General features: G+C 48.6%; 3 protein-coding genes and 1 pseudogene across 11 annotated transcripts; 1 reads left to right on the top strand and 3 right to left on the bottom strand.

The window, feature by feature from the left end:
- Window positions 1–5279: 5279 nt before the first annotated feature.
- On the bottom strand, window positions 5280–37736 carry PRSS38 (serine protease 38). Its single transcript, XM_004028512.5, has 5 exons — window positions 37547–37736; window positions 37159–37321; window positions 35970–36241; window positions 6138–6280; window positions 5280–5796 (listed from the first exon to the last, which is right to left on the bottom strand). Exons 1-5 carry the CDS (start codon window positions 37692–37694, stop codon window positions 5542–5544), a joined length of 981 nt encoding a protein of 326 aa, XP_004028561.5. The 5' UTR covers window positions 37695–37736; the 3' UTR covers window positions 5280–5541.
- Window positions 37737–72733: 34997 nt separating this feature from the next.
- SNAP47 (synaptosome associated protein 47) lies at window positions 72734–120883 on the bottom strand. 7 transcript variants are annotated; one of them, XM_019031378.4, is made up of 5 exons: window positions 120794–120883; window positions 108067–108650; window positions 96811–97301; window positions 89220–89344; window positions 72734–73454 (listed from the first exon to the last, which is right to left on the bottom strand). In XM_019031378.4, exons 1-5 carry the CDS (start codon window positions 120881–120883, stop codon window positions 73308–73310), a joined length of 1437 nt encoding a protein of 478 aa, XP_018886923.4. In that variant the 3' UTR covers window positions 72734–73307. The 7 variants fall into 7 exon arrangements, with proteins under 7 accessions (XP_018886923.4, XP_004028558.4, XP_018886939.1 ...); XM_004028509.5 differs by having other exon boundaries at window positions 108067–108608; XM_019031394.4 differs by lacking the exon at window positions 120794–120883 and adding an exon at window positions 120563–120579 and having other exon boundaries at window positions 108067–108608.
- On the bottom strand, window positions 73466–83141 carry LOC109027797 (uncharacterized; annotated as a pseudogene).
- Window positions 120882–125052, top strand: JMJD4 (jumonji domain containing 4). 3 transcript variants are annotated; one of them, XM_063708597.1, is made up of 6 exons: window positions 120882–121281; window positions 121477–121642; window positions 122254–122379; window positions 122605–122872; window positions 123259–123357; window positions 123609–125052. In XM_063708597.1, the coding sequence occupies exons 1-6, from the start codon at window positions 120882–120884 to the stop codon at window positions 123891–123893; spliced, it is 1344 nt and encodes a 447-aa protein (XP_063564667.1). In that variant the 3' UTR covers window positions 123894–125052. The 3 variants fall into 3 exon arrangements, with proteins under 3 accessions (XP_063564667.1, XP_018886957.1, XP_055227472.1); XM_019031412.4 differs by having other exon boundaries at window positions 123259–123405; XM_055371497.2 differs by having other exon boundaries at window positions 122605–122982; window positions 123259–123405.
- Window positions 125053–143202: the final 18150 nt, after the last annotated feature.

The raw sequence follows: 143202 nt of genomic DNA, 5'->3' as shown, positions 1-143202 counted from the left end.
TGTCTCGAAAAAAAAAAAAAAGATACAAGACATGAAAAAACAGCATAAGTCAGAATTAGAAAAACATAGAAATGAGGCGATAGTACTTAGGAAAATATTAAAATTAAAAAAACATCTCATAAATGAAAATTAAGCTAGCAGACAGGAAGGCAATTTTAAAAACGAAAGATGAATTAAGAAAAGGGTAAGAAAGACCCAAGGAAATTGATAAGTAAAGTTTGATAAAATTGATTAAAAATAAAGTAGGCAGAAGAGTTTAAAATAAAAACTAATAGAATTCCTAAGAAGAAAGGAAGATTCAGATACTAGAACAAATAATAAAATATAATTAAAACTTTTCCTAAATTAAGAAAAGTTTTGAAGCCAGGTGTGATGATGACTCACACCTGTAATCCCAGCATTTGGGAAGGCTGAGGCAGGAGGATTGCTTGAGCTCAGGAGTTTGAGACCAGCCTCGGCAACATGGTGAGACCCTTCTCTACAAAAATAAATGAATAAATAAGCCACTAAAAACAAACAAACAAGAAACCCAAGTCTATATAACTTTAACAAGGGCTGGTAACCTGGAGTCAGTAAACTTTGGAGAAAAAAAGAAAAAGTTTTGAAATGTTATATTAGTATTAAAATAGCACATTATCTACTTGGGAATCAATTCAGAAAGATCAACACTAAGACCAATGACATAGCAGAAAGACAACGAATTTTTTTTTTTTTTTTTGAGATGCATTTTCGCTCTTGTTGTTCAGGCTGGAATGCAATGGCGTGATTTCAGCTCACTGCAACCTCCTCTCCTTAGTTCAAGCGATTCTCCTGCCTCAGCCTCCCGAGTAGCTGGGATTACAGGCATGCGCCACCACGCCCAGCTGATTTTGTATTTTTAGTAGAGACAGGGTTTCTCCATATTGGTCAGGCTGGTCTCGAACTCCCGACCTCAGGTGATCCGCCCACCTCGGCCTCCCAAAGTGCTGGGATGACAATGAATTATTAATATCAGATATTTTTAACAACAAGCCTCAATGTTATAATAAAATGGAGTTCCACATGTAAGATACTTATTCAAAGAAAAAGGGAGCCAAGTACTTATATCCAGGAAGACTGCCCTTTGAATAAAACGAACACAGATATACTTGTAGGAAATCAGGGAAGGTTGCTTCCATGAACCCTTCCTGAAACATCCATAAGAGACATTTATTCAAGGACCAGAATTAAATAGACAGTCACTTGTTGCACTAACACTAAATGAGAGTTAAAGGGAAGAGAACATAATTGGCGTGTGCTCCAGTGATGTAACTATAGTTACAAATATTAAAGACTGCGAGGAAACAAAGGCCATACCAAAACATTTGAGCTGTTTTCAGTCATCATATTGGTAGTGTTCACATTAATTATGTGATTATGAGATTGTTGTTTGTGAATGTGTGACAAAACAAATGAATAATTATGGGCTATCACCTCCTTAAGAAACACATTATGCTCAATGATGAAAATTGAGATTTCCCTCTAAGAACAAGAACATGGCAAGGATGCCCACTCTCACCACTTCCATTTAATATGGTACTGGAAGTCTTTGCCACAGAAACTAGGCAAGAAAAAGAAATAAAATACATCCAAATAGGAATGGAAGAAATGAAATGGTCTCTGTTTTCAGATGACATTTTATTTCTCATATATAGAAAACCCTAAAGGCTCCACCCAAAAAACCCCCACGAAACACTAAAACTGTTAGAACTGATGAAAGTATTTTCAATATGGAATACAAACTACAGATTGCTTTTTTTAAAAAAGAATATAAGTAAAAACTTTGTAGCTCTGGACTTAAATTGGAATTTACATCCCAACTTCAGTAGCAATGATCTCCCGAGCACTCAGATCGTGCTCTTGTAATACTATGTTTGACTACAAAAAAACAAGACTTCTTGGTCTGACTCTAGGTCTTAGGCAGGAAATAGACCAGATGAGCCTGAACATCTTGTCAAACCATATAAAAGAAAGCTAGCAGATACCATTAGTACTATTATGCCCAGCACTGTTAAAAGGACTCAGGAACCAAGCTGGCAAAGCTCATGTTGTACAAATATGGGGCAATTTGAGCTTTCATAGAAATAATAATTGCAATGAATTGAAACCCATCAAATACATTTAAATCCATGACCTAAAAAAAAATTTAAAAGCTAATTGGCCCGCTTTAGATGGTGAAAAAGAACAATCACATGATCTCAAGAGCTTCTAAAGAAAAGAATAAGACACTGTCTTTTCTATATAAATTTGTCACTAGGCAACCAAATAGTAGATGACGAGATGTCTCTTTACAGAAGTATCTGAGTGACATCTAGCTTCCGGTTTGGCATGTAAAGAGGTTGGAAGTTATCATTCCTATCCTTACCACAAGAAAAAAGGTGAACAAACTAAACATCAACAACTGTTCTTAAATTCATAAGAGAAGTGAGGTCACAGAACAAAGTACCTCCCTGAACACTGGAGAGACAGACAGGTGGACAGAGACAATCACAGCTTATGGGGAGGAGAAGCCCCAGCAGAGTCAGCACCAGTGGAAATACTTAAAGGGTAATTGATGAACTGCTGGAGACTAAGCGTGGGCTAACTTGAGAGCTTAAAACCCCTTAGGGCCCACTTTTAGGGGTCCTCACACTTTTATGAGTTTTAGTCCTGGAAGCTACACCAGGCTCTCAGGGTGAAGAGCAGAGAAGAATCCCCCAGCGTTTGTGGCAGAGCAAGGAGAAAAGTAGCCAATTTTAAATATGCCCAGCACTGTCTATTCTCATTGACCAAAGCCTTCCCTCAAGGGAAACTATTTAACCAGAGCCTAACTGACTTGGGTTCTATCAGTCTGACCTGTGGGAAGGGAAATACTGGAATCCAGCCTGCCCTAGCCTTGAATGCTGGGAAATACCCAATGCCAGCCCATTATTTTCCCATCACACTTAAGGGGGGAAAGTGAAGGCAAGAAAAACACTTGGGTGGTGACCTTCTCACTAACAGACTGAGACCTAACCACAGAACTAAAGAATGCTTCCTCATCCCCACACCTTATCACTACATCCGTGGCGTTCCTATGTAATATCAGAGGATTACAGAAAGAGCTACTTGTTTATTTAAGAAGGAGTCTCCAGGGAGACCCAAAGACAACAGAGGAGACAAAAACAACATCATTAGGGGAAAGTTCAGACTCAAACACCACAGCTTCAGGAGGCGGTAAACAGCCTAATTGCTAGTCAGACAAATCTCACACCAATGGCCAGTTTACCTCAGATCCTCTTACTTAATACATCATATCTAGCTTTCAACAAAAAGTTACAAGGCATGCTAAAAGGCAAAATAAGCAAAACAAAAACCCCACACAGCCTGAAGAGACCAAGCATCAGAACAAAACTCAGATATGGCAGACATTTTGGAATTATTGGACGGAATTTGAAGTATTAGGATTAATATACTAAGGGCTGAAATGGGAAAAGTGGGCCACATAGAAGAACAGAGGGGCACTGAAAGCAGAGCAATGAAACTCAGAGAATAAAAAGAAATGCTAAAGACAGGAAATCAACCTGAGTGTCCATCAACAGATGGTTGGATAGAGAAAATATACATATATATCATGGAATACTAGTCATAAAAAAGAATGAAATCATGTCTTTTGCAGCTACGTGGATGGAACTGGAGGCCATTATCCTACATGAAACAACTCAGAAACAGTCAATTAGCATGTGTTCTCGCTTATAAGTGGGAGCTAAATAATGTGTACACATGGATATAGACAGCAGATAATAGACATTGGAGACTCAGAGAGGTGGGAGGGTGGGACGGGGATGAGGAAGGAGAAATTACCTAATGGGCACAATGTTCACTATTTGGGTGATGGTTACACTAAAAGCCTAGACTTCAGCACTATGCAATATATCCATGTAACAAAACTGCACTTGCACCCCTAAATTTATGAAAATAAAAATAAAATGTGAAGACAAAAACCAACCAAACAAAAAAAAATGCTAGAAATCAAAACCACTGTAACAGAAATGAAGAATGCTATTGATGTCTCATCAGTAGATGAGATACTACCTGGGAAATGGTAGTGTTTTTTGGAAAGTGGACATAGATTAGTTGTAATTCTTTATTGTGAACTCTAGGGCAACTATTTAAAATTGTAAAAGAAAGTCCAGTTGACACTTGAACAATGTTGGGGTTACTGATACCCCCCCATGCAGTAAAAAATCCATATATAGCTTTTGACTCCCCAAAAACTTACCGGGGTGGGGGGGATATTCTTTCTTAAATGTCTCAATTTCTTCTATAAAAATTTGGTCTATTTAATAAAACTTCTCTGGCTCTCTCTCTGTTTTTTTTTGTTTTTTTTTTTGAGACAGGGTCTCACTGTGTGGTCCAGCCTGGAGTGAAGTGGCATGATCATATCTGCAGCCTCAACCTCAAGGGTTCAAGCGATCCTCCCACCTCAGCCTCCAGAGTAACTGGGATTACAAGTGTGCACCACCATGCCCGACTCATTTTTTTAGACAGAGGTCTTGCTACGTTGCCCAGGCTGGCCTTGAACTCCTGAGCTCAAGTGATCCTCCTGCCTTGACCTCCCAAAGTGCTGGGATTACAGGCATAAGCCACAGTGCCCAGCCTAAAATCTCTCTACTGGGGTTAGTTTTGGTAAACTTTTTTTCCTAAAAAGTGCTGCTTTTCATTTAAATTTATATAGAGTTGTACACTCTCTCGTGTGGTTTCTTACCTTGTCTCAGTTGATGGATCATTTTCACTTGTCATTTCTCATTTTGTGTATTTTTGTTCTCATCTCCTATGTTGGGTAGGTTAGTGATCTCTCCAACCCCTGTCCACTGTTTGATATTTTCCAAGGAGCAGACTTTTGAAATATGAGTTTTCGGTGCTTTTCTGACTTGGGGCTCCTTCATGCTTCTATCGTGTTTGTTCCTTCCTTGTGTCTACTTTCAGCTCCGGTTACCCCCACAACACACACTTTTTTTTTTTTTTGCAATTGGATGTTTAAATGTCTGCAGCTGTTTTATATGTACAGGCGTAGGCATGTAAGCAATGACCTTTCCTCGGGCCTGGGCTTTGACCACATCCCACAGATTCAGAGGAGTGTGTCTGTGTCATCGCCCCTCTGTTTCTGGAAAGAGCTGATTCGGCCTGTGCTTCTCCTTTTCTGAGAGCCTCAGGAGGGGTGATAGTCCCCCTTTCTGTGCATGGAAGAGGACAACGACTCCGGCAGGGGCGGAAGGAGCCACACAGGTGATCTCAGAGGCTTGCTTTGTAAATATTTAATGATCTTATCAAATCTCAGGTGCACTCTGCCCAAGCTGGGTTCTCTCTGACCAGCCCCTCTCCCCCTTCCCTTTTTTCTTTTGTACACTTGCTCATCACCTCCTGGACTCAGCATCCACCCCCGGGATAGGTGGCCTTTGCCTGCTTCAGAGAGACCAGGACAGGAGATGCTTAGGGGTCTGGAGGCAGCTGGGCTGGGGCAGGGTGTGCAGCCATGAGAATCCTAGAGTGGGTATCCTAACCTCACAGCACTGACCAGCCAGCCAGCATGGCCACAAGGACGCTGAGAGTGGCCCCCAGAGCTGGAGAGAAAGCAGGGGCTGGCTGAGCAGGAGTGGGCGTGATTTCTATGTTATCACATATCCATTTTGAGAAATAGGAAACACTGGCATACACTCCAGGGTACAGAGGGTTAGAGCAGCCTCGGCCCCAGCTCACAATTCCAATCTGCAACCAGCTGCGGTTGAATTCACAGACAAGTGGGCCCCCGGAGTCGCCCTAGAAAGGAAGAGGGAGTTTTTTGTGAACTGGGAGTCCCAGGCCTGCCGCCTCCTGCACCTGTCCCCCAGGGTGCAAGGGGGTGGCTGTGCAGACCCTGCTGGAAGGGGCCAGTGCCCCCCTCTCACCCAGCCTCCCTACTGGCTGCAACACAGCCCAGAGCTTCAGGGGAGGCCTGCTGCAGGCATGCGGCGTTCACACATTGTCATACATCGCCCTGCTCAGCTTGGGGCATGGCTGCAGGGCTCCTGCTAGTCAGTGGGAGGCCAGAGTGGGGTCCCCTGGGGTCCACAGGCACAGGGCACCCATGACCTCTGTCTCATGGACCAGGAGGGGCACACCTCACACACGGTCTTAGCATTCAGGATGTCCCCAGCACACAGCATGTCGGGCATGATGTAGGACATGTGTCCGTAGAGCAGGTGGCACCAGGGCTCCAGGATCAGCGGGAGCTGCACCTCCTGCAGCTCGTCTGAGGTCTCACCTGTGGGAGGAGGGCTCCCATGAGGGGGCAGCACCTGCTTCGGGTGGGGTGTCCCTGCCCCACAGTGGACACCAAGGGGATAGCCCATGGAGAGGAGCCCCACTACACATAGGAAGGAGCCCTGATGACACATAGGGATGAGTCCCACCACACATAGGGAGGAGTCCTGACCACACATAGGAGCTCCACTATACATAGGGAGGAGCTCCACCACACATAGGGAGGAGCCCCACCACACATAGGGAGGAGCCCCACCACACATTAGGGAGGAGCCTCACCACACACAGGGAGGAGCCCCACCACGCATAGGGAGGAGCCCCACCACACATAGGGAGGAGTCCTGACCACACATAGGGAGGCACCCAACTAAACATAGGGAGGAGCTCCACCACACATAGGGAAGAGCCCCACCACACATAGAGAGCAGCCCCACCACACATAGGGAGGAGCCCCACTACACAGGGAGGAGTCCTGACCACACATAGGGAGGAGTCCCACCACACATAGGGAGGAATCCCACCACACATAGGGAGGAGCCCTGACCGTACATAGGGAGGAGCCCCACCCCACATAGTGAGGAGTCCTGACCACACATAGGGAGGAGCCCCACTGCCCATGGTGAGGAGTCCCACCATACACAGGGAGGAACCCTGAACACTCAGAGGGAGGAGCCCCACAAAATGAGGAGGAGCCCTCACCACACATAGGGAGGAGCTCCATCACACAGTGAGGAGTCCTGACCACACATAGGGAAAAGCCCTGACCACACATAGGGAGGACCCCACCACACATAGGGAGGAGCCCCACCACACATAGGGAGGAGCCGCACCACACATAGGGAGGAGCCCCACCACACATAGGGAGGAGCTCCACCACACATAGGGAAGAGCCCCACTACACATAGGGAGGAGTTTTGACCACACATAGGGAGGAGCCCCACCACACGTAGGGAGGAGCTCCACCACACAGGTAGGAGTCCTGACCACACATAGGGAGGAGTCTCACGGCACATAGAGAGGAACCCTGACCACTCAGAGGAAGGAGCCCCACCACACGTAGGGAGAAGCTTTGCCCACTCACAGGGAGGAAACCTCACCACTCATGGGGGGTAGGGGAGGAAGCCTTGACCACAGACAGGGAGTAACCCCGATGACCCATGAATGAAGTCCCAACCACAGATGGGGAGAAGCCCAGGTCTCACTGGGGAGGATCCCCACCACATATTGAAGGAACACTAACCTTAAGCCTAACCTCTAGCCCTAACCCCAATCCTGTGTTTGGTTTCCTGAATATTTATATCAAAAAAGAAACGATTATAAAAAATTAAAACAAAAGATGTCAGACAGAGTAAAAGAGTGTTCCGTGAAGAGTCAAATCAGGACAGAAGAGTCTGGGGAGTTGAAAGTAACACAGAGGTTTGTTTGTTTTGTTGTTGTTGTTACTGTTGTTTTGAGACAGGGTCTCACTCTGTCGCCCAGGCTGGAGTGCATTGGTACAATCTTGGCTCACTGCAACCTCCACCTCCCGAGTAGCTGGGATTACAGGCGCGCACCACCACACCCGGCTAATTTTTATATTTTTAGTAGAGATAGGGTTTCACCTTGTTGGCCAGGCTGGTCTTGAACTCCTGACCTCAGGTGATCCACCTGCCTCGGCCTCCCAAAATGCTGGGATTACAGGCCTGAGCCACTGTGCTTGGTTGGTTTTTTGTTTGTTTGATTTTTTTTTTTTAGATGGCGTTTCACACTTATTGCCCAGGCTGGAGTGCAGTGCAATGGTGTGATCTTGGCTCACTGCAACCTCTGCCTCCCAGGTTCAAGCGATTCTCCTGCCTCAGACTCCCAAGTAGCTGAGATTACAGGCATGCGCCACCACACCTGGCTAATTTTGTATTTTTAGTAGAGATGGGGTTTCTCCATGTTGGTCAGGCTGGTCTCGAACTCCTGACCTCAGGTGATTCACCCATCTCAGCCTCCCAAAGTGCTGGGATTACAGGCGTGAGCCACCACGCCCAGCTGGTTTTTGTTTTTTGTTTTTGTGTGTTTATGTGTGATCAAAGATTTGTTGGGTGTGGGAGAATGGGAGAAGAGGGAAAATGAAAGAGGAAATATGTGTTGTTGTGGAACTGGATGTCATGTAATATAATCTAAGTGACCCAAATAAATATGAGGGCTACTTTTCAGTTACGTTTGGTTTTCTGGCCTTGACTGGAGCATCGTAAACCAAGTCTTACGGCCTGCAGCTCATTTATGCATCCTGGAGCCCTGTGCTACATTATGTATGGATGGCTTTTTTACTAATTCTGCCAAGAGAAGGCTACACATGTCTCATAGAAAGGGCAAGGCTATTCCTAGTGTCCGTCTCAGGGTGTTAGGAAAATATAAAGGCCGGTCTTCATTAGAGACGGTGAAGTCTACTGCTCCTTTGATCAAGGTTGGAGCTTTCCAATCTGTGGGCTGTTGTTCCTGAGGGCAACGGATTCTCTGTAAAGGCCTGGGAATCCATGGATATACTTACCATGACTTGTCTGTCAAAGATGCATGGTAAGAAGTTCCCTCAGAGGCCGGGCATGGTGGCTCACGCCTGTAGTCCCAGCACTTTGGGAGGCCGAGGCAGGTGGATCACCTGAGGCTGGGAGTTTGAGACCACCCTGACCAACATGGAGAAACCCTGTATTCTACTAAGAATACAAAATTAGGTGTGGTAGCACATGCCTGTAATCCCAGCTTCTCAGGAGGCTGAGGCAGGAGAATCGCTAGAACCCGGGAGGCAGAGGTTGCGGTGAGCCGGAGATCACGCCATTGCACTCCAGCCTGAGCAACAAGAGTGAAACTCCATCTCAAAAAAAAAAAGAAGTTCCCTCAGAGAAGGAGAGGTGGAAGGCCAGATGGGGCAGGGCCACAAAAGCAGATACGTTATTGTCAATGCTCTAGTTTCCCTGTTGGATTGGTGTCCATATTATTATAAGCAAGCAAACACTGAAAGAGCACCATGCAGGAACAAATGTAGAGTAAATTTTTTTTCTAATCTGAGAATTAGAATGAATCCAATTCTGTGCCCCAAACAAACAGACATGGACAGACACCAGACATATGAAATGGCATTCAGTATCTAAGAAGGGAGAGAGGGCAGAGCTGAATTTGGGAAAGCTTTCCTGGAATGAGAGTACCTTGAAGCATGGATATGACTTGGGCCTATAGATCACAGATGGACCTGCAGGCACTATTCGCCTGCCCTGCTGCTATAGTTGGGATGTTTGTCCCCTCCAAATCTCATGTTAAAATTCAACTCCAAATGTTCGAGGTGGGCCTAATGGGAGGCATTTGGGTCCTGGGGGGGCGAATCCCTCACGAATAGATCAGTGCTGTGGAGGTGGGGGGAGTGAGTTCTCATTCTATTGGCTTCCAACAGAGAGAGCTGGTTGTTAAAAGGAGCCTGGGAACTCCCCTCCCCTCTGGCCATGTAGTCCCTTCCCCTTCCCCATGAGTGGAAGCAGCCTGAGGCCCTGAAGCAGATGCCAGCACCATGCTTCCTACAGAACCCTGAGCCAAACAAACCTCTTTTCTAGAAACTACCCAGCCTCAGGTATTCCTTTACAGCAACACAAATGGACTAAGACAACTGCCTGCTCACATGCCCTGGCAGAGAGGAGGAGGATGCACACATTTGTGAGATGGAGCTGGAGATTGAGGGCTGTTACTGGGAGGTGGGTGGTCCTGGTTTTGGGTGAACTGAATTTGGGCATTGGGTCAACCCTTTCCTGGTTGTGGTTAAAAATGAAAGACTAGTGAAAAATGTGGTCAAGGATTACTGGATTTAAAGCAGCATTCATGCCAATATAATGTATAGAAGAAAAATGCAGAACAAAAGTATAAGGGGTTAAAGAAGAAAATGGAGTTACACTATTTAAAGTGTTTGTACTGCTGAGTAGTAAAATACAAGTTCAGGGGAAATGAACTGCACTAGTGGGTCCCCTTCCCCGCCTTTCCCACATGGGTGCCCTCTGGCATATGTCTTGCGGTTCCTCTCATCGAGGTGCGGTGTCACATTTCACCAGTCCTTGGATCTGAATTTTGCCACGGACGTGGTTTGGTCAACGGGATTTAAGCAGGGGCTTGGAAAAGTGCTTGTTTCTCATTGTCTTGAATCTTCACCACTGCTGAGGGGTGCAGCCAGGCCAGCCTGCTGGATGGAGACAGTTGCATGGGGCAGAGTCCAGCCCCCCAGCTCAGGCTTTCCCAGGCCAGCCAGCAGCCTGATGGGAGAAGCTCAGCCAAACCAGAAGAACCCACAGGTTACATCACCGACCCACAACTGCCTGAGCTCAGTAAAGGCCCGTTGCTGGGTGAACCAGGGCTGCTCACTCTTTATAATGCAGCATTCTTGTGGCAATAGATAAAATGATACAGAAATGGTATCTAGGAATTAGAGGCTTCTCTAAAATACCAAAAACGTCGTCTTGGTTTTGGAAGCTGGTGGCTAGCAGCACTCACAGTAGAATCTGGAAAAATGAAGGGAAAACTGATATAGGAGGTCAGGAAGATGGTGGCTTGAGGGATGAAGTGGCACAAACTGTTGCTGATGGAGACATCGAAGGTATAAAATATGTTTAATGAACTTGAGAGACTTTGCAAGGTGACTTCCAGGCTGAATGACGAAAGCCAAGTGGCTGGTTCTAGCTGAGGATAAGGCACTACAGAAAAGAGAGAAACTCGAAAGAGAAGATGCCAATTTTCAAACAACTGTAGAGGACACACAGTGAAGAAGGGGTGAGCAAACTCTGTAAGGGGCCAAAGAGTAGACACCGTAGGCTCTGCAGGCCATCTCAGCTCTGCAGCCACTGCTCCACTCTCCTGTTGTGGAATGGAAATAGCCAGAGACAATATGTAAATAAACGGGCATGTATATGCTTGAAGAAAAATGTAGGGACACTGAATTTTGAGTTTTAAATAATTTTCATGTTTTATGAAATATTCCTCTTTTGGGTTTTCCCCCCCCCAACCATTTAAAAGTGTAGGCTGGGTACACTGGCTCACCTGTAACCCCAGCATTTTGGGAGACTGAAGCAGGAGGATCGCTTGAGCCCAGGAGTTCGAGACCAGCCTGGGCAACATAGTGAGACCCCCCCCATCTCTACAAAAAATACAAAAATTAGCCGGGTGTAGTGGCACACACCTATAGTCCCAGCTACTCAGGAGGCTGAAGTGGGAGGACTGCTTGAGCCTGGGAGTTTGAGGCCTCAGTGAGCTATGATCACTGCACTGCACTCTAGCCTAAGACCGTGTCTCAAAATATAAAATAAGATTTTAAAAACAAAAGTGTAGAAACCATCCTAAGCTCACAGACAACACAGAACCAAGCAACGGAGTGGATCTGACTCCTCATCTGTAGTTTACTGACCCCTGTAAGACAGGGGCTGCGGTTTTCTGGGTTGGAAAATTAAACTGTTTCTGTTCTCAAGTCTTTCTAGCTAGCAAAATATTCTCAAGATAAAGCCGAGGGGCAAAGAGAAAATCAAGCAAGACATGGCTCAGAATAAAGATCCGCTGAGGGTGTGGCTGTTGGCACCTGTGCTAAGTCCTCGGAAGAATTAAGAAAGTGCCCGGTAGACGTCCTCTGCTGGATGACAGTGACTCTAAGTACCCTCGGGGTGCTGTCCCTCAACAGTCTAACACACCCAAAAAGGCGGCGATGACATTTAGGAAGTGTTACCTCAAAAAGAGTGGTGGCACATCGAGGATGTCAGGAGAAGACATAGGAATCTGAGGTCTGCACTTGTAAAACTGTCGCCAGTCTGAACTACAAGATGTTCGCAGTCTCAAAAGGCCACTAAGCCCTCAAGAAAGTCTGAGAAAGTTGCTCAAATGCAATACATATAAAAGACCTTTTAAAAATTTATTTTTCAGTTACACACCTTTTTTTTTTTTTTTTTCCTTGAGACAGGGTCCTGCTCTGGTTACATACCTTTTTTTTCTTTGAGACAGGGTCTTGCCCTGTTACAGGCTGGAGTGCAGTGGTGTGATTATGGCTCACTGCAGCCTGGACCTCCTGAGCTCAAACCATCCTCCTGCCTCAGCCTCCCAAGTAGCTGGGACTACAGGTATGCACCTCCATGCCTGGCTAATTATTTTATTTTATTTCCTTTTTTGTAGGGATGGGGTCTCACTATGTTGTCCAGACTGGTCTCAAACTCCTGGCTTCAAGCCATCCTCCTACCTCAGCCTCACAAAGTGCTGGGATTACAGGCTTGAACCACTGCACCTGGCTCAGTTGCATACATTTAAACAGGGATGTGTTTTATTAAAGCATTCAGGCAACACTGACTTCCTTAGGGCTGGCAGGAAAGAAGCATAAAAATGCAGAACATTTTTGGCTGAACCTGAATGTATCCACGTTACCTCGCAGGGACCAATTTGTGCTGCCAGAACACTTATTCCTTGGCATTAAAATGGAGCAGTAGAGCCGGGCGTGGTGGCTCATGCCTGTAATTCTAGCACTTTGGGAGGCCAAGGCAGGTGGATCACTTGAACCCAGGAGTTCGAGACCTGGGCCTGGGCAACATAGTAAGGCCCTAGCTGAATTTTTTAAAATAAAATAAAGAATTTTATTTGAAAAGAGAAATACAGATATTGCATGTATTTACAATTATCATAGACACACAAATTGGTGAAATACTACAAAGAAATAGGAGTTTTCACATTATAATGGCCAAAACATCCATCTAACTTGCTCAAAGCAAACAAAACTTAAAGCTGAGTATGTAAGTCCTGTAGCTTAAGACATCCTGACATCATGACAAATAGACAGAATGAACATTTTTCAAAGCCTGCTTAAGAAGTAGCCAAGGAGACGAATGCAGAAGAAAGGATGTCTCAGGGAACAGGACCAAGAGCCATGGAAAACAATGGATCATTCGAAACCTTAGCAGGCATTTTGTAGAAATGAGTGGGCTGACTCCAAACACAAGTGGAAATGCAAAGGCTCCAGAGCGCCCATGCTGGCTCTGACTACTAGACTACAACGCTCATCTGCAGGGCGGTGCTCGGGAGAGGGCCATGGACAGCACCACAAGCCCAGCAGGGGCCACGCATGGAATCACAGCAGGCATGACGCAACCACCAGCTGGCTCAAACTTGGCCTTTTCCTCACACCATATGCAAAAATTAATTTCAGATGGATCTTATGCCTAAATATAAAAATTAAATTCAAAACGCTTCTAGAATAGATGTTGAAAATTATCTTTGTAAACTTACAATAGGCAAATCTTTATAAACAGAATATAAAAGACCCTATGTGTGAAACCAAAATATTAATATAAAAATAAATCGGACTTCATCAAAATCCAAAACTTTTTCCCATCAAAAGACACTACTAAGAAAATTAAAAGCTGGCCAGGTGCAATGGCTCACGACTGTCATCCCAACACCTTGGGAGGCTGAGGTGGGAGGAACGCTTGAGGCCAGAAGTTTGAAACCAGCCTGGGAAATAGAGCAAGACCCCATCTCTAAAAAAGAAAAAGAAAACAAAAAAAGAAAATTACAAACCAAGCCAGTGCGGTAGAAAATATTTGCAATACACGTTGAAGTACATGTATCCAGAATATATAAAGAACTCCTACAAGTCAGCAAACCTCAAGAAGAGGCCATGACACGAGTAGCATAACTGAAATGAAAAAGATGGCACTACCAAGTATCGGCAAAGAGGTGCAGCAACTAGCACTCTCCTACATTGCTCACGGGATTGAAAAATGGCATGACCACTTTAGAAACATGTTTGGCAGTTTCCAATAAAGTTGAATTTATCCCTACACCACAGCCAACAGATTCTACCAAGCATAGACCCAAGATAAACAAGTACCTATATTCCCCAAAAGACTTGCACAGTAGTATCTGTTGCAGATTTGTTCACATGACCTAAACACTGATGGCAACCCAGACGTCTATTAGCAGGACTGTGAAGAGAAGACACATTGCTGCGTGCGAACACTGAAAGAACTCACAACAGGAAAAGAAGGATGAGTAGCTGATACGGAAACAACATGAATGAATCTCAAAAACAGTAATCAGCGAAAAAAGCTGGGCACAGAGGAATCCATGGTGTGTGATTTCATTAACGAAGTTTAAGAACAGGAAAAACTACTAAATGATGACAAAATTCAGAATAGTGGTTACCTTGGCAAGGCGGATTTGTCACCTGGGGAGACTGGAAGTTTTCTCTGGTGAGGAAATGTCCTTTATCTTGGAGGGTGGTGATGGTATTGCAACAGGACTATTCATGTGTAAAAACTATCCAGGCATGGTGGCGCACGCCTGTAGTCCCAGCTCCTCTGAAGGCTGAGGCAGGAGGATCATTTGAGCCCAGGAGTTAGAGGCAGCAGTGAACTATGACTGTGCCACTGCACTCCAGCCTGGGTGACAGAGCAAGACCCTGCCACTAAAAGAATAAAATAAGATTAAATAAATATATAAATAAAATGTTTGTCTACATTGAAATATTTATGGATGAAATACAGTGTCTGGAATTTGCTTTAAAAATTCACTGTAACTCCAATGTTACAAGAAATAACATTTTAAAAAATGAAAAAAGAATATGTTAACATAATTGAGCTGTACACAATATTTGTGGATTTTAGAGTTTGTAAACAATGTCTCAAATAAAAATGTAGAGTATAAAATAAAGGCATTCTCACATGAAAGATGAGAGTTTCCAATGAAAATTCTGTTATGGAAGATTTTATTAAAAACTTTTTTGGCTTGGTGTGGTGGCTCACACCTGTAATCCCAGCACTTTGAGAAGCAGGAGGATCCCTTGAGGCCAGCCTGGGCAGTAAAATGAGACCCCAATCTCTACAAAAAATAAAGAAAATTACCTGGATATGATGGTGCATGCCTGTGGTCCCAGCTACTCAGGAGGCTGAGGAAGAAGGATCGCTGGAGCCTAGGAGGTTGAAGCTGCAATAAGCTGTGTTCATATTACTGCACTCCAGTCTGGGCAACAGAGCAAGACCTTGTCTCGAAAAAAAAAAAGGTAAAAAACAAACAAACAAAAAAATCCCTCTTTTATAACCAAAGTCTTGCTATGTTCCCCAGGCTTGTCTCAAACTCCTGGCCTTAAGCTATCCTTCTGCCACGGACTCCCAAAGTGCTGGGATTGCAAGCATGAGCCACCACACCTGGACAGCACTTTTTTAAAAATCAAGGCAAAATTTACATTACATTAAATTAAGCATTTTAAAGCAGACAATTTAGTGGCATTTAGTACATTCACAATGCCATATAATCATTATCACCTTCTAATTCCAAAACATTTTCATCAAGCCAAAAGTCACCCCAGACCCTGTCCTTGGTAGCCACCAATCTGTATTCCATCTGTATGATTTGCCTGTTCCAGATATTTCTTATACATCGAATCACACAATATAGGACTTTTAGTGTCTGGCTTTTTCACTTAGCATTGTGTTTTTGAGGCTCGACAGTGTTGTAGCACGTATTCCATTTTATGGTTGAAATACTTTTCCATCCTATGTTTATGCCCCAGTTTGTTTCATTTTTCCACTGTGGGACATGTGGGCTGTTTCCACCTTTTGGCTACGTGAATAGTGCTGCTATGAACACACATGTACATGTACTTGTTTGAACACTAGCTTTCAATCCTTTGAGTACATACCTAGGAGTGGAGTTGTTATGCGTGGTAATTGGGCCATAGGGTAATTCTATGTTTAACATTTTTTTTTAGAGTTGGGGTCTTGCTATGTTGCCCAGGCTGATCTCAAACTCCTGGGCTCAAGCAATCCTCCTGCCTTGGCCTCCCAAAGTGCCGGGTTTAAAGATGAGCAGTGCACTTGGCCGGTTTAACTTTTTGAGGAACTTCTAAACTGTTTCTGCAGGGAGTATGTCATTTTAAATTCCCACCAGCAATGAACAAGGGCTCTGCTTTCTCCACGCCCTTGCCAGTACCTATTTTCCATTTGTTTGATTACAGCCATTTTAGCGAGGGATGAATGGATGCTGGGGTTCTGACTTGTGTTTCCTAATGACTGATGATGTGGAGCATCCTTGCATGTGCTTGTGGACCATTTACACGTTATCTTTGGAGAAATGTCAGTTCAAGTCTTCTGCCCATTTTTAAATTGGGTTGCTTGTCTTTTTGTTGAGTTGTAGGAGTTCTTTATATATTCTGGATACTAGGCTTTTATCAATTCATAATTTGAAAATATTTTCTTCCATTCTTATCACTTTCTTGGTATTGTCTTTAACATACAAAAGTTTTTAATTTCAATGAAGCCCAATTTATCAATTTTTTTGAGACAATTTAGGTCTGTTACCTACCTAGGCTGGAGTGCAGTGGTGCAATCTTGGCTCACTGCAGCCTCAACCCGCTGAGCTCAGGTAATCCTCCCACCACAGCCTCCCGAGTAGCTGGCACTACAGGCACTCGCCACCACGCCCAGCTAATTTTTTTTTTTTTTGAGACAGAGTCTTGCTCTGTTGCCCAGGCTGGAGTGCAGTGGTGCAATCTCGGCTCACTGCAACCTCTGCCTCCCGGGTTCAAACGATCCTCCTGCCTCAGCCACCTGAGTACCTGGGATTACGGGTGCACACCACCACACCCAGCTAATTTTTGTATTTTTTGTAGAGACTGAGTTTCACCATGTTGCCCTGGCTGGTCTCGAACTCCTAGCCCGCCTTGGCCTCCCAAACTGTTGGGATTATACACACAAGCCACTACACCTGGCCAATTTATTTTGATGCTCATGTTTTTGTTTTATCTAAGAACCCATTGCCAAGTCCAAGGTCGTGATTTCTTGACCTATGTTTCTGTATTTGTTTCCTAGGGCTGCTGTCACAAAGTACCCCAAACTGGGCAGTTTCAAACGACAAAAAGTTTTTCTCTCACAGCTCTGCACACCTGAAGTCTGACATTAAGGTGTCAGAAGGGCCAGGCTCCCTCTCAGGGGTCTCAGAGAGGATCCTTCTTTTCCTCTTCCTAGCTTCTTGTGGTTGCCAGAAATCCTTGGCATTCCGTGGCTGGCAGGTGCATGGCTCCAGTCTCTGCCTCTGTCATGACATGCGCGCTCCATGTCTGTGTCCCTTCTCCCCTTCCTATATGTCCATCAGTCATATTGGATAAGGCCCCACCCTAACATCCTCATCTTAACTTGATTACATCTGCAAATAGCCTATTTCTAAAATGTCCCATTTATGACTACTGGGGGTGTCAACTTCAACATATCTTTTGGGGGACATAATTCAACCAACAACAGTTTTATTCTAAAATTTTATACTTTGAGTTGATATACTTAGTCTTCAATAATTTCCATGGTAAATTTTGTATATGGTATGAAGTAAGGGTCCAACTTCATTCTTTTGTATGTGAATGTCTAGTACAATTTGTTGAACAGACTGTTCCTTCCCCATGGAATGGACTTGGCACCTTCATTGAAAATGAATGGGCCAGTGATTCTGAACTCTCAATTCTATTCCATTGGTCTATATATCTCTCCTTATGCCATAACCCACAATTTTGACTATTGCAGCTTCATGGTATATTTTGAAATCAGGAAGTATGAGTCCTTCAACGTTGCTTTTTTTTTTTGAGATGGAGTCTCGCTCTTGTTGCCCAGGCTAGAGTGCAGTGGCACGATCTCGGCTCACTGCAACCTCTGCCTCCTTGGTTCAAGTGATTCTCCTGCCTCAACCTCCCAAGTAGCTGGGATTACAGGCACCCATGACCACACCCGGCTAATTTTGTATTTTTAGTAGAGATGGGGTTTCACCATGTTGGCCAGGCTGGTTTCAAACTCCTGACCTCAGGTGATCTGCCCACCTCGGCCTCCCAAAGTGCTGGGATTACAGGCGTGAGCTACTGCACTTAGCCATGTTGTTCTTTTTAAGATTGTTTTAGCTATTTGTGGCCTCTTCTAATTACATATAAATTTGAAGATTGGCTTTCTTATTTCTGCAAAAAGCGGCATTGGTATCTTGATAAGGACTGTGTTTGTAGATCACTTTGGGTAATATTGTCATCGTAACAATATTAAGTCTCTCCCAATCCATGAACATCAGCTGTCTTTGCATTTATTTAGGTTTTCAAAAATTTCTTTCTGTAACATTCTATAGTTTTCAATGTAGTTTTGTAGTTTTCATCTCCTTGGATACATTTATTATAGGTATATTTTGGTTTGGGTGCTATTGCAGATGGGACAATTTTCTTCATTTCCTTTTTGAATTGTTCATTGAGGTTGTATAGAAGCACAACTTTTTTTGTGTGTGTTGATTTTGCACCCTGCCACTTGGCTGGATTTTAAAAATTATCCGTAGTTTGATTTTGTTGTTACTGTGTGTTTGTTTTTAGGATTCATTGGGATTTTCTATATATATAGGATCATGTCATCTGCAAGTAGAGATAGTTTTACTTCTGCATTTCCAATGTGAATTTCTTTTGTTTATTTTTCTCACCTAATTTGTCTGTCTAGAGCTTCTGGTATAATATGGAATATTATAAGATGATATATGCCTGGTGAAAGCAGGCATCTTAATTTTGTTCCTGATCTTGGAGGGAAGGCTTTTGGTATTTAACCACTGTTATATTTCACCAGAATTAAATCAGTATTAATCTGACTGGATTGTGATAAACAAAGCAAGCCCTAAAACCACTGTTTAGAAAACATCTTTTGAAATATAGTCTAAAAAATCAAGGGAAGAATGAAAATGGCATACCAAAAGGCACTTTGTTAACATAAAAGAAGGCATGGAAAAATGAATAGAGGAAAGAGAGTATATAGGTATATAGAAAACATTTAGCAAAATGGCAAATTTAAATTCACAAAATCAATAATTACATTAAACGTGAAGATGGACTAAATACTTCAGCCAAAAGGCAGAGATTTCCAGACTAGATAAAAAAGGAAGACCCAACTGTATGCTGTCTACCAAAAGATACACTTTGGATTCAGAGGCATATACAGATTGAAAGTGAAAAGATGAAAAAAGATATCCATGCAAACAGTAATTGTAAGACAGCCTAAATGGCTAGATCAATATCAGACAAAACAGACTTTAAAACAAATGTAACTAGGGACAAAGAAAGACAGTTGATTAAATGATAAGATAATCAACACACCAAGTAGACATGATTATAAATATATATGCACCCAATCAGAGCCTGAAAATACATGAAGCAAAACCTGGCATAATTGAAAGGAGAAATAAACAATTCAGCAGTCATAGAGATTTTAGTACTCTAAATAACTGCTTTTTTATTTTTCTTTCTTTCTTTCTTTTTTTTGAGATGGAGTCTCACTCTGTCACTCAGACTGGAGTGCAGTGGTGTAATCTTGGCTCACTGCAACCTCTGCCTCCCAGCTTCAAATGATTCTCCTGTGTCAGCCTCCCAAGTAGCTGGGACTACAGGTGCATGCCACCACACCCAGCTAATTTTTTATATTTTTAGTAGAGATGAGGTTTCCCCATGTTAGCCAGGATGGTCTCAATCTCCTGACCTGGTGGAGTGCTGGGATTACAGGTGTTAGCCACCGCGCCTGGCCCAATAACTGCTTTTAAAAGACAGAAAACCAATAAGGATATAGAAGACTTAAAAACATTATCAGCCAACTTGACCTGTGACTTATAAAAATTTCCACACCAATGACAGCAAGACACATATTCTTTCCAAACACACATGGATCATTTACCAGGACAGACCATAGGCTAGGCCATAGTACATGTCTCCATAAGTTCAAAAAGTGTAAAATTATAGCAAGTATTTTTTTCTAAGCACAAGGGCGTTAAAGTTAAAATTAACAATGGGAAGAAATTTTATTTGGAATTCACCAAATACTTAAAATTAAGAAACTTTGAAGAAAAAATTATGAGGGAAATTAGATAATATCCTCAACTAAATGAAAACAAAAACACAGTATACCAAAATTTGTGGGAAGCATTTAAAACAGTGCAAAGAGGGAAATTTATAGCTTTAAATGTTTATATTAGAAGAAGAAGAAAGATCACAAACCACTCTAAGCTTCTACCTTAGGAAACTAGAAAAAGAACAATTAAATTCAAAGCAATCAGAAGGAAGAAAATAAGAAAAATGAGAGTGGAAATCAATGAAATAGAAAACAGAAAAGTAATATGGAAAATCAGTGACCAAAAATCAGTTCTAGAAGACAACCAAAATTGATAAACCTTTAGTTATAATGACCAAGATAAAAATAGAGAAGATGCCAATTACCAAAATCAGAAAAGATGAAATATTACTACTATCCTTTTAGAAATTAAAATAAATGATGAGACTACTATGAACAACTGTGTGCTATCAAATTAGATACCTTAAGGCCGGGCATGGTGGCTCACGCCTGTAATCCCAGCACTTTGGGGGGCCGAGGTGGGCAGATCACCTGAGGCCACGAGTTCGAGACCAGCCTGGCCAACATGGTGAAACCCTGTCCCTACTAAAAATAATAATAATAATAATAATAATAATTAGCAGGGCTTGGTGGTGGGTGCCTGTAATCCCAGCTACTCAGGCAGGAGAATCGCTTGAACCCAGAGGCGGAGGTTGCAGTCAGCTGAGATCGCGCTATTGCACTTGCCTGGGTGACAAGAGCAAAACTCCATCTCAAAACACCTTAAACTAATTCAAGAAGAAATGGGAATCTGAATACACCTGTATAAGAAAAAGTAAAAGTAATAGGACAATAACAAATACATAAAGTAAATAACAAACTAATAATAAAAATATCTTTCCATAAAGAAAAGCCCAGGCCCAGATGGCTTTGCTCATGAACTCTATCAAATCTTTAAGAAGGAAACAATACCAATACTATAAACACGAATATTTTTCTTATACCAAAACCAGACAAAAACATCACAAGAAAAATTCAGCCAATATGTCTCATAAATATAGTTGCAAAAATCTTTAACAAAGTATTAACAAATTGATTCCAGCAACCTGCAAAGACTATTATACACAATGACCAAGAGGGATTAATCATAGGAATGCAAGGTGAGTTTAATATCCAAAATTGAATATAATATATCAATAACATAAAAATCAGGAGCCACAGGAACATATCGATAGATGTAGAAAAAGCATTTCTTACTCCTATTCATAACAAAGATACTTAACAAACTAGGAACAAAAGAAATCTTCCTCAATCTGTTAGAAGATATCTACAAAAAAACCCCACAGCTCACATCATTCTTGATGGTGAAAGATGAAACATTTCGCCCACTAAGATAAAGAACAAGGCAAGGATATCCACTATTCCCAGTTGTATTGAACATTATATTAGAGGTTGTAGCCAGTGTAATGAGGCAAGAGAGAGAAAGCCTACCCACACTGGAAAGTAAGAAGACTGTCTTTGCTCACAAACAACATAATATATGAAAAAACTCATAGTGAATTACAAAGAATTTAAACTACGTTTCTCAGAATGAAATGAATAAAAATCAAGTGTACTTCAATATGCTAACAATGAACAATTAAAATGAAATTGAGAAAACTGCATTCACAATAGATTCAAAAATCATAAACTATATACAATATACTGTATATAGTAAACGTACGTACAATAAAAGTATAAGTATATACAATACACTGCCTAAGGCCCATAAGCAAAAGCTAGTGAGAATTTCTTTGGGAGTGCTCAAAAGCACTTTTTGGACAAAGGAATAGACATTTTTCAAAAGAAGACATACAAATGGCCAATAAGCATATGAAAAAATGCTCAGTATCACTAATCGTCAGAGAAATTCAAAACCACAGTGAGATACCGTCTCACACTAGTCAGAATGGTTATTATTAAAAAGTCAAAAAACAACAGAAATTGGTGAGGATGAAGAGAAAAGGGAAGGCTTATACACTGCTGGTGGAAATGAAAATTAGTACAAGACTAAAATGGCCAATTGGAAGCAGCTGCGGTCTGTGGCACTCACAGAGAGGAATGAAAGTGGTGAGTGAATTCGGCATTTTCAACTGAAATATCCAGGTTCTCGCACTGGGACTGACTAGGCAAACAGGTCCACCCATAGAGAATGAAGAAAGGCAGGGTGGGGTGATGGCCCGCCCAGGAGCCACATGGACCCAAAGGAGTCCCCGCCCTCAAGCCAAGGGAAGTGGTGAAGTGATTGTGTGATTCCACCCTGGGAAACCACACTTCTCCCATGAATCACTGCAACCAGCAGATCAGGTGATCCTCTCATAAGCCAGTATCACCAGGTCCTTGGGTCTCTCTACACAGAACTGTGTGGAGTCCCGACAGAGTAGCCACTCAGGCACACACGGAGACCCAGGAGTTTTGTATACTCTGGCCCCAGGATTCCCAGCAAGGTGGGAAATCTGTCCCTACATAACCCTGGGGGGGTGGTCCCTTGTGAGAAGGAACAGAATCAGGGACCCACTCACAGAAGCAGCCTGGCTGCTTCTTGGTAGTGCAGCTGTGCTCCTTTGTCGAGGACCCTTATTCATCCAGATTGTCTGGACTCTCCAGAGCCGGCAGGCTGGAACAGCTGAGTTGACTCAACTGCAGAGATGGCACTGCTCCTCTCCCTGGGGAATTGGTCCTTCTTAAGCAGATTCCAGCCTATCGTGACTGGCAGGCTGGAATTCCAAGCCAGTGGTCTTAACTTGTGGGGTGCCATGGAGGTGAGGCTCACAGAATGATGCTGCTTGGCTCCCTGGACCCAAGTAATGGTAAAGGGTTCAACAAGAAAAGCTAACTATCCTAAATATATATGCACCCAATACAGGAGCACCTAGATTCATAACACAAGTTATTAGAGACCTACGAAGAGACTTAGACTCCCACACAGTAATAGTGGGATACTTTAACACTCCACTGACAATATTGTCAGTGATCATTGAGACAGAAAATTAACAAAGATATTCAGGATCTGAACTCAGATCTGGATCAAGTGGACCTAATAGATACTTACAGAACTCTCCACTCCAAAACAACAGAATGTACATTCTTCTCATCACCACATGGCACTTACTCTAGAATTAATCATATAGCAAAAGTAAAACACTCCTCAGCGAATGCAAAAGAACTGAAAACATAATAAACAGTCCCTTAGACCACAGTGGAATCAAATTAGATCTCAAGATTAAGAAACTCACTCAAAACCACACAACTACATGGAAATTGAACAACCTGCTCTTGAATGACTTTAGGTAAATAATGAAATTAAGGCAGAAATCAAGAAGTTCTTTCAAACTAATGAGAACAAAGAGACAACATATCAGAATCTCTGGGATACAGCTAAAGCAGTGGTAACAGAGAAATTTATAGCACTAAATGCCCACATCAAAAAGCTAGAAAGATCTGAAGTTAACAACCTAACACCTCAACTAAAAGAACTAGAGAACCAAGAGCAAAAAACCCCAAAGCTAGCAGAAGACAAGAAATAACCAAGATCAGAGCTGAACTGAATGAGAGAGAGACATGAAAAACCCTTCAAAAAATCAATGAATTCAGAAGCTGGTTTTCTAAAAAAAAAAAAAAAAAATTAATAAGATAGATCACTAGCTAGACTAATAAAGAAGAAAAGAAAGAAGAATCAAATAAACACAATCAGAAATGATAAGAGGGATATTGCCACCGACCCCACAGAAATACAAACAACCATCAGAGAACACTATAAACACTTCTATGCAGATAAACTAAAAAAATCCAGAAAAGAAACTAGAAAATAAATTCCTGAACACATACATCCTCCCAAGACTGAACCAAGAAGAAATTAAAACCCTGAACAGACCAATAACAAGTTCTGAAATTGAAGCAGTAATAAATAGCCTACCAACCAAAAAAAGCCCAGGACCTGATGGATTTGCAGTTGAATTCTACCAGAGGTACAAAGAAGAGCCAGTTCCATTTCTACTGAAACCATTACAAAAAATTGAAAGGAGGAACTTCTTCCTAATTTGTTCTATGAGGCCAGCATCATCCTGATACCAAAACCTGGCAGAGATACTACAATGACCACAACAAAACTTCAGGTCAATATACTTGATGAACATCAATGCAAAAATCCTCAACAATATACTGGCAAACCGAATCCAGTAGCACATCAAAAAGCTTATCCACTACAATCAAGTTGGCTTCATCCCTGGGATGCAAGGGTGATTCGACTTACGCAAGTCAATAAACGTAATCCATCACATAAGCAGAACCAATGACAAAAACCACATGATTATCTCAATAAATGCAGAAAAAGCCTTTGGTAAAATTAAACATCCTTTCATGTTAAAAACTCTAAACTAGGTGTTGAAGGAACAGACCTCAAAATAAGAGCCATATATGACAAACTCACAGCCAATATCATACTGAATGGGCAAAAGCTGGAGGCAGTCATTGCCCTTGAAAACCGGCACAAGAGAATGCCCTCTCTCACCACTTTTTTTTTTTTTTTTTTTCCTGAGACAGAGGTTCACTCTGTCACTCAGGCTAGAGTGCAGTGGCACTATCTCGGCTCACTGCAACCTCTGCCTCCCAGGTTCAAGTGATTCTCCTGCCTTAGCATCCCGGGTAGCTGGGACTACAGATGTATGCCACCATGCACAGCTACTTTTTTATATTTTCAGTAGAGATGGGGTTTCACCGTGTTGGGCCAGGCTGGTCTCGAACTCCTAACCTCAGGTGATCCACCCGCCTCAACCTCCCAAAGTGTTGGGATTACAGGCGTGAGCCACCACACCTGGCCTCACCACTTCTATTAAACATAATATTGGACGTTCTGTCCAGGGCAATTAGGCAAGAGAAAGAAATCAACGGTGTTCAAATAGGAAGAGAAAAAGTCAAATTATCTTTGCAGATGACACGATCCTGTGTCTAGAAAACCCCATTGTCTCAGCCCAAAAGCTTCTTAAGCTGGTAAGCAACTTCAGCAAAGTCTCAGGATATAAAATCAATATGCAAAACTTGCTACCATTCCTATACACTGACAACAGGCAAGCAGAGAGCCAAATCATGAATGAATTCCCATTCATAATTGCTACAGAAAGAATAAAATACCTAGGAATACAGCTAACAAGGGAAGTGAAGGACCTCTTCAAAAAGAACTACAAACCACTGCTCAAAGAAATCAGAGGGGACACAAACAAACAGAGAAACATTCCATGCTCACAGACAGGAAGAATCAATATTGTGAAAATGACCATATTGCCTAAAGTAATTTATAGATTCAATACTATTCCCATTAAACTACCATTGACATTCTCCACAGAATTAGAAGAAAACTATTTTAAAATTCATATGGCACAAAAAAAAAAACCTGAGTAGCCAAGACAATCCTAAGCAAAAGGAACGAAGTTGGAGGCACCATGCTACCCAATTTCAAATGATACTATAAGGCTACAGTAACCAAAACAGCATGGTACTGGTACAAGAACAGACACATAGACCAATAGAACAGGATAGAAAACTCAGAAATAAGACTGCACACCTACAATCATCTGATCTTCAACAAACCTGGCAAAAACAAGCAATGGGGAAAGGATTCTCTATTTAATAAATGGTGCTGGGAGAATTAGCTAGCCATATGCAGAAAGATGAAGTTAGACCCCTTCCTTACACCACATACAAAAATTAACTCAAGATGGATTAAAGGCTTAAATGTAAAACCCACAACTTTAAAAAACCTAGAGGCCAGACACGGTGGCTTACGCCTGTAATCGCAGCACTTTGGGAGGCTGAGGCGGGCGGATCACAAGATCAGGAGATCGAGACCATCCCAGCCAACATGGTGAAACCCTGCCTCTACTAAAAATACAAAAACTAGCTGGGCATGGTGGCATGTGCCTGTAATCCCAGCTACTCCAGAGGCTGAGGCAGGACAATTGCTTGAACCAGGGAGTTGGAGGTTGCAGTGAGCTGAGATCACGCTACTGCACTCCAGCCCAGCCTGGTGACAGACTGAGACTCTGTCTCAAAAAACAAAAAAATAAAAAACCTAGAAGAAAGTCTAGGCAATACCATTCAGGACATAGGCACAGGCAAAGATTTCATGACAAAAACGCCAAAAGCAATTGCAACAAAAGCAAAAATTGACAAACGGGATCTAATTAAACTAAAGAGCTTCTGCACAGCAAAATAAACTATCATCAGCGTGAACAGACAACCTACAGAATGGGAGAAAAATTTTGCAATCTATCCATCTGACAAAGGTCTAATATCCAGAGTCTACAAGGAACTTAAGCAAATTTACAAGAAAAAAAACAAACAGCCCCATTAAAAAGTAGCAAAGGTCATGAACAGACGCTTCTCAAAAGAAGACATACATACAGCCAACAAACATGAAAAAAAGTTCAACATCACTGATCATTAGAGAAATGCAAGTCAAAACCACAATGAGATACCATCTCATGTCAGTCAGAATGGCTATTACTAAAAAGTCAAGAAACAACAGATGCTGGTGAGGTTGTAAGAACAAAGGAACATTTTTTACATTGTTGGTGGGAGTGTAAAATTAGTTCAACCATTGCAGAAGACAGTGTGGCGAGTCCTCAAAAACCCAGAGGCAGAAATACCATCTGACCCAGCAATCTCATTACTGGGTATATTCCCAAAGTAATATAAATCATCCTATTATAAAGATATATGCACACAAACGTCCATTGCAGCACTATTCACAATAGCAAAGACATGGAATCAAGCTAGATACCCATCAATGATAGACTGGATTAAAAAAAAGTGGTACATGTATACCATGGAATACTATGCAGCCATGAAAAAATGAGATCATGTCCTTTTCAGGGTCATGGATGGAGTTGGAAGCCATTATCCTCAGCAAACTAACGCAGGAACAGAAAAGCAAACATCACATGTTCTCACTCATAAGTGGGAGCTGAATTATGAGAACACATGGACACAGGGAGTGGGGAAACAACACACACTGGGGCCTGTTTCGGGGGATAGAGGGAGGGAAAGCATTAGGAAGAATAGCTAATGGGTGCTGGGCTTAATACCTAGGTGATGGGATAATTTGTGCAGCAAACCACCATGGCACATGTTTACCTACATAACAAAACTGCACCTCTTGCATATGTACCCCTGAACTTAAAAGTTGAAGAAAAAAAAGAAAATTAGTACAACCTCTATTGAAAACTATATAGAGATCTCTCAAAGAACTAAAAATAGAGCTACCATTCAATCCAGCAGTCCCACCACTGGGTATTTATCCAAAGGAAAATAAGTCACTGTACAAAAAATACCTGCACTCACATGTTTATTGCAGCACTATTTGCAATAACAAAAATACGGCTATTAGTCTGTTTTGCATAGCTATAAAGGATACCTGAGGCTGGGGAAATTATAAGGAAAAGAGGTTTATTTTGGCTCACAGTTCTGCAGACTGTACAAGAAGTATAGTGCCAGCATCTGCCTCTGGTGAGGACCTCAGGAAGCTTACAATCAGGGCAGAAGGTGAAAGGGAAGCAGGCATGTCATATGATGCAAGAGGAAGCAAGAGAGATGTTGGGCTCTTAAACATTAGTCCAGCTTTTTTTTTTTCTTTTTTTTTTCTTTTTTTTGTTTTTTTATTTATTTTTTTTATTTTTTATTGATCATTCTTGGGTGTTTCTCCCAGAGGGGGATTTGGCAGGGTTACAGGACAATAGTGGAGGGAAGGTCAGCAGATAAACAAGTGAACAAAGTTCTCTGGTTTTCCTAGGCAGAGGACCCTGCAGCCTTCCGCAGTGTTTGTGTCCCTGGGTACTTGAGATTAGGGAGTGGTGATGGCTCTTAATGAGCATGCTGCCTTCAAGCACCTGTTTAACAAAGCACATCTTGCACCGCCCTTAATCCATTCAACCCTGAGTGGATACAGCACATGTTTCAGAGAGCACAGGGTTGGGGGTAAGGTCACAGATCAACAGGATCCCAAGGCAGAAGAATTTTTCTTAGTATAGAACAAAATGAAAAGTCTCCCATGTCTACCTCTTTCTACACAGACACGGCAACCATCCGATTTCTCAATCTTTTCCCCACCTTTCCCCCCTTTCCATTCCACAAAACCGCCATTGTCATCATGGCCCGTTCTCAATGAGCTGTTGGGTACACCTCCCAGACGGGGTGGTGGCTGGGCAGAGGGGCTCCTCACTTCCCAGTAGGGGCGGCCGGGCAGAGGCGCCCCTCACCTCCGGGATGGGGCGGCTGGCCAGGTGGGGGGCTGAACCCCCACCTCCCTCCCGGGCGGGGCGGCTGGCCGGCGGGGGGCTGACCCCCCCACCTCCCTCCCGGATGGGGCGGCTGGCCAGGCGGGGGGCTGACCCCCCACCTCCCTCCCGGACAGGGCAGCAGGCTGGGCGGTGGGCTGACCCCCCCACCTCCCTCCCAGACGGGGCGGCTGGCCGGGCTGAGGGGCTCCTCACTTCCCAGTAGGGGCGGCCGGGCAGAGGCGCCCCTCACCTCCCGGACGGGGCGGCTGGCCGGGCGGGGGGCTGACCCCCCCACCTCCCTCCCGGATGGAGCGGCTGGCCGGGCAGAGGGGCTCCTCACTTCCCAGTAGGGGCGGCCGGGCAGAGGCGCCCCTCACCTCCCGGATGGGGCGGCTGGCCAGGCGGGGGGCTAACCCCCCCACCTCCCTCCCGGATGGGGCGGCTGGCCGGGCAGGGGGCTGACCCCCCCACCTCCCTTCCAGACGGAGCGGCTGGCCGGGCAGAGGGGCTCCTCACTTCCCAGTAGGGGCGGCCGGGCAGAGGCGCCCCTCACCTCCCGGACGGGGCGGCTGGCCAGGCGGGGGGCTAACCCCCCACCTCCCTTCCGGACGGGGCGGCTGGCCAGGCGGGGGGCTGACCCCCCCACCTCCCTCCCGGACAGGTGGCTGCCAGGCGGAGACGCTCATCACTTCCCAGACGGGGTGGCTGCTGGGCGGAGGGGCTCCTCACTTCTCGGGCGGGGTGGCTGCCGGGCGGAGGGGCTCCTCACTTCTCAGATGGGGCGGTTGCCAGGCAGAGGGTCTCCTCACTTCTCAGAGGGGGCCGCCGGGCAGAGACGCTCCTCACATCCTGGACGGGGCGGCAGGGCAGAGGTGCTCCCCACATCTCAGACGATGGGCGGCCGGGCAGAGACGCTCCTCACTTCCCAGATGTGATGGCGGCCGGGAAGAGGCGCTCCTCGTTTCCTAAATGGGATGGCGGCCGGGCAGAGACGCTCCTCACTTTCCAGACTGGGCAGCCAGGCAGAGGGGCTCCTCACATCCCGGACGATGGGCGGCCAGGCGGAGACGCTCCTCACTTCCCAGACGGGGCGGCAGCCGGGCAGAGGCTGCAATCTCGGCACTTTGGGAGGCCAAGGCAGGCGGCTGGGAGGTGGTTGTAGCCGGCCGAGATCACGCCACTGCACTCCAGCCTGGGCACCATTGAGCACCGAGTGAACGAGACTCCGTCTGCAATCCCGGCACCTCGGGAGGCCGAGGCTGGCCGATCACTCGCGGTTGGGAGCTGGAGACCAGCCCGGCCAACACAGCGAAACTCCGTCTCCACCAAAAAAATACGAAAAGCAGTCAGGCGTGGCGGCGCGCACCACTCGGCAGGCTGAGGCCAGTCCAGCTTTTGCACAAACCAAATGGAGCAAGAATTCACTCATTACTGCAAAGATGGCACCAAGCCATTCATGAGGAAACCACCCCTATGATCCAAACACCTCCTACTGGCCCCACCTCAAACACTGGGGAGCACATTTTAACATGAGATTTGGAGGAAACAAACATCCAAACTATGTCAATATAGAACCAACCTTCGAGCCCACCCAGGGACAGCATGAACAAAAAAGAAAAAAGATAGAACCAAACTAAGTGCCCATCAACAAATGATTGGATAAAGAAAATGTGGTGTGTTTGTGTATATATATTATTTTATATTATATGTATAAATAAATAATATATATCATACACACCATGGAATACTACTCAGCCATAAAAAGGAATAAAATCATGTCTTTTTCAGCAACGTGGATGGAACTGGAGGCCATTATCTTAAGTGAAATAATTCAGAAAGTCAAATAATGCTTCTTCTCACTTATGAGTGGGAGCTAAATAAAGTTCACAATACAGAGAGTGGAATAATATGCATTGGAGACTCAGCAAGGTAGGAGGATGGGAAGGTGATGAGGGATGAGAAATTACCTATTGGGTAAAATGTTCACTATTTGGGTGACGGTTACTCTAAAATCCCAGACTTCACCCCTATGCAATATATCCATGTAACAAACCTGCACTTGTACCTCCTAAATCTATAAAAATAAAAAATACATAATTTAAAAAGTAAATAAATTGGAAAAGATTTTTAGAAAAAGCACCTCTGTACTTGAGGGAATTTAGAAGTCCATGAACATGCCCAGGGTAAGACACATGCTCATAAGTAAACCTGAGAAGACCAAAACTTTCACCTCAGGCTGATCCCTAGGTTTGGTGCAAGCATGGCTAAGTATTGAGAAAGTGCCTTGGCACAGACCAACCTGCAAAGATCATAAGAAGAGATTTTTGGTTTTGTTGGTTTTTAGCTCCTGGCATTCAAGAAAATACTGTCAAAACAGTAGCTAACAGAAGCTGAGGAATAGAGACTTCAGTGACCACACATGAGAAAGAATACAGTCTTTGCAAAATAGTTTGGGAAAATCATTAAACAGACTACTATAGCTTTCAACAATCAAAACACCACAGAAAACCCTGGGGTTGGAGAGAATCTTATTTCCAGAGTTAACACATTATTATAATCAATACTCAGCCACATATAACATTCATTATATATTCAAAAGTATAAAACTCAACACTCCTGTTTTCAATAATAGTAATAATAACAACAAAACTCAGAAAAAAACTATGGCCCACTTAAGAAAACAAAATAAATGGATAGAAACTGTCCCTAAAGAAGTCTAGACAAAGACTTTAAACAAGTGTATTAAATATGCTCAAAGAGCTAAGGGAAAACATAGACAAAGAATTAAAGAAAATCAGGAAAATAATATATGAACAAAATGATACTATTAGTAAACAGAAATTATCAAAGGAACCAAACAGAATATTTGGCATTAAAATGCCAAATAATTGAAATGAAAACTTCACTAGAGGGGCAAAGCAGACAATTTGAGCAAGCACAAGAGAGCATAGGTGAACTTGAAGATAGGACAATTCAGATTATAAAATCTAAGGATTAGAAAGGAAAAAAGAGGAAGGAAAGTAAAGAGAGCCTAAGAGACTCCTGGGACACCATCAAATGAACCACATATGTGCTATGGTATTTTCAGAAGGAGAAGAGAGACAGAATGAGGTAGAAAGAATATTTGAAGAAATAATGGTCCAAAATTTTGCAATCTGCTGAAATATTTAAATCTACAAATTCAGACTGAACAAACTTCAAGTATTATAAACTCAAATAACCCCCAACAAGACACATTATAATCAAACTGTCAAAAACTAAAGGCAATGAATCTTGAAATGAGCAAGAGAGAAGTGTCTAGTCATGTACAAGGATCCTCAATCAGATTAATAGCCAATTTCTCATAAAAAACTAAGGAGATCAGAAGACAGCGTTATGATGTACTTAAAGTGCTAAAAGAAAAAACCTTTCAGCCAAGAATCCTATATCTGACAACATCATCCTTCAGAAATGAGGGAGAAATTAAGTCGTTCACGGATAAACAAGAGCCATGGAAGTCTGCACCACTAGATCTTCCATAGAGGAAACGCTAACTGGAGTGCTTCACATTGAAAAGAAAGGACACAAAACAGTAAGTCAAAGCCATATGACAAATTAAAGGACTTTGGTAAAGGTAAATGCACGGGCAAATATAAAAACCATTAAACCATGATATAAATCATTCTGTTATAAAGATACATGCATGCATATATTTATTGCAGCACTATTCACAATGGCAAAGACATGGAATCAACCTAAATGCCCATCAATGACAGACTGGATTAAAAAAATGTGATACATGTATACCATGGAATATTGTGCAAAAAAAAAAAAATGAGATCATGTCCTTTGCAGGGACATGGATGGAGTTGGAAGCCATTATCCTCAGCAAACTAGCACAGGAACAGAAAACCAAAACACCACATGTTCTCACTCATAAGTGAGTTTGGTTTTTAATTCCACTTTTTATTTGTTTTTAATTCCACTTTTTATTTGCAACAGGATTCAAAAAACAAATGCACAAAAATGATTATAAATTTGTGAAATAACTTATCTTGCAAATGAGATAACTTGGATGAAATAGACAAATTTCTACAAACGTATGAATTATCTAAACTTACACAGAAGAAATAGGAAATCTGAAAAGATCTGTAACAAGTAAAGAGATTGATTCAACAATAAGAATCTCCCAACAAAGAAAAGTACAGGACCAGATGGCTTCACTGGTAAATTCTACCAAATATTTAAAGAAGAATTAATCAATCTTTATCACACTCCACCAAAAAATAGAAGAGGAAGCAACACTTCATAATTCATTCTATGAGACAAGAATTATCCTGATGCCAAAGCCAAAGACACCATAAGAAAATATAACTACAGATCATACCTTTAAGAATATAGATGTAAAAACCCTCAGTAAAATATTAGCAAACTATAACCAACAGCATATAAAACCATGACAAAGCGAGATTTATCCAAGGAATACAAGTGTAATTCAACATAAGAACATCAATCAATGTAATATACATTAATAGAATAAATAAAAAAGACAACATAGGATCATCTCAATTGATGTAGAAAAACTTCATCAACATTAAGGCATTTATTCAAAAACTGACAGCTAACATCATATTCAATGGTTAAAGACTGAAAGCATTTCCCATGAGATCAGAAACAAAACAAGGATTTCCACTTTGATCGCTGCTATTTAATTTGTACTAGAAATTCTAGACAGATAATTTAGACAAGAAAAAGAAATAACAGCCATTCAAATTGGAAACAAAGAAGTAAAACAATCTCTATTCATAGATGACATGATCCTATACATAGAAAATCCCAATTATCTTTAAAAAAAAAACAAAACTACTACATATAATAAACAAATTCAGTAAAGTTGCAGGGTATAAGGTCAACACATAAAAAATCAGTTGTGTTGCTTTTTTTTTTTTTTTGAGATGGAGTTTCACTCTTGTCACCCAGGCTGGAGTGCAATGGCGTGATCTCGGCTCACCACAACCTCCACCTCCTGGGTTCAAGTGATTCTCTTACCTCAGCCTCCCAAGTAGCTGGGATTACAGGCAAGTGCCACCACACCCAGCTAATTTTTATATTTTTAGTAGAGACGGGATTTCACCATGTTGGCCAGGATGGTCTCAATCTCTTGACCTTGTGAACCGCCCCCCTTGGCCCCCCAAAGTGCTGGGATTACAGGCGTGAGCCACTGCGCCCGGCCAAAAATCAGTTGTGTTTCTATACACCCCCAAAGAACAATTCAAAAAAGATAGTTATAAAAGCAATTTCATTTACAATAGCATCTAAAATAATAACATACCTTGGAAATAAATTTAATGAAGGAGGTGAAAAACTTGCATACTCGAATCTATAAATCATTGCTGAAAGAAATTAAAGACTCAAATAAATGGAAATACATTCCATGTTTATGGATAGGCAGGTTTAATATTGTTAAAATGTCAACATTACTCAACATGGTCTGAATATTCAATGCAATTCCTATAAAATTCCAATGGCCTTTTTTGTAGATATGAAAAATTTTGTCCTATACTTTTGGATATAGACAAAATCAAAATAGGGTGCACATACTTTTGAGAAATGAATAACAAATATGTAAGAATTCAAAGCCTGTAACATGACCAAAGGAGACTTTGAAAGCTATAATCTTCAATTTATTCATAGAAAAAGTATGAAATGTTGAATCTTTTGTATTTTCAGCTCAAAAAATTAGAAAAGTTTGGTTAAGCAAACTTAGAGTATAAAAAGTTTAACGAATGAATAGATGGCTATAAGGAGTGAATAGCAAAGCACCCAACACATAAAGTCCCATGCACCACCATCTCCCCACATACACCAATGCAAAATCTGTAGCAGGTAGTTTTATATAAAAAAGGCAATAGAATAGACAATTTTGGCAACTATGATAAGGAATGAAGAGAAGTCAGAAAAGTAATAATAAGAGCACATGAATTACAGTCTTACACAATATCATTATATTCAAAATCTGGAATAAAATGAACAACTTTCTAGAAAAATATAATCCATCAAAATTGGCCTAAGAATAAACTTTAAAATTGGAATGAACCAGTAGCCATAACAGAGAGTAAGATAGAGTAATCATTTATACCTGCAAAAGGTACTAGGATCAGAGTGTTTTATGGCCACATCAAACCTTCAAGAAATAGCTAATCTTTAATAGAAACTATTGCAGAGAATACAAATAGATGGGAAAGTTTTGATTCATTCTACAAAGTCAGCAGTACACTCATGCCGAAGATAAAATCAGCTAAGAAAAAAAATTCTAGACCCATCTCACATTAAATACTTTTTTTTTTTTTTTTTTTTGAGAGAAGGTCTCACTGTTGCCCAGGCTTTGGTGCAGATATGCAGTTTTGGCTCACTGCAGCCTTGACCTTCTGGGATCAAGAGATCTTTCCACGTTAGCCTCCTGAGTAGCTGGGACTACAGGCACATGCCGTCAAGCCCAGCTAAGTCAGCATTTTTTGTAGAGACAGGATCTCACTATGTTGCCCAGGTTGGTCTCAAACTCCTGGGCTCAAGTGATCCTCCCACCTCAGCCTCCCAAAGTGCTGGGATTTACAGGTGTGAGCCACTGCACCCAGCTTAAATGCCTATTCTTGGCATCAATAGATTAAAAGAGCAAAACTATATGATCCTCTCAAGAGTTGCCGCAAACATTTCAATAAAATCAATACTTTTCTATAATTTTTAAAAAATTAAGTAAATCAGCTATAAAAGGTAACTTTCTTAATCTGGTGTAATATATAAACCTGAAATCTCCAGGCCTGGCCACAAATGCTATAGTGAACCATTATAAGCATTTCCAATCAAACCAAAACCAAGACAAGATCTGGCATCATTTCTACTGGAGGTTCCAACCATTGTAAGAAGACAAGAAAAATAAATAAAAGATAGAATATGGGAAGAGAGTGATAAAATAGTCTTTACTAGAAGAAAATATTATCTTTTGTCTAGAACTGTCAAAATAATCAGTTGATAAACTACTAAAAATAAATTCTATAAGATGACTGGATATAAGATCAATGTGCAAAAATCACACATAGTCACAGCTAATTAGCTGTGACTAATTAGCAAATGCAATTTTAAAAATCTCTTTTGAATAGACCTAAATATTGTAAAGTGCCCAGGTATAAATCTAGAAAGAATGCACAGGCCTTTCTGGAGAAAAGTTTAATAACGAATGGTTTTTAGATAAGCTAAAAGAGATTTCTAAATTCCGTTTACAATCTTAAGGAAAACTGCTTTTAAATTTGTGTTCTTGATATACTGCATACCAACGTCACATCAAAGTAGCCACATTTTTCTGCATACAACAAAGCCAGTCAGAAATAAAACAAAACAACAAAATATCCACACTGACAAACAAATAAATGTTGATTGACAGGTGGGGATTCCAGTCCTCAAACACCTGGACCCCCTTAGCTGGCAGAGCATTTTCTTCCCTGTGGTGGAAGAGAAGCCTTCATCCTGCCCACAAAGCCCTGCACTGTATTCCTACCTTGTTTTGAGACTAGTCCCCATCCCGTAGCCCAGCAATTGGCACTGGTAAGGTTCACTTCTGGAGTTGCAAGGCAAACCGGGAGCATGGACTCAGAAAACACGATGCGGGTCTTCAGCTGCACCAGGGCCACGTCACCTCCGATGGGGTGGTACACCTCGTATGTGGGGTGCAGGATCACCCTGTTCACCTCATACCACTGGGTGTGGTTGCCGGCCACCCTGAGGTTTACGAGGCCTACGTACATGTCATAGATTTTGATATTCTTGTCCCTGTGGGGGTGAGAACAGAGGCACAATGCCCGCAGCTTCCTGTGTGGTCAGCCCACAGGCCTGGGGAGGCCAAGCGCAAGGGGCTGGCACTCACTCGGTGGGACTGAAAAGCCAGTTTCTTCCTGCAGCATAGTAGGGACCTATCTGGCTGTCTGGCAGAGTTGCCCCCTAAAGAGTCGACTTGGCCCATGGAGGCTCTGGGGACCCAAGTCTGTACACGACCACCAGCTGTACAGGCCAGCAGCCCATGCATGTGAGACCTGCTCTGACTCTTACCGACCACCTGGTTGCACACATCCCTCTGGAGGCCAGATGGCCACAGGAGAGGCGTGCCTGCTGTGCGGGGCAGCTGTGGTGAATGGGGCTGTTGGAGGAGCAATCAGGAAGGCCAGGTGCTTAGAGACCAGCCTTGCTTATGAGGACCTGGCTGTGCACTTGAGGAGCAGCCTCACTTTTGTGGGGCCTGGCTGTGCACTTGAGGACCAGCCTCACTTGTGGGAATCTGGCTGTGCCCTTGAGGACCAGCCTCACTCGTGGGGACCTGGTCGTGCACTTAGGGGACCAGCCTTGCACGTGGGGACCAGGCTGTGCATTTGAGGACCAACCTAGCTCATGGGAACCTAACTGTACACTTAGGGGATCAGCCCTGCATGTGAGGACCTGGCCGTGATCTTGGGGACCAGCGTCACTCTTGAGGACCTGGCTGTGCACTTGGGGGACCAGCCTCAAGGATGGGGACCCAGCTGTGTGTTTGGGGACCAGCCTCACTGGTGGGGACCTGGCCTTGCGCGGGTCGACAGTGGTGAAGGGAGTCGACAGTGGTGATGGGGGAGGCTTGCGTGGGGTCCATCCAAGCCGCTGTGGGCACTCCGTGCAGGCCCAGCTACCCACACCATCCCAGGCCGGCGCCCCCTTACCTGTGAAAGCAGTGCGCAGCCGACAGCACCCAGTACTCATTGAGGATGGAGCCGCCGCAGACGTGGAGGCCTGCGTAGTGCACGCTGACCTGCCACGGCCACTTCCTCTCGGGCGCAGGGACGCCGCCCAGGATTTTCCCCTCCATGCTGGGCCGACCACAGGCTGCCGGGAGAACGGAGCTGACGGTGAAGCCATGCTGGAGCCACGGGAGAGGTAGGGCAGGCAGGGGACATGGGGGAGGGGCAGGGGACACAGGAGGAAGGGAAGGCAGGGGACATGGGGGAGGGGAAGGGGCGGGCAAGCGACATGGGGGAGGAAGCCCAGCGCGGAGAGACGCCCCAAGGGCACTGTCTCCAGCCGCCCATCCCCCCCTGGGGCAGGGCCTACCCACGCTGCCAGTTAGGGAGATTCCCTGGTTCTCTGGCTGTCTGTGGACCAATGCTGCGACCCGGGGAGGGGCCACCACCAGGAGCAGCAGCAGAAGGCCCAGGGCAGAGGACCCGAGTGGGCCCATGCCGGAAGCAGGGGCAGCCATGAGGCTCGAGGCAGCGCCCCCAGCGGGTGACTAGCTCCCGACACGTGACTGTGTCTCCAGCACAGGATTGCGCCCCCAACAGGTGGTTGCACCCCAACATGTGACTGGCTCCCACTAGCAGATGGCACTCCCAGCAAGTGAGGGCACCTGACCTGGACATGCGACTGCACCCCCAGCACATGTCTGTGTCTCGTGGATTTACCTCTCCTGACCTGGGCACATGATGGCTCCCAAGCTGGACATGTGACAGTGCCCCAACCATACCTCATATGCCTAGGTGTGGCATTCCACAGTCAGGTCTAAACACACTGGTCCATTTGAGAATTCTGTGTTTTGAATCGTGATGTTCTCAGTTTTCTCCATGGCCCAACTTAATTCTGTTAGATCAATGACAATTTATACATCTGCCACCCAGCTATCAAAAAAAAAAAAAAAAAAGAAAGAAAAGAAAAAGAAATAGGCTGGGCACTGTGGCTCACACCATAATGCCAGCACTTTGGGAGGGTGAGGCAGATGGATCACTTGAGGTCAGGAGTTTGAGACTAGACTGGCCAACGTGGTGAAACCCTGTCTCTACTGAAAATACAAAAATTGGCTAGGTGTGGTGGCATGCAACTGAAATCCTGGTTCCTTGGGAGGCTGAGACAGGAGAATCGCTTGAACCTGAGAGGCAGAGGTTGCAGTGAGCCGAGATCACACCACTGCACTCCAGCCTGGGTGACAGAGCAAGTCTCTGTCTCAAAAAAAAAAAAAAAATCATTAAGCCTTCATTTATACCTGCTAAAATTCATCCCATTGATTCTACATTATGGTGAGTTGTATAATTATTTCATGATATATTACAATGTAATAATAATAGAAATAAAGTAGACAATAAATGTAATATGCTTGAATCATCCCAAAACAATTTCCCTGCCAGGAGGCAACTTTGGAACTGGGTAACAGGCAGAGGTTGCAGCAGTTTAGAGGGCTCAGAAGAAGATAGGAAAATGTGGGAAAGTTTGGAATTTCCTAGAGACTTGTTGAATGGCTTTGACCAAAATGCTGATAATGATATGGACAATGAAATCCAGGCTGAGGTGGTCTCAGATGGAGATAAGGACTGGAGTAAAGGTAATGCTTGCCATGTTTTATCAAAGAGACTGGCAGCATTTTGCCCCTGCTGTAGAGATTTGTGGAACTTTAAACTTGAGGGAGATGATTTAGCATATCTGGTGGAAAAAATATCTAAGCAGCAAAGCATTCAAGAGGTGATGTGGGTGCTGTTAAAAGCATTCAGTTTTAGAAGGGAAACAGAGCATAAAAGTTTGGAAAATTTGTAGCCTAATGATGTGATAGAAAAAGAAAAACCCATTTTCTGAGGAGAAATTCAAACTGGCTGCAGAAATTTGCATAAGTAATGAGGAAACAAATGTTAATGGCCAAGACAACAGGGAAAATGTCTCTCCAGGGCATGTCAAAGAGGTTTCTCACAGCCCCTCTCATCACAGGCCTGGAGGCCTAGGAGGAAAAAATGGTTTCTTGGGCCAGTCCCAGGGCCCCCATGCTGTGTGCAGCCTAGGGACTTGGTGCCCTGCATTCCAGCTGCTCTAGCCATGGCTAAAAGGGACAAAGGTACAGCTCAGGCCATGGCTGCAGAGCGTGCAAGCCCCAAGCCTTGGCAGCTTCTACATGGTGTTGAGCCTGTGGGTGCACACAAGTCAAGAACTGAGGTTTGGGGACTTCCGCCTAGATTTCGCAGTATGTATGGAAATGCCTGGATGTTCAGGCAGAAGTTTGCAGCAGGGGTGGGGCCCTCATTGACAGCCTCTGCTAGGGCAGTGCAGAAGGGAAATGTGGGGTTGAAGCCCCCACACAGAGTCCCCACTGGGGCACTGCCTAGTGGATCTGTGAGAAGACGGCCACTGTCCTCCAGACCCCAGAATGGTAGATCCACCGACACCTTGCACTGTTCACCTGGAAAAGCAGCAGTCACTCAAGGCCAGCCTGTGAAAGCAGCCAGGAGGGATGCTGTACCCTGCAAATCCACAGGGCAGAGCTGCCCAAGACCATGGGAACCCACCTCTTGCATCAGCATGACCTAAATATGAGGCATGGAGTCAAAGGAGATTATTTTGGAGCTTTAAGATTTGACTGCCCCGCTGGATTTCTGACTTGCATGGGGCCTTTAGCCCCTTTGTTTTGGCCCATTTCTCCCATTTGGAATGGGTGTATTTATTCAATGCCTGTACCCCCATGGTATCTAGGAAGTAACTAACTTGCTTCTGATTTTACAGGTTCATAGACAGAAGGGACTTACCTTGTCTTGCATGAGATTTTGGACTGTGGACTTTTTAGTTAATGCTGAAATGAGTTAAGACTTTAGGGGACTGTTAGGAAGGCATGATTGGCTTTGAAATGTGAGAACATGAGATTTGGGAGGGCCCAGGGGTGGAATGATATGGTTTGGCTGTGTCCCCACTCAAATCTCATCTTGAATTGTAGCTCCCATAATTCCCATGTGTTGTGGGAGGGACTCCAGTGGTAGATAATTGAGTCATGGGGGCAGTTTCCCCTGTACTATTCTCATGGTGGTGAATAAGTCTCATGAGATATGATGGCTTTATAAGAGGAAACCCCTTTCACTTGGTTCTCATTCTCTCTTGCTTGCCACCATGTAAGATATGACTTGCTCCCCCTTGCCTTCCTCCATGATTGTGAGGCCTCCCCAGCCACGTGAACTGTGAGTCCATTAAAACTCTTTTTCTCTATAAATTACCCAGTCTCAAGTATGTCTTTATCAGCAGCATAAAAACGGACTAATACAATGCAATTCCATTTGTCTATTTTTCTTTTGTTGCCTGAGCCTTTGGGGTCATATCGAAAGATTCCTTGCCTAAGCCAATATTGTGAAGTTTTTCCCTATGTTTTCTTCTGGTAGTTTTATAGTTTCAGGTCTAAGCCTTTAACCCATTTTGAGTTGAGTTTTGTGCAGGGTATAAGATGAGGGTCTAATTTTATTCTTCTGCATGAGGATAACCAGTTTTCCCAGCATCATTTATTGAATAGTCTGTCCTTTCTCCAGTGTATGTTCTAAACGTCTTTGTCAAAAATCAATTGACTATAAATGCACAGGCTTATTTCTTGGCTTTCTATCAGATTCTATTGGTCAGTGATTCTGTTGTTTTTTGTTTGTTTGGTTGGTTGGTTTTGTTTTGTTTTGGCCAGGATCATTCTGTTTTGATTGCTTCATAATATATTTTGAAGTCAGTAGTATGATGCCTCTAGCTTTGTTCTTTTTGCTCAAGATTGTTTTGACAATTTGAGGTCTTTTGTGGTTCCATATGAATTTAAGGATTATTTTTTCTATGACATTTTCTATGAAAAATGACATTGGAATGTTGATATGAATTGCATTGAATCTGTAGATTGCTTTGAGTAGTACAGACATTTTAATAATGTTAATTCTTTTACTCCATTAACGTGGGATATCTTTACATTTATTTGTATTTTCTTCAATTTCTTTCACAAGGGTTTTACAGTTTTTAGTATACAAGTCCTATAAAGAAGTATTTGATAATAAAATATGAATATAAACAGACAATAAAATAAGTATTTTGTTATTGTGGTTGCTATTGTAAATGGAATTGTTTTCTTAATTTCTTTTTCAGATCGCTTGTTATTAGTGTATAAAAATGCCACTAATTTTTAAATATTGATTTTGTTTCCTACAACTTTACTTAATTTATCAGTTCTAACAGCTTTTTGGTGGAGTCTTTAGGATTTTCTTTGTATAATATCATGTCATCAACAGAGACAATTTCACTTTTTCCTTTCCAGTTAGGATATCTTTTATTTTCTTGTCTTGCCTAATTGCTCTGGTTAGGATTTCCAGAACTATGTTGAAAAAAAGTAATGAAAGTAGGCATCCTTGTCTTGTCCCTGATTTTAGAGGAAAAGCTTTCAACTTTCACTATTGAATATAATGTTAGCTATACATTTGTCATAGATGGCTTTTATTGTGTTCAGGTATATTGCATATATACCTATTCTGTTAACAATGTTTATCATAAAAGGTATTGAATTTTAGGCTGGGCATGGTGGCTTACACCTGTAATCCCAGCACTTTGGGAGGCTGAGGTGAGTGGATCACCTGAGGTCAGGAGTTCAAGACCAGACTGGCAAACATGGTGAAACCCCATCTCTACTAAAAATACAAAAATTATCCAGGTGTGGTGGTGCATTCCTGTAATCCCAGCTACTTGGGAGGCTGAGGCAGGAGAATTTCTTGAGCCCAGGAGGCAGAGGATGCAGTGAGCTGAGATCGCACCACTGCACTCCAGCCTGGGAAACAGAGCGAGACTCCATCTCAAGAATAAAAAAGGTATTGAATTTTATGAAATGCTTTTTCTGCATCTATTGAGATAATCATATGGTTTCATCCTTCATTTTGTTGCTGTGATGAATCACATTTATTGATTTGCATATATTGAACCATGCTTGCATTTCAGAGATAAATCCTACTTGATCATAGTGAATGATCTTTTTAATGTGCTGTTGAATTTGGTTTGCTAGAATTTTGTTAAGGACTTTTGTATCCATATTCATCAGGGATATTTGTATTTGTAACTGTTCATCTGTAATTTCCTTTTCTTGTAATACCTTTGTCTGGCTTTAGTATTACAGTAATACTGGCCTCATAAAATGAGTTTGGAAGTGTTGCCTCTTCTTTAATTTTTTGGAAGAGTTTCAGAGTGATTGATGTTGGTTTTTCTTTAAATTTTTGATAAAACTTAGCCATGAAGCCATTAAATCCTGGGCTTTTCTTTGATGGAAGAACTTTATTATTGATCCAATCACTTTAGTTGTTATTGGTTTGTTCAGGTTTTCTATTTCTTCATGATTCAGTCTTGGAAGGTTTTATGTGTCTAAGAATGTATTCATTTCTTCTAGATATCCAATTTTTGGTGTACAATTGTTTATAGTAGTTTCTTGTGATCCTTTTTACTTCTGTGATATCAGTTGTTATGCCACCACTTTCCTTTCTGATATATGAGTCTTTTCTTTCTTTTTCTAGTCTAGTAAGCGTTTGTCAGTTTTGTTCATCTTTTCAAAAAACTAGCTGTTAGTTTTATTTATTTTTTTCTATTGTTTTTCTAGTCACAATTTTATTTATTCTGCTCTAATATTTATTATGACCTTCCTTCTGCTAGCTTTGGGCTTAGTTTTTTCTTTTTCTAGTTCCTCAATGTGTAGCATTAGTGTGTTAGGCCATTTCTTCATCACTATAAAGAAATACTGGAGACTGGGTAATTTATAAGGAAAAGAGGTTTTTGAATTGGCTTACTATTATTCAGGCTGTATAGGAAGCATAGCACCAGCATCTGCTTTTAGTGAGGGCCTCAGGAAGCTTCCAGTCATGGTAGGAGGTGAAGGGGAGCAAGCGTGTCACATGGTGAGAGCAGGGGAGAGAGGAGGGAGTCCCAGGCTTTTGAAAAACCAGATCTCATGTGAACTGAGCATGAACTCACTTATTACCAAGGGAATGCTGCTAAACCATTCATGAGGGATCTGCCCACGTGATCCAATCACCTCCCACCAATCCCCACCTCCAACACGGAGGATCACATTTCAACATGAGATTTGGAAGGGACAGATATCCAAACCATTTCAATTAGAATGTTTATTTAAAATCTTTTCTCTTTTTTGCCGTAAGCATTTCTTGCTATAAATTTCCCTTTTAGGACTGCTTTTGGTGCATCCCATAAGTTTTGGTATGCTGTGTTTTCATTTTTTGTCTCAAGGGCTTTTTAAATTCCCTTTGTAATTTCTTCTGTGATTTGTTGGTTGTTTAGGAACATGTTGTTTAATTTCCACATATTTGTGAATTTTCCAAGATTTCTCATTATGATTTCTAGTTTCATGCCTTTGTGACCCAAAAAGATACTTGATATAATTTCAGTTCTTAAGTTTGTTAAGACTTGTTGTGTGGCCTAGACCTAACATAGGATCTATCCAGAAGAATGTTCTGTGTGCACTTGAGAAGAAAGTGTATTATGTTACTGTTGAGTGAAATGTTCTGCATAAGTCTGCTAGGTCCAAGTGGTCTAAAGTGTAATTCAATCCAGTGTTTCCTTATTAATGTTCCATCTATATGATCTGTTCATTGTTGAAAGTGGGGTAGTGTATTATTGTAAAATACTATTATTGTATCAAGTCTATCTTTCCCTTCAGGTAACTTAATAATCACGTTGTGTATTTAGATGCCCCAATGTTGGGTGTGTGTATATTTACAATTATTATTTCCTCTTAATGAATTGAGTCCTTTACCATTATATGATGACCTTCTTTTTCTCTTTTTATCGTTTTTGACTTAAAGTTGATTTTATGTTATATTAGTATAACTACTCCTGCTCTCTTTTGGTTTCCATCTGTGTTGAATATTTTTTTCCATCCCTTCACTTTCACTCTGTGTATCCTTACTAGTAAAGTGAGTCTCTTGTAGGCAGTGTATAGTTGTTTCCTGTTTTTTAAAAAAATCCATTCACCCACCCAGTGTCTTTTGATTGAATAATTTGATTCATATACATTCCAGTCAAATATTGATAGGTAAGGACTTACTGCTGCAATTTTGTAATTTGTTTTCTGGTTGTTTCATAGATTATTTGTTTCTTCCTCCCTTGGTGTCTTCCTTTGTGATTTGGTGGTTTCCTGTGTTGGTCTGCTTTGAATCCCTTCTTTTTATATTTTTTACATCTACTATAGGTTCACGCTTTGTGGTTACCATAAGACCTATTGGCTTAGTCCCTTTTCTGTTTTTATACCAGAATACCACAAACTGGGTAATTTATAAACAATAGAAGTTTATTTATCTCACAGTTCTGGAGGCTAAGAAGTCCAAGAGCATGGTGTTGGCATCTAATGAGAGCCTTCTTGCTGAGTCATGACATAATGGAAGGCATCACATGGCAAGAGACCAAAATCAAGAAAGCCAGAGAGAGCTGCTTTTGTAATAAAGCCAGTCTCATGATAGTGACATTAATCCATTCATGAGGGCAGAGGGATTACATTTCCAACACATGAACTTTTGGGTGGCACATTCAAATCCTAGCATTTATATAAAAATCTTATAATTAAAACAGGCTATTTTAAGCTGATAACAACTTTGATTGCAAACAAAAATTCTACACTTTCACTCCCCCCAACATCTTTTATGATTTTTTGTGTTAAAATTTACCCTTTTTTCTAATTTGTGTCCCTTAATAATTTATTATAGCTACAGTTGTTTTCAATAGTTTTGTCTTTTAACCTTCATAATAGAGATACAATTGCTTTTCACACCACACTTACAGTATTTTGAATATGACTATGTATTACTTATGCCATTGAGTTTTTACTTTCATATGTTTTATGTTATTAGGTAGTAGCCTTTCATTTCAGCTTAAATAACTTCCTTTAGCAATTCCAAGCCTAGTGCAAGCCTAGTGGTGATCAAATCCCTCAGCTTTGTTTGTCTGGGAAAGTTACTTCTGTCTTACTTCTGAAGGAAAATATTCTTGGATAGCAGGGTCTTTTTCCCTTCAGCACTTTGAATATATCATTCTACCCTCTCCTGGCCTGCAGGGTTTCTGCCAAGAAATCCACTGACAGCTGTATTGGAACTCTCTTGACTGTGATGTTTTTTCACTCTTACTGTTTTCAGTATTCTTTCTTTGTTTTTGATTTTTGATAATTTGATTATGATGTATTTTGGTGAACTGTTGGATTGGATTTCATTGACAGCCTCTTAGCTTTCAGTACCTGGACGTTGTCATCTTTCCCCAGATTTGAAAACTTTTCAGCCATTAGTTCATTAAATATACTTTCTGGGCCTTTTTGTCTCTCCTTCAAGGACTCCTATTTTGCATAGGTTAGTCTCTTGATGTTGTCCCATAATTCCCATAGACCTTTATTTTTCTTTTCCTTTTGCTTGTCTGACTGGATAATTTCAAAATTCCTATTTTTGAGTTCACTGATTCTTTCTTCTGCTTGATCAAGTCTACTATTGTAGCTTTCTGTCAAACACTTTAGTTCAGTTATTGTATTCTTTATCTCTAGGGTTTCTATTTGATTTTTATTGTTACTATTTTGCCCAACATAGCTTTTAAATGCACACTAAAAAATTATTTTAAAAGTTATAATTCATGTGGAAGAGTAATGGTTCAAGAAGAAGAAGGCAGACAAAATTTCCCTATAAGATACCAAATCTTATTATGATGCTACAGTAATTAAAACCTCAGTGGTGCATATGCAGAGACAAAAAAATATTGATTGAGAATGCAATTGTCTTAGTCAATCAGGCTGCTGTAACCAAATACCATAAACTGGGTGGTTTATAGATAACAGACATTTATTTCTTACAGTTCTGGAGGCTGGAAGCCTGGGATCAGGGTGCCAGTATGGTTAGGTTCTGTTGAGAGCTCTCTTCTGGGTTGAAGACTGCCATTTTTTCACTGTGACTTCACATAGTAGAAGGAGGATAAAAGAGTACTCAGGGGCCAGGTGCGATGGCTCACACCTGTAATCCCAGCACTTTGGGAGGCCAAGGCAGGCGGATCACCTGAGGTCGGGAGTTCAAGACCAGCCTGACCAATATGGAGAAACCCTGTACTAAAGATACAAAAAATTAGCTAGGCATGGTGGCTCATGCCTGTAATCTCAGCTACTCAGGAGGCTGAGGCAGGAGAATCTCTTGAACCTGGGAGGCGGAGGTTGCGGTGAGCCGAGATCGCACCATTGCACTCCAGTCCGGGCAACAAGAGCAAAACTCTAAAAAAATAAAATAAATAAATAAAATTGTACTCAGGGGCCCCTTTTATAAGGGAACCAATGCCATTAACGAAGATGCCACTCTCAACCTAACCATCTCCCAAAGGCCCCACCTCCTAATACCATTACACTGGGGGTTAGGATTTCAACATCTGAATTTGGGGGGAACACAAACATTCAGTCCATTACAGGAGCGGAGCTCAGAATTAAATCCTTATAGGTATGGAATTTCAATACATGACTGAGGTGGCATGGGAGATCAGTGGGGAAAAGAAGAACTATTCAATGAATGGTTCTTGGAAAAGTGGTTATCCACATGGGGAAAAATGAAATAAGAACCCTACCTCATGCTTTATTTTTTAAAAAAGCAAACCCTTAAATGACAAAGAGAACACTTTATGACTTTAGACTGAAATATAGACATGTTTCCAATAATGGTGAACAATGTAATAAGGGCCAGCCTTCCCAATCAACACAACTTTTTTTTTTTTTTTTTTTTTTTTTTTTGAGACAGAGTCTCGCTCTGTCACTGAGGCTGGAGTGCAGTGGCACAATCCTGTCTCAATGCAACCTCTACCTCCGGGTTCAAGCGATTCTTGTGCCTCTGCCTCCCAAGTAGCTGAGATTATATGCATGTGCCACCATGCTGGTCTAGTTTTTTTGTGTTTTAGTAGAGATAGGGTTTCACCATGTTGGCCAGGCTGGGTCTTGAATTTCTGGCCTCAAGCAATCCACCCGCCTCAGCCTCCCAAAGTGCTAGGATTATAGGAATGAGCCACCGTGCCCGGCCACAATTAACAATTTATGACAAAACATAAAAGCCATCTCCATAGAAGCAGGAAATATCAAAAACATGGCAATGAATCACCAGAATAATATCTAGAGGAGTGAGGAGATCTAAGCATTCAAGCTTGTTTCTGCCCTTTAAGAAAGGGCAGCCAAGTGACTTTGTGTCATTTTTTTGGCAGTCTTTTTAGTCTAAGGAAACACATGTGGGAGTCTAGGATTCACCAAGGGTGTGGACCATGCTAAACCACACCTGCTTTGGGCTGAAAACAAGAATGGATGCACCCTAGGAGTAAGGGTGAATCAGAAGTAAACCAACCCTTTGATGGACTGAAGCCCAGTTTTGAGTCATCTTGGTGGCTCGGAAAATCTCAAACCCTGAACTTGGTGTAAGGTAAATCCAGATTGCTAGTGCCCCCATGTGCTTAGCAGAAGCAGATAATAATCCTCTTAAGGTGATGATAATATCACCCCTAGCTTTAAATTATTTCTAAAAATAAAATTTAAATACCTTTCAGCACATAAACAAAGATGACCAGAAATGTGAGATATTATACCATGACCGAGAAACAATAGAAAATCAGACCTGAAGAAATGCAAATACTTGAATTATCAGCCAAAACTGTAAAATGAATGTGTTTATTATGCTCTAGGGGATAAAACTAGGCTTGTGATTTTTTTGCAACAACTGGAAACTATAAATTTGATGGAGATTATTTTTAAGAACCAAAAAGAAACTTCAAGAAATGAAAGGCACAGACTCTAAATTCAGAACTCCCTGAATGGCTTTAACAACAGTTCAGACCCAGATAAAGAGAGAATTCATGATTTAGAAGATAAGTCAGAAGAAACTACCCAGAATGGGAAGGAAAAAAAGGATGCTCTAAAAGAAAAAGTATGAATGTACTTCAATGCTGTATACATGTACTGTTTTTAAAGCACTATTTTTGTTTTAATTTTGTTTGAATCAAACAATAAAAATAATTTATACTTCTGGCTGCCAAGAGGTAGTAACAAGAGCCAAATTTACCTTTCATCTGAAACAACAACAACAAAGAATAAATATAGAAAAATGAGTTTTCAGGACCTGAACATCAAGCAATGAATGACTGCCATCCCTGAGAGACAGGAAAGAAAAGGAGTTAGCCCTGTGATTGTCTCAGCTTCCAGGCCATAGCACAAGAAGAAGAAACCCATATTGAGCCTAGCAGAGTACCTGAATTGATGAGACAGGTGAGAGTCCAGGAGACCAAGATGACTAGAGTTCTCAGGACAGAGTACCAGAGATGTAAGATATGCAGACAGAGAGAACCTTAGAGAACTGAAGAAAGTTTACTTTACATACTTAGCTGAGTGCTGATCAGCACGAGCATATGAGAAACATACCCCAGGCTGGATAAAGAATTTCCCAAAAGAAAGAAAATACTACTCAGTGCTTATATCCAGGGCTGGGAATAGTGCCTGTTTCTACTAGCCAGATATGAAAAGTTCATAATTCCTGTTCGTATGATGTTCCTGCCTGAGCAATAAGGAATAATTCACACTAGACTGAGCAGTACTCAAAGAATACCAGGCATACAAAGAATCAAGAAAACACAACCCATAATGAGTAGAATAATTGGTCAACTGAAACTGACCAGTGGCTGACTCAAATGTCAGAATGAGTAGACAAGGACATTAAAACGGATATTATAACTGCATTCCATGAGATCAAAAATTTACATGGAAACCTGAAAGATGTAAAAAAGACAAACAATTTATAGAAATGAAAGAATAATGTCTGAAATTAAAAGTATACTGGATAACATTAATGGTAGATTAGATGTTATAGATAGAAAGATTAGTAAACTTAAAGCCAGCAATAGAAACTATATAAAAAGAAACACAAAGAAAAAAAGTGACAAAACAGGCATGAGACATATAGAACACAGAAAGCAAAATGGCAGACATATATCCAACAATATCAATAATAACATTAAATATAAATGAATTAAAATATCCAATCAAAATGCTGAGATTGTCAGACTGACAAAAACAAAGCAAAACAAAACAAGATCCTACTACATGTCCACAGGTGACACATTGTAGATTCAAAGATACATAGATTGAAAATAAAAGGATGGAAAAACATGTATTATGAAAACAGAAAGCATAAAAGGACTAGGATAGCTGTAATACTACCAGACAAAATTATCTTTAAAACAAAAATTATTGCTAGAAAATAAAAATAGACACTTAAAAATTATACAAAGGGTTGATTCATTATAAAGATATAATAACTCTAAACATATATGCATCTAGCAACAGAACCCCAAAATCCAGGCAGCAAAAAATTGACAATTGAAGAGAGAATAGACAGTTAAACAATAACAAGCTAGATATTCTAATAGCCCACTTTTAAGAATGAATAAGACAACTAGAATAAAGATCAAATAGGATGTGTAAGAATGGAACAACACCACTAACCAGCTAGCACTAACAGAGATCTATAGAATACTTCATGCAACAACAGCAGAATACATATTTTTCTCCAGACACATGAAATGTTCCTCAGAATAGACCATATGCTAGACCAAAAAAAAAAAACCCAATGAATTTAAAGGATTGAAATCATACAAATAAAATCCTCTAGCCAAAATGGAAATAAATCTGAAATAACAAAAAAAACTGGGAAATTCACAAATACATAGATATTAACACGCTCAAATAACCAGTGAGTAAAATATATCACAAGATAAGTTAGAAAATATTTTGAGATAAATGAAAAGGAAAGCACAACATAAGAGATGTAGCTAAAGCAAGTCGTGGAGGCTTGCATTTAAACTCATAGCTTTAAATGCCTACATGAAAAAAAAGAGAAAGTTTTAAAATCAATAACCTAATCTTCCACTTTATGCAACAGAGAGAAGAGCAAACCAAACCCAAAGCAAACAGCAGAAAGGCATAATAAAGATCAGAGTAGAAATCAATGAAATAGAAAACAGAAAAAATATAGAAAAATCAAGAAAACCAAAAGTTTGTTATTTGAAAAGATCAATTAATAAACTCTTAGCTAGAGTGACAATAAAAACAGAAAGACTCAACTTACTAAAATCAAGGATGATTTACAGAAAAAAAGGCTTATAGGGGAATAATATGAAGCACTTTATGCCAACAAATGAGATAACTTAGATGAAATGAACGCCTTCCTAAAAAGACAAAAACTACCCAAACTTACTCAAGTAGAAGTAAAGCAGCTGAATAGGCTATTACAAGAATAATTTTAAGACTTCCCACAAAGAAAAGCCCAGGTCTAGATGGCTCCAATGATTAATTCTACCACATAGTTAAAGAATTATTAATATAATTCTTTCATATACTCTTCCAAAAATAGAAGAAGAAAGAACATTTTATTTATTTATTTTAGAAATAGGGTATCACTATGTTGCCCATGCTGGTCTCAAAGTCCTGGGCTCAAGCGATCTTCCTGCCTCAGCCTCCTCAGCAGCTGGGACTACAGGTGCATGCCACTGAGTCAGGCTTTCAACTCTTTCTTTGAGGCATCTCCCTGATGCCAGAACCAGATGCAGTCATCACAAGAAAATAAAACTACAGACCAATATCTCTTATGATAGGTACACAAATTTCTCAACAGAATACTAAGGAACTGAATCCAACAATATATTGAAAGTATTATACACCATAGCCAAGTGAGATTTATCCCAGGAATGCAAGGTTGGACTAACATTCAAAAATCAATTAAGTTCATCTGTCATGGCTGCAGTGCAAAAAAATAAAAATAAAACAAACAAGCAAAAAGCCACAAAAGTCAATTAAGAACAAAATCCACATGATCATCTCAATAGGTGCAGAAAAAGCATTTGAAAGAAGTCAGGCCGAGTGCAGTGGCTCACGCCTGTAATCCCAGCACTTTGGGAGGCCGAGGTGGGTGGATAGCCTGAAGTCAGGAGTTTGAGACCAGCCTGGCCAACATGGTGAAACCCCATCTCTACTAAAAGTACCCAAAAAAGTTAGCTGGGCGTGGCAGTAGGTGCCTGTAATCCCAGCTACTTAGGTGGCTGAGGCAGGAGAATTGCTTGAACCTGAGAGGCGGAGGTTGCAGTGAGCTGAGATCGCGACACTGCACTGCAGCCTGGGTGACAGAGCGAGACCCCATCTGAAAAAAGAAAAGGAAAGAAAGAAGTCAACACCCTTTCATGATAAAGTACCCAACAAACTAGATACAGAAGAGAACTTCCTCAACCTAATAAGAGACAGCTACAAAAACCCCACAGCTAATATCATGCTTAATGGTAAAAGATTAAATGCTTTCTCCATAAGATGTGGAACAAGACAAAGGTATCTCCTCTCACCATCTGTATTCAACATTGTACTGAAGACTCCAGTCAGGAAAATTTGGCAGGAAAAGAAATAAAAGATATCCAGATTGGAAAGGAAGAATTAAAATGATCTCTATTTGCAAACATAATCCTGAATATAGAAAACTCTCAGGAATCCACTTAAAAAACTGTTAGAACTAAAAATAGTTGCTGGATACAGGATCAATATATGGGGATTGATTTATTAATTTATTAATTGATGGCGAAACCTTGTCTCTGCTAAATATACACTAGAAATGAACAATTCAAACATGAAATAGAACAATTCAAACATGAAATAAAACAATTCCATGTACAATATCATCAAAAGGAATAAAATACTTAAAAATAAACAAAAGAAGTGTGAGATTTGCATGTTACAAAATGTTGAATGAAATTAAAAGATATCTAAATAAATTCAAGGACATTTAATGTTCATAGATCAGAAGATTTAATATTAAGATGGCAATACTCCCCCAAATTATCTACAGTTAATGAAATTCCTATCAAAATCCTAATTGCCTTTTAATTTCTTTCAGAAACCAATAAACTGATCCTAAAATTCATATGAAAATTCAAGAGATCCAGAATTGCCATAACAGTCTTTATAAAGAACAAAGTTGGAGGACTCACACTTCCTGATTTCAAGGTTACAAAGTTACACAAAGACAGCATTGGCTGTCTGTTGGTATTGGCATAAGGATACATGTAGAGGTCAATGGAATACAATTAAGGATCCAGAAATAAACCTTCACATTTACAGTCAAGACAATTCAATGAGGAAAGAATAGCCATTTCAATAAATGTTGCTGGGGATGACCGGATGCTTAGCTGCAAACTAATGAAGTTGAACACCACCTCACACCACACAGAAAACTTAACTCAAAAGGGATCATAGGCCGGTCACGGTGGCTCACACCTGCAATCCCAGCACTTTGGGAGGCTGAGGTGGGAGGATTATTTGATCCCAGGAGTTTGAGATCAATCTGGGCAACACAGCAAGACCCTATCTAAAAAAAAATATATATATATACACATATATACACATATATGTGTGGGTGTGTATATATATATATATATACACACACACTATATTTTATATATATACTATATTTTATATATATACACTGTATTTTTATATATATACTATATATTTTATATATATACACTATATTTTTTATATATATACTATATATTTAATATATATATATATATCCAGGTGTGGTGGCACGTGCCTGTGGTCCCAGTTACTCAGGAAGCTGAGGTGGGAGCATTGTGTAAGCCTGGGAGTTCAAGGCTGTAGTGAGCCATGATCATACCACTGCACTCCAGCCTGGGTGACAGAGGAAGAAGAAGAAAGAAGAAAGAAGAAGAAGCAGGAGAAGGAGAAGGAGGGAGGCTGGGGGAGGGCAGAGGCAAATGAAAGATAGAAAGAGCCAGGCATGGTGGCTCATGCCTGTAATCCCAGCACTTTAGGAGGCCAAGGTGAGCAGATAGCCTCAGGTCAGGAGTTCGAAACCAGCCTGGCCAACATGGTGAAACTCTGTCCCTACTAAATATACAAAAATTAGCTGGGCGTGGTGGCACACACCTGTAATGCCAGCTACTCAGGAGGCTGAGGCATGAGAATTGCTTGAACCCGGGAGATAGAGGCTGCAGTGAGATGAGACTGTGCCACTTCACTCCAGCCTGGGTGACAGAGTGAGACTCCATCTCAAAAACAAACAAAAAGAAAGAAAGAAGGAAGGAAAGAGGGAAGGAAGGAAAGAAGGAAGGAAGGAAGGAAGGAGGGAGAAAAAAATCATAAATCTAAATGTAAGAGCTAAAACTGTAGAACTCTTAGAAGAAAACATGAATAAATCTTCATGATTTTGGATTAGGCAATATTTTCTGATATGCTGTAAATTCCACTTCGTTATGGTATATAATCCTTTTTATATGTTTTTCTTTACTAAATACTCCTTGGGTTTTGGCAAACTTTTGATTAACTTCCAGAGTTCTGAAAAAGTTGGTTTTGACAATATTTGTCATTGCTTTATGGAGAAGTGGATTTTTGGGGCAGCATGACTCTACACAGTGGTGTAAGAGCTCCTTGGAGGTGACAGAGCTGTTCTGTATCCTGGTGGCAGTGGTGGTTCCAAGAATCTCCACACAGGATCCAGTGGCATAGAACTAGATGTGTTCACACACACACGCAAGGACGAAGGTTTTAAAAAAGGCCGAAAACTGAATAAGGTCTGCAGTAAAGTTGTCTGCATTGTACTCTACAGTTAGATAAGATGTCATGATTGGGGAGGTTGAAGGGCAACGGGGATTCTGAGTACTACAGCTGCAGCTCCCTGCAGGTACCTAGTCATTTCAAAACAAAGACACTGAATGGTTGGACAAGCATACATACTGGACAGGTTATAGGAGGAACTATGAAGATTCACAAATTCTTGCGGTGGGGGGGGACACACACATGCATACTGAACAAACATGCATGTAACATACAGTGCATGTTCACTTTGGGGTCGAGACTTAACATTTAAATGTGCTACAGTTAGGCTCTAGATATCAAAAGGTGAAGCACGGACATGATGGTGTGGAAATGCACAGCCTCTGTAAACTGGCCAGAACCAGTTCGTAGTCATGGTCTCTCATCAGGAGAAAGCTCCTGAAGTCAGTGTCCCATCCATTGAACGCTGCAGTCATGGCTGGTGGAGCAGGAGGTCGGAGAGTCAGCCTCTGTGAGCTGGATGAACTGCAATTGTCTTAATGTTTCTTAGCTCGAGGCCAGTGCTTGTTTGGCTGCTGGAAAAAAAGAAAACCCTTGTAGCACAGCCAGAACACAGTTTATTCTTTAAGTGTAGGGTTGTGTGACTTAACTCCTTGCCTGGCATGGTCTTAGGTTTTGCTTACAATTTGGCACCTTCTGCCACAAAAAGTTTGTTCTGTCAGTCTATGGTCTCTGTTTTAACAGACCACAGGGACAAATCCGTCTTCAAGGTCCTCATCTTGACAATGGCCACGTCATCTCCAGAGTCTTCCAGAGAGTTTGGTGCAAGCCACCTGCTTGTGTCTGTAATCTTTGAAGACCTGGTGCAATCTCCCATGGTGTGGTGTCTACCTGGATTCAGCAAAATTCGCCCAGCTGGACCTGCAGCAGATGCCACGTGTTGGGCATCTTCCACATGATCGGCAGGCACACGGCAAGAGAGCTGCCTACACGGACCCTACACGGTGTTAGGACACATGCCTTGTGATCTCTATGTCTCGTGTGACCCTCTATCACACAAACTGGCTTGAATCTCAGAATCTGGGGTCAGGGAGAGTCACACAGCCTTCACGTTAGAAGTGAATGGGATCCACAGAGCCTACTGCCAGAAATGGAAGACACCCTGCTGTCCAGGTGCACAGCTGCCCAGCAAGGCCCCACTCAGAGGCACGAAGATCCTGTGGCATCTTAGATGCCTCCCAAGCTTCAAAGCCGGACAGGCCTAGAGCATCACGCATGGCTCCACTGAAGCCAGAGCTCCCAGGACCCAGGTCCCTCTGAGGGATGGCCCAGAGAGAAAGCAACGCAGCCACATGGCCCTGGTCCCACCACAGTGATCACAGAGGTCCAAAAGGGGCATTTCTCTTCTCTTTGTGTCTTCATGTTCCATCTAGTGAATATGTCATCCTCATTCCTTTGGATTTTGTTAGCGATTACAAGAATCCAGTTGTGTTGGGTCACAGAAGTCGCTAAGGAATCTGGATCACGGTCACCTTCTGGATCTGTTGGGTGCTGTAGTCTGGCTCTTCCCCTTATGCCACTGGCCAGGTAATTAGACTCAAATATGTGGGTGAATTTACTGCCTCCCTTCTGCCTCCTGCTTTTTTTTTTTTTTTTGAGACAGGGTCTTGTTCTGTCACCCAGGCTGGAGTGCAGTGGTGTGATCACATCTCACTGCATCCTCCCACTCCCAGGTTCAAGCCATCCTCCCACCTCACCTCCCAAAGCAATGTGACTACAGGAATGTGCCACTATACCCGGCCCACATTTACCCTTTTAATTGATTTGTTTTCTACTGCCTTTTTGAATCACATACTTTGAAATGCATACATTCTTTGGGTACAGTTTAATGATATTCTACAAATTTACTCACACCTGTGTTTATCTCCCCAGCAAAGACACAGAATGTTTTCATCTCCTTGGAAATTTCCTACAGTCATCTGTGATTTTGTACCCACCCCTACCCTCACAGGGACATCTGCTTCTTTCTTGTGGGTGGGTGAGGAGGCTTCTGTGTAAACTTACCTGGGCAGGTGAGCATTCAGGAGCGAAGCGGCCCCAGTCCTGTAGCAGGGCCATTGCCCCACAGACCCTGCCGTTATCCAGGCCAGCTGGAGCTGCAGGTGGTCCCTGAGCCATCACCGCACCCACCTTCCTCTTGTGTCCTCTTTCTCTCGAGGCTCTCACAGCCCCCACCTGTGTGGAAGAGTGGAGTGGGGTCAGTGGTCCTGGGGCCCCCAGGCCACAGCAGCTACTTGGGTTGCCCAGGGCTTCCTGTCTGTGGACGGAGGATGCTGGAGAAGTGAGGCTGTGGTCCTGGCACCACCCCTACTGTGTCTGGAGCCACCTGACCCATCCTGGGTGTCTGCTGGCCACTCACCATATGCCACCCCATTTTCAGCTGGGCAGAAAGAAGCTTGTAAGGCCATCACAGACAAAGAAACTGAGGCAGAGGAGAGGCTGGTCTGAGCTGGGACAGCCTGAAGCCCGGATGCTCGACAGAGCCAAGGGGGAATGGGGGCTGCAGCAGGCCAGGCCTCGAGGTGGGGTGAGAAGGTACATTCCCAACCCCAGGAGGGTGAGGTGGGAGCAGCTGCATGCTGGAGGGTTTCATGGTCCCTTTGGAGGAAGGATTATGGGAGGTGCTCCTGGATCTCTCTTGGGATGATGGGGTTTGCTACAGAGACATCCTGGGCTAGGCCCCCTGGTCACTGAGCACAATTCCAGACTTTTTGAGTTAGGTGCACTTGACACCTCCACCCAGCCCCTTACATAGAACATGCTTCGTCAGGTCTACCACCAGCCCATACCACCAGCCACCCCTGGGGTCGTCCAAGCACTCCTCAGGGACCCACCTCCTCCTGCTCTGCAGCCCATCAGGGCTCCCTGTTGACAGATGAGGCTGGAGAGGGCTGTGTCCAGGAGGCGATGGGACTGTGGGTGGGGCCGGCAGTAGGCCCAAGGGGAGTTTGGGCAGCTGCTGTGAGTAACCAGCCCACCATGCACCATGCAGGGCACATTGCAGGTACATGGCAGGGGGTTCCAGAGAGGGCCTGGGGGTGCAGGGAGTTCTAGAGCGGGCCTGGGGGTTAGCAGGGAGTTCTAGATCAGGCCCTGTGGGTGACAGTGGCTTCTGTTTGGAAGGACTTTGAGAGAGGAATGGGAATGTTGAGGGGTTTGTCCACCCAACTCTGCAGCCCTGTGGCAACTGTGCCCTGTATGTGAGACCACTGATAAACCCCTGCATTGGATGGGTGGATGGTGTATGGATAAGTTGTGAGGGGCTTTGGTATTTGACCTCTAGGCCAGAATACCTGTCCCTGAGCCGTGCAGGCTCTGAGAGCCCAGAATGTCTTACCAGTCACTGGCCTCCCTCAGGATGGGCTAGAAGCTCTAAAGGCCACACAGTGCCCACAGTCCAAATCCCAGCAGAGCTGAGTCCCCGTGTCCAGCTGAGATACAACCCCTGGGAAGCAGCTCTGCTCCTACACCAGGGGCCCTGCTGAGGCGCTAAAGCTCATGTTCCTGTGTGCAAGGAGCTCCCAGAGTGTCCCCAGGTCCCAGGCCACCAAGGCCCCCCCTCAGACCAGAGCCCCAGGTCTGCTCTGCACCAGAGGCCAGGAAGGGGTAGGGGAGCTCCTGAGGAAGGAGGGGGTTGGGGGAGCTCCCGTGGGAAGGAGGAGGTTGGGGGAGCTCCCGTGGGAAGGAGGGGGTTGGGGGAGCTCCCGTGGGAAGGAGGAGGTGGGGGGAGCTCCCGTGGGAAGGAGGGGGTGTGGGGAGCTCCCGTGGGAAGGAGGGGGTGGGGGGAGCTCCCGTGGGAAGGAGGGGGTGGTGGAGGGAGCTCCCGAGGGAAGGAGGAGGTTGGGGGAGCTCCCGTGGGAAGGAGGTGGTTGGGGGAGCTCCCATGGGAAGGAGGGGGTTGGGGGAGCTCCCGTGGGAAGGAGGGGGTTGGGGGAGCTCCCCTGGAAGGAGGGTGTTGGGGGGAGCTCCCCTGGAAGGAGGGTGTTGGGGGGAGCTCCCGTGGGAAGGAGGGGGTTGGGGGAGCTCCCGTGGGAAGGAGGGGGTTGGGGGAGCTCCCCTGGAAGGAGGGGGTGGTGGAGGGAGCTCCCGTGGGAAGGAGGGGGTTGGGGGAGCTCCCGTGGGAAGGAGGCGGTTGGGGGAGCTCCCCTGGAAGGAGGCGGTTGGGGGAGCTCCCGTGGGAAGGAGGCGGTTGGGGGAGCTCCCGTGGGAAGGAGGGGGTTGGGGGAGCTCCCCTGGAAGGAGGGTGTTGGGGGGAGCTCCCGTGGGAAGGAGGAGGTGGGGGGAGCTCCCGTGGGAAGGAGGGGGTTGGGGGAGCTCCCCTGGAAGGAGGGTGTTGGGGGGAGCTCCCGTGGGAAGGAGGAGGTGGGGGGAGCTCCCGTGGGAAGGAGGGGGTGGGGGGAGCTCCCGTGGGAAGGAGGGGGTGGGGGCAGCTCCCCTGGAAGGAGGGTGTTGGGGGGAGCTCCCGTGGGAAGGAGGAGGTGGGGGGAGCTCCCGTGGGAAGGAGGGGGTGGGGGGAGCTCCCGTGGGAAGGAGGGGGTGGGGGGAGCTCCCGTGGGAAGGAGGGGGTGGGGGGAGCTCCCGTGGGAAGGAGGGGGTGGGGGGAGCTCCCGTGGGAAGGAGGGGGTGGGGGGAGCTCCCGTGGGAAGGAGGCGGTGGGGGGAGCTCCCGTGGGAAGGAGGGGGTGGTGGAGGGAGCTCCTGAGGGAAGGAGGAACTAGTGTGGGGAGCCCCTGAGGGAAGGAGGGGGTGGGGGGCACCTCCTGAGGGAAGCCGGGGGTGGTGGGGGGAGCTCCTGAGGGAAGGCGGGGCTGGGGAGGGTGGCTCCTGTGGGAAGGAGGGGTTGGGGGCACCTCCTGAGGGAAGGAGGAGTTCAGGAGGTCGTGGGAGGACACCTGCCGGGGCCCTGGCGAGGCTGCGGTGCCTGTGCTGCCCGCTGGCTTGGAAGGCAGCCTGGTCTATCGAGAAGGGACCTGCCCTGGGGCCCAGCCCCGCCTGTGTGTTGCTGCCCCTCCCCACAGCTGGGCCTGTCCCAAGGTGTCTTCCTCCAACCCTCTTTGCCCCTCATAGGAGAATAGCAGTGTGAGGCCCGGTGTGAGGCTGCTGGGTGGCCTGGAGGATCCCTGCCTAGAGAAGCCCCTGGGGTCTGCAGCGCAGGTGTCTGAGCACACTGCTTCCTTTGGAGCTGGGCCCTGCAGCCCCTGCCCCAATGCCTGACCTTCCCAGCTACCCTCTGTGTCCTGCCAGGGACCCTCCTGCCAGGGCCACACCACCCCTCAGCCCTAAGCCAGCCACAGTGCCCCTCTCACCCTCTGTGATCCCCCAGTCCAGGGCCCAGCCTCTCTGTAAGTCTCAGCCAAAGTGGAACTGATCTCTGTCTCCTCCCCAGCACCCAGTGGGCCCACCCACCTCGGCTCCCTGACTGGAGGCCAGCCTGACTTCCAGCTCCTGCAGAACCGTGGCCGCCCACGGCATTGGTCCTGTGCCCAAGCTGGTGTGGTGGAATTTGGCCCAGCAGCCCAGACATGGCTAGATCCTCCCTCTGCAATGGCTGGGGTGCCGGGGGACTCCCAGTATGAAATTCCCTTCGCCACAGCTGTGGTGTTCCTGGGACGGCCCTCTGCAGCTGGCCTGAGGAGCATCCCAGTGGGCGATGCCCCTGCCCCCTGCTGCCAAGAGGCACAGAACCAGCTCTGATGGCACTGGGTGCTGGGGAAGCTGGGGCAGCCAGCTTCTCTCAGGGCAGGGCCCTGTGTGGCTGGACAGGGGTGTGCTGCAGCTCCGCACCCCAGGCCTCAGTTTCTCCCACCGTAAGAGCTTCCTGGGGATTTCCTGGGAGCCAGGAGGGAGTGCAGGGCCCTGCTCTCCCCGCAGGCACATCCCCCACTGCCCCAGCCAGCACAGCTGGTCCTGATTAGAGTAGGGCCCAGCTCCCCTCCTGAAATGAGCAAGTCAGGCAGGGGAGGAAACCTGATCCCAGTCCCTCATCCCACATTCCAGCCCAGCAGCCGCAGGCAGCATGGCTCCTGACTCCTCTTGGCCCCAGAGGGTTGGGGGTGCTCCTGGGAAGTGCGGCTGGGATGTGGCTTCCAGCAGGAGACCTGTTTGGAGAGAGGTCTCCTCCCATGGCCTGGCTTCCCAGGGATGCTGGCTTTTGGCTCAGGCCTCCTCGGAAGGCATGAGGGCTGCCTGTCTTCCTCCCAGGGCCAAGTACTGGCTGATCCTAGTACAGTAGGCTCCGAGCTCTGGGGCATTCGAGAAGATAGCCCCTCAGGCCACCTCCCATCCCCTAGCACCACAGGGCCTGCCAAGCAAAATGGAAGGGCAGAAGTCCCCAGGACCCTGGGGCAGCCCAGCCCTGACTTGAGTGGCCCCAGCTTTGCTCTCCCAACCCCTCTTCCGTGCAGCTGGCTGGACGCTGGGCTGCCCTGGCCCAGCATCGGGAGAGCAGTGGGTGGCACACTCGGTCACTTGTGCAGGAGGTCATGCTGGAGTGACCAGGACTTCCCAGGACCCTTGAGGGGCCCAGGCCCTGATTCCCAGCCTCCTTGGAAGAGGCTCCTGCTGGTGTGGGATCTACCCTGGGAAGTTTATGGGACCCTGCACCCCCGTGAGCACAGGCCCCTGGGGCAGGGAGACAGCCCCATGCAGGGGGATCACCCACATCAGGCTGTGCCTCTGTCTCCAGCAGAGCGTTTGCCATGGGTTGGGGTGAGCTGTGCCTGCCAGAGATGCCACAGAGGCCCTTGACCCCTGCGAGGCCTGGCACAGCCCTGAGGTGGAGGGCTTCGGCCCCCAGACCCATGCTCTGGAGCAGAGGCCCCTGGAGCACCTATGATCGGCTAAGGCCCTGGCTTAGGAGCCTGTGGTCAACCCCTGGGGCCTGTGTGTCCCTGAGTTGCCTCCAGCTGGGGCAGCAACCCAGGATCCCCTCCCCAGGCTAGGTTTCTGTGGCCTGAGGTTGGCTGGGCAGTTTGCAGGCTCTGGGCTTCCCCAAACACAGCCAGCAGACACCCAGCCTCAGCTGCGGGGTCCGTGTGGCTCTCAGCATTCACAGTGGGAGAGGTCGAGGACACAGCCCTGGGAGTCTCCGGAGCCCCGCTCAGACCCTCGGCCCTGCCCCTCCACCGGATGCTGGACACTCACACACAAGGGCCTGAGCAGCAGCAGCTCCCTCTGCTGGGCCACTGACATCCCCACTGCACAGATGGGGAAATGGAGGCCTGTGGAGGGAGAGACATGCCAAAGACCACGTGGTGCCCCAGCCTGGACAGGCCTCTGGGCCACGAAGCCTTCCTCTGTCCTGACACAGGGAGGAGATTGGACACGGTGTGTGCTGGGGGGTTTCCAAATGCGAACCCTGCCCCTCCTCAAAGTACCCGCTGTGATCCCCACATCACATTTGGCCCCAAGAGGACAGCCTCTGACGGCCCAGACACTGAAGATTACAAAGCATGGAGATCTGGGGCACTGGAGCCTGGCTGCAGGGTAAGCACCACAGGACCTCTGAGGCCTCTGGAGGGAGCCTGCTTGGGCCAGGGCCTCTCTCCTGGACTGCTCACAAATGAGATCCCAGGGCCCCTGCAGGGGGGTTCTGTGCTTCACCTGAGGAAGCAGCCTGACCTTCTGGTAACTCCATATTTACTTTCTGAGATGTTCTGTGCATCACGGTGCTCCGTGCACATGCTGTGTGTGTGTGTTTCCCCGTGTGTCTATGTGTGCATCCCATGTGCCTGAGACGGTCTCTCAGCATCTGCCTGCTGCTGTGCGTCTGTGTCTATGTGTTTTGTGGATTTCAAACTTACTTTTGGCAATGAATCAAATGAAATCAGTATTTTGAATTATGCATTTTTATGTACGTCAAGCAGAATACTTCTAAAGGCAGTAAGGATAACAAGACTGTTTTGATACACACAAAAATGCAAAATCTGGGACTCTGAATGGCCGTGTGGTCTCAGCTACAACATATTGTGTTTTGTCCAATAAATTCAATGGTTTTTTAAAAAGCTTGACTTCTACAGCAAAGCACATTTTAATTAAACTGACCCAGAAGTCAAGAGAAGGAAAACATTTGCTGCAAAGCTCAATCATAGCTGCTTGTGTTTGTAATTATAAATAATGCCAGTCAGCAAGATGCATCCAAAACTTACAAGAACCTTAAAACATCCCTAATACGTGAAGACATTTAGTTCAAACATAGGGTTAGGGTCCTGGTCAGGGTGTGAGTTGGGGGGTCAGGGTCAAGGTTAGGGTTAGCAGTAGGATCAGAATTATGGTCAGGACTAGAGTCAGTGTCATAGTTAGGTTCAGAGTTAGGGTTAGGATCAAGGTCATAAGGTCAGGGTTAGGGTTGGGGCCGTGGTTAGGGTTATGGTCAGCGTCAGCATCAGGGTATCAGTATCATAAGGTCAGGTTCTGGGTTAGGGTTAGAGCCTGGGTTAGAGTTAGGGTCAAGTTCATGGTCAGTGTTAGTGTTAGGATCAGGTTTAGGGCTAGACTTAGGGTCAGGGTCAGGGTCTTGGTCACAGTGTCACAGTGAGAGTCAGCGATACAGTGAGGGTTAGGGTCAGGGTTCATGTCAGGATCACTGGTAGGGTCAGTGTTAGGTAGAGGATCAGGGTTAGTGTTAGGGTCACAGGATGAATGTTATGGAGCTCCTAGACACTGGGACAGGTTATGAAGAGCACTGGGCTGAGGTGATCTGCATCTCCTGCAAATCTCATTGCAGCCGTGGGTGTCTGGGACCCCACCCAGCCAGCATGCCTTGGCAGAAGACCCTGCCTTGACCTCAGAGAAGCCCTCTGAGAACAGCTCTTTGTAGAAAGCAGTGCCTGGATTAAACCTGCTTCTCCCAGGAAGCATCACCTATCTAGGCTCATGCTGTGAGGCACAGAAACACAGATCTATCCACCCTTGGCTTTGGCCCCAGGCATCTCAGAGGCCAGAGCCGTGCTCCACAGCCGCCTGTCTACCCAGTTTCATTGTCTGCCTTCTCTTCCAAACAGTGAGCACTCCCTGATTTCTATTCAATGCTGGTAGACCTGTTCTATCTCAAGCGTAAGAATACATGTCTTGGCTGGGCACGGTGGCTCACACCTGTAATCCCCACACTCTGGGAGGCCGAGGTGGGTGGATCACCTGAGGTCAGGAGTTCAAGACCAGCCTAGCCAACATGGTGAAACCCAGTCTCTACTAAAAATACAAAAATTAGCCATGTGTGGTGGCGGGTGTCTGTAATCCCAGCTATTTGGGAGGCTGAGGCAGGAGAATCACTTGAACCTGGGAGGTGGAGGTTGCAGTGAGCCGAGATCATGTCATTGCACTCCAGCCTGGGCGACAGAGTGAGATTCCATCTCAAAACAAACAAACAAACAAACAACACATGCCTTGGATAAAGGGATTGGCCCGTCAATTATGGTGGGCCATTATTACGGAATCATTATTCCATGATTCCGTATTTGTGGCTTTATTTTTCTCCTCCTCTGTTCGATTTTCTTAAACTTTTAAAAACTTGTTTGGCCTCTTTCAGAGAAGACCTGGAAAGGCAAAAATTGAGTTAAGGATGCCTTCCTTGGGCAGAGATGGTTTTGCCCAGTGGGGCTACTCAGGGGTTGACCACTCCAGATCCTGAGTGGGGTCAAGCCATCTGTTTTGGTTTCTAAGAGGGCACCTTGCTGCAGTGCTCCTAGAGTGGAAGAACTTTGTGGGGCCTGCTGGGCAGGTGGCCTTGGGCAGCCTGAGCTCCCTTAGAGGGTCTCTGCTTCCTGTCTGTCACAAGATCAGGCTTAAACCAAGGGCCTCTGCTTCTCATCAACTGGGTTCCTAATCCACCTGGCTCTGTGCTCTGTGCAGGCATTGGCTGCTCAGGAAGGAGGTGAGCTGGGCTTTGAAAAAAATGAGAGCCACAGTGGGGGGCAACCCTGGCCAGAGCCTCCTGTGGCAGCCACAGAAAACACCATGCACTTCACAGGGATGTTCTGACCCACGAGGCATGGCGGACCCGGATGGTGCCTCCACACAGGGCCTGTCCAGCAGTCCGCAGTGAGGCCACTGAGGGTCTCCTGCCCCTAAGAGGGGAGCCAGGAGAAGCAGGGGCCCAGCCTGTGAGAGCTATGGCCACCAGGTGGCCAGCCTGGGCCTAAAGCCAGATAGCCGCTCACATCGTCATCCCTCCCAGCCCTCAGCTGCTCAAGGAGGCACCCAGGCCTGGCCAGTGCCATGCTCAGAGCCCAACCCAAAGTCCTGGCATGGGGTCTGAAGGGCAGTGGCCAGGAACTGACCAGCTCATGCCCACCTGGACAAGCAGGAGACAGCCTGGAAGGGCCGGGGCTCAGGGCTGTGACTGCAGGAGCCAGCACCTGAGGTCAGGCAGGTGTGGGTGTGAAGCCCACTTCTCTGCATCTGCCGGGGCCTGAAGACCGGCATTGGGTGTCAGAGTCTTCGCGATGAATTAGGGAGAGTGCCCAGACCCCCCATCAGGAGGAGCAGGACAGAAGACTGGACCTCAGACATGTAGCACCCCCAGAAGGCTGCAGGAGGGCAAAGGGCAACTGGGGCGGGTAGGCCTGCAGGGTCCGGGAGGCAGGAGGGGAGTCTGAGCAGGGGCCACTCCCTGGCTCGTTTGAGGAGCGCCAGGGGAAGGTGGGCTGCCCTGAAGTCACTGGGGTGGTGAGCTGCCAGCTGATTCTCTGTCGACCACGTGGATCCCAGATGCAACCAGGGCTCCTTCCCGGTCAGGTTTGGGAAGCTCTGTCCTGGTCTGCTCAGGGCTGCCTGGTTCAGCACTGAAGCCCCACAAGCAGCGAAATCCCTCCTGCCATGGGAAGACGCCGGTGTTTGGGGAGGAATGTGCCAGACTGGAAGAAATGTGAAAAATCCAGAATGGTCCCCAAATGAGGGCTTGAAAGCAACAGAGTTCTTAGTGTCCAGTGGATACGGCCCAGACAAGCAAACCCGAGCGCACACACAGCACGCAGTGCACACGCTTACACTCACACACCTGAGTGTACACACACCACGCAGTGCACACACACCCGAGCACACACGACTCACCTTCCCTAGGCAGGGTCCCTCCATTCCCTCCGGGACGCCCCACCTGCCCCAAGCCACCTTTGGAGCGGCGGGGAGGGCGCCCGCTCTGATAGAGCTCCCGGGCGGACTCCTGCAAAGCCCTAGGTCCCCGGCGCTGGGCAGGCTGCGGAAGTCTCGCCGGCCCGGGATTCCGCGGCGGGGGCGAAGGACGTGGGTCCCTTGGTCTTTCCTCCCCCACCCTGACACTCCAAGGCAACGCAGCATCCCTTCCGCTCCTCCGCCGCCCGGGCTCCTGCCCTCCACTTGCGCCCTCGCGGGGCTCCGGCAGCAGGAGGGGCTCCTGCGCTACCTGGAGGATCCCGCATCTCCCCTCCTCTGCCTTCTCCGCTGGACGCCCTGCTCCCGCCCCCGGGCCCGACACTCCTTCCGCGCCGATCGCCCCGCCCAGATCCCAACGCGGGTGTCTACAGACCCCAGTCTCAGGCCGACCACTTCGCCCGGACACGCCCTCTGTCCCCACCCCACGCCTTCTGCGCCCACCCACGGCCCGCCCACTTCGTCCCAGCCCCACTATCACGCCCGCACCTAGGACCCAACCATCGCTTCCCACGCCCTCCGCCCTCCCCTACCCACCCAGGACCCCGCCCACCCTGCCACCCATACCATGGCCCCGCCCTTCTCCCCACCCGCTCCCTCCCCTCCCATCCCACGCCTTCTACGTCCACCCAAGGCCCGCCCCTGTGTCGTGCTCACCCCTAGGCCGTGCCCTACGCATACCCCAGCTCACGCTCACCGTCACGGCCCACCCAGGCCGCGCCCTAACCCCGCCCCCGCCCGGCCACACCCACAGCCCCTCCCTCGCCCGCGGCGAACTGCTATCTCTGCCCTGGCTGATCCCGGCGCCTGCACCTGCGGCGCACGCTCCTCTCTAGCGCGCTCAGGAACTAGCCGGGAGGCGCCTCCTCAGAGAGCGTCTGGAACCTAGTCCACGCAGCGTAGCCCTCGGGGCTGTTGTCCCAACAGGCCGGTCTCTACCGGTCTCCAAATGTAAGCTCTGGAGGGATCGCTTCCAAATCTAGGTCAAGACCTTGGTTTTGGAAGCGTCTCCTTTGAAATCACGGAAAGCCTATGCCGACAGGCTTTCTTCTGAAAATGCTGAGCCATAGGTTCACCGGGGCTGCGCGCTCGCCGGGAAGGCCGCTGAGCGTGTGCTTTCGGTGAAGCCCGGCTCTGTCGCGGACACTCTGGGCCTTGGATCGGAATCCGGCGGCCTCAGGACGGCGCTTCTGCTGGGCTCGCCCTGCCTGTCCCGGCCCGGCTCTGCGGGGCCTCCCTCCTCCCTCCTGCGCTCGGATTCCTTCCCACTCATGCTGCAAAATGGAAAGAAAGCAAAGGAGACCGGTATCGTGGGTGCCAGACAGTGAATCGCTCCGGCCACACCGAGACCCCTACCTTCTCCGGCTCCCAGAGACTCTGTGGAGGTCGGGCACCCTGGCTTTTCTGGGGACACGCCAGTATCAGCGTCTCTCTGTGCCTATTAACAGCGCCCACCTCTCCGCAGCTGCAAAGCTGCAGTGTCTTGCTCTGTCTACAGCATTTCAGTCAGAGGCACCGCGGCCTGCCAGGCTGGCCCTGCCCCACACCCTGGTTCCCTCAGACTAGCTGTGCCCTGCGCCCTCCTGAGACACCACACACACCCACCTCCGGCCCTGGTCCCCTGCTCAGAGTCACAGTGGAGGCTCCTGGTTTTCCCCACCAGTGGCCTTGCCTCTTCCTGATACCACCGGGGACCACGTTTTCCCTCCTCCGCAGGGAGGCCGGTGTGTCCGTTCCTTCCTCCCGGGACTCCGAGTCGCCTCCGTCCAGGGCGGCCTTGCCTCCTTTCCAAGGGGTGAGTGTGGCACGATCTCAGGGCCGCGCTCTGGAGCCTCCCAGAGTGGTGGGTGCGGAAGGGTGGCCTTGGCCCCGAGCCTCCGGCCATGCAGCATGCACAACCCACCCAACTTCTCCAGCGCCAGAGGGCCGGGGAACCCTGAGTGTGCGGAGCAAGCTGCTGAAGGCCGGGCCCCTGGTCCCGCTGCCTCTCCCGCGGTCTCCTCCCTGGGACTGAGGTGCCCATCAAGCGTTCCGTATTCGTGACCAGTGGGCAAACTATGACGTCCCCTCTCGGGCTGGCCGGCAGCAGTGCCCCGTGTACTGGACAGGACTCCTGACCTCACTGCTGTAAATACTCCACCGATAGAAACCACTGAATTAAAACATGTGGAGCAATTCTAACATCTCCATGTCGGAGGCTTGTATCCAGCTGGCCTTTTTCACAGCAAGTCAACAGAGCAGAAGAAGCCCTCCTTTTCCTGGGGTTTGCAGTTGCTGTGGGCCGCCACACCTCCCTGGCCCATCCTGGCTTTCTGGGCTGGCTGCCACCCTGCAGCCGCCATGCCCGGGAACTTGTAGCAGCCAGAGGTGCCTATGACAGGTGCCACGTGCTTCTCAGCAGCAAGGTCTCTCCACAGTGCGCTGCGTGCCTTCCACCTCCCTCAAAGACATCAAGGGAGGGGAAAGGAGGGGATGTCTCCCAGGCTCACCACCTCTGTGGGACGTCTGAACACGAGTGACCATCAGGAGGGGCATCAGTACATCTCCATCAGCCCCTGAGCTGAGGGAGGAGGGCAGCAGTGGCGGGTGGTGACATGTGCTGTGAGTGGGACAAGAAATTGCAGAGAGGTGGCAATGCCTACTCACTGGGACCTGCGTGCAGGGTTGGGGTGAGGTTCCCAGTGGGTGGGACACTGTGTCTTCAGAACTGTGCGTGGGATGTGTGGACATCCCCATGTTATTGATTCAGAGACAGACATTCAGAGACGGGAAGTACTTTCCTGAGGCCTGGCACACAGTACATGGAGGGATGAAGCATCCACCCTGACCAGGTAAGCGAGAAGGGAGGGCTGGCCCATGCCCTTCTGGATGGAGGAAACGCTGGGCGGTGGATCCCAAGATGCCTGAGACTCCTGGCCCTGGTGCACTGCAGCTTCTCTCAACCCCTCAGTCAAACATTAAGGGCTGGAAAGGATTCTGCAGGTGTCATTAAGGCCCAATGATATGGGTTGGCTGTGTCCCCACCCAAATCTCATTTTGAATTGTAATCTCCGTAATCCCAGGTCGCTGGGAGGGACCTGGTGGCAAGTGACTGGATCATGGGGACAGTTTCTCCTATGCTGTTCTTGTGATAGTGAGTTCTTATGAGATCTGATGGTTTTATAAGCATCTGGAAATTCCCCTGCTTGCACTCACTCACTTCTTCCTGCCGCCCTGTGAAGGTGCCTACTTCTGCTTTGCCTTCCGCTATGATTGTAAGTTTCTTGAGGCCTCCCCGGCCATGCAGAACAGAGTCAATTAAACCTTTTTTTTTTTAAATAAATTACCTAGTCTCAGGTATTTCTTAGACCAGGTGCAGTGGCTCATGCCTGTAATCCTAGCACTTTGGGAGGCCGAGGCGAGCAGATCACGAGGTCAGGAGTTTGAGACCAGCCTGATCAACATGGTGAAACCCTGTCTTCCAAAGTGGCTGCACCATTTTGCATTTCCACCAGCAATGGATGCGAGTTCCTGTTGCTTCATGTCCTCCCCAGCAACTGGTGGTGTTAGTGTTTTGGATTCTGGCCATTCTAGCAGGTGTGTAGTTGCACCTCCTTGTTTTAATTTGCAGTTCCCTAATGGCATGCGATGTGAACCATCTCTTCAGATGCTTATTTGCCATCTGTATATCTTTTGGTGAGGTGTTTATTATGGTCTTTGGGTACCACTTTTACTTGGGTTTTAATTTTTGCTGAGTGTTAAGAGTTCAGAAAAGTTTTTTTTTTAGATTTTAGCGTTGTTATTAGAGATGGGGGTCTGGCTTGGTTGCCCAGGCTGGTCTCAAACTTACGGCCTCAAAGGATCCTCCCCCATCTCAGCCCCCTGAGTTGTTGGGAGCCATGCCTGGCTTCAAGAGTTCTTTTTCTATTTTGGATGAAGTCCTGTGTCAGACGTCTTTTGCAAATATTTTCTCCCAGTCTGTGGCTTGTCATTTCATTCTCTTGACAGTGTCATTTGCAGAGCATTAAGTTTTAAATTTTAATAAAGTCCAGCTTGTCAATTTATTGTTTCATGGATCATGGCTTTGTTATTATGCTATATCTAAAAAGCCATTACCAAGGGAATGTAAATTAGCCACCAATTAACCACTAGGGAAAACAGTTTGGAGGTTCCTCAAAAAACTAAAAAGAGAGCTACCATATTATCCAACAGTCCCACTGCTGGGTATATACCCAAAAGAAAGGAAGTCAGTATATCAAAGAGGTATCTGCACTCCCATGTTTGTTGCAGCAGTGTTCACAATAGCCAAGATCTGGAAGCAACCCAAGGGTCCATCAACAGACCAGTGGATAAAGAAAGTATATACACATCCACACAATGGAGCACTATTTGGCCATAAAAAGAATGAGATCCTCTCATTTGCAACAATATAGATGGAACTGGAGATCATTATGTTAAGTGAAATAAACCAAATACAGAAAGAGAAACTTCACATATTCTCACTTCTTTGTGGAAAATTAAAACAATCAAATTCATGGAGATAGAGAGTAGAAGGATCGTTACCAGAAGCTGGGAAGGGTAAGTGGAGGTTTGGGGAGGAGGCAAGGATGGTTAATGGGTACAAAAATACAGTTAGAAAGACGAAATATGCCCTTTGATTTGACAACAGGGTGACTATAGTCAATAAATTGTACATTAAAAATAACTAAGAGTATAATTGGTTTGTAAAAAAGCATAGAAACCCTGTCTCTACTAAATATACAGACATTGCATGTCTGTATCAAAACATCTCATGTGCCCCATAAATACCTATTATGTGCCCACAGATATTAACAATTAAATGAGTGAAAAAAATTTATAAGCTATCGTCGTACCTAAGGTAACCTACATTTTCTCCTATGATATATTCCAGGACATTTCTAGTTTGCCTTTTACTTTTAGGTCTATGATCCCTTTGAATAATTTTTTTTTTTTTTTGAGACAGAATCTCACCCTGTCACCCAGGCTGGAGTGCAGTGGCGTGATCTTGTCTCACCTCCGCCTTCCAGGTTCAAGCAATTCTCCTGCCTCAGCCTCCTGAGTAGCTGGGATCACAGGTGCTCGCCATCATGCCCAGCTAATTTTGTATTTTTAGTAGAGACAGGGTTTCACCATGTTGGCCAGGCTGGTCTCGAACTCCTGACCTCAAGTGATCCACCTGCCTTGGCTTCCCAAAGTGCTGGGATTACAGGCATAAGCCACCGCGCCCAGCTCCTTTTCATTAATTTCTGTTTAGGGTGAAGGGTCTGTTTGATTTCTTTTGCACATGCGGACGTCTAGTTGTCCCAGCACCATTGTTGAAAAGACGGTCTTTTCTGCATTGTGGTGCCTTTGAATCTTCTTAGAAGATGAATTGACTATATTTATATGGGTCTATTTCTGGGTCCTCTAATCTGTTCTATTATTTGTCTCTCCTTTTACCAATAACACACCGGTTTAGTAACTGCAGCTTTGTAGTAAGTCTTCTAGTCAGGTAGTGTCAGTCCTCCAACTCTGCTCCTCTCCTTCAGTATTGAATTGATTATTCTGGGTCTTTTGCCTCTCCATATAAACTTTAGGATCATTTGTTAATATCCACAAAATAACTTGCAGGGATTTTGATTGAAATTGCATTGGATCTATAGATCAAGCTGGAAGGAACAAACATGTTGAAAAAACTGAGTCTTCTTATCCATAAACATGGAATTTTTCTCCATTTATTTGGTTCTTCTTTTGTTCATCAGGGTTTTGTAGTTTTTCTCATATATATAGAAAGAGTACACTTTTTTTAGACTTGTACCTAAGTATTTTATTGTTTGGGGGTGCTAAAGTAGAAGTACTTTGTTTTTAACTTCAAATCCACTCATCCATTGTTGGTATATAGGAAAGTGATTAACTTTTGTATATTTTGAAATCTTGAATAGTTGTTCATTATTCTAGGGGGTTTTCTTGATCCCTTTTTACACTTTCTACCTGGAAAATGTCATTTGTGAACAAAGAGAGTTTGTTTCTTCTTTCAGTATCATTAAACTTTAACTTCCTTTTCTTGCCTTGTTCCATCTGTTAGAGCTTAAAGTGCTGAAAGGAGGTGGTGAGAGCGGATGTATGGGCCTTGGTCGTGATTTTAGTGGGAAAGTTTCTACATTCTTACTACTGTATATCATGTTAGTTTTGAGGTCCAGTGGACAAGGAATGGTCAAGTGACACAAAAGGCCTCACCTGATATTGCAAGGACTTGCTGACAGTGAGAGGTCCGGGACAGGGGAGACCCCACCCACATGTGAAGTCCTGAGAACAGTGAGGGGTCAGGGACAGAGGAGACCCCACTCACACTGTGAGGTCCTGAGGACAGGGTGCAGCCTCCTCCAGGCTTGATGGGGGTCTGCACGGTGGCTGCAGGTACGGTGAGCCCTTGCTGCCGGCTCCCAGCACTGACAGGAGGGAGGGGCCATGGCGTCCGCATGCCTTGGGCTGGGCTTGAAGGCCAACACTGGCCTCCTTGGGGTGTCCAGACAGGCTGGGAGCACTCACTCACCTGTGGCCTTAGTGGAAGGACCCCAGAGGGGACAGGGCAAGGTCTCCTTCTGCAGGCTGCTAAGTATAAACCAAATAAGAAAAAGAGAGCAGAAAGCAATTTCCCAAATCAAACAAAAAATAACATCAGAGTGCTGGGCGCAGTGGCCCACGCCTGTAATCCCAGCACTGTGGGAGGCTGAGGCAGGTGGATCACTTGAGGTCGAGAGGTTGAGACCAGGCTGACCAACATGGATAAACCCCATCTCTACTAAAAATACAAAGTTAGCCGGGTGTGGTGGCGCATGCCTGTAATTCCAGCTACTCGGGAGGCTGAGGCAGAAGAATCGCTTGAACCTGGGAGGCGGACGTTGCGGTGAGCTGAGATCATGCCATTGTACTCCAGCCTGGGTAACAAAAGTGAAACTCCCTCTCAAAAAAAAAAAAAAAAAAAAAAAAAAATCAGAGCTCCCTGGGCTGTGGCTTTCTAGAGAGGCTGCTTCCCAGTTTTCCTGCCAGGCACCTGCACTGGCTCTGGCGACTGGCATTGCAGCCCCTAGTCCAGCTGGAGCCTCAGAGCAGGACCTCCTGTGGAACTGGGGTCTTAGCAGACATTCTCAGTGAGTGACATCAAGACCCAGCCATCCTGGATTAGGCTGGGCCCTGGACCTGTGGCAAGTGACCCTCTAAGAGAAAGGGGAGGGGAACTTGAGATGCACAGATGGGGAGCTGGCCATAAGAGGACGGGCGGAGACTGGAGTGTGCAGCCATGTGCCTGAGCCACAGGGAGCTGAAAGAGGCCATGCAGGGTCCTCCCCAGAACCTTTGGAGGGAGCACGCCCAGGATATCTCAATGTGGGGCTTCTGGCTGCAAAGCTGTGAGGGCCCCTGTGTGTGAGGCTCACTGAGCAGCCCTGGGAAGGCAGCACCACTGCGCATTGGGTGCACCAGCGTGGAGGCCCCACAGGCCGGGCCGTGGCACCATCCTGGGACTCGCCTCCCATGTGCCCGCACCCTTCCTTGCAGCCCTGCACGGGGCATCTGGAAGCAGCATGGCAAAGGGGCACCACCCGCAATGTGACGCGCAGTCCCGCCAGAGGCCATGCTCACCCACCCCAGGGCCTCTGAGGAAGTGGCCACTGACCCAGACACAAGGCACCAGGTGGAAACACTGGCACCCATCTTCAAAAACCACTCTGAAGCCAGCATTTCCCTTTATTTCTGGATGGAAACGGGGCCATAAAAGCAGAAATCAATATTTTTGTTTGAAAGATGCAGTCATGCTAATTTCACTTTTGCCTAAAACCGAGACGATAAAAGAACAGTTGGGTGTTTATAGGATGCCCTCAAAGTGAGCTGGCTAAGTGAGCTGGGCTCTAACTTCACTCACAAATTTATAGTACAGCTAAGAACGCCAGTCTGTCCATGAAAGGGAGCCGAGACAAGACGAGGGCGGCCTCTTCCAGGCCTGTGCCAAGTGTCCTTGGGGTCGTGCCAAGTGTCCTTGGGGTCCCGCCATGGTCCACACTTCTGCAGCATCTGCAGAACATGTGGCCGGGTCCTGCCCAGCAGCAGGGACAGCCAAGTGGGGGGCAGGCATGGTGCACACCTGGGGAGGCCCCTGGTGCAGAAGCAGCCCCACAGTAGCAGCCCTATCCAGAGGAAGACCACTCCGGAGGGCCACAGGCCTCTGCAGCCCTGGCACTGCCGCCCAGCCCTCCATCTCAGTGGGATGTGCAGGGCGAGACAGGAATGCAGGGACGCTCTGCCCCTAGGTCAGCCTCTTCATCCGCCTGTTGTGCTTGTCGATGGTCAAGGTTGCCCTGTCCACAGCTGCTGCGACACCATCCAGGGCTTCATCTTGTCTCTCCAGCTCACTCTCGGCCTCCAGGGCCAGCCCCTTCATCCTCCTCAGGATCTGGGGAGAAGCACAAGATCACAGCAGAGGCTGCCATCTCTGCAAACTCTAGCACAGACAACATCTCCCCCTCTCACACACCCAAGAGCCTTTGCGTGACCACCTGGGTGATGCCATCTGCGAGCCAGCGGGAGGGAGCCGGCAGCCCAGCACCAGGGTCAGGTCATGGCTCTGTCTCTGCCAGTACAGGCCTGGTGAGATGAGGTGCCTGCCCCACCTCCTGCCAGCTGCCTGCCCCCACCTCCTGCCTGGTGCAGCGGCCACACCCTGGCCTGCCATCTCCAGGCTGCGGAGTGCTCTGTTTGGCTGACCTTGTGGGAGCGTTGCATGTGGGTGTGGAATTCCTGCCCACAGTGGGGCAGCTGGGGACCTGGGCAGGCAGCTCGGATTTGAGTCCCAGCTCTCACCCAGCCACTATGCTCATGACCTGTCTGCATGTGGGTCCCTAACTGCAGACTGGAGTGGGAAAGCAGGATTAAAAAGAAACACAAACCCCTTCTCTTGTCTCTAAGTGTGAGATGTTTCATGCACAATGCAAATGACAGAATGAAACTCTCCATACGGTGGGGGGCAGCCAGCACCGTGGGGGTGTGGGAGATGGTCCCCGGCCCAGCAGATGCAGAAGGTGGAGGCACGCAGGGCCAGGCAGGTGTGGATGGGGAAGGCTGGATGGGGTGGGCCGCCCCAGGAATGCTAGCACAGAGATGTGTCCCCTGGTTGCAGCAGGGGCGATGAGCTAAGGGCTGAGCTGGTGCTGTGTCTGTGGCTTAATGAGCTGTGTTCTATGAGGAATCTAGGAAGGTGAACCACACTGTGAAGCGCTGCTTTACACACTCAGCCTAGGTCTAGAAGCCTCATACGCCCACCTGACAATGGAGAAGAATACACTGGAAAGGAAACTTGAGTGACCCACCACTTGCAATAAATGTCCATGTCCTCTTTCAGGGAAAGTTCTGGATCACTGCTTAGGTCAGAAGGAACCCTCAGTGCTGTGCACCCACCAGTTGGACAGCAGTGACCATCCAGGGTCTAGTGGGTGGTGATCTTGAGGGGGGCCCCTACAGCTCCTCTGGTTGCCTCTAGGAACAGCGCACCTGAGCCCTGGGGGAGCAGCCTCCCCACGCTCCACCCAGTGACATGGTGGGAGGCTCAGCATCCTGTGGGGTTGGGCAGCCAGGGCAGGTGATTCAGTGCTCCCCAGCAGGGTGGCCAGCAGTGGGACACATGCAGCTTGGGATTCAGGGTCACAAGCAATGCCCCCGCCTATGGTCCGGCCTTCATCTGACCCATGAGAAACAGTATGAAGGCGGCGAGGACAGAGGGCCAGCCGGTCAGATCCAGCTCCCTCCACTGAACGGTGTGGCTCACATGAGATCACAAATGCGAACAAGCTGTGAAAACCGGAAAGGGCCCAGCCAGGGTGGCTGCCGTGCTGCAGAAGGAGCCCTTCCCTGGCCAGCTGCCCAGCCCCTCTGCAGATGGCACAAGGGAGTTGGGGGCTGAGGTCACTCACAGGCACACGGCAGAGGTGAAATAAGCCACATGTCCCTTTCCAAACCCGGCCTTCCTGCTGAGATATTTGTCATAAGACAGATGAATAAATGCCTGACTAGAGCCCCAGTCCCAGACAGCAGGGCTTCTGCACCCTCGGGAGCTGGCAGAAACTCCATCTGTTGAGTCATGACTTAGATCGCTGGATGGGGCTCTGGAAAGTATATGGTGGGGTCAGTGGCTCCAGGAGGACGGGCAGATGACCTCACACAGGAGGTCTTTTCCACCGCCTGGCCCATGATCTCACGTGGCCCACACCCAAATTGTGCCGTGACAGGGAAGAAAGCCTCAGCCCACCCCTTGCTGGCTCTGCTAACCTGCTCCCTTCTCACCTGCCCCTGCTGTCAGTGTGATCCTGAGGGCATTGCTGGAACCAGCAGGCACAGCCCTTGGAAGGGATGGCTGGGCTGCACACTCACACTGTCCCTGTGCCCACATCCTGTGAGGAGGCCTCCTGGAAGCCAGGGACATGGATCCGCTCGGGATCTGGTCTCAGTCCCTATGTCCCTCGTCAACCATACTAAAATGTGATTTAAGTGTATTTAGAATTTAAATGTCCTTCAGGGCCACAGGGCTCCCATGAGCTGACGGCTGGGGAGATGGCCCAAGCCCCTGCCAGGACCCACAGCTCCAATGCCTCCCACTAGCCCTGCATCAGCTCTGCCCTCTCCATGACCATGGCGTGCAGTGCTATCAGGAGACACCACTATTTGTCTTTTCGGTTAATAACTGCATGTAGAAAACCAGGAAACATGAGAGAAGTTAAGGAATAAAACAAAATCTGCCCATAATACAGACCACTGTTAGGCTGGCACCATCAGTGACACGAGCACACTCCTATCTGGCTTTTTCCTCTGTCGCTATGTCCATACACTCTTGTGAATAACTCAAATTTGGGATTAAAGTACATACACAACTTTGTCTTCTGTTTTTACCATCCTATAGCTATCCTGAATGAAAGCTGAGTTATTGGATATGCAATGTAAGCTGACATTGTTCTAAGAACGTGGCACATTTTATCTGTTTCACAGAGAGGGTGACCTGCCCCCGGTCCTGAGGATACACTCATTGCACATAGAGATGCTGTGGGGCATGACCCAGACCACATCCCCGGTCACCGCCAGAAGTCCTATACCCCTTACAGATGGTGGCAGGGCCCTGGGACATCCAAGGGAGGCTGGGCCAGGACCTGCTCTGGCTCTCTGACTGGAGTGTCTTCGGCAGGATGACACTAAGAGTAGCTGAATAAGCTGTATTAAATCTGTCTAACCCTGACCCAGATGTTCAAAGGTAAAAATGATAGGGAAAACAAATAAAATACTGTACTGAACCCAATAGACATAGAGTACCATTTGACATACATCAATGCCAATAATTATTAAACATACATCATATTCTTCTTTTATACACAGTCCTAGCAAGCCGCCATGAAGGTTATACTACCTACGGCAAGGCCCAGCAGAGACCCGCAACAACTCAGGGATCAGGAGCCACATGGAGATCAGGACCACAGGGAGGCATGAAGCCCGTCCACCTGGGGCCACCTCCACACAGACCCCAACAGCCCCACACTCCCGTTCACTATCTTCCCCACATGACGCCTGTCCCCCAGGGTCATCTCCAACAGACCCAGGCAGCCCGGCACCCCTGTGCGCCACCTTCCCTGCAAGGCTGAGTGGCGCGTGCCCAAGATGCTGGCCGTGCTAGTGACCCTGGTGTGATGTGATCACTTTATGTTTCATGTATGGAAAACTTCACTACGTAACCCATGAGTATGTACAATTATTCTCAACCTAAAAATATTGTCTATGACATCTCCCCAGAATATAAAGAAGAAAATAAAATAACTTTTTTAAAAAAGACATCGAATTCATGCCTTTTTCTAGTGCATAAGAAAGCAGTGGGAATAGCAAAAATTTCTATAGTTTAGGGTTTTGCCTATTAAGCACAGTAATAATATGCACAATTTATTTGTGACTAAGACCAGCTGATCTGCCTATAGAAGCGGAATATTTTATTGTGTACACAGACAAAATAAAGGCTGGCTCCTGCTGTACTTTTTGATTTGAAAATGTCTCACCACGTTGAAGGCCTTAAAAGAGAACTCATTCCAAATAGCCTGTTGAGACCCTTGGCCTGCCTGCCAAAATTGCACTTGAAGTTAATTAATAGTGCAAAAACACAAAAGCGATCTGTACAGCTGCTAGGTCTGCAGACAAAGAACATTCCTGAGCGAACCTTCAAACTGCTAGTGTCCTGGAGTGCGGGTCCAGATTCTTTTTCCTTTAAGAAGGGACTGAAGTAATTACATGGCATCGTGTGCATTCCACATAACAGGGATGGAAAGAATGGAGAATGTGAAGTCTGGCCAAACCCTAGAAACAGTTGTTCCTCTGCGGCCTGGGGTGACAAGCCATCTAGCCATTGTGCAGGATGCTGTCAGCTCCGAGGCAGCCAGTGGCCTCACACAGGAACCTTCATGGGCTCTGAGTCAGAGGCGAGGCACAAATCAGACTTCCTTGAGTCCCTGCTACATGAGTAAAGAAACCCAGGAACTGGCCTTCCTTCCAGCCAGTTCGACCTCCACAGAAACTACCTGATTAAAAGTGCTTTGGGTTTTGGGGGAAACAAACTTTTATAAACTTCAAAGAAATAGAGCAAGGAGTGCTTGAAGGACAGTACAATCCAGGCTGGCCCTGGGGCATGCCTGCGAGCCGGACCTGATAGAAGTGTTCCTAAGAGAAGCTGCAGCTTAGAGCATCAGTGGATGCCTGGCTAGACCCATGGCCGGACTCTGTGGTCCTGAGCGGCTTGTGGGACCCGCTAAGGGCGTCAGAGCCAGGAAGGGGAGCAGCCCTAGGTGACTCAGGCAGGCAGCAAGAGGCACAACCTGAACAAAGAAACGCAACTGAGCGTGGCTGACACTGCCAGCTTATGGCCATGGTCCCCCAGGATAGCACCAAAGCCACTTTCCTCCAACACATCCATGAGGAGGATGCCCTGGGCGCTGTGGGCCTGGCCGGCTCCCTCATGCCCTGAGCAAAGGCTGTTCTGGAAGAAAAGCTTCCGCTTGCTGCCCTGCTAGGAAAGTCTCTGTCTCCACAAAGCTCCTGCAGACTCGGAGCAAAGCATCACCAAAACACTGTCTGGGCTGACAGCGACATAGGCCAGAAGCCCTGCAGAGCAAAGACAAGAGAATTTAGCATTCTCACCATTTCCATTTTGTTTATAAAGGCAAAAAATAAATATGGAAAAATAGTCTAATGAAGTAGGGTGGGCCCACCTACAAAGCAGCTGTGTGTCCATGCGCACACCATTAGGGCAAGGCTGAGTGCTGGGGGCCTGAAGACGTCCCGGGCTTGTGCGTTCGCTGCCACCAGCAGCCCGGGAAGACAGTGCTCCAGAGGCATGCAGGGCCTTGGCCTCCAAACTCTGCGGGACATCGGCTCTTGTGTCCCATGGGACATGTCTGCTCTGGCTCGCCTCGTGACGCCGGAGTGCGGCACATCACCGTACCAAGCCAAGCACCGAGAACAGTCTGCTGTTAGCTGGGCTGCCCTGGCCGTGTCATTAAGCTGACTCACTGAGGAACTGTGAATTTTCTTGCAGTGAGAAATTAGCAACCATTTAAGAACAGAGCTGGGATAAATCAAGCTGTCTACAACTCAAAATAGTTCTACCAGTTGGGGCCATTAATACGCTGCAGAGAATGTAAAGGGGGAAAATTGGCTCTCACCGCAGCCAAGCTCTGGAGGCCGTAAAGAACACTCTCTGCCGCGATCTGTCACACTCGGCACTCGCAGACCACCCTGTGGCCCGCCCAAGTCCCCTCCGCTGCATTCCTGGAGGCCAAGGTGGTCTGTGCACTAGCGGGGGGGCAGATGCAGGGCCCCCCTCCTCAGGACGCCCCCGCGGCGGTGGGTCGAGGCAATGAGCACGGCGGCCTTGCTGCTCAGAGGGGACTTTGATTCAGCCGGGCCAGCTGAGCTCACTCCAGGCGCGCACAGGAAACGCCATGCAGAGCAAGGAGCTGGGCCTGGACTGGATTGTCCTGCCCAAGAGCGCTCCCTGCTCCTAGACCAGGGATGGAGATTCCCATTAAGAGAGCCGAGTGCTTGAGGGACGATGAACCCTCACTAAAGTGTTCAGTGAATGTGAACTGAGTGCCACTGAAGGTGCATCGCACACGTGGAAGAACCTCAGTGGTACCCTCAAAATAGGAAACAAACTGAAAATGCACTAAAATGTGGCTCTTCCAAGAGGTTGGCCACAGCCCCACAAAACCCACTTCCCAGCCTGAACCAACACGGCCAGAGCTGTGGCCAATGAGTCTGCTCCCAACTTGCCAGGCACCTCATGCTCTGCCCTGCACGCTGCGGCCCGGTCCCCCTTGCCTCTCACCTACACCTCAAGGCAGGACGCTGCTGTGCATGGAGGGGACAGGAACAGGGCCCAACACTCAGGGCTGTGACACACAGCTCAGCAGCAGCCACAGTGCTGACCCCTGCCATTGAGGGCCACTCTGCAGCCTCACTCTCCCGGTGGGTGACACCTGGCCCAGTGAACCTACCTCCGGCATTGCTCTTTCATCCTTCAACACATGGTGTCAACAGCTGCACAAACCCACTTCCCAGCCTGAACCAAGACTGCGTAATACCTGCTGACCACATTTAAAGGCTAGCAAACGTGTCAAAATGAACAGAACAGCTAAGCAGAGGATCCATACAGAAACAGGAACAGGCAGCCTGCACAGCACTATAAACCCATGGCCCAGGAGACCAGTGCAGAGCGCTCCACCTACAACCGCAGGAGCCCATTCTCCTCTGAACCAGATGCCTCCATGGGCCACAGGCTGGGAGATGGGCCACGGACTGGGAGGCAGCCCTCAACAAGCCTAGAGAGATGGATCCACAGCAGGTGTCTCCTCCAACCACAGCAGAGGGAAGCTAGCAACACAGCAAACTGAAGTGTTTACAAATTAAACAACCAACAGGTGATGGAAGGGAAATTAGTAAATTATTTGAGATGAATGAAAACAAAAGCATGATATACTAAAATAGTCATGTGCTGCCTAATGAAGTGGATGCATCCTGAGGAACCATGGCTCGGGGTCTCATCGTGGGACAACGCTAGAGTACACATACACACACTGAGGAGGCAGGGCCTGCGGTGCCCGGCTGTGCAGCGGGGCACACCCCCTCAAGCTGCAGGCCTGCACGGCACACCACAGCACCAAGCAGCACAAGTAGCTGGAGCACCACGCTAACTACCTGCACATCTAAACGTGGAGAAGGTGCCGTAAATGTGCAGCATAAAGATACGAAATGGCACGCAGTATAGAGCGCTTCCCGTGAGCAGGGCTGGCAGGACTGGGCGCGGCTCTGGGTGTGTGGTGAGTGAGCGTGAAGGCTTAGGCATGACTGAACACTACTGTGGACTTTATCAACACTGCGCACTAAGGCTCCACTAAATTTATTTTAAAAAGTCTTTCTTCAGTAACAGGTGAGCCTTAGCTTCCTGTAACTTTTATATATTACAAACTACGATTTTCTTTAACTCTGACTCTTCTGTAATAAAATTTCAAACACAAACACTATATAGCCGTGCCAGAATAATTTTTCTTTATATTCTTATCCTATATGCTGTTTTCTCTTTTTAACTTATTTTATTTTTTACTTTTGAAACTTTTTTTTGGCCAGGCACAGTGGCTCATGCCCATAATCTCAGCACTTTGGGAGGCTGAGAAGGGAAGGCTGCTTGAGCCCAGGAGTTCAAGACCAGCCTGGGCAACATAGGGAGACTCCATGTCTACAAAAAAAAAAAAAAAAAAAAAAAAAAAATTAGCTGGACGTGGTGGTGCACACCTATAGTCCCAACTACTTGGGAGGCTGAGGTAGGAGAATCGCCTGAGCCTGGGAGGCGGAGGTTGCAGTGAACCGAGATCATGCCACTGCACTCCAGCCTGGGAGACAGAGTGAGACCCTGTCTCAAAATAAAAAATACAAAAAACCTTACGACAAAGCTAATCAAAACAGTGACATTAGACCGCAAAATGGAATTAAGTGAGAAACCAGAGATAAACTCATATTATCTATGGCTAACGGATTTTCAACAAGGGTGTCAAGACCATTCAATGGGGAAAGAACAGCTGGTTTACCAGATGGTGTTGGGAAAACTCGATCTGGACACACAGAAGAATAAATCTGGGTCCTCACCTCACTCCGCACACAAACATTAACTCAGAATGGGCTCACAACCTAAAGAGGAAACCAAAACCACAGAACTCCTAAGAAAACATGGGGGTAAAGCTTTATGATCTGGGGGTCTTAGAGCATTTCCCTTGATAATAAGAGGACCACTGTGTACCCCAAAGACTTGAGAGCAGGGCCTCAAACAGATGCTCATGTGAACGCTTACAGCGGCATTCTCCATAGCAGCCCAAAGGAGGAAACAGCTTGTACATCCACCAACAGAGGGGTTTTCAGTGCATGGGCCCTGAAAACCGTATGCCAAGTGAAATAAGCCAAGCACAAAAGGACAAGGGCTGCGTGACTCCCCTGCTGTAAGGAACCCAGAGTGGCAGGCTGGCAGAGAGGGAAGGCAGAGTGGTGGGCGGGGGGCTGGGGCAGAAACGTGGGTTCGTGTCTCACAGAAACTGTTTCTGTGCAGGACGATGGTGGTGAATTTCATTAACTCCACTGAATTGTACACTTAAAAATGGTTAAAATGGCAAAATTTGTGTTTTATATATTTCACCACAATTTTTAAAAAGTGAATAATGAGAAACTCCCCACTGCTATAACACGTATTACCTTCCACAGCCAGGGCCTCCATGACACCCAGCACTTGCCCTGCACACTTGGCCTTCATTAAAGCGACAACTGGGAGGACAGGAAAGGCTTGGGGTGGGGCGAGTCCTCCAAGCCTGAAGTCCCACTCAGCACTCGGTCAAGCACTCGGTCTCTGCTCGACCTGTTCAGCTGGTGCAGCCTGGTAGTGGCCTTGGGAGGGCTTGTCAGGTGCTGGCCTCCGGCCCTCAGCACAGGTCCCACACTCTCTCCTGCCAGGCCCTTTGCACCGGTAGTTTCCCAGGTGGTTTCTGGGTACCGGTTGGTGTGAGCATCTGGGACCCCAAGGGCTGTGCCTGGCATGGCCTCCTGTCCCCATCACTCTGAAGCCATGGGCCCTGCTCAGCCCAGGGTCCTGGGTCCTCTGCAGTCATGCCCAGCACAATGGGAGTTTGGGGGGCATGGGCACAGGAGTGGCTCACCCGCAAAAGCAGAGGGTGGGGGTGGGGGTGGGCGGGGTGCACAGAGGCAGGCGAGCAGGCGCTCACCGTCACAAACCCATTAGCCAAAGAGCATACAGGTTAAAAGGGAAGGCATGCTCTCCCCCTCCCCCTCCCCCTCCCCCTCCCTCTCCCCACAGTCTCCCTCTCCCTCTCTTTCCACGGTCTCCCTCTGATGCCGAGCCGAAGCTGGACGGTGCTGCTGCCATCTCAGCTCACTGCAACCTCCCTGCCTGATTCTCCTGCCTCAGCCTGCCGAGTGCCTGCGATTGCAGGCGCGCGCCGCCATGCCTGACTGGTTCTCGTATTTTTTTGGTGGAGACGGGGTTTCGCTGTGTTGGCTGGGCTGGTCTCCAGCTCCTAACCTCGAGTGGTCTGCCAGCCTCGGCCTCCCAAGGTGCCGGGATTGCAGACGGAGTCTCGTTAACTCAGTGCTCAATGGCGCCCAGGCTGGAGTGCAGTGGCGTGATCTCGGCTGGCTACAACCACCTCACAGCCGCCTGCCTTGGCCTCCCAAAGTGCCGAGATTGCAGCCTCTGCCCGGCCGCCACCCCGTCTGGGAAGTGAGGAGCGTCTCCGCCTGGCCGCCCATCGTCTGGGATGTGAGGAGCCCCTCTGCCTGGCTGCCCAGTCTGGAAAGTGAGGAGCGTCTCTGCCCGGCCGCCATCCCATCTAGGAAGTGAGGAGCGACTCTTCCCGGCCGCCATCACATCTGGGAAGTGAGGAGCGTCTCTGCCCGGCCGCCCATCGTTTGAGATGTGGGGAGCACCTCTGCCCTGCCGCCCCGTCCGGGATGTGAGGAGCGTCTCTGCCCGGCCGCCCCGTCTGAGAAGTGAGGAGACCCTCTGCCTGGCAACCGCCCCGTCTGAGAAGTGAGGAGCCCCTCCGCCCAGCAGCCACCCCGTCTGGGAAGTGAGGAGCGTCTCCGCCCAGCAGCCACCTCGTCCGGGAGGGAGGTGGGGGTCAGCCCCCCGCCCGGCCAGCCGCCCCGTCCGGGAGGGAGGTGGGGGGGTCAGCCCCCCGCCCGGCCAGCCGCCCCGTCCGGGAGGGAGGTGGGGGGGTCAGCCCGCCGCCCGGCCAGCCGCCCCGTCCGGGAAGGAGGTGGGGGGGTTAGCCCCCCGCCTGGCCAGCCGCCCCGTCCGGGAGGTGAGGGGCGCCTCTGCCCGGCCGCCCCTACTGGGAAGTGAGGAGCCCCTCTGCCCGGCCAGCCGCCCCGTCCGGGAGGGAGGTGGGAGGGTCAGCCCACCGCCCAGCCAGCCGCCCCGTCCAGGAGGGAGGTGGGGGGGTCAGCCCCCCGCCCGGCCAGCCGCCCCGTCGGGGAAGTGAGGGGCGCCTCTGCCCGGCCGCCCCTACTGGGAAGTGAGGAGCCCCTCTGCCCGGCCAGCCGCCCTGTCCGGGAGGGAGGTGGGGGGGTCAGCCCCCCACCTGGCCAGCCGCCCCGTCCGGGAGGGAGGTGGGGGGGTCAGCCCCCCGCCCGGCCAGCCGCCCCGTCTGGGAGGGAGGTGGGGGGGTTATCCCCCCGCCTGGCCAGCCGCCCCGTCCGGGAGGTGAGGGGCGCCTCTGCCCGGCAGCCCCTACTGGGAAGTGAGGAGCCCCTCTGCCCGGCCAGCCGCCCCGTCCGGGAGGGAGGTGGGGGGGTCAGCCCCCCGCCCAGCCAGCCGCCCCGTCGGGGAACTGAGGGGCGCCTCTGCCCGGCCGCCCCTACTGGGAAGTGAGGAGCCCCTCTGCCCGGCCAGCCGCCCCGTCCGGGAGGGAGGTGGGGGGGTCAGCCCCCCGCCCGGCCAGCCGCCCCGTCCGGGAGGTGAGGGGCGCCTCTGCCCGGCCACCCCTACTGGGAAGTGAGGAGCCCCTCTGCCCGGCCGCCACCCCGTCTGGGAGGTGTACCCAACAGCTCATTGAGAACGGGCCATGATAACAATGGCGGTTTTGTGGAATGGAAAGGCGGGAAAGGTGGGGAAAAGATTGAGAAATCGGATGGTTGCCGTGTCTGTGTAGAAAGAGGTAGACATGGGAGACTTTTCATTTTGTTCTATACTAAGAAAAATTCTTCTGCCTTGGGATCCTGTTGATCTGTGACCTTACCCCCAACCCTGTGCTCTCTGAAACATGTGCTGTATCCACTCAGGGCTGAATGGATTAAGGGCGGTGCAAGATGTGCTTTGTTAAACAGATGCTTGAAGGCAGCATGCTCGTTAAGAGTCATCACCACTCCCTAATCTCAAGTACCCAGGGACACAAACACTGCGGAAGGCCGCAGGGTCCTCTGCCTAGGAAAGCCAGAGACCTTTGTTCACTTGTTTATCTGCTGACCTTCCCTCCACTACTGTCCTATGACCCTGCCAAATCCCCCTCTGCGAGAAACACCCAAGAATGATCAATTAAAAAAAAAAAAAAAAAAAGGAAAAAGAAAAAAAAAAAAGGGAAGGCGTGGTGTTTCCCTGTGATGCCGCCTCCACCCAGCTACCATAAGTCTGAGTTACAGGGCGCCCTCAAGCCACGTGCATGCAGGGCCCCCACACCTGGTCCAGGGCGCCCCTGGGACATGGCCTCCTGCTGTGTGGATGTCGGGCTGCAGGGCACCCTGTCCCCATTCCCAGCCTCTTCTTATGGATCAGCATTTAGAAAGTGCATGCAATGTGGTGTCAGGGGCATGAGTAATAGGAACTCATAGTAAAGGCACAGATCCCCAAACATGCGGCTTAGCTCAGCACTTCTATCTGACTGCTGTCAAGGCCATAAATAAAAACAGCATCACAAAACCTCACAGCCCCCCAAAATATTGACCTCCTGCCTGCGCCGTGATGAACACTTGACATGAACAGCCTGGAAAAGCAGGAAGGTACGGGACGCTGAGAGCCTGAGTGGAGGAGGAGCCTGGCCTCCCCACCCCTCCTCACTCACAAGCAAGGCCCACTCCTGCCTGGCTAGCCTCGGAGGGTGGGTGCTGCGTTCAGTGCCCCCGCAGAGCCCAGTCACCTTGGGGGTGGCCAGTCCCACCATCCCCTCTGGCCATAACCTGCTCTCCAACTCACCTGCTCCACACACTCCCAGTGGGCCCAGGCAGGAGAGCGACACTTGTGTGAGGTGCACTCAGCACAGAGCATGGTGTCCATGCAGCTTCTCCTGCCCCCGGGGACTGCAGGCGCCCAAAGTCACATGGGGCTGTTGGCCCCCGACATGGCCGGTGAGCTCAAAGAAGCCAGGGCGGTCATACACTGATTAAGACCCTTATTTCAAGTACTAGGGAGACACTCTGTGAATATGATTATCTTACATTCATTAGGTACACAGGAAACCATTGATTTTTTTCCCCTGACTAGGAGAGGACACAGATTAATTGAGGAAAGTTTAGATTAGAGACATCAGGGACAGGGAAGTGAGGGAAGCCAGACCAGGAACGGGGGTCCCTGAGGAAGATGCAATGCATTCTCCAGTTCCTAAAAAAGAGAAACGAAAGGAAAGAAAGGGATGTTACCTTCTGAAGATAGTTTCATAGAAGGCAGGGAGCCCCAGAATGACTTCAGAATGTTCCAGCAAATCACCAGAACTGGTCCACATGGGACATGACGCTGTGGAGTGGGCAGAGGGTTTCTGCCAAACAAAGACGTGAGGACAGAAACACCTGGCTCCCCACATGCCCAGAAGCTGCCGTCCCACACCTCCACGTGAGCCCTACCTGAGCCCCAAGTGAGCCTGACCGCACCCTCAGTCTCACCCCCGTCCCAGCACCAGGTTCGGCTCCCTGGGAACCCTTTGACTTTGAATGGAATGAGTTGCATGGCTTTCCTGTTACCATGTGTGTTTGCATTTGTTGTTTATGGAGACGTCACAGGCAGTGGTACGCTGGTTGCCCCATGCCATAAGGCAGGAGGCTGAGGCGTCACCCAAGCAACCCCTGGGACCTGCGCCCACAGGGACCGGCCATGGCACATCCATTCCTATCAGGAATCACAGCAGGAGTGCAGCAGGCTTCTTTCCCACCATCAGGCACCAGCGAGGCTCCCACCCACTCTCCTGCCAGACCCAGTGTCTGTCTACACTGAGTGTCCACCTGGTTCCTCCCTGGAGACAGAGGGACGTGGACACAGCAACCCCAAAGCAGGACAAGACAGATGAGGCTGCATGAGCTGGAGTGTCCCAGGGAACTGCCCTAGACCACCTCCAGTTCTACTGTGTCCAGGCACCGCGTCCATGGCGTGGGCCCCAGTGGATTCCACAGCCGCAAAGAGGAGCGGACAACAGAAGCAAGTCAGGGGCTCTGTCAAATCCACCTCCTACAGCCCCCGGCCCTCCACCCTCCACAACCACAGTGACACAGTGGCCAGGGCCCCAGAGACAGAAGGGCTCACCGTGTCACCCCTGCCTGTCCTGTGTGATCACAGTCACCCTCTCCTGAGCACCCCCAGTTGCAGCCCACACCACTGGGACACGTTTCAGCATGATGGCTTTAATAGCATCTGCAACAAAAACCACAGCTGGATGAAGGGGGGTTTCGTGCATTTTTATTTTCCCCAGAAATGTAACTCACTCTGGCTTCTGCTTGAGCTTCGACTGTGCACTAGGAATTCTCTAAATAGGAAACACATGTATTGCCTCAAAAAGACAGTCTCCTGTGAAACTAGGCTCCTCCTGCAAGGAAGGGGGCCTGCATCTGACCAACGCGCTGCCCTTGCCCCCAAGGCACACCAGGCCTTCCTGGGCCCTCCCAACCCCATACCTTGGGTGACTGCTTCCTCCCGCTCTGCCACTGGCCTTGATGCCACAGTCCTGAATGTGAAGCCTGTTCCTCCCGGTGTTGAGCCACTGGGCTTGCTGGATCTTTAATGATGGCAGTGCCCATGCAGCCCCAGGGGAGACACAGCCTGGATGGCTGGTGGGGAGCCCCACTCACCCTCAGCTCCGTGCAGTCACCTGACCACCTCCCCAACGCTCCCGGGCTTTGAGGTGAAGAACACGCCACACGTGACAGGAGAGTCTGATGTGTGGACACTTGAGGGCCTCTCCAACTACATGGCCACCATTGCAATTAACAGGTAAAATTCCTATTTTTTCATCTTAAAGCTTTGCTCCTACTTCAGTCTAAACACAACCGTGGGATACAGCGAGCATCTCGGCCATGGACACCTTTGTAGGGTGTGGGAGTGGGGTGTGCTCAGATCCTGCCAGTCTCAGCCACGTGCCGAGGCACTCTCCCGAGGATGGCTGGGAAAGAATCAGGTAAGTCTATCTTTACAGTATTGGGATTTCTCAAAAACCCTGCGCAAACGAGACCCAGGCCAAGAATGTTCTGGAGGCAGTGAGTGTATCTGAAGGTGACTAGGAACCTGCAGAGTGAGCTGGCTACACCTACCAGGCAGTGCTGTGTGTGCCATTACCAGACATGACTAAGTGAGGCCGGGAGGAAAAAGTGACAAGCCGTGTCCACTTGAATTACCCCAGAGCAAATATGAACACCTTTTTCCCCTAACAAGCTGGCCTCAAAGGAGTTTATGCCTACACAGACACGTAAAGTAAGAAGTGGTTTTTAAAAACAGGCATAAGAGACAGAGTGTCTTTATCCACCTCCTGGTGGACATGGGCAGAGCCATCCACAAAACACTCCCTACAAAAACAGGGCCGGGCCTGACAGAGCCCCAGACCCACCTGCCGACTCAGAGGCTCAGGGATGGGGAGCCCACGGCCTGCGTAGACACAGAACTGCAAGATCCAAAGTGCACAGTCTCAGCCCAACAGATAGCTTTGCTTTTTCCAGGAATCAACTGTAGGGAAAGACGAGACGGAAGCTGCACCTGGAGACTGCATGTGCGCCACATACCCTGTGGGACACGCCCTTCAGCAAGGGCTCAGAAGGTTGGAGCACTGCCTGGATACTGGATGGTGCTGAGGAACGACTTCCTGTTTCCTAAGGCGACAGTGGCAGTATGGTTCTTTCTGAATGGCTCTTATCTTTTAATGATACATATGGAGATATTTACAAATGAAGTGATATGATGACTGAGTACAGCTTCAAAAATTACTTGGAAAGCCAGCATGTTAAGCAGCAACCTCTGGACAATACAGGAGTATTTACACTGAACATTAAAATTCCAGCCTCCCAGGCACAAAGTGCTAAGCCTCCTTAAGAACCAGTGCTCAGCACATGAGGGCTGAGTGAGCCATGCACCTGACTGTGCATGCATACAGTGCACACACAGAACACGCAACACACAGCAGGCATGTACCTGCATGCATGCACAGTATACAGAGCACACATGCACGCACATGCACAGCACACAGAGTACACATACATGTACAGTACATGCACGCTCCACACACACGACATGCACATATACACATGCCCATGCACAGTATACACAAGGTACACATACAGCACATATACATGCATAGTACATGCAACACATACACCACATGCACAGCACACACATGTGCACACGCACGCAACACAAATACACACATGTACTCACAAGTACACACACATGCACGTGGACATATACACAGTACAAGTACATGCATAACATATGTACACATAGCACACATAGTACACACAAATGCACAATGTGTACAGTACATGCACACTACACACAGCATGCACATGTACATGCATGGTAAACATACACACCTGTGCACACACATACACGGACATGTACAATGGGTACAGTACAGGTGGTAGCCAGGGCAGCTGTGTGTGCATAGGAATGTGTCTGAATGTGGTGCATGTTGTGTTCCAGGAAGTGTGTAGACCTGGGACGGACACTGCCCTTCCTCCCTCCCTGCAGCTGCCAAGTGGAGGCCAGCAGCTCCTCCTTGGTGCGAGGCCAATACAGATGGATGACCCAGAGCTTGTTTGTGGTCAGAAAGGCAAGAGGAGCAGCCTGCGGGAAGACTGGGACACAGCGCTGGCTGGCATGGCACTGGGGACATCTTACCTGGGTTAGTTCCTGGGTATCTGCCTCGGAAAGGGCTGGCAGGCTTGTCTGCAGGTGCAGTGCTGTGCCCTCCTGGTCTCCTGCGGGTGGCTCACAGTGCAGGGTACGGCCCATCAGCCCAGATGCTGCAAGGAGAGCAGATGGTCAGCAGTGACATCTCTCGGAGGTGCAACAACCCTCGTGTGCTCTGGATGGCAGAGCGTGGTCTTTGAGGCAGTGTTCCTCCCGCCACCACACGCAGGACTGCTTCCTCTCTCGACCTCTGTGAGCCTTGCCTTGCCACCCAGCCCTGAAGGATTAGGGTCTGCAACACTGCAAACAGATGGTGGCCACTCTGTACCTCTCAGAGTAAAAGCCCTACATCCCAAGTGGTTTTATTTTATTTTTGAGAAAGGCTGAAGATTTGGAGTAAAAAACACAAGAATCATTGAACTCTGGTGAAATGCACATCACACACGACTGGGGAACTGCAGCGACATCTGAGCTACTCTGCAGAAGGCTGAGGCTCTGGAGAGCACAGGAAGTGGCCCACAGCCCAGGCCAAGCACTGCCACACGTCTGCGCCACCGAGGTGGGAGGTGAGTCAGAGCTGCCCGTGGTCAGGCTCAGAGAGGACCTGGGTGTTTCCACCCTGTGGTGAGCCTCAGGGCTCCAGGCCACCTGCCAGAGGCAGTCTCGCTCCGCAGAAGGTGGCCCAGTGTGCCTCCTGCAGGGGCCACCTGCCCTTTATTTACAGAGCAGCTTCAACGGCAGCCTTGACACCCCGGGGCCCAGATAAGGGCGCAATATTGTTTGCTCTTCTGCAGCACATGCAGCTCCCCTACATCTGGTGCAGCCGTCATTTACGAGGATGTCAGGAAACAGGCAGGGAGAGTGCAGCTGCAGTGCCAGCTCCTGATGGGGCAGGCAGGCGGGTGGGCGGCCTCAGCATCCCTCCCAGGGTCCTACCTCAGCCAGCAGAGCCCGTACCCTCCTCAATCCTGATGAATGCAGCCCGGGAGCAGTGGCCGAGCGTGACCTCAGAAAAGGAGAGGAAAGGGGGGATATCTGGGGGTGCACTCTTGCTGGGGCCAAGGACATACCCCCTCTAGCCTATCACTCCCTAAATGATCTTGACAAGCTCACCTTCCAACCCCACCCTCCACAGGAGAGATGCCACCTCCAAGATGCCACCCCCGCCAGCCTATCACCCCCTAAATGATCCTGACAAGCTCACCCTCCCTGACAGCACCCGGCTGAGCAGAGAAGGACCAGCCTTGCCCAGGGCCACAGGGGACTGAGCACAGGGATGGCCCTAAAGAGGGAGTGGCTCCAGGCCCAGCAGATGGGTGCGAGTGCAAGTGGGGAAGTGGGGTGAGACTCAGGTGGGAAGTAAGGGGCTCCCTTCACAGATAGCACCAGCGGGACAGATCGCCCAGAGGGCTGTTTTCCTATCCCACTCTTCAGAAACAAAATCTGGTTACAACCAACAACAATTTCACAACCTAGGTTTGCAACACCTAAGCTGTATGTGGGTGCTCTCTGGGAAGCTGCGGCCCAATACTGTGCTTCTCTGAATTTGTGCATTACCCATGGGAGCCTGCAGGCCCTCACATGAAGCTGCTCACTGAGGAGCCCTTCTCTGAAACACTGAGCCACAGTGCACAGGCCAAGCTAGGCTGGAAGACACAGCCACAAACTCAGAGGATGTGTGCCTCTGGTGACCTGAGATCACAGGGTGGCCCCCGTCCACCTCGCAGCACCAGCACAGCCTAGGCCACAGGAATGGAGGGGCACAAACTGCCCAGCCTGCACTGCACCAGTGCCTCCTTCCTCCAAGAGCCCCATACCCCACCCCACCCTGCCCAAGGCTCTCGTAGTCTGGTCTGCAGTGTGCTGTCTGCAATGTGCTGTGTGATGGTCTATAAGCCTGCTATGTGCTGGTGCCCTTTGACTTGCTGGGTGAAGGACTGTGTGCTTTCCTCAGCATCTTCTCAAGCTGCAATTCCTTGGCTACAATGTGGGCTTTAAAAAACAACAACAACAACTATTTATTTTGTAGAGATAGCATGTCACCTAGGTTGGTCTCAAACTCCTGGCTCAAGTGATCCTCTAGCTTCAGCCTCCCGAGTAGCTGAAAACACAGGCATGCAGCACTACGACCTGCTAATTTTTGTGTTTTTGTTTGTTTGTTTTGAGACGGAGTCTTGCTCTGTCGCCCAGGCTGGAGTGCAGTGGTGTGATCGCGGCTCACCACAACCTCCGCCTCCCAGGTTCAAGGGATTCTCCTGCCTCAGCCTCCCGAGCAGCTGGGAGTACAGGTGCACACCACCACACCCGGCTAATTTTTTTTTATTTTTAGTAGCACGGGGCTTCACCATATCAGGCTGGTCTTGAACTCCTGACCTCGTGATTCGCCCGCCTCTGCCTCCCCAACTGCTGGGATTACAGGTGTCAGCCACCACGCCTGGCTTAATTTTTGTATTTTTTATAGAGACGGGGGTCTTAATATGTTACCCAGGCTGGTCTCGTCCTCCTGCACCCAAGTGATCCTCCCACATTGGCTTCCCAAAGCGCTGGGCTGCAGGCATGAACCACCATGCCCAGCCGACACAGGCTCTTAAGGGCAGAGCCCCTGGGCCTCCCTACCTAGGACATGGCTTTCATTTCAGCACCTGAGGCTGCGTGACAGAGACACTCAGGCCGTTCTGGAATTTTAACAAATAGGACTTTGCTTAAACACTCAGAAGGCTGGACAGAATGCTTACGCCTCAAGCCATGGATGTTTCTGCTGGGCGTGGTGGCTGGGGTCCTGGTGAGACTGCATCCCGCCATCTCCAGAGCCACAGTGCTCGTGGAGCTGCTGAGTCACTCTTTTTAACATTTCTTCCAGGAAAGCTTAATTTGGTTCTGTAAGGATGGTTTCTGCCTTGGGGTCATGAGTGACTGCAATTAAACAAAAGCATCACAGGTGGTTCACAGCAAGAAGTGTGGGGTGACTCGACTGTCCGGGAGTAGGAAGTGTTCGAGACACCTATGCACAGCCTTGCTGGCCTGGGGGTGCAGGAAGCCAGCCCAGGAAGAGCCCAGGGCATACTGCTGGCTGCAGAATGTCTTGGTCATCTGGAAAGAGAGTGCCCTGAGGCCACAGACCCCTGTGCAAGACACAGCTCTGTCTTCACTGCCAGTACTAAGGAGGGGCTGCCTGCACCTGCCTGGGAGCAGGGACCTGGGCCACCAGCCTGTCTGTCTCCAGCAAGCCCCTTCCCTCAGCCCTGGCCTCCAACACTCACCTGTCACCCAGGAAAGGCCTCTGCTGGGCCTAGTGGGCCTGTGAAGCTAGCGCACAGGTAAGGACAGCGTAGGGAGCTGAATGGAGGAGACAGCAGCTTGTGTGTTCCATCTCCCACTCAACCAATACACGCGCGCAGGTGGGGGCTGAGCGGCTTCCTCTGATAGGCTCCAGGCCAGCTGATGCAGTACCCCCAGGCTCCCCAGTCAGCCCAACCCGGGCCCGTGGTGCCACAGCAGGCTCCTGGGTGCTTCAGCTCCAGTGGGAACTTCCCTGCCTCAAAAGACGCCTGGCACTAACGAACTGCAGAGACAACCTCAGCCACCCCAATGCTCTGGTCCTTTACTAACTGCCCACTCCATACGCCTGCCTCCTGCCCTGTCCTGCTGCTGGTGCTGCTGTGCAGACAGACACACGGCCCGGGGAAGCAGAGGTACAGGTAAGGCTGTCATCAGGGAGCTGGAAGCCCAGGCAGGCCTTACCCCCAAGACAGGCAGTGAGTGACAAAGAAAAATCTCAGTGATCAAACAGCCTTCAAATACGCTGTGCACAGCAGGGTAGAGGCTCACGCCTGAAATCCCAGCACTCTGGGAGGCTGAGGTGAGAGGATCACTTGAGCCCAGGAGTTCAAGACCAGCCTAGGCAACACGGCAAAAAAAAAATTAGCTGGGCATGGTGATATGTGCCTATAGTCCCAGCTACTTGAGAGGCCAAGGCAGGAAGATGTCTTGGGCCCAGGAGATTGAAGTTACAGTGAGCTATGATTGCACCACTGCACTCCAGCCTGGATGACAGGGCAAGGCCCTGTCTCTAAAAGAAAAAAATAAATAAAAAGAAAAAGAAAATACTGTGCATGTCCCTTGGTAGGATGTGTGGGAAGGAAACCTCACCCTGTGGCCTTCCTCCCAAACCACAGCCCAGGCTGACTGCAAGAAAATCTGAGACGGAGGCGGCTGTGCAAGCCCTGGCCCGGCCTCCAGAAGGCTGTCAGAACCCACAGGGCCCAGAGACATGTGAGGAGGGTGATTGTGCGGTCCTGGGTGCTCCTCAAGGCAAGGACGAGTGTCTAGAATAAAATAAAACGTGCACTTGGCACGCAGCCCTGCAGAGGTCTCTGGAAAGGCTCCCCGCCCCGGGTGTCCCTCCCTGACAAGCGCCCGTCCGGTGTCGCAAGGCTGCCACCCTGTGGCCACACGTGCACCAGCGCTCGTCCCAGAGGCAGGGATTTTTGAGACATCCGTCATGGTTTCCACCTCCAGGGAGCCCACAGTTTCCAGCTGAGAGCAGTAAACACAGGGAAGCTGGCACAGAGTCCCTGTGCCTACGCATGGACAACAGCAGCAGGCGGCAGGCAGAGGCAAGGCCTCAGAGCCACGAGTGCCCCCACAGACTACTGAGCTCCCATCAAATGGGGCGCCGCCTTCTTGCTAACACAGCACCAGGCAGGGCACCGCACGCTCCAATCCCTGCATGGAGCCTCTTCAAGAACACCCTCTGGAGGCACAGCTGCCCCCATGAGACCAGCACTTACCTGGACAGGCCAGGTTGCCCATGGGGGTGAAAGTGAGCACGGAAAGGTGGCACAACAGTCCCCCACAGGAGCAACAGTCCATCCCACACATGCAGCAGGTCCCTATGGGACTGTGTGCTGCGTGTGCCACATGGCAAGATGGCTGCCCCAGGTACTCAAAACACCACGGGCCGGGTGCAGCTGTGCAAGTGAAAAGACGGTGCTCGCTGTGGCTACAACCCACACTCAGGTGACCTGAACTGAGTGGGGGCCCTCCTAGCCGAGCAGGGAGGGTGACGCCATCAGTCCTGAATCCTGAACGCACGTTGAGGCCCCCAGAAAAGGTCATGATAGCCCTCTGACCTCAAACAGCACAGATTGCAGGAACCCACTTACAAACACCAGCCTGCGGGACACAGGAGTGCTCGCCACCACGGTGCAGCCAGGTTGGCAACATGGCAGGGCCACTAAACACACTGAGTGCTTCTCTACTGGGACCCTGGAGAGCAGTCCTGAACTCCACAGAATGTCACAAACTTCCTGCCTGACGCCACACATACCCGGGGACCCCTCTTCAGTCCCCACACCACCAGGACAGTCCCCAACTCCACAGCACATCACATACCTCCTCCCTGAAGCCACGTGTGGGAGTACGCCTGTACCATTTACCTTGAATGTGGGTGAAGACCTCTGCTTCCTATGCTTCTGCAGCCTGTCTCCCACTAGGACACTCGGGTTCAGGCCTGCACTTTAGTGACAGCAGCTCATGGTGACCTTTGATCTCCTCATCTTGATCAATGGATTTCATTACATTTCACACCACACGCTCCATTCCATAGGGGTCAATGCCTCTCTTTGCAACCCCTGACTTTAAGACATATACAGAAAGGTGGTAGGTTTTCTGTGATTCAACTACGTGCTGCATATCTAAGGTGTGCACCTTTCATTTTTAGGGTGTGTATTCAGCCCTGGGGCTCATGGGACTCAATCTACTATTATGTGTATTTCTTTCCGAAATTTGAAGCCATCTGGAATAGCAAGCAAAACATTTTCATGTTAGAGAAACAGGTTATAGGAACTGAAATCTTTCTCTTAAGAGAAAAATTAGAGAAACCGAAAGGGTAGCAAATATCTCTTAATTTTAACAGACACCTGGCAATTAAAATCCTGAAGAATACAGCTTTACATGCTGTACGTATAGACACGCATTATAGTGTGGATGTACATGTCACATACATGCACAATACATAGGCATTGATACACATGTGTACATATGTATACATGCATGTGTATTAGCTATAATGCTAATATTAGAAAATGGAGTCTTCTATGACATTCAGATTTCTTAATCAGAGCTCGAAGACAAACTGCAGGGGAAAATCGGTGGATTTTACCATGGCAAGATACAAGATTTCTGTAAGGGAGGAAGAGACTCTAGAGGAAGTAGCTATAGCCTCTAAAGACAGCCAAGGCTGATGGTCTAGGATAGTAGGAAAGTCGTGCACATCTGTGGGGGAAGAAAGCACATGAGGAAAGAAGAAAACAGAACAGGCCATCCATAGAGCAAAACCTGCAGGGCCAAAACAAATACAACGCATCAGAGGCCCCACCTCCTAACCAAGGAAAGGGTAAAGGCAAGAATAACACCAAGAGGCCACCAGCCTCCCATCAGACGGGCAGGACCATGGCGGCTCCTAGCACATAAGCCTCGGTCCTGTGCTAGGGAGGAGGTAGGCCAAACGTGGTGGACGTGCCAAGACCCAGGGTGTCTGCCCCTCAGCCCAGCCCGCAGGACAGGCCAGCTGAGCATTCACAATCTACAATGGAGTCTGCGGGAAGGTACCATGGCCACTCCACACACATCTGAGAATGCCACAAACACACGGAACCACGCTGCACAGTTCTCAAACACACAGATCCCTAATAGCACGTTTGGGCACCAGGCTAGGAAAACCTAGATTACATGTCCAGGGAAACAAGAGTGGGCAAAGTAGGGGTGATGGGAATGGCCCCACCAGGGGAAGTGGAGATGGTGCTAGTAACAATCCTGAGGTGCTGGTTCCCACATCAAAATGAGGGGAGATGACAGAGACAACAGCAGGAGCTTCCTTTTGCTCTGATGCACTCATTCTGAAAGCCCTTTCTGTGTTGTAGCAGGTTCTGCATCACCATAACTGAGCACCTGAGACTGGGTAATTTACAAAGAACAGACCTTTAGTCAACTGACAGTTCTGTGGGCTGGGAAGTCCAAGAGCATGCCCTGGCTTCCACCAAGGGCTCTCGTGTTGTGGCAGAGACACTCAAGGGGGAAGCGGACACAGGCAGAGACAGAATCAGAGGGGCATCCTGCCTCCTAACAACCCACTCTTGGGAACTAATGCATTCCCAGAATTCATCCAGGCTTCCCAGAGGGAGCACTCACTCACTACCATGAGAACATCACTGAGCCACCCAGAGGGCAGAGTCCTTGTGACCAAACACCTCCCAGCCCTGCCACACTGGGGACCAAATTTCCACATGAGCTTTGGTGAGGATAAACTGTATCCAAAGCATGGTACCAACTGCTTTGGAATTCACGCACCTATCAAGTGTACAGTTAACTCTCAGTAATTTCAGATTCACAGATGTCAAGTACAAGGAAAATGGTCTGGAATTGTTTTTATGTATAAACAAACGAGCTGTCTCTAGCAAGCTGGAGGCCAGCAGCTGCTCTAGGTGACGCATCTGTTAGGCATTTCCCACAGGCGTGCTGAGTCTGCCTGTAATTTTAGAAGTCTGTGCACGCGCTCACTGCCTTGTCGGTCACTAACCTGCATGCCAGATTGAGCAGCTCTTCTCTGCGGGGGAAGAGGTTCTTGCACTTCTGAGCACCAATGCATCTTCTAACAGCTCCATCTTCTTGCTGAACTGCACTTCTAAAATGGGGATAACCTCTGGCATCTTGGCAGATATCAAACGATAGGCCATGTCTGGCTTTCCAATAAACCGCTGGCGGATGCTAATTTCATAAGGTGAGTGGACCTTGATGTCATCCACATCTTCTCTTTCAAACCTGTGCATGAGCAAAGAACTGGAGTCATGTATTTCCAACCCAGACACAAGGACGGTGAGCCTCCCTGGTTTAACGTGAGACTCTGTTCTGTGGGAAATAACGGCAGGAATTTTTATCAGTATCCCTTCTTTCCCAAAGGGTTCACAACTGGTCATGGAGACATCTTCCCTGGGCTTTGTTTCCGGTGGTGTCTTCCAAAGCTTGGAGCTAAAGGGCCACCAAGCAGGAGATTCCAGTTCTGTCAGCAATCTGAAAAAGCAAATAAAACACGGAAAACTGGATCAGTTCATTTTTAAGGAGTAATACCTTTTTTTTTGGAAAACAGTTTTAACCTTTGTAAAGCATGTTGCCATTTTACTCTACTTCATTTCCACAAGCACTCCATGAAGCAGGAGGCACAGGGACTTTTATCTCCAGTGTGAGAAGAGAAAGCTGGGGGCCAGGGCAGTGAGAACATTCATCTAGATGCAAAACCAACCAGCAAAAAGACAGCAAAAACGCACACCTTCTGCCTAGAATATCACTCTGCCCACACCCTGCTGCCTTGATCTGGGTCATCTTGATTCAAAATGAAACCTGTACTTACTGTCTAGGGAGCTATCTAACAGACCTTTTTGCAGTGATGGAATGTTCTACGTCTGCGCTGTCCATACTGTAGGAGGCACACGTGACAACTGAAGCTCTGCCTAGCAGGCCCCTTCCCCCAGCCTCAGCCAGACTCAGCATTAGAGTGCTTCCCCACCACCCACACTCTCAACACCCACTCTCATCCGCATGCTCCAGATTCCTGTTGGTACCGACTGCACCTCCTCCTCAGAGTACACTCTGCACCCTGTCTTTCAGCCTCTGCTGGGATTGGAGTCTAGTTGAGCATCTACAGGTGTGGGGACAGAAGCTGAGGAGAACCCGGCACGTCTTGCAGGATGAATCTCCCTAGACTGGAAGGAAGGGCTACCTCTACTGGCCAGGAAGTTTCTGTGGCCTTCAGGGACTCAGCGTCCCCAGCTTCTGCAGACTGCAGCCATGCGTCTACACTGGGGTTCTCAGGGTCCCATTCCTTCTCGGCCATGCCCTCAATGTCACAGCAGATGCCATGCACAGTTAGAATTCAGCCATCTGCAGCAGGAGACTCCAGATTCTGTTTTCACAAAGCTCTGTCCTGCAGCTACAGGAGCTAAGGGCTTCCCTTGGGGCAGATCCAGAAACGTCCAGGCTGTTCCTGGAGCACCCTGAGCTCATTTGTTTCTTTCCCCATGCTGCCCAGCAGGGTGACTGCGTCAGTCAGGTTCTCCAGAGAACAGAATCAGTGGGTATGTTGGGGGGAGAGAAGGAGGGGCTTATTTGAAGGAATGGCTGCCATAGTTGTGGCACTGCACCTAAGCTAACTGCCATGGGCCAGCCTATTAGAATTATTAGCAAGACTACATGGGGAAAATCATGGCTACTTTCACTAACTTCCAGTTGAATGTGGCATTTCCTTCCATCCTGAATGTAGACAGCTTCAGTATTAGTCGAACCTTTGACTGTCACCAACAGAAGTCTCATCACATTAATTATTGCAGATCTTAATATATCACATTAACCCCTGCTTTAAAATAACTGCAGTTACTAGACCTGCCGTTGGCTTCAGTATCCCATACATCAATGGGAAGACATCATATGACCTCAGCAAGAGTTTACAGTACACATCCTGCATTTCTTATAGGCCATTCTTAGTCAAGATTATGTATCATTATCCAAATTAAAACAAAAGGTGCACAGTTTGCTGACTGGCGTTCGGGATTTTGATGAAGGTAGACAAGTGAGCACTCCGTGGCTTCCTTGCCCTGACTTATCTCTAAGTGACTGTAAGATTTTTGATGCAGTAGATGGATGTGAAACGTCAAAATGGTGCCCTGTGCTGGCTGCACCCAAGATGGTCTGTTTTAGTTGCCAAGAGCCACACTCACACGTTCTCTTTTACAGTGATGACTTTAGGTTTTCTTTTACAGTGATGACTCCTCGCCCTATAGTGAAGGTCTAGGGATGAACGTGGAGACTTCTGGTTCCAAAATCATGCCATAGACACAAGCTGGCTCCACTCCTTCAGCTGAAAACCAGAAACAAAGGCACAGCACCAGCAATATCCCAGAACTCAAATGTGAGAATGGGATGGCCCCTGGAGCCACAGAGAAAGGAACAATTCCTAGCAGAGACTAAGGGAATTGAACTTCCACATCTGAGATGTCCCTCATCTGGAGAAAGTTCCCCTGACTCACAGTCTCTAACCTGGAAAAAGTGAGAAAGAGGTGAACAACCTGCTTCCCTGCCTCTTGGGCTCCCTGGCAGGAGGCCTGCTCCCACCTCAACCCATGGGAAGCACTGCCAAGGCAGAAACGTCCCTGAGCACAGCCAGAAACAGTGGGGCATGGCAGGACCAGGACGCTCAGCCCTGGGTGCTGTGCACGGTAACTTGGCCTAAGGAGACACCTAGAGCTGCTGTTGGGCAGCAACACGCCATGGGAGGTGCAATCCCCAGGACCCCAGGCAAAAGCCCCTCGCCAGCTTCTCCACATGATTGGGACATCCCCTCCAAGATCTAACCCATTTCAGACAGGCAGCACCCTAACTGTTTGCTGGAAATACACGTGGGCAGAGCCACCACCATCGGGGCACTGCTGAGGATGGTCGGATGCTTTTGAGCAGGCAGAAGGACAGGCAGGAGCCTGATCTAAATGGCCGGGGCCGGGTCCAGAAATATTCTGTGTATCAAAGTGGCACCTGGTCATGCACAGGGGATTTTCTTAAAGGTGACTAATTTGCAAATTAGATCTTAAAGGAAACTGATATTGACAAAGAAAGAAGAAAAATCATACTCATACCTAGGGATCTCAAAACTGAAAGGGGACTGAAGGTCCTCTGGGCTGGGGTCCAATGCGAGTTGCGTTACACAATCCAAAAGAGATGAGAGACGCACTGCTCATGTGACAACTTACTAGGCTTTCAACAACTGTATATAGTCAGAAGTGTTGCTTTTATTAAGCCAAATTTTCTTTCCTATTACTTTACCACTGTTGATTTAAAAAGCCACACTCTGTAATATATTTTAAGAGATTTATTCTGAGCCAAATGTGAGGACCATGACCAGTGACACAGCCTCAGGAGGTCCTGCGAACATGTGCCCAAGGTAGTTGGGTTACAGCTTGGGTTTATATGTTTTAGCGGGACATAAGACATCAATCAATGCACTGGTTCAGTCTGGAAAGACAGGACAACGCAAAGCAGATGCTTACATGTTACAGGTAGATTCAAAGATTTTCTGATTGGCAATTGGTTAAAAGATTGGTTAAAAGATGGCAATTGGTTAAAAGTGGCCCCCTGGCGTTGGGCCACTCAGTGGCCCAGGTTCTCCTCCAATTGTCCCAGACAAACTCCACGTCATTCTGCTGGTTGGTGGCCTGCAGGTGAGCCGGTGCCTGTGGGTGCATTCCTGTCACCTTTAGTTAAGAGTTATTATCTAAAAACCTGGACTCCCAGCATGGGCACAAAGTGAGACTCCATCTCTACAAAAAAATAAAAAAACTAGGCTGGGTATGGTGGCTCACGCCTGTAATCCCAGCACTTCAGGAGGCCGACGTGGATTACTTGAGGCCCAGGAGTTCGAGACCAGCCCGGCCAACATGGCAAAACCCTGTCTCTATTAAAAATTCAAAAATTAGCTGGGCATGGTGGTGTGCACCTGTTATCCCAGCTACTCAGGAGGCTGAGGTGGGAGAATTGATTGAACCCGGAAGGCAGATGTTGCAGTGAGCCGAGATCATGCCACTGCATTCCTGCCTGGGTGACAGAGCGAGACTCCATCTCAAATAAAAGAAAAAAAGAAAAAAAAGAAAACAAAACTAGCCAGACACGGTAATGCATGCCTGTGGTCCAGCTACATGGGAGGATCACTTAAGCCCAGGAGTTGGAGGCTGGAATGAGCTGTGATCGCGCCACTGCACTCCAGCCCAAGTGACGGAGTAAGATCCTGTCTCAAAAAGTAAATAAATAAAAACCTGGAATCAACTGAAAGGAGTGTCTGGGCTGGAGATAAGGGGAGGCCAAGGTTGTTATGGAGATTAGGTCTTATAGGTGGCCGCACTTAGAGATGACAGATGGCAAGTGTTTCCTATTCCAACCTTCAGGAGGAGGAGGGCATAATGAGGCATGTCTGACCCCCTCCTTCTTTTCATGGTCTGAACTAGTTTTTCAGGATTACTTTGGAATCCCCTTGGCCAAGATGGGATCCATTCAGTTGGCTGGGGTGCTTAAGATTTTACTTTTGGTTTATACAACTAAAGGACCTAGTTTAGCGTTCTAAAGAAAAAGGTCTCAAGTGACAGCCATCAGTTATTTTAGGCAGTCTTGGTCAGCTTTCCTCTCCAGGCAAAACACTTTTGATTCCCTCTCACAGGTCCTGGTTTTAGTCCTCTCAATTTCCTGTGACACCCTCATTTCCTCAGTGTTCCCCTCAAAGGCCTGTAATGCTCCTGTGCCTCCTGAAGGAGCAGGGCAGCCACCAGCTCTGATCACAGTGCCGTGAGGTGTCCTGCCAAGCACACAATGACATGGGTGCACACACTTTAAAAATCTCTATCCAGCCACTGAGGAAAACAGCATGGAGACTCCTCAAAAAACCAAGGAGGAACCGTTTTGGAAGTGCTGGAAAGGGAAGGGCGTGGTCCCTTTAAATGATATGGAAGAGGGGAAGGGAAATGCTGGGTAGAGGAGGGCGTGGTCCCTGGCTAGGGCTCCACCCTTACGGATTGACAGATGGAGGAAGGTAAGGACAGGCATTTTTGTTTTCCTGCCCAAATGCACTTCCCAAGACCACCCTGGCCTGCCACACCCCCATCCTGTGCCTATAAACACCCTGAGACCCTAGCAGGCAGACACACAGGTGGCCAGACCTCAAGAGGAGCACATCAGTAGAGGGACACAAGGGCAGCTGGATGTCAAGAGGAATGCACACAGGCACCAGCACGGCTGTAGGCCACCAACTGGCAGAATGATGCAGAGTTTGGCTGGGGCAGTTGGAGGAGAGCCCAGGCCACTGAGTGGCCCAACTCCAGGGGAAAACCATCTCCCTTCGGGCTTCCCCATCTGCTGAGAGCTACTTCCACTCAATAAAACCTTGCACTTATTTTCCAAGCCCATGTGCAATCTGATTCTTCTGGTACACCAAGGCAAGAATCCCAGGATACAGAAAGCCCTCTGTCCTTGCAACAGGGTAGAGGGTCTAATTGAGCTGGTTAACACAAGCCACCTACAGATGGCTAAACTAAAAGAGCACATGGTAGCACACACCCACTGGGGCTCCAGGAGCAGTAAACATCCACCCCTAGACGCTGTGGTGGGGTTGGAGACCCACAGCCTGCCTGTCTGTATGTTCCCCTAGGAGGTTTGGGCAGCAGGGCACTGAAGCCAGCCCTGGCTTCAGTGGCTGGCTTCAGTGCCCTGTTGAATGCCCTGTGAGGGGGACAAGGGAACCTTTCCTATTTCAGAACCACCATGATTTTGCAATCCTGCTTGTGGGTTTACACCTGTTCCATGGTGAGCAGGCCTATGTAAAACTGCCTCCGACGTGAGGAAGCTGAGAGGCTGCAGAAAGAGGATGACAGACCCCACTTCTCAGAAGGAAGTATCTAACAGCGACTTATGGACAGGAAGGCAGGTCTGTATCTTAGGCAGCAGTGAGATGAGGCAGTGGATCCCATGCCATGGCCCCCAGACCCAGGGTTTCTGCACCACAGGGGACATATGTGTAGGACAGACCCGGCAGGAAAAGATAAGAATGCCCCGTGAACCTGCCCAAGGGCAGAGTATGTGGTTAAGTACCTGCCCTTACACAAGGAACAATAAGTGAGGTAGAAATCTTAGAGGCATCCCCAGAAATGGGGTTAATCAGATGTTAACAAGGCCTATTAGTATCCAAGATGGAGTTGCTTTAGCCTCCACAATAGCCAAAGGAAATAAAACCAGTATCTCAAAGTGACACCGGCACTCCCAAGTTCACTGCAGCCTGCTTCACTATAGCCAAGGCATGGAAACCACGTGTCCATCCACAGACGGATGGATTGAGAAAATGGAACAGTACTGACTCCAAGTTAGAGAAAAGCTTGTTTACTTGAACACAATTATTGCTTTGCTTGAGTCTGCAGATTATTAAAAATGCCTTGGGAAAACAGGACCTTCAACAGAAATAAAAGAAAATACACCAACCAACAACTCTGGGAACCCACAACTCACTCTGGGACTCAACAGCTCTGGGAACCAACAGCTCTGGGAATGGGCTGGCCAGCCTGATAAGAATAGGCTGATGGTGCCTGCAGAAGGCCACGAGGCATTGACCAAGAAAGCAAGGATTAACTGCCCATCTGAGACTCTGCAGGTTTCACTAGGGTGCTTTAATCATCTCCCCTAATTTCCCTTAAAAACCCCTGATCTGGAGTCACAACTCCAGAGGAGGTGATCTTTGAAAACAAGTCTACCACCCAGAGGTTGCTGGCTTCCTTAATAAAGCTAACTTTCCTTTCACCAAAGCTCATCTCTTGGATTTTGGCTTTCAAGCAATGAGTGGCCGAGACCTGAGTTCGGGTACAAAAATATAGTGTCTATATGCCATGGAATTTTATTCAGCCACAAAAAAGAAGGAAATCCTGCCATTTCACCAAGATGGACAGACCTGGAGCACATTACACTGAGTGAAAGCCACCAGACAGAGAGAAAAACCCTGCATGACGCATGTGGGACCTAAAGAAGCCAAACTCACAGAAACAGAGAGAAGGGCAGGTGTGGGGCAGGTGGGGAAGCAGGGAGAGAGTGGCCAAGGGCACCAGCTTCAGTTACGGGATGAATGAGCTCTGGGCAGTAATGACATGGTAGCTGCAGCTCTCCATACTAATAGTACACTTGAAATCTGCCAAGAACACAGATCTTAGGTGTTCTTAACATTCTCAAGGAAAAAAAAAAAAGGGAACAAAATGACAGGCATGTGAGGTGAGAGATGTGTTCGTGCGTATGACTGTGGTGGTGACTTCACAGTGGGTACAAACACTGCATCACCAAGCCACATGCCTGAAATATACACAGGTTTTCTCAGCAATACCTCAATAAAGCTGCAAAAAATAATTATACTTAAAAACAAAGTCTTGCCCGGGCGCAGTGGCTCACGCCTGTAATCCCAGCACTTTGGGAGGCCGAGGCGGGTGGATCACGAGGTCAGGAGATTGAGACCATCCTGGCTAACACGGTGAAACCCCATCTCTACTAAAAAATACAAAAAAACTAGCCGGGCGTGGTAGCTGGCACCTGCAGTCCCAGCTACTTGGGAGGCGGAGGCAGGAGAATGGCAGGAACCCGGGAGGCGGAGTTTGCAGTGAGCAGAGATCGCGCCACTGCACTCCAGCCTGGGAGACAGAGCGAGACTCCATCTCAAAAAAATAAAAAATAAAAAAATAAAAAAATAAATAAATAAAAATAAAACCAAGTCTTTATGTAATTGGCCCCATTCCTTCGCATTGTTTTTCTGACCTGCTTTTCAAAATCCTGTGTCAGATTTGTCTTTTTCTTGTGTCTGTTCTGTTTCTTGCATGTCCTGGAGGCTGGGAGCCCTGCCTGTGGGCCTGGGGAAGGCACCAAGGCTGCCTGCACCTGAAGGGACCGGCGTGGGCAAAGGCCAGGTGGTCTCCGACACTGCGACCTGCAGTCCTGCCAGGCTGACGACCTCAGTCCTCCTGCCTGGCGGGAAAGAGCTCTGAGCACCAGCACTAAGAAGGAACTGGACATGAATACAGGCAGGCACAGGGCCTCACTCTGCTGTGCTCCTCGGCACACAAGAATGGGGGTGCCGAGGATCAGCTGAGAGTGCGCCTGGCCGGCGGTGGGGCCTGCGGTGGCCAGGACAGGTAGTGGGACAGGTGGTGGGGCTGGCGCAGGGTGGCAGGCTACTTCTGGGAGACAGCTGCTGAGCAGGAGAGAGACGTGGCGGTGCAGGCCGACGCAGGTGAACATAGGATGGCCTGTCCCAGGAGAGTGGGCGACACAGGGCGGGCTCTTCTTCACCGCACAATCAAAGCCACAGTGTTCAGGGAGCACTAAAGGGGCCCAGGGGCTGGGTCAGATGCCGGCACTGTGGGTGGAACTCTTGTTTCTCCGGCTCGGCCAGTCTTTGGGTCACCCACTACATTTCCAGAAGAAGGGACAGGCCCATCACTTGGTGCCCGGCTCATTTCCCAGCAGGAGTCCATAGCAAACATGGGGGCTCTGGGTCCATGCCGTGGATAATCGTGTGCCTTGGCAGCCTCCTCCCAATCTCCCTCTACACAGTCTCTGGGCGCACACAACGCTGGCACTGATGCCATGTGGCCTCACAGAAACTCGGCTGGGCACAGAAAAAGATGCTCCTTCTCCATGGCATTTGTTTTGTCTGTGACTGGGAGGAGGATGACACCCCAGGAAGCAGGGAAAGCCACATTGTACACCCACAGCCTCCCCTCCAGGACCGCAGCACCCTCGCCTATGGCCAGGGCTCAGTCCTCTGCGAATATCCCCAGGCCTCCCCCTGCAGACACTCTCAGGGTCCAGCCCAGGGACACCCCTCAGCAGCGAGCCAGGGCAGGGAGAAGCCAGGACGGAGGCACCGTGGGGAGGGCTCCAGAACCCCACAGGCCGGAGGGCAGAGGGCCAGTCCCAGCTTGCCAGGGCATGTGCCTCCCAGGAGGCTGTGATGGTCACATTAGTGTCCACATAGCGGGGCCACGAGGCCCAGTCGTCAAGCACTACTCTGCACGTGTCTATGATGGTGTGTGTCCATGAGATTAAATAGAAATTGGCGGACTCCCAGGAAAGCAGCTGGGCCTGTAATGTGGGCAGGCCCCGTGCAACCTGCTGAAGGCCTTAAAAGAACAAGAACTGATCCGAGAAACAGAGTCACGGCCTTCGGCCTGCAACTGTCCGTGGGGCTCCACTGCTGGCCCCCTGCAGACCCTGACTAGGGCAAAACACACACCTGCCATCTACACAGTAGAGCTGGGATTGTCGGGGGCTCTGTCATCTTCCGGCTCCAGCCTTGTGCCAGCAAAGCTCTGACTGAAAGGATCTCCTCTTAGTCAAGTACAAGATGTGACCTCAGTCCAACAAACCTGCATGCAATACTGATGCACCAATATGACCCCAGCTTAGGGCTGAGGGACAGTGGCCAATGCCAATGCAGGATTCCAGGGACACAGAGGTTCTGCCCACTGCAGCTGTGGGTGCTGGGGGGAAGTTCTCACTTTCCTCCGAACAATCACAAAACGAGAAACAACACGCTTCAAAATGACTTTTCAAGAAATAATAAAAGTAATTGAAAGCATGTAAAAACCTGAGCTATGTGTACTGAAACACACACACACACAGATGACACACACAAATACACACAGACACAAACAGAAACACACAGACACACATACACATACAGACGACACACAGACACACACACACACACACACAGAGGCTCTCAAGGATGTGTCCTTAAAAAAGGGGCAGAGAGCAATAGAGAAGGACGGCAAACTCAACACACACTTCTCCAAAGACAAAGGAAACAGACAAACATAGTGGCAGCCTGACACTGAAAAGCAGGCAGACTGGCAAATCCAGGAAGGTGGATAGTATGCCAGCAGCGGCATGCTGAGAGACCATGCAATTAGGATGCCAGAGCCCTATGGGGTGATGAGGGAGTACCAGCACCCTCCCAGCAGAGGTAGGAAGAACCAGCAACACACAGGCACAAGTCCATGTGGCACTGCACTGGGAGATCCTCGGCTCCCAGATGGACCCACCCAAGTGGGCACCCCCAGATCCCAGAAGAGGGACTGGATGGAACCTGAGGGCAGAGGGAGTAAACCTTCTACCTGAGCCAGAAAGCAGTCCCCCAAGACTCACGCTCCAGACGGGACCCCAGGACGAGGAACTGAGGGTCCCAGTAAACAGCCCATGGCTGATACCTCAGCCCCACACACACCATCTTAGGAAAGACGACCGCGACAAAAAAGGCAATAAACAAGCACCTTGAAAACCCAGAAACCATAAGCAAAACAAGGCTATTAATAATATCCAAACAGAGAAGATGCTCAGGCGATGACGCAAGACCCGAAGGTTTTTCCAGGAAACTGGAGGAACACAAAAGAGTTCTAAGAAATTACAAGTACAAATGATAAATGGTAGGAAAATAAAAACCAGAAACATACACTAGAATAGCAACACTAAAAGAAAGCCAAATACGAAAGGAGTACCCAAACAGAAGATAGCAGGACTCAGAAAGCAAAAATCGGACTTGGAAAAAGAAAAGCATTCTTAAACAAACTGAAGAAATTTTCTGGACATACACTAGGATTTTTGTACTAAGAAACATAACAGAAGAACATAGCTCATGAACAAATGGCCGATGCTGACCGGAGACACCTCACTCACAGAGACTGTCACCAAGACAGACCTCACTCCACCCTCTGTGACCTCAGAGGCCAGGGCCCGTCCCCATTACCACATAGGAGCCACAGATGCTGACAGGAGACACCTCACTAACAGAGGCCGTCATCAAGACAGACCTCACTCCACCCTCTGTGACCTCAGAGGCCAGGGCCTCTCCCCATCACCACATAGGAGCCAGAAACAGAGGAGTGTGTACAGGAGGTCACAGCACAGCCTCTGCTTGCTGGGTGTGGACTCAGCATGGTGCAGTGGATGGTAGTGGTGCCAGGCACCCAGTGAGCCAGCACTCACTCATATCTCACTGTGTGTTTCCAGCAGAGTATACAGTGTATTCACAGCCTCGCTTTCTGAGTGCTGGATCTTACTGTGCGTACCCACTAAGCGTGTACAGCAGGTGCACAGCCAGGATCTCAGAATGCTGGATGTGTGCAAATATGGTGCAGTGGCCTGGAACAGTGCCTGTGAGCCTCCACACATGTGCATCTTACTCTGTGTGTGCCTTGCAAAGTGTACACAGCAAGCCCACCTGTCCGCCACCTCCAGGTCTGACTCCATCTTGTCCAGGCCTCTCATGACGCTGTCCAGCTGCTGGCCCTGGTGGTGCAGGACCCTTGCCGTGTCCTCCAGGCGTTTCTGGGATCCAGCCATGAGTCCCGTCAGCTCCTCGCCCCGGGTCCTTGGGACAGATGTGTCTGCCACGGCTCCAGGCTGAGACAGCAGCAGCTCCCTCCAGAAATGCTCGATGATGCTGAAGACCACGTTTCGACTTGGCCGCAGGGAGCTGAACCAGTGCTTGGCATGGCCCTTCTCCAGGATGGTGATGGAGCTGAAGATAAAATGTGAAGCCTCCTTCTTGATCTCAACTATGCTGGAGAGGGGGAAGCTGACCAGAATCTCTCCAGTGCTGTCAGTCATGAACCTGAGCGACAGCGATGTTAAGGACAGTTGTCCAGTAACCCATCGCCTCTTGGGCTCCAGGTAGTAGGTGCACGGCCAGGTGTGGATGCAGACGTCCCTGCTCATCTGTTCCTGGGTCTGTGTGCACCAAGGTCCAGGCCTCTTCTGCCTCTGAAGGAGAAGAGACAGTAACGCTCTGCCGTCACCTGTGGACTGGAGACACAAGCAACCCCACAAGGATGCTGCCTCCCCTGCGGCTCTGAGCTCACACAGGCTGCAGCACATGGCTGACTCTCGATCCACCTGTGGCTGCATGACGAAGCCCATGTACCCTCTCAGCAGGTGAAGGAGGAGCAGCCAGAGCAGGAGGGCTGGTTTGGAACCAGGACCCCTGAGTCCCAGACTTATGCCCATCCCCCAGGCAGAGGGTTCACACTGTCATCCCCCTCACCACACTCTGTGCCCCTGCACCCAGCAAAGCCACCCTGCTTGGATCAGTGTCCACTGCTGGACGACACTTGAGGAGGACATCACTGGAGACTTTGCCAGGGCCCTGGGCCTCGGACTTCAGTCCCAGGATGTACTCTCAGACCGTTCCAAGGAGCGCTGTCTTTTGGCCATGATGTTCCCTCTAGATGCACATTCCCCTTCGGAAACTTCCATTCATCAACTTCATTGCGTAGAGAAAACAATCCTGCAGACAAGCATTTTCCCTTCTCATAACGCCACCTAACCTTATAGCGTTCTACAGAACTGAGTAGTAACACGTACACGTACTAACTTATTGTGTGTATGTAGTTTTACATAGCTGCAAGCAATGAAGGTGTCCTATCATGTTTTCACATCTACATTTATCAGTAGTTTGGAAAGTCTTGGATGATAGATTTGAACGAACCCTCATGGAACATGCAGCCCAACTGTCTCATCGTACAGATAATGTAAGGTTAAGAAAACACGAGGGCCTTGTGCAAGATCCAGGCACGAGTGCAGGACTCTGCCAGGGCCAGAGCCAGGCCGGGGATGCCTCACCAAGGTTCTGACAGCAGAGAAAGGTCCAAGGGTAGGGTGGCATTTCTCCCACTTCTCTCACAGAATTTCACTGTAACGTGACTTTACTTATACAAACAGGACAGCCAGCCAGTGTAATCCCCACAGACATCAAAAAGTGTGGGCTTTCCATGGCACAGCTAGAGGCTGTGGGGTCCTCCTCATTCTGGCAGCACGTTCATGAGTCCTGCTGTGTGCCAAATTATCTGCTGGGCACCACCTACCCTGATCCGGTCCCTGGTTCCTGCAGCTCATGCAGTTACACTCTTAAGAGCCAGGTCTTTCACGTAACTGCTGCACTAGACACCATGTCCCCAACACAAGGCTAGACAAGACACACTGAAAAGCCACACCTGCACTGGAAGAGCTTGCATCAAATGGGACCTTAATTGTATGAGGACACAGCCATCTGAGAATGCACAATATGTCGTCACACGCAGACCACAGGGTGTGCAACCACTGCAGGGAAGGAGGTGTGGCTGGACTGTGGGGGCTGCCTGGCTAGTCTCCCCAGTCCACAGAATGCCCATGTGGCCACAGATGGAGCCCCACCCACCTTCTCCCACACCTGTCCTCCTTCTGGGGCATGGCACTCAGCACATGGAGGGTGCCGCCTGCTCATCTGGCTGGAAGTCATGAGAGGGGAAGGGCCCCATTTCATTAATTACCCTCCTTGGCAACAACCTGTCACTGACTGAATGGGATGGATGTTTGGAGCTTTCAGATGTCTGTGCAGCTGGGCCCCTGGGGCATGGCTGAGGTGGCAGCCTTGACTGAATGCCCTGTGACTGGACAGATTTGGTCCCAGCCAGGCTAATCAATGAGAAATCCCGCTGGAAGCCTAGACAGGATGAGACTGGGTGGATGTGGATGGGATGCACCTCTCCTCACATCCCTGAGTGTCCGTGGCAGCTTCGGCCCAGACTGTTTTCCAGAATGCCTGCGTGGCGAGCAGCCTGGGGCTGCGACTGGTTTCTCCCTCTTGGCCAGAGAGAGGAAGAGAGGATGTGAGCCGGGTACTAAGGATGCCGTCTCCTCTGGGGGCAGAGGTAAGCAGGCTTGTCTTGCCGACATGCCCATTACAGCATGGGGGATTTCCTGAACCCGGAGCTCTCCAGCTGTGACGCTGATCCACCATGTGTGTAGCATCCACCTGGGACCCAGGCAGACAGGAAGTCCGCTGTGCCGAGACAGCTGAGACCATCAAGGCTGGGGCCTCCTACAGGAAGGCAGAAGCCGTCTCAGACCCATGGAGCCCCTGGGTGATGTGTATGACATCTGCAAGGCCACTCTGCTCTGGGGTGTGGGTCCTTCACACCAGACTGCTCTCTGATGCCACTAAGTATTTAGGCAGCAAATGCCACACACCCACTCTCAGCTCACAACACCCTAAGATGTTTCTATTCGGGGACATCAAGACTTTCTACAAATTTTATTTCGTTTGGAAAGTAAGCATACGAAAAGTTCAACATTAGGAGGTCAGGAAGATGGCTGCACCTGGGGAGAGGGGAAGGCCCTGCAGGGGCCTCTGTGGGGCTGCTTCTGTCCACCCCTTGCCCTGGGTGCACTTGTGATTTTGCATGCTCTGTTTTGATTCGTTGGTATTTCTGTACATAATGGTTCAATTAAAGGTTTATTGGATGTTTATAACAAACAATAGAAAATCACATTAAAATTAATAAACGCATGCATGACAGGTGTACCAGAACTAAATTTCAGCTGGGTGCTACAATTCCAAGAGCATTTGAAACCACTGCCTCAGGCAAAAGCCCAGGGAGAAGAGCACAGCCACACAGGCCACACAGATCCTGGCACGCTTCCTCTCACCGACAATACAGGTGCAGAGTCAGGGCAACCAGCTCCACCCGAGGCTGTGGGCTCAGGCAAGTGAGCGAGGCCCTCCCTCCTGCCCCTATCCCTGAGTGGGGCTGACAGTTGTGTGGCCCCACAGCCTCATGAGGTCAGCAGGGCGCTCCCAGGTGCTTGGCACAGCACAGCCACTCCCCGAGGCAGGACTATCCCTGGGAGCACCCAGGAGCACCCACAAGCACTAGCTTGGCCTGGCAGGCAGGAGCGCCTAGAGCCTGCCGTTTTCTTGAATCCACCTGTTTCATGACTGCCAGGGCGTTGCCACACCCAGGATCTGCCATTGGTCTCTCTGTTTTTAGTATCTGAACAGAGCTGGCCATAGACAACACCTAACCATAAAAGCTCACACACAGAAGGATGAGGAGGAAGGAGAGGAGGGGGAGGGAGGGAGAAGGGGAAGAGAGGAGGGGGAGGAAACTTCACTTGCAATGTGCTCAATATATACAAAAGTAAGGGGCCACATTAAAGCGAAATGACCCGACTCCTTCACAGCACAATGAATTTAATTTCTACACTGATGTGGCTTAAGTATTCCACAAATACCTCCCAGTATTCCTCTTAAATCTCCGTAGAAAGGTCAGGACTGAATTTTCCAGACACGCATACATGCCAATCAGCTGTTGGTGTCCACTCTGTAGATCAGTCCAGATCGCCAGCTCTCATTGCTCGTGTGAACTGATCACTAATCACCAGTACAGCCAGCCCGCCACATCCTTGGGCTCCACATCCGTGGATTCAACAACCCACAGGTCAAAAAATACTAAAAAAAAAAAAAAAAGCTGTCCCTGCACTGAACATACACAGACTGTTTTTCCTGTCTTTATTCCCTAAGCAACACAGCACCAACCACAGCACGCCACCATGGCAGGCTTGTAAGTGACAGAGATGACATAAGGCTGATGGCAGGATGCACAGAGAGGACACGTGATACCACGCCACTTCACACTAGGGACCTCGGCATCTGCAGGAGGTCCTGGGACCAAACCACAGGTACTGAGGGTCAGCTGTACCTGAGATTAGGAGAAGCCGAAAAGGAAGCTGCTATATTAAGAGATTTCTATCATCAACACACAATAAGATACGAGACTTAGAAATAATAAAGATGTCAGGGTTCGAGGGACGCTGTAGACAGCTTATTGTGGTGAAAGCTCAAGGAACCCAGGGCACCTTGGCTGACCCCGTCTCCCAACTCCAAGAAAGCAGCTCTTAGGGTATGGGTACCTAAGGAGACACAGGACACAGTCCAGGCACCAAGGGAGGTCCAGGGGAGCAGACAGATAGTGACATTCAAAGACCAGCAACGATGACACGGCCTGTGACTGCCACTGAGCATTGAAGGGAGCAGGTGTCAGAGAACCTTCTAGAAGAGCCTGCAAGGCCTGGGACTGCCGGGAAGGTGAGCCTTCTGTAGTCTCGAACACGCAATGCAGGGGCAGCAAGGGGCCGAGGCCAGCAGTGACTACAGCACCCAGTCACAGAGGAGAGGCGGGGCTCAGGGAGGCTGGAGCCCATGGGAGGCCGGAGCCCACGGGAGGCCTTGTGAGAACCTGTCTCAGCCAGAATGCAGGGAACCCCAACATCAACAAACACAAAGCACCTCACACTCTCCCTGCCCAGGAAGGCTCTAGGAGATTTAAGGCTGGCCTCCTCTTCTGGGGAGGGCCTGACAGGTGGGCTTACAGCACACACCAAGGCCAAGCGGATCCATGGGTGGGCCAGAGCCGCCCTTCCTAGGTGACACCATCTCTCACCACCAGGAGGAGGCCAGAGGGAGCCCTAGGCAGCAGGTATCTCACTGCACCTTCCTCTGCAACCGGGGAATACTCACCTGAGCACCCCACATGGCCCCTCAGGAGACACAGAAGAGGGCGCCAAGACCTTCAGTACCATGGTCAACCTAGCTACACCCCCATGGTCACAGCAAGGGCCCAGTGGGCCATACACAGGACCCGCCCCCTCCAGGGCCACCCACTCCCCACCAGGGCCATGGCGAGGGTCGGCAGGCCACACACAGGACCCATGATGCCGTTCTCCCAAAGCAGCTGCAAGGCCACCCAGCAGGCTCTGGACTATGGGGACACAAAGATGTCTGCTTCTCAGAATTAGGAGGAGGATAAACTACACCAACTCAGTCATGCTCCTCAAAGTCAGGCAAGCCAGTACCCACAGGAGGGGCTGTGGCCCTCCCTGCTCAGCCCTGGAGTTGCTGTGCCCATGCTCCTGGCTGAAGAGGCTGCCCAGACCTCAGCCATACCCGGCCTTCGAGGGGAGGGACCACGCCTCACCACCACCACCTCTATACAGAGAGCTAGACACAGTGTGGACAGTGAACGTGTGCTAACCATTGCTAAGCAGGCATGGTTGGGAGGTATTTCAGGAGTGTGGAGGGAAATTATGCACAACCTCCCAGGAGAAGTCCTGTTACTGGTGTTGCAGCACAGTTTACAGCTCTGGAAACATCACCTCACCTTCTGGACCTTTTTACCCACCATTAAAATAACTAAAAGACCTAAGGTCACCAGCTCTAAAATCTTTCAAATTCAAAAAGAAAGCTGGGCATGCTGGTGTGCACCTGCGGTCCCAGCTACTCAGGAGGCTGAGGTAGGAGGATCACTTGAGCCTGGGAGGTCCAGGCTGCAGTGAGTCGTGATTGTACCACTGCACTCCAGCCTGGGCAACAGAGTGAAATCCCATCTAATTGAACAATGAGAACACATGGACACAGGAAGGGGAACATCACACTCTGGGGACTGTTGTGGGGTGGGGGCAGGGGGGAGGGATAGCATTAGGAGATATACCTAATGCTAAATGACGAGTTAGTGGGTGCAGCACACCAGCATGGCACATGTATACATATGTAACTAACCTGCACATTGTGCACACGTACCCTAAAACTTAAAGTATAATAATAATAAAATAAAATAAAAAAATAAAGAAAAAAAGAAAGAAGGGAAAAAAGACCAAAAAATTAGGACATGAACAACCAAGGCTCTTCTTGTTATCACATTTTAAACAATAAATATAAGGAAAGTATTCAAGTTTGACAACAACCCAGGAAGAAGCCAGAAGAGAAACTTGTAGTCACCCTTTTCCAACTGCAGGTTTCCAGGGCTTCTTTCCCAGAAAACCTTAGTCAATGGAGATGCAGTGCAAGGACAGAAGTGAGGACGCCCCATGGAACATCAGAAGCAGCCCGATCTTGGACACGGCCCCCACGCCGGCCAGCCATTCCCCTACCCGACAACACGCCTGGCCCCACACAGAGGCCACAGGAGAACGTGGTCCCTTTTCACCTCCAAGGCCAGACCCTCCTCCCGGGGCCCTGATCCCACCCTCTCTCTCTCAGCCCCGAGACCTCTCCGGCCCTCCCATGCCAGGCACTGCACTCTCCGTGAAGGACCACGCACGGTCTCCGTCACAACTACACAGCTCTGCTGGGGTGGAATGAAAGTGGCCACACACAAGACATCAACATGGGGTGTGCGCCCCACAGGACCTCACTTACAAAAATGTGGTAGCTGGACCTGGCCCATGAGCCGAGGGGCCTTGCTGAGAGTCACTGCACCCTGGCTCCCTGGCCACTACCCTCTCCAGGTCTCCAGCTCCACTTCCATGAGTGCCTGCGCCCACTCTCCTTGGCCATAGCCTCCTCATGCACCTGACTGCACAGGGCACAACCTCTCCTCCTTGCACCCTCTTTTTCCAGGTGAGACAACACAGGCCAGAAACTCAACATCACCCCCAAGCCGCTGCCTCCCAAACACCCACTCCAGCCAGACTCCCTCACGCTTCAAACTTGGACATTTGATCACTCGCTGATCTGCCCCCACCCCTAACAGGCACCTGAACTTCACATTCCTTCCATCAGCTCCTCCCCTATCACCTGCTGGGCATCTGCCCCCATCCCTAATGGGCAACCCAACTTCACAGGCCCTCCCCTATCACCCGCTGGGCATCTGTCCCTGACTCTAACAGGCACCCCAATTTCACAGCCCCTCCTGTCACCCGCTGGGCATCTGCCCCCACCCCGAACGGGCACCCCAACTTCACAGCCCCTCCTTCAGCTCCTCCCCTATCACCTGCTGGGCACCTCCTCCCACCCCTAATGGACACCCCAGTGTAGCAGCACCAGAGTCAGTTCCTCTCTCAGTAAAGTCACCACGGGCCCAGGACTTCTGATTCCTCTCTTCCTGCCCCTTAAGAAACATGCCATGAGCATGTCCTGGCAGCTGTGTCCCCGCCCTCCACCCCAAGACCACACCACTGACCTGGCACAGGCATTGTATGGGCAAACCAGCACAAGCAACACACTTGGGGGAAGGTGTTGTAGTCACAGGGACTCACTCATCACACACTGCAATCTGTACAATGGGTCTCTCTCAGTCTTTCCATTATACGTGTGCCCCCTGAATGAGACTCAATCCCCAGGAAACAATCTACTTTTAGTTACTTTCCACAGTTCCACCATCCAAGGCAGTCCTCCCTCCCTCCACACCTGGACAACATCTCAGGCAACCTCCTGACCTCATCCTGTCCCCATCACCCATTCCCCCTCCAGCAGTCAATGAGATAGTCATTGAACAGAATTAGAATATGTCACTTCTCTGCCCAAAGCCCTTCCCTGTGTACTTGGAATGAGATCCAAGTTCCTTATCGCAGCCTCATGGACTCTGCAGGACCCGCGGCCTCCCTGCCCTGGCCTTCCCCTGCCCTCTGCTCCCAGCAGCCTTTCCACGCCAGGGAGTCTCATTGGTGGCTCCACTCCTCAGGTCTCTGTTCGGAGGGCTTCCTCACCTTCCTAAGGCACTGTCACCAACCATGGCCCAAGCAAAACTCCAGAGAGTTGGTGCTTTCATGACTGTCGCACTAGAGAAGGCACTATCATGGGAGGGCCGCAAGGCCCGCTACACACCATGGGCACCCAATGAATTTGTGCTGAGTTGACCACAACCACACCACATGGAAACAGAGCTGTGCCTATGCCCTCCTGTACCACATAGTTCTGCAATCAGTCCAGGTCCTGGAGCCCTCACGGTGTCCCTGCCTGTTGCAATCTGCAACCTGCCTCCTCCAGTGCAGGTGTGGGCCTGGGGACCCACGCTGACCCTGAGAACACACAGCTGAATCCTCAAGGGAGATCATGGCCAGGGGCCCAAGGGTGTCTGCAGCCAACCCACACAAGTGACGCTCTTGGGGAGGAAGTCTGCAGCACAGGGATGGCTCAGCACGCAGGGCGATCTGTACAATGGGTCTCTTTCAGCATTTCCATCACTCAAGGGTCCCCTGAGTGAGGCTCAGTACCCAGTAAACAACTTATTTTTAGTTAATTTCCGCAGTCACAGAACAAACATCTTGCACACCTTCCACTACCTCGCAACCAAGAAGCTAAGTGAGAACAGTGGTGGCTGTGTGTGCCCACAGGTGCGGTAGGGTGCGGCCAATCTTTCCAGGCTCCCCTCCCCTGCTCCTCAGACCCTCTTTCCACTCCCTCAGAGGTTCCCAACTCTAGCCACAAAGTGCAGACACGCTCACTGGGGCTGTTTGCATGCAACACAGTGACAGAGGAGCACATATTCGGCACAAAGCGTACTGCATTTTCTCCAAAGTGCTGACTTAAAACCCGTCCTGGCCAGGCACAGTGGCTCATACCTGTAATCTCAGCACTCTGGGAGGCTGAGGTGGGAGGATCACTTCAGCCCAGAAGGCAGAGGTTGCAGTGAGCCAAGATAGCGCTATTGCATTCCAGCCTGAGTGACAGAGGAAGACCCCGTTTTAAAACAAAAACAAAAAACCATCCCAATGGAGTACTGTGTGGGGCCCAAGAATGTGGATTTCTTGCCATTCCCAAGCGATGCCAGGGCTGATCTAGCGGGCTCTGGATGACACAAGCCTATGTTCCAGTCCCATGAGAGCTGATAACATTCCAGGCCTCCTGTGTATACAGCGGTGACACTGACCCGAGGGGGCACCCTGCGGACCAGGAAACTAAACCACAGAGTTCCATCTCAAGAACGAGAGCTCCATCTCCCACCAAGTCCTAGGGGCTCAGTGATCTCAGGGAGCTGTGGACCTGCTAGCCCAAATGCTCCTTTCTTAGGAAACAGGCTCAACCACGGAGCTGCAGGAACTCCTTCCAGGCAATGCCCACCTGAATTTCAGTTTCCCCATGAGGCAAACTCGGAACCATATTCCAAGATCTTGAGACAATTATAAACACTCTGCTCCCCACATCTTCCCCATTGGCCTCCCATGATCTGCATGCACCACAACCAAAATCAAATGACTACTAGCAATTAAGGAACAACATGTGGCAAGATCAATTAAGGTCAATTAATTGTCAATATTGAGGTCAATATGTGGCAAGATGTTACAGCATATTGTTAAGTAAAAAACAAAAGGCTAAAAGCAGCAAAAGTTTACATATGTATATTATACACGATGGAGAAAGAGACTCTGTGTATGTGTGAGTGTGTGTGCATACATGTGCGTGAACATATAGGCAAGGACTGGGGGAAGAGAAGAGTGGAGAGAGAGAATGAATGAATGAATGAATGAATGTGTGAAGGAACGTAGAAAAGCCGGCTCTACACCAGGAATAAAAAACGGTCATCTTGGCTGGGCGTGTGGTGGCTCACGTCTGTAATCCCAGCACTTTGGGAGGCCGAGTCAGGCAGATCACAAGGTCAGGAGTTCGAGACCAGCCTGACCAACATGGTGAAACCCCGTCTCTACTAAAAATATAAAAATTAGCTGGGCGTGGTGGTGCGCGCCTGTAATCTTTGCTACTCAGGAGGCTGAGGCAGGAGAATCACTTGAACCTGGGAGGCAGAGGTTGCAGTGAGCCAAGATCGTGCCATTGCACTCCAGCCTGGGTGACAGAATAAGACGCAGTCTCAAAACAACAACAACAACAAAAAACAAAAAACAAAAAAACAAAAAAAACCAAAGCAAAAAAACCCCAGTCATCTCTGGACGGAACTGGAGGTGATTCCTTCTCTGCAACTGTAACTTCTCCAGACATTCTGATTCTCTAGTGTAAAAAAAAACCCCAATAAACAATTGCATACCATGATCACACAAGCCACAATGGGGCTGACTAGGAAGGGACCATAGCACGCATTGAATCACACAATCCCCAAAACAACTTTCCGCCTCCTGTCCCTGCCCCGATATCCCACCATTACCTGGACTCAGACTCCCAAAACTTACTTTCCTCCTAGTCCTCCCTCCAACTCCTCAGACCTTGGTCCTCCCTCTTCTGCTCCTCCCTGTTCTCCTGGGTAAACCTCACATCCCTTGGAAAGAGTCTTCCAGCAAGGCTCAGAGCCCCAGCACTCCTAGAACCTCCCATATCCCCGCTTATAAGAGTAAATAAAACAAAATTTCCATTGCTTCATAAAGGGAAGGCAGGTGCCCCTCTCCCGCTTAGGATGCCTCTGTTTGGTCTGGAATGAGATAGCCCAGTGTCCAGATTTTACAAGACACAGTCATAGTCTGATGGCCCCTAGAATGTCATCAGACCTCCAAACCTAACTCAAAGGCCTCTCACTGTGTGCAAACCAGCACAAGCTGCCTCTCATTTCTCTGGGAGAGATGAGCGGTTCTAACTGTTCCTCCTTCCACCTCCCTGTCAAGACACCTGGGAAATGCTGCCCAGACTCTGCACTCTCTCGCAGAGCGCCTATGTGCACACAGCCTGCCAGGCTTCGGGGGCAATAAATCTGCTATCTTTCCTTCTGCATCCATGTGGGTAGCTTTGAACTAATTTCTCCAGCACACCAAGACATACATCACATAGGGTCCCCCATGGCCCCACTTTCGTGTCCTGGCCGAAAATCACAGAGTACCCTGACCCCTCTGTGCCCCAACCACAGGTTTTCCCCACCAGGCTTCAACCCAATCCAGGGCCTTTAACATTTCCAGGCATGGAAGAAAGTATCTAGGTTTACTACAAAGAAAATGACCTTGGCCCTGAGCCAAATTCCTGAAACCTTCCTATAAACTCCATAACCCACACCCCTTCCAAGAGACATACCTAGGGAGGACGTCCCTTTTCCCTTACTGCCCGTCTCGAGGACTACCACAGCCCACTCTATATGAAAGTTCCCCTAACAAAAGCTCTAGGCAGGGCCTGGCGCAGTGGCTCACACCTGTAATCCCAGCACTTAGGGAGGCCAAGGCAGGAGGATTGCTTGAGCCCAAACGTTCGACACCGGCTTGGGCAACACAGAGACCCTGTCTCTACAAAACAAACAAACAAAAACAAAAAAACAAAACTAAGCTGGGCATAGTGGCTCGTGCCTGTAGTCCCAGCTACTTGGGAGGCTGAAGCAGGAGAATTAAAGAATTAATCAAGCCCAGGAGGTGGAAGCTGCAGTAAGCTGTGATGGTGCCACTGCATACTGTCTCAAAAAAAAAAAAAAAAAAAAAACTGCTCTGGGCTCACCATGCATTGAGCACTTCTTTCTTTGGTATCCCAACTGGTCCCACCTGAGGATAGTGTGGGGAACTCCCTTGCCGCCACTTTTGGGGTAACTCCAGTTGCAAGTTTGGCAAAACACTCCTCATGTCACTACTCCGATGTCCTCCCACTTCAGCCCTGCTCATGTGTACACAGCCCCAAATCCCTACCCACACTCCCACCACACCTTCATTTCACACCCTCCCTCATTCCCCACCATCTTCTCCAGACACCCGTCATCCCCTGGAGCCCCTTGCCATGCCCTCCAGGTCCCCTGTGGGCCCCATTCTCCCATCTAGGTTACCCTGCCCCCTCCAGCCCTCCCACCATTTTCCTCCAGGTCCCCATCATCCTCTCTAGATCCCACTGTCCCCTCCAGGTGCCACTGATCCCTCCAGGTCCCCACCGTCCCCATCCCTTCCAAGTGCTACCGTCCCCTCCAAATCCCCACTGTCCCCTCCAGGTCCTCAATGTCCCCATCTCCTCCAAGTGCCACCGTCCTCTCCAGGTCCCCACCGTCCTCTCCAGGTCCCCACTGTACCCATCCCCTCCAGATCCCACCGTCCCCTCCAGCTCCCCACTGTCCCCATCCCCTCCAGGTCCCACCGTCCCCTCCAGATCCCCACTGTCTCCATCCCCTCCAAGTGCCACCGTCCTCTTCAGGTCCCCACCGTCCCCTCCAGGACCCTACCATCTCCGCTAGATCCCACCATCCCAGGGCCCCCCCAGCTCTCCCTCTGGGTCCCACCGTTCTCTCCGGGTCCCATCATCCCTGGGCGCCCCCGCACCGCCGCACTCCCGCCCCCAGAACCGCCTCTGTCCCCGCCCCTCTCCCAGCGCAGCCCGCATACCCCCCACCCCCCGGGGATGCGGGAAGGAGGGCTCGGGCTGTGTCAGCCACAGCGCGCGGACTGAGCCGAGGGCGGACGCTACGGCTTGGCTTGGGCCGGGCGCCCAACAGACCAACACCGTCGCTCACCTGAGGGACGCCAGACGCACCCCAGAGCCGACCGCGGCGCCTCGGCCGCTCAGCGCCTGCGCAGTAAAGACCGCGGCGAGCCGCGCGCATGCGTGCAGGGCCGGAGCCCCAGGCGCTGGTGGGGCAGAAACGCGGCGCCCTGCGTCTTCTGGTTCCGAGGTTGGTCCTCACCGTTTCCGCTCCGGCGGAAGTGAGGAGGAGGGTCCTTCGACCCGTGCTGAGCTGGATGGACCGCGAGACGCGCGCCCTCGCCGACCGCCACTTCCGAGGCCTGGGGGGCGATGTCCCCGGCGTCGGCCAGGCTCCGGGCCGGGTAGCCTTCGTATCGGAGCCGGGCGCCTTCTCCTACGCCGACTTTGTGCGGGGCTTCTTGCTGCCCAACCTGCCCTGCGTGTTCTCCAGCGCCTTCACGCAGGGCTGGGGCAGCCGGCGGCGCTGGGTGACGCCCGCAGGGAGGCCCGACTTCGACCACCTGCTACGGACCTACGGTGGGGCGGCGGCCGCAGACCCCGGGCGGGGAGGAAAGGCCGGCGGGACCCAGGCCCGGGAGGCCCCCGCCTAGAGAGGGGCACCAGGGAGGGTGAGGGAGGCCAGGCGCGTGGCCCCTGGAGAGTTCCTCTGCAGACGGTTTGGAGTGAGGACGGGGCACAGGGAGATGGCATGGACCGTGCCTTTCATTTCAGGAGACGTGGTTGTACCAGTTGCAAACTGTGGGGTCCAGGAATACAACTCGAACCCCAAAGAGCACATGACTCTCAGAGACTACATCACCTACTGGAAAGAGTACATCCAGGCGGGCTACTCCTCTCCCAGGGGCTGTCTCTACCTCAAAGACTGGCACCTGTGCAGGTAATGGGGCTTGGGACGCACCGAGGCGCTGCCTTCCCTGCCTTCCCTAGCGCTGCGTGAACCCAGAGGCCTTTCTGATGAAGGTGGCCCCTGGGTGCACAACGGAGCTATTTTTCCCCGTGAGGCACTTTGGATTGTCTTCCGCATGGCTGCAAGTGTTGTTCTTTGGGAGGTCAATATGGTTTTTTCTTTTTCTTTTTTTTTTTGAGATAGATCTCCTCAGCCTCCCTAGTAGCTGGGATTACAGGAATGCATCTCCACTCCCGGCTTTTTTTTTTTTTTTTTTTTTTTAAAGAGACTAGGTTTCACCATGTTGCCCAGGCTGGTCTTGAACTCCTGAGCTCAGGTGATGCATCCACCTCAACATCTCAAAGCACTGGGATTATAGGCATGATCAGTACTTTCTCATAAGCAGAACCATTGTAGTCAGACTGCCCCGCCCCCTCCCCCGCCAGCAGCGTCTGGCTCAGAGGAGGATCTGGGGCTCTTTGGGGGCTGCAGCCATCTGGAAGCTCCACTGGAGCCGATAGGTCTCAGTTGCCCCACTCGTGCTGCCCTAGTCTCCTCTTGCCTCACGTACTGTCAGTGGTGCCCTTGCGCCCTCCTCACAGGGACTTCCCGGTGGAGGACGTTTTCACCCTGCCTGTGTACTTCTCATCCGACTGGCTGAATGAGTTCTGGGATGCACTGGATGTGGATGACTACCGCTTTGTCTACGCGGGGCCTGCGGGCAGCTGGTGAGGCCATGGATGTGGGAGTGGAACCCGAAGGGGCCTGGTGGCAGAGCGGACTGGGAGGCTCAGGGTGGCAGGAGGGGGGCTGCTTGGCACAGGCCTCACAGTGGGTGCCATCCCTTGAGACCAAGGGGCCACCCCTCCTTCAGTTAGACCAGGCCTCTGGGGTGCCAAGCAAAGCCCATACCAGCCCCTACAGGCATGAACCAGGCGCTCTTGCTGCTGCAGGTCCCCGTTCCATGCTGACATCTTCCGCTCCTTCAGCTGGTCTGTCAATGTCTGTGGGAGGAAGAAGTGGCTCCTCTTCCCCCCAGGGCAGGAAGAGGCCCTGCGGGACCGCCACGGCAACCTGCCCTACGACGTGACCTCCCCAGCACTCTGCGACACACACCTGCACCCGCGGAGCCAGCTTGCTGGCCCACCCTTGGAGATCACGCAGGAAGCGGGCGAGATGGTGTTTGTGCCCAGTGGCTGGCACCACCAGGTGCACAACCTGGTAATGTGCTGCTTCTCCTGCCCCCTATCAGGGGCCTTCCTGCAGGAAGACGGCAGCACCACCTCCCCGCTCTCCCAGCCAGAGCGGGGCTGGAATGGGGTGGCTCATGGGTGAGGCTGACCCCTTCACAAGGTGGTGTCGCTGAGGCCTAGCCTCTGTTTCACCCACTGCTGGTCCCTGGGTCTACTTGCTCTGGGTTCACTGTGGCCTGAGGTGGTCCGAGCCCGCCACCCACTTCCCTGCTGAGCAAGCCCTGCTGGGAGACAGGAGGGCCCTCTTGGCTGCAGAGGGCTGGACCCCACAGTGGGTTCCTGGCGCAGGAGATGTGGGCTGGTCAGGGGGCACCTGCCATGGGCTCAGGCCTGCCTGCACTGTGCCCCTTCCAGGATGACACCATCTCCATCAACCACAACTGGGTCAATGGCTTCAACCTGGCCAACATGTGGCGCTTCTTGCAGCAGGAGCTATGCGCCGTGCAGGAGGAGGTCAGCGAGTGGAGGGACTCCATGCCCGACTGGCACCACCACTGCCAGGTGGGGTGGCTACGCATGGAGGCTACCCTCCTGGGGGAGGCTTTTAGGCTGCATGGCTCAGACTCCCTTGGTCACCGCGCAGCTTCTCAGTGCCTCTGTCTTATGGTCCCTTCTTCGTCCTTGGGGACTGGGCGCATGTCGGGTCCTTTGCAGCTTGGACTGTGTCCATGGTGTTAGCTCACTGGCCTCTTCCCTCTGCCCAGGTCATCATGAGGTCCTGCTCGGGCATCAATTTTGAAGAGTTTTACCACTTCCTCAAGGTCATCGCTGAGAAGAGGCTCCTGGTCCTGAGGGAGGCAGCCGCTGAGGACGGTGCTGGGTTGGGTTTCGAACAGGCAGCCTTTGATGTTGGGCGCATCACAGAGGTGCTGGCCTCCTTGGTTGCGCACCCTGACTTCCAGAGAGTGGACACCAGCGCGTTCTCACCACGGCCCAAAGAGCTGCTGCAGCAGCTGAGAGAGGCTGTTGATGCTGCTGCGGCCCCATAGCACCTGTCATGAGGATAGAAGGACGGGTGGATGAGAGGCAGCCTCCTGCTCCAGGGCCCTTCCAGAAATAAAGACCGCCCTCCCTGTGACCTGGGGCCCACCCCTGTCGAGGCTCCTGGCCTGGCTGTTCATGGCCACTGCCTGGGTGCCTGTTTTCAGGTGAGGCCCAATGAGGTCAGGGACCCAAGATGGGATGTGGCCCTTCTGACCTGCAGCAGGCCTGCTGGGAGCTCGGAGATGGCGCCAGGACCTGGCTCTTTTGGGGGCCCTGTCTCCTTAGGCCAGGACGCCTGAGCTGACAGGAGTCTGTGTCTGGTGTGCCTTCTCTGGAGGCTCCTCTTAATAGGCCAGCCCTGTCCCCTCGTCTCAGGCCATTGGGCCACCCCTGGCTCTGCCCTGTGGGTTCAGGGAGGGGTTGGAGCAGTGCTGGGCAAGCTCACCAGGGCCTCCAGGCAGGGCTGGGGTTGGCCTCCATCACCTCCAGGTGATGGGCTGCGGGACCAGTGGCCTGCGCCTTCCTCTGGGTACCCAGAGTGGAGGACTGGGTTGGGCTGGCCTTTGCCACCTCCCTGCCTTTGCAGGGCCTGTGGACAGCTGGAGAGGCCACAGATGGGGTGGAATCCCATCTGCTGCTGAATCCTCACCTGGGCCTGAGGGACTGTGCCTGCTGTGCACTTGCAGCCGGGTCTTCCCAAGGATGCTGTTCTCAGGAGTGGTGGGTCCCCAGCGCCTCTTCACACTGGGCATGATGGAGGTGTGGGTGGGCTTGTCCAGGCCAATCAAGGCACAGCAGTGAGCAGCGGAGGCCTGTGGTGGGGAATGGACTCTCGTGGGATCCTCTTGCAGAGGATGCCCCAGGCCTGAACCCTCTAGTGGATCCACAGTTTGTGGAGACTGGCACTCTCCCAGCCCTGTCCTTGACCAAGAGTCCAGCACTTTTTCAGTTGGCCCCTGGTTGGCTGCCTCACCCCAGCAGGGGAGGAGGCATCCGAATCCACAGGGACGGCACGTGCCATGGCTATGCACGTTGCCTACCCGTGGCATCAACTGGGGCCGCTGGCACTTGTCTAGGATGGAAGCCCCCAAGAAGGGCAGGGGTTTCTGTCTGCTCTGTTCAGTGAATCATGTGAAGTGCTTGCAAAGGCAGCTTTACACAGTAGGTGCTTCATATGTGTCTGTCGAATGAATGCGCTCCAGCCAACAGCTTTCCAGGGACCTGTATGCTGGGCCCCCCTGCTAGCTCCCGGGGACCCCTGGTCTGCACGGGAATGCCCTGAGACATCCGGCCTCCTACAGATGGAGCTGGCGCTGCCCAAACCACGGGCAGCAAAGGTGCTTTGTGGGGGAGGAGGGGGAGGTAGCAAACATGCACGGCTGCAGCCTTGCCAGGATCAGGCCCAGGCTGAGTGTGGGCGTGGCTCACCCATTTAGCCCCTCCGGTAACCTCTGAGCTTGGGCCTCTTGGCACCCTGCCACACAGGCACAGGCTGAGGCCAAGGGTAGGGGTATGTGCCTCGGACACTGCCAGCAGGCAGCTGAGGTGCCTCTGCTGGAGCTGGGGCTCCCCTTTGAGCAGCAGGTCCAGCACCTGCAGGGGAGGGGCACCACCAGGTGGTGGGCACCAGCTGTCCTTCAGCTTCTGTCATGATGAGGGCAGCACTGTGGACCCCAGGGCAGCCAGGGCCCAGTGCGAACTGGCAGCACAAGGTAGCACAGGTCGCAGCCCATTACCGTCCAGGCTGCTTGGTCCTGCGCTCCTGAACTGTATGTGAAGACCCTCATGCTTCCGCAGTCAGGAGGCAGTGCACAGACACTCCCGAGAGCCCTGCTAGCCTCAGTCACTTTTTCTTGGTTAAAGCAGGCATTGAGAATCTCAGGCTGGGGCTGTTACAGATGCAGCGTAAACAGCAAATGCCAGAAGCTCTGTGGGGGGAGATAGAGCCCTCCACAGGGCAACAGCTGAACTGCATCCGGCATCGATGACTCCATAGTCAACGACCATGACTCCTTTTGCATACCTCACTCCAGATTGGCAAAAAAAAAAAAATGCTGACACCAGGGCCAGGTGGGTTGTGGGGCAGCCGCTGTGCAGAGTGTGGTTAGACAGCAGTTTGAAGTGTCAGGCAGGATGCCCCTTTCCCAAGTATGCCTCCCTGGGATCCTGTCCGGGGTTGGGGAGGCATGGTGTCAGCACATGTGAGGGCCTTCGCAAAGGGAATCGCACCTCTGCAAGAGGCCTGACAGGCCACGTCGCCCTGGGAACCAACCTCCTGGGGTACGAGGTGAGGAGCTGCAGATGTGCGGTGGTTAGCCCCTGCCCTTTGCGTGTCATCCCTATCAAGTGTGAGAAAGGACAGGCAGGCTGCAGCTAACTAGTGTTCCTGAGGAAAGGGGTCAGAGAAACAATGCAGATGCTCAAGACCTAAGGCTATGTGGGAGCTGCACAAAGATGGATATACTTGCAAGTGTGGGGACAATGGCTGTGCACCCCACCATGCCTGGGTGAGGGCGTGCAGTGGCCCAGATTCCTTGGGTAGTGGGGCCTGTGGGCCCCCATAGGAAGGCTGGAAAAGTCAGGCCCTGCTGTCTGCACAGACTCTAGCCTGGGAGGACACAGAGCGAGGGAGCATGATGGGGCCTAAGGGCTCCTCCAGCACGTGCCTGCCCTGCCCTGGGCTTGCAATTGTGATTGGCTGGAATCCATGGAGGTGGAGACAGGAGCCCCAGGTCAAGTTGTTGGCTGGCTGTGGCAAAGCCAGGCTTCCTGCATCCTGGGGGCTGTGGCCTCCAGAGAAGGTGCCTCCCCCAGGGACCAAGACCATCCTCATGCTTGTGCCCTTCCGCCTGCTGACCCAGCGGAAGGGGCAGCTCCTTGGCCAGCTACCCTGAAGCCCACATCCCAGGTCTGGGGCATCCCTGAGAGCCACATCCAAGGCCACATCCTTCCCTTTGTTCATCCATGCTCCAGAGTGTCAGCCTCAGCCCTGTCCCCCATCCACCACTGTGGGTGGTTTTGGCAGGTAATTGTGCCAGCGTCCCACAGAACTGCAACTACCAGCTGCACCTTGGGTCCCCAGGCAGAAAGAAGACAGGGCCTGGTTTCCAAGTCAGTGACTCGTTCCACTGGCCTAGAAGCCAAGGGTAGGGAACAAGATGTCCAGTGTCCTGTGGTCTGTACCCCCAAAGTCAGCAGCCCTGGAGGCAGGAACTCCAGGAACCTGGGCCTCTCACTCCTGCCTGGGGTCTGACCCCAGAAGTCCCCTTCCACAGGCCCCAGTTACCCTCCCACTGCAGGCTCTGACCTACAGGAAAACAGCTGGAGCTGGGCTCCTACCCTGTTCGTCTGGGAGAGCCAGACCCTGTCCTGAAGCTAGAGGAAAATCCACGGGCAGAATCCTGCAGACGCACACCCCAAATAGACCCCACCTGGGGCCCCACGCCCTAATCAGACCCCGCCTGGACCCCTCGCCCCGCCTAGAGAGCCGCGGCTCGTGGATCCTGGCCTTCCTCTGCAGCCTGCCGCCCCCTCCCCTGCATGAAGGCACCAGAGTGTCCACCCCCGCGGCCCCACTCAGAGATGCGTGCCTGCTCCCATCGGAGGCCTTCGGCTTCGCGGCAGAGCCTGCCTGCTCCCGAGACCGTTCCCCTCGCCTCTCCTGTCGGGAATCGGGGTCTTGGGTATTACCTTCAAATCCGGCCATCTTCCCGCCACAGCGAAGGAGAATCAGACAACCCGTGCCAGGGACGTGGGCCAGGTCCTCACTGCCCTTGCTTCTGGGACCCTGTGAGGGCAGGAACCGGAGCCTTGCCCTCATGACTTTGGTTGGGGGCAGTGCCAGGTGGGAGGTTTCCTGTCGGGCACTAGGTTGGGGCGGGGGGCGGGGCGGGGCGGGGCCGGGAGGGACAGACGGGGAGGGGGCGGGAGGCTAGATCGAGAGGGCAGGGGCGGGAGGAAGGAGGCGGGACCGGGGCGGGAGAGCCAGGTGGGGCGGGGATGGGAGGGAGGCGGGGAGAGGACGGGATGGGAGGGGCAGGCAGGGCGGGCGGCGGAGCCCAGGACGACCCTGGGGCTTCCCTGGCTTCAGGTCCCTTCTGAGCACAGCGGGGCCCGCCGCCCCCTGGTGGCAAGTACCGGCCCTGCAGCCCCAGCCAAGAAACCCAGTAACAACCCTTCCCTACCCTTGTGTTCCGGGCAGCGGGACGCCCAGGGTCCAGCGAACCCTGCAGGTGCAGGAGCAATGAGGCGAGCCTGGGAAAACCTCCTAGCCCGGAGGTGCCAGTTGACTCACCGCCTGTGGCTCCAGCAGGGACTCTGTGTGCCACAGACTGCACAACCCCAGGTCCTCGTTCTCCCAGCCCGGCAGGCTGCTGTCTGTTCAGAAGGAACTCCAGGCAACTTAAATATGTGGAATCAATCAATGCACTTCAAACTTATGAAAAGGTCGAAGAAGAAATCAAAAGGGACATTCGAAAATACACTGAATGGCCGGGCGCGGTGGCTCAGGCCTATAATCCCAGCACTTTGGGAGGCCGAGGTGGGTGGATCACCTGAGGTCAGGAGTTCGAGATCAGCCTAACCAACACGATGAAACCCCCGTCTCTACTAAAAATAGAAAAGTTAGCCGGGCGTGGTAGCGCAGGCCTGTAATCCCAGCTACTTGGGAGGCTGAGGCAGGAGATTCGCTTGAACCTGGGAGGCGGAGGTTGCAGTGAGCCAAGACTGTGCCACTGCACTCCAGCCTGGGCAACAGAGTGAGTCTGTCTCGAAAGAAAAAGAAAACGAGGAGGTCTGAGAAGTTCCCAGGTATGTGGAGTTATCTCTTCACGTCACCTCATGGGTCCCATGTGCAAACTGAGGGCGAGTTAGTATGAAACATGCATCGAAATTCAGGCCATGAAGTCAACAAGCTCATTCTGTGGAAATTCCGGCTGGCCATATTGGTTCCAATTGGTTTCAGGCAGTTTTTTCTTTTTTAAGAGACAGCCTCCCTCCATGTTGCCCAGGCTGGGGCACAGTGGCCTGGAACTCCTGGGCTCAAGCGACCCACCCACCTCAGCCTCCCTAATAGCTGGGACCACAGCATGCCCGACCACGCTAGACTTATTTTTACTTTTTGTAGGGACAGTGTCTCCCTGTTTTTTTCTCCCTCAATTTTTTTTCTTGATATCACAAGCTGGGGGAGTTTCAGGGTTTCAGCAAGTTGTTTATTTTCTTATGTGCCATCCTGCAAGCTCAAGAATTTCTGCTAGTCATTGGTCTTTGGTGTGAGGTTTTGAGACTATGTTTTCTGAAGAGGCCATGTATGCAAAGTGACTCCCAAACACAGAAGGAACTGAGAAACCAAAGAATGAGGCAGACAAATCCAGTTTGTCACTTGGAGGTGATTTTTTGGGGAACTCACAGAAGCATGGTCTTGGGCAGCCACAAGACAGGTAGATCTCTGCACTGTTACCCCCTAGACTCAGGGCTTATATATTTTTGGGGAAAAAGTATATGTGTCCTGGAAGGAATGTGCAGGCAACTGAAATAGTGCTGTGGGCATCACAGTTTATGATGTATGCTGTAGCATCAAGGGTTGTTTTGGAGGAATGGCGAGACTTACGGTAGATAGGTGTTTCTACATAGAGTTTGACTTCAACTAGACATCTTGGAGGCACTCCCAGACTCATGCTTAGTTAGGCATCAGTGTGGCAGATTAGAATCTAAGAGGAGTGACTCTTGTCCCCATACTAAAGATAGAACATTTTTCAAAAAAGTACAAGAAGACAGAATCCAGCAACATATAGAAATAATTATCTCCCATGACAAAGTTGGATTCCTCCCAATACAAGATTGGTTAACAGCCAAAAATCATTTAATATAATATGCCATATCAATACAATCATAAACAAAACCACATGACCATCTCAACAAATGCAGAAAATAAATTTGACAAAATCCAGCATCTTTATGATGAAAACATTCAACGAGATAAGAACAGGAGGGAATATGCTCAGACTGCTAAAGGGCACATGAAAACCCTGCAGTGGCTCACGCCTGTAATCCCAGTACTTTGGGAGGCCAAGATGGGTGGATCATTTGAGGTCAGGAGTTCGAGACCAGCCTGACCAACATGGTGAAACCCCATCTCTACTTAAAATACAAAATTAGCTGGGCATGGTGGTACATGTCTGTAATCCCAGCTACTTGGGAGGCTGAGGCAGGAGAATCGCTTGAACCCAGGAGGGAGAGGTTGCAGTGAGCCAAGATTGTGCCATTGCACTCCAGCCCAGGCCACAAGAGTGAAACTCTGTCTCAAAAAAAAAAAAAAAAAAAAAAAAAGAAGAAGAAAAAGGAAAGAAAACCCTGCAGCTAACACCATGCTTCGTGGTGGAAGCCTGTATACTAATGTCCTAAGATCAGGAACAAGATATATACATCCATCCACTCTAATGACATCTGTTCATCATTGTACTGGAGGTGCTAACCAGGACAGTTTGGCAACAGAAATGAATAAAAGCCATCTAGATTGGAAAGGAAGAAGTACGATGATCTTTGTTCACAAATGATATGATCTTATATTTAGAAAAATGTAAGAAATTCACTAAAAAATATTAGAACTAATAAAGGAATTCAGCAAACTTAACAGATGCAAAAAATTGGTTATATTTTTGCACTTAAGAAATGAGCAATGAAAATGAAATTTAAAAAGCCTTCTATTTACAATAAACTCAAAAGCAAAATAATTAGAAATAACTTTAATGACAGACATGTAAACTGGAACACTGAAAACTGTATCTCAAGTGTGGTGCAAGGTCAGAGATAAGGAAGCCCATGGATACATGTGTCTTTCTACAATGTCAGACTTTTATTGATTCTATTCAATCACAAAAGCCACAAGCTACATGGAGTTCCCGAGGAGGCAATTCTCCTTAGTAGTTCGCGTTCACTAGGTAGTCAGAGCCACAGGCACACAGGCTCAAGCCACTCCACAAGTCAGTAAATATTGCAAACCCTACCTAATAGTATACTTAATATGTAAATGTTATAGATTAAACATTTGACAACAAAGTAACATTAACATCAAGAGAGAAGAGATAGGAGAAAATGTTAAGAACCAGTTCAAGGAGAACTTAAATGAAGACAAAGAGAATCTTCTGGTCTGGGCCAGGCAGTCCATCAATCTTGCAAGAAAGACTCTTTGATGGGGCAGACAGAGGCTTTGGCAGCAGATGTCGAGTTCTTATTATGAGTGCCAGCAAGATGGTGTTAGTTAAGACAGCTGTTTTGAGCTGCTGATGGCCTGCTATTTTTATGACGACAGAGTCCACTGGTGAGAACTGATAGTGGATAAGTATGCTTGTTTATATCCTTATATGGTTGGATGCAGGCCTTTTTTTAAAATTTATTAAGCAAAATATCTTATCCTTGTTGTCAAAGTGTCCTAAGAAATGTAAAATGGAGTCTTTTTTCTAAGATGGAGTTACTTATGTCAAGGGTGCTCTCTACACTACAATACATGGTTATCATCCTTGAGCCTTCTCTCCTTGGCTCTGAGGACTTTACCTTCTTGGGGAAAAAAGGGGATTGCATTCTTGGCCTTTATATTATTAGAGGTGGGCTCTGGGTAAGGTCTACACAACCAAATGAGTATTACTATTTCCATTTTTATGGATAGAAGCCTGAGGCCCACAAAGGGAGGAAATGATGATCCATATCCCAGAGGGCAGAATATCAGGCACCATTTCCCTCTACCCAGCCCCTCCCCACTGTCCTGTATTTAAGGGACCCCCAGATGTGATACCAATGGGTGTTTAAGAGAAAGCCCTGGGATCCAGGAGTCTGAGGAAGGGGGGTTAGGGATTCCAAGTCTGAGGTGTAAAAAAAAAAAAAAAAAAAATGACCAAGGCAAGTCTCAATCATTTTAAGAGGTTTATTTTCCAAGGTTAAGGATGTGGAATAGAAAAGAATACAGAACCATGGGAAAAACTGTGGCCCATGGTTCCTCCAAGGAGGATCTGGGGACCTCAACATTTAAAATGAAAAGGGTGGGTACTGGGGATTGAGGAAGGAATTTTGAAAAGGGTGTGGGTAAATGAGAGGCAAGCAGTTGCATCCTTTTGAGTCTTTGATCAGCCATTCAATGAATACACAATTTACGTTGGGGGGGTGGGTAGAGAAATAGTCACACATTTGTCTAGCTTGGTGAATCTGCATTTTTGCATAAGATAAAATAAACATAGGGCACAGGAAGCAATCAGATATGCATATATCTCAGGCAGAGGGATGACTTTGAGTTCTGTTCTTTGTTCGATACCTGTGAATATAAGCTATCAATTTACATTGTCAGGGTGAAATGAAACAGAACTGTTTTAGGGTAAAAATCTTGGAGCCCACAATTTGTGGGCAAATTGTGAGAGAGGTGCAATGCTTTTTTTTTTTTTTTTTTTTAATCTTTGTAGCTATCTTATGTAGACACAAAATGGGAGGCAGGTTTGTGTGACCCCGTTCCCAGATTGACTTTTCCGTTTGGCTTATTTAGTTTAGGGTCTTGAGATTTATTTTCCTTTCACAGGGGCAAGAGGGCCCTGGGAAGATCAAGGCTGAGCTTCCAGGTTCCACAGAATGGAGTCACTGAGGGGCAATTGTAGAATAAGAGAGTGTGGAAAGTAGAAAAGTTCCTCTTTAGAGCTCGTCTTAGTTTAAAAATAAAATAACAGACACTAGAGATAATAGCTTCTTGCTCTAAAGCCCCCTATCAACTATTAGTTCTTACACTTTAGCCCAGTTAGTTGCTTTGCCTTACTCAGGCATGTCTGGACAGGCCCCAGCAAGTCTTAGTTCATAGCTCATGCCCCTTCCTTATTTGGAAATGTTATTGCTTCTTTAAACCTTTCATAAGCAATTTCCTCTCCTTTTTTGTTCTCCCTTGCACTTACCTATTTAGGAAAGTTTCAGGTTGTTAGCAAATCAGGTATCAGTTTAAGATTTTGAGGTCCAGCTCCAGCCAATGGATGCAGGACACAGCAGAAGGATGACCCAAATGCATAAGGGATAAATATGTCTGCTTTTCCTTTGTTCAAGTGTACTCTCATCATTGTTCCATCTGCGAGGATATCAGGGGAAATTCAGCCAGATATCGGGCAAAATTCAGCCAGATATTGGGTGAAATTCACCCCCGATATTTCATGTAGGTTCTTTTCTATATTCCCTAAGTGTCAACTGGTCTGAGAAATAAAGGGACAGAGTACAAAAGAGAGAAATTTTAAAGCTGGGAGTCAGGGGGAGACATCACATGTCAGCAGGTTTTGTGATGCCCCCTGAGCCGCAAAACTAGCAAGTTTTTATTAGTGATTTTCAAAAAGGGAGTGAGTGTATGAATAGGGTGTGGGTCACAGAGATCACATGCTTTACAAGGTAATAGACTATCACAAGGCAAATGGAGGCAGGGTGAGATCACAGGACCACAGGACTGGGGCAAAATTAAAATTGCTAATGAAGTTTCAGGCATGCATTGTCATAGATAACATCTTTAAGGAGACAGGGTTTGAGAGCAGACAACTGGTCTGACCAAAATTTATTAGGCGGGAATTTCCTTGTCCTAATAAGCTTGGGAGCGCTATGGGAGACTGGGGCTTGTTTCATCCCTACAGCTCGACCATAAAAGACGGCCACCCACCGAAGCGGCCATTTCAGAGGCCTACCCTCAGGGATGCATTCTCTTTCTCAGGGATGTTCCTTGCTGAGAAAAAGAATTCAGCGATATTTCCCCTATTTGCTTTTGAAAGAAGAGAAATATGGCTCTGTTCTGCCTGGCTCACCGGCGGTCAGAGTTTAAGGTTATCTCTCTTGTTCCCTGAACATTGCTGTTATCCTGTTCCTTTTTCAACGTGCCCAGATTTCATATTGTTCAAACACACATGTTCTACAATTTGTGCAGTTAATGCAATCATCACAGGGTCCTGAGGCGACATAAATCCTCCTCAGCTTATGAGATGACAGGATTAATAGATTAAAGACAGGCATAGGAAATCACAAGGGTATTGATTGGGGAAGTGATAAGTGTCCATGAAATCTTCACAATTTATGTTCAGAGATTGCAGTAAAGACAGGCATAAGAAATTATACAAGTATTAATTTGGGGGACTAATAAATGTCCATGAAATCTTCACAATCCATGTTCTTCTGCCATGGCTTCAGCTGGTCCCTCCGTTCGGGGTTCCTGACTTCCCACAACATGAGGGGCACCCTTTCTGCAGAAAGTAAAAATGGCCTTGCTGAGAGAATTAAGTTTATGTTCGAGTGCGATTTCTTTGTGGCACTGGGGAACAAGCATTTCTAACAGGATAATGGAATCTGAACAAGGCAGAGCATGCATTAGGAAAACAGAAAACCAGAAGGAGGTCTTGGACAAGAGTGAAATCTCTCAGACCCCTACCCACCACTCCCCAAACTCCACCCCCACTTTGCTCCACCCTCCATTTCACCACTCAAGGCCGGACCAAGTCGATGACTCAAACTTCACATTTTGCTGTTTGAAGAGGAAGGGCAGTGATGGCAGGGGCTCCAAGAAAACCCTGTGAAGGACCTCTTTCCTAGTTCAGATCCACCTCATACACACTCTTGTCAGTGAAAAGAGTCAAACCCTGTAAAATATTTGAAGAGATTTATTCTGAGCCAAATATGAGTGTCCATTGCCTGTGACACAGCCCTCAGGAGACCCTGAGAACATGTGCCCAAAATGGTTGGAGCACAGCTTGGTTTTATACATTTGGGGAGATATGAGACATCAATCAAATGCATTTAAGATATACATTAGTTTGGTCCAGAATGGTGGGACAACTTGAAGTGGGGCTTCCAGGTTCTAGGTAGATTCAGAAGTTTTCTAATTGACAATTGGTTGAAAGAGTTATTATCAATAGGAAGGAATGTCTGGGTTATGATAAGAGGTTGTGGAGACCAAAGTTTGATCATGCAGATGAAGCCTCCAGGTAGCAGTCTCTGGAGAGAATAGATTGTAAATGTTTCCTGTCAGACTTAAGGTCTGTGTTAATGTTAATGCTGGAGGTTATAATGAGGCATGTCTGACCCTCACTTCCCATCACTGCCAGAACCAGTCTTTCTGGTTAACTTTGGAATGCCCTGGCAGAGAAGTCCATTCAGATGGTTGGGGGAGGCCTGGGAGCTTAGAGTTGTTAGATATGAGTTCTAAATTTCTTTTCAAAGAATATGTCAGTATGTTCTATTCTTTGCCTTCTACTTTTAAACTTAACTTTCTCATAAAGCAACCTTTTTCCATTACCTACTCCACCCTGACTCATTCTGATCACCTGCTCCACCCTACATTCCAATCACCTGCTCCACCCTCATTCCAATTATCTGCTATCTGTTCTGCTCTGACTCCTGCCAAAGCACTCACCCTGTCATTCTCTTTAAATTAGCCAACTGGAATTAGTTTTGCCTGTGTGGTCTAACCCTAGCCAATAGGGGAATGACACAGCAGCAGAGGCCACGTGCGTCAGGGATAAGAACCCCTTCCTCTCCCTTGTCCAAGTGTGCGCTCACCATTGTTCCATCTGTAAGGGCGCACCCTTCTATGTAGAAGTAACTTTCCTTGCTGAGAATTAAAAAGAAAATTTTATATTTGAGTGCTATTTCTTTTGTGTCACCAAAACTTTATATATAACAATTTGGGGGCTTGTCTAGGATTATATCCCCCTCTGAGGATGGTCTCTGGTTCTCTCTCATGAGGAGGTGCACCCTGCCCTATTGTGGCAGCCTCAGGGATGAGAAATCAAGACCCACCCAGTGCAAGGAATAACTCGAGCTCTCAGCAATGCAGAAAAAAAAAAAAACTGGCCAGCAACCTAGCTTAAAGGATCCTCACATACTGCGGTGACAACTCTGTGCACTGACCAAGGAAGGCGAAGCTGTGGGAGCCGGTAAAGCACTTCCTTGGTGGTCAAATTCTGGAGGGCTAAATGTGTGTGTGCATGAATGATCACAAACAACCCTGCTTGCAGTGTTGTTCGTGTAGATGGTGACAAGTCCTGCTGGACGGGGTGAGTGGGTCCTCTCTGCGGTTCCATAGCTACTTCATATGGCTTAGGGCGGATCCTGCCATAGGATTTATACTGGTATGCCAACACTAAAAAGGGCCTGATTCTACCTTGGGGGAGCAGCCAGAGAGGAGGGCATGGGTGGGAAGTGTGCAAAGGACCTTCAGAGGAGGAAAGGGGAGAAACAGGTCAACCTTCCAGGACAGGCAAAACACTCCCTGGTTTGAGGGGTTGAGCCTTCCAGGACAGGCAAGATACCCCCTGGTTTGAGAGGTTGAGCCTTCCAGGGCAAGCAAGGCAAGATGCCCCCTGGTTTGAGTCATTGAGTCTTCCAGGACAGGCAAGACACCCCATGGTTTGAGGGGTTGAGCCTTCCAGGACAGGAAAGGTGAGATGCCCCCTGATTTGAGGGGTTGAGCCTTCCCGGACAGGCAAGGCAAGACACCCCCTGGTTTGAGGGGTTGAGCCTTCTGGGACAGGCAAGGCGAGACATCCCTCATGTTGAGGGGTTAATTCTGCTAATTTCAAGGGTTGAACCTGAAACAACCCCCTCCTTCCTTTCTTCTCAGGGGAAGAGTAGCTCAACTCCTGTAGGTCCCTACCCTAGGGGAAGAGAGAAAGAGAGAGAGACAGAGAGGAGAGAGAGGGAGATAGGATAGAGAGAGACAGAGAGGAGAGAGAGAGAGAGACAGAGAGGAGAGAGAGAGAGACAGAGGAGAAAAAGAGAGACAGAGGAGAAAAAGAGGGACAAAGGAGAAAAAGATATAGCAGGACGAGCTGCAGACAAAACTCCTCAGACACCGAGTTAAAGAAGGAAGGGGTTTATTTGGCTGGGAACATCAGCAAGGCTCCTGTCTCAAGAGCCAAGCTCCCCGAGTGAGCAATTCCTGTCACTTTTAAGGGCTTACAACTCTAAGGGGGTCTGCATGAGAGGGTCGTGATCGACTGAGCAAGGAGGGGGTACGTGACAGGGGCTGCATGCACCAGTGGTCAGAGTGAAACAGAACAGACTGGGAAGTTTCACAGTGTCTTTTCTATACAATGTCTGGAATATATAGATAACATAACCAGTTAAGTCAGGGGTCAACTTTTAACTACCAGGCTTAGGTCAGGCAGGCCCAGGCCTTGTTTCAGGTCTGGTTCCTTGGTTTCGGGTCTGGTTCCTAGGCGCCGGGCTACCTGCCGTTTGTTTTTCTTTTCTTTTCTTTTCTGAGTATAAAATAATATAAAACAATATGAGAGGGTCTGTCTCTCTTCTCTCATTTACCCCCTTTGAGACTCTCACTTTTTATTAGTGGGAGTTCTCACTGTTATTTTCACTATTTATGTCTTCCTGTGCAATACGTTGATAATGATTCATAGAGTACACTTGTGCTGATACATAACATGAAGTGACATTAATAGACTGGGCTATATGCTCGGCTAATTGCAAGAACAAATTTCTTGTTTTTCCTGGAATTTCTGGTACTGGCATATTCAGTTCATCATAGAAGGTTTGAAATACTGGCTCAGGAGAGTGTTTATAAACTTTTTCTCAAACCACGATATTTACTTGAAGATCCAGTCCAGCTCCATCAATTTTAGGGTTATACATTCTCTTTTATCTAGTGAGGATTAAGGGGGTTGGTTATAACTAGTTCTAAGGGATTACACTGACCACTGGTATAGGAAGGGTCAGTTTTCCCTTGCTGAAGGTGGACAGGATTTTTTCTTTTTTTTTTTATTCAAGTAGCCTAAATGACACAAGACCAGTATCTACATTTATTTTCACACAGTCCTAATTCATGATAAATGTACTTATTTTTTGCCATATAGTCTCTTTTCTAATTAAGAGAACCACATCCTATTTTTAATTTATTATTATTAATGACAGCACAGGCATCAAATTTTAAGGTGACTTGTTTGGGCATCTCTTTTTTTTTGTTTTATTTTGGCTAACACTTTACTCATATCGTTTATGAGCCCCCACCAGTCTTCAGTTCTTAATCTTATTTTAAAAACTGTGGTCATGGGAGGCTCAGATGGGTCATAACACACATCAGGTTGGTCATTTCCTGGGCTAAATACATTATTTATATATTGTATTATAAATAATTGTATAGAATAACATTATAAAAACAAGTTCTTTTTAGAGTTCCAGTACACTTATAATAACCGTAAAATAATAGGACTGTAGCAATCTTTTGTCCTACCTCAGTGACTTGATGTATACTCTGGGAACAGCCCTCAGTCTGAGGAAGGTCAGTTGAAGTCTTTACTGTACAAGTCTAAATTTTAAGGAAAATGAGTCCTGTGATGAGTTTCCTCATGCTTCAGCCATGCGTGGACCAGTCAGCTTCCAGATGTGACTGGAGCAGGGTTTGTGGTCTTCTTCAGAGTCACTCTGCAGGGGTTGGCAAAGCTGCTCCCATCCACGTACAGCTTCCAGTCTACTGATGTTCAACGATGGTCTTGGAGGTTGGGCCTACTAGAATAAACTGAGTCTAATACCTCTACATAGTTATGTTTAACTGGGCTCTCTGATACTGGGAGCAAGGTGGCAGGGTTTAGGGTGTTGTAAACTTCAATGATTATGTGGGGATTTTTCACAGAGCAAGCTTTGGTATCTAGTTAGTCTAGCATTCATTAACTAATGATGTCCTTTGGTATTTAGAATGCTTCCAGCTTTTGCCCATTCAGTATGATATTGACTGTGGGTTTGTCATAAATAGTTATTATTATTTTGAGATATGTTCCATCAATACCTAGTTTATTGAGAGTTTTTAACATGAAGGGACGTTGAATTTTATTGAAGGCATTTTCTGCATCTTTTGAGATAATCATGTGGTGATTGTCATTGGTTATGTTTATGTGATGGATTACATTTATTGATTTGCATATGTTGAACCAGCCTTGCATCCCAGGGATGAACCCAACTTGATCATGGTGGATAAGCTTTTTGATGTGCTGCTGTATTCGGTTTGCCAGTATTTTATTGAGGATTTTTGCGTCATTGTTCATCAGGGATATTGGCCTGAAATTTTCTTTTTTTGTTGTGTCTCTGCCAGGTTTTAGTAACAGGATGATGCTAGCCTCATAAAATGAGTTAGGGAGGAGTCCCTCTTTTTCAATTGTTTGAAAGTTTCTGAAGGAAAGTTACTGATTTTTTGTACCTGTGGTAGAATTCAGCTGTGAATCCATCTGGTCCTGGGCTTTTTTTGCTTGGTAGGTGATTTATTACTGTCTCAATTTCAGAATTTGTTATTGCTCTATTCAGGAATTCAACTTCTTCCTGGTTTAGTCTTGAGAGGGTGTATGTGTCCAGGAATTTACCAATTCCTTCTAGATTTGATGGTAGTTTGCATTTTCTTGGGGTCAGTAGTGATATCCCCTTTATCTTTTTTTATTATGTCTATTTGATTCTTCTCTCTTTTCTTCTATATTAGTTTAGCTAATGGTCTATCTATTTTGTTAATCTTTTCAAAAAACCATCTCCTGGATTCATTGATTTTTTTGAAGGGTTTTTCTTGTCTCTCCCTCTTTCAGTTGTACTCTGATCTTAGTTATTTCTTGTCTTCTGCTAGCTTTTGGGTTTGTTTGCTCTTGCTTCTCTAGTTCTTTTAATTGGGATATTAGGGTGTTGATTTGAGATCTTTCTAGCTTTCTGATGTGGGCATTTAATGCTATAAATTTCCCTCTTAACACTGCTTTAGCTGTGTCCCAGAGATTCTGATATGTTGTCTCTTTGTTCTCACTGGTTTCAAATAACTTCTTGATTTCTGCCTTAATTTCATAATTTGCCCAGGAATCAGTCAGGAGCAGGCTGTTCAATTTCCATGTAGTTGTGTGGTTTTGAGTGAGTTTCTTAATCCTGAGTTCTAATTTGATTACACTGTGGTCTGACAGACTGTTGTAATTTCAGTTCTTTTGCATTTGCTGAGGAGTGTTTTACTTCCAATTATGTGGCCAATTTTAGAGTAAGTGCCATGTGACACTGAGAATAATACATATTCTGTTGTTTTGGGGTGGGGAGTTCTGTAGATATCTATTAGGTCCACTTGATCCAGAGTTGAGTTCAAGTCCTGAATATCCTTATATCCTTTTAATTTTTTTTCTTTTTTTTTTTTTTTTTTTTTTTTGAGACAGAGTCTCACTCTGTTGCCCAGGCTGGAGTGCAGTGTCACAAACTCGGCCCACTGCAGCCTCCATCTCCTGAGTTAAAGTGATTCTCCTGCCTCTGCCCCCTGAGTAGCTGGGATTACAGGCGCCTGCCACCACATCCGGCTAATTGTTGTATTTTTAGTAGAGACAGCGTTTCACCATGTTGGTCAAGCTGGTCTCAAAACTCCTGACCTCATGATCCACCTGCCTCAGCCTTCCAAAGTGCTGGGATTACAGGCATGAGCCACTGCACCTGGCCATATCCTTTTAGTTTTGTCTCATTGATCTGTCTAATAGTGACAGTGGGATGTTAAATCTCCCAGTATTATTGTGTGGGAGTCTAAATCTCTTTGTAGGTTTGTAGGAACTCATTTTATGAATCTGGGTGCTCCCATATTAGTTACATGTATATTTAGGATAGTTAGCTTTTCTTCTTGTTGAATTTATCCCTTTACCATTATATAATGTCCTTCTTTGTCTTTTTTGATCTTTGTTAGTTTAAAGTCTGTTTTGTCAGAGACTGGGATTGCAACCCCTGCTTTTTTCTGCTTTCCATTTGCTTTGTTAATTTTCCTCCATCCCTTTATTTTGAACCTATGTGTGTCTTTGCACACGAGCTGGGTCTCTTGAATACAGCACACTGATGGGTCTTGACTCTATCCAATTTGCCAGATTTTGTCTTTTAATTTGGGCATTTAGTCTATTTACATTTAGGGTTAATGTTGTTATGTGTGAATTTGATCCTGTCATCATGATGTTAGCTGGTTATTTTTCACACTAGTTGGTGCCGTTTCTTCATAGTGTCATTGGTCTTTACATTTTTGTGTGTTTTGCCATGGCTGGTACCGGTTTTTCTTTTTCATATTAAGTGTTTCCTTTAGGAGCTCTTGCAAGGCATGCCTGGTGGTGAGGAAGTCCCTCAGCATTTGCTTTTCTGAAAAGGATTCAATTTCTCCTTTGCTTATGAAGCTTAGTTTGGCTGGACATGAAATTCTTGGTTGAAAAAAGTCTTTTTGTTAAGAATGTTGAATATTGGCCTCCACTGTCTTCTGGTTTGTAAGGGTTTCTGCTGAGGGATCTCCTGTTAGTCTGATGGGCTTCCCTTTGTAAGTAACCTGAACTTTCTCTCTGGCTGCCCGTAACATTTTTTCCTTCATTTCAACCTTGGAGAATCTAATGATTATCTGTCTTGAGGTTGATCTTCTTGTGGACTATCTTAGTGGGGTTCTCTGTAATTCCTGAATTTGAATGTTGGCCTGTTTTCTCAGTTGGGGAAGTTCTCCTGGATAATATCAAGTTTTCCAACTTGATTCCATTATCCTTGTCTTTTTCAGGGACTCCAATCAGTTTTAGGTTCATTTTTTCAATAGTTCCACATTTCTTGGAGGTTTTGTTCATTCCTTTTTATTCTTTTTTCTCTAATCTTGTCTGCCTGCCTTATTTCAGCAAGATAGTCTTCCATCTCTGATATTTTTTCTTCTACTTGATTGATTGGGCTATTGATACTTGTATATGCTCCACGAAGTTCTCTTGCTGTGTTTTTCAGCTCCATCCGGTCTTCCTTCTTTAACTCGGTGTCTGAGGAGTTTTGTCTGCGGCTCATCCTGCTATATTTCTTGGTTCCCTGACTGGCAAATGAGGTGATTGTCAGATGGTCAAGGCAGCTTCTTAAGTGGCTTAAGCCTGCCTTGTGGAACATCCCTGCAGGGGACTTCAACCAGCCCAAGAAATGCAGATCCTGAGAGCGCTCCCGGGTAGGCATTTGCCCCAGTGGGACGCCTCACAAGAGCATTGTGTGGCAGGCACCCATGGGGGATCAACGCAGTGGCTGAACACCGGGAGGAACTGGTACTTGGAGTCCGGACATCTCAAACTTGGTAAAACTAGTCTTTGGAACTCACCTACTCTGTTTTAGTGGAAGTGTGGCCTGATCACCCACAGTGTGCCTTTATCGGCACTTTGGTTTCGTTTTGGTTTTGGTTTTGACTTGGTTTGAATTTCTTGATAGGACTGGTCTTGGGAAGTTGCCCACTCCATTTGAGTGGAAGCGTGGCCTGATCACCCACGGCATGTCTTTATCAGCACTTTGGTTTTGGTTTTTGTTTTGACTTGGTTTGAATTGCTTGACAGGACTGGTCTTGGGAACCGTGTGCCCTTTTTACCTGTTCTTTGTTTTGTGGTGTGTGTGTGATGTGAGCGTGGTGTTTTGTCTCGAAGAAGCATGAGTCAGGCACAAATAAGCCCAACCTACTAGGAACTATGTTGAAAAATTTCAAAAAAGGATTTAAGGGAAACTGTGGAGTACTATGACACCAGGAAAACTTAAAACTTTGTGTAAGATAGACTGGCCAGCATTAGAAGTGGGTTGGCCTTCAAAAGGGAGCCTGGACAGGTCCCTTGTTTCAAAGGTATGGCACAAGGTAACCTGTAAGCCAGGGCACCCAGACCGGTTCCTGTACATAGACACTTGGTTACAGCTGGTTTTAGACCCCCCCGCCCCCAACACACAGTGGTTGAGAGAAAAGCAGCATAAGCAGCTGGCAGAGGCAAGGAAAGACCAGCAGAGAGAGAGAAAGGAAAGAGACAGAGAGGAAAAGAGGCAAAGAGAGAGAGGAAGAGTCAGAGAGGAAGAGACAGACAAAGAGGGAGTCGAGAGAGAGAGAAAAAGAAACAGAAAGACAGAGAGAGAGAGGAAGAGACGGGCAAAAGGAAAGTCAAAGAGAGACAAAGAGAAAAAAAAGAAAGAGAGAGATATACAAGTAGTTAAGAAAAGAACAGTGTACCCTATTCCTTTAAAAGCCAAGGTAAATTTAAAACCTGTAATTGATAATTGAAGGTATTCTCTGTAACCCTATAACACTCCAATACCACTTTGTTGTCAGTGTAAACAAGGGCATATCCTGAAAGCACTGAGGCCTTCCTATCAAAAATCCTTAACCCAGTAACCCACAGATGGCCCAAATCCATTCAATCTGTAGCGGCAACTACTTTGCTAACAAAAAAGAGTAAAAAAAAAAAAAAAAACTTTTAGAGGAAACCTCATTGTGAGCATGCCTCACCAGTTCAGAAATATCCTAAAAAAAAAAAAAGAAAGAAAGAAAAGAAAAAAAGGGGGAGGGAGAAATTTATG

This window comes from Gorilla gorilla, chromosome 1 (assembly GCF_029281585.2).
Source record: "Gorilla gorilla gorilla isolate KB3781 chromosome 1, NHGRI_mGorGor1-v2.1_pri, whole genome shotgun sequence".
In the NCBI taxonomy this organism is placed as follows: domain Eukaryota; kingdom Metazoa; phylum Chordata; class Mammalia; order Primates; family Hominidae; genus Gorilla; species Gorilla gorilla.
This window is presented reverse-complemented; position numbering and strand designations above follow the sequence as displayed.

Excerpts from the sequence above, each read along its gene's own strand:
- PRSS38 (XM_004028512.5), bottom strand. The coding sequence starts at position 37,694 with ATGGCTGCCCCTGCTTCCGGCATGGGCCCACTCGGGTCCTCTGCCCTG. Across the intron at positions 6,281-35,969 it reads GGGACTAGTCTCAAAACAAG|GTGAGACCTCAGACGAGCTG; the intron begins GTAGGAATACAG and ends CTCCTCCCACAG. Across the intron at positions 5,797-6,137 it reads ATGCTAAGACCGTGTGTGAG|GGCGACTCCGGGGGCCCACT; the intron begins GTGTGCCCCTCC and ends CTTCCTTTCTAG.
- JMJD4 (XM_019031412.4), top strand. The coding sequence starts at position 120,882 with ATGCGTGCAGGGCCGGAGCCCCAGGCGCTGGTGGGGCAGAAACGCGGC. Across the intron at positions 121,643-122,253 it reads AAAGACTGGCACCTGTGCAG|GGACTTCCCGGTGGAGGACG; the intron begins GTAATGGGGCTT and ends CCCTCCTCACAG. Across the intron at positions 122,380-122,604 it reads GCGGGGCCTGCGGGCAGCTG|GTCCCCGTTCCATGCTGACA; the intron begins GTGAGGCCATGG and ends TTGCTGCTGCAG.
- SNAP47 (XM_019031378.4), bottom strand. The coding sequence starts at position 120,883 with ATGCGCGCGGCTCGCCGCGGTCTTTACTGCGCAGGCGCTGAGCGGCCG. Across the intron at positions 108,651-120,793 it reads GTGCGTCTGGCGTCCCTCAG|TCCACAGGTGACGGCAGAGC; the intron begins GTGAGCGACGGT and ends TTGTGTCTCCAG. Across the intron at positions 89,345-96,810 it reads CTGCTCAATCTGGCATGCAG|CATCTGGGCTGATGGGCCGT; the intron begins GTTAGTGACCGA and ends CTCTCCTTGCAG.